This window comes from Pinus tabuliformis, chromosome 4_1 (assembly GCF_031772625.1).
Source record: "Pinus tabuliformis cultivar Carrire ecotype Pingquan chromosome 4_1, CPIR1, whole genome shotgun sequence".
NCBI lineage: Eukaryota > Viridiplantae > Streptophyta > Pinopsida > Pinales > Pinaceae > Pinus > Pinus tabuliformis.
The window spans coordinates 313,797,254-313,941,432 of NC_142303.1; positions in this window are offsets into that span (position 1 = coordinate 313,797,254).

Sequence of the window (144,179 nt, forward strand, 5' to 3'; positions counted from 1 at the left end):
TGCCTAGTATTGCAGAGAATATTCATGTCGGAAAATCTTGTTCTCCATTGGAACTCAATAATTACCGTACTCTCTTTCATGAATTTAGAGATATCTTTGCATGGTATTATAAGGAGATGCCAGGAATTGACTCAAGTATTGTTGAACATGAAATCAAAATCTACCTTGATGTCAAGCCAGTTCGACAGTGGCTTCGACCTGTTCATCCAAAGAAAGCCGCTGCAGTTAAAGTAGAAGTTGAAAAACTTTTGCGGGCTAGTTTCATTTATCCTATTCCTCTTACCAACTTGGTTTCCAATATTGTTCTTGTCATGAATAAAAAAGGAATAATACGAGTGTGTGTTGATTATAGGTATGTAAATCATGCATGTCCAAAAGACAATTATCCTACTCCCTTTATCAACCAAATTATTGACGAATTTTCCAGATGCGAAATATTTTCTTTTATGGATGGTTTTTTGGCTACAATCAAATCAATATACGCCCACAGGACCAATCGAAAACAACTTTTATTTGTCCATGGGGCACATTTGCCTATAGGACTCCTGTTCGACTTGAAGAATGTTGGGGCCACTTTTCAGAGGGCAATGAATTATGCCTTCCATGACATCAAGCACATTTTTCAACCCTATCTTGATGATTTACTTGCTCATTCACGAAAGCAGACTGATCAGCCGCAACATTTGAGAGCCATATTTTTACAGTGCTGACACTACAAGATACGACTCAATCCACACACGTGTCTGTTTTGCATTATTTTTGGTCGATTGCTTGGATTTGTAGTGTCTAGAGAAGGGATTCGACTCGATCCATTAAAGGTTTAGGCAATTCTAGATTTGCCTCCACCTTCCATTTTTTTGCAGTTACAAAGACTCCAAGGGAAAGAAAACTTTCTAAGGGGGTTCATTCCTAATTATGCTAATATGGCTAAAGGTTGTACACGTCTTTTGAAAAGGAGATACCCTTTCATTGGGATCAAGTCGCACAATCTTCCTTTGACACGCTTAAAGATACCTTGATTAGAGCTTCATTAATGTATTTTCCAAATTACCAAAATGACTATTACTTGTATCTCGCCACTGCAGATACAACCATTGGCATGGTTTTAGTCCAAGAAGAAAATGGGGTTGAACATCCAATTTATTACTTGAGCCATAATCTCAATGCCACAAAAAGTAAGTACTCTTATGTCGAAAAACTAGCTTTGGAAGCTATGCAAGCTATTCAAATATTTCACCGCTATATCTTGTTATGGAAAACAACTGTCGTTTTAGATTGCAACCCTATGACTTACATTTTGTCATGTCAATTGCTGGGGGAAAATACTCAAAATGGATAGTTATTTTACAGGAGTTTGATTTGGAATTCATCAAGTCCAAATCAAAGAAATCACTAGTATTCGCTGATTTACTATGTGACCTTCCCTCTACCTCCATTGATTCAAGATCTGAACTATCAATATTAGATGAGTCTCTATTTCTAATTTCATCATCTGATGCCTGGTATGGAGATATATTGATCTATCTCCAGACCCAAACTTTCCAACAAGATACCTCTCGTTCGCAACAACGATGTATTCATTACCAAGCCAAAGATTATCTGATCATTGGCGAAACACTTTACCATCATGGTATCGATACAATTTTACAGAGGTGCCTCATGCATGAGGAATCCAAGAAAGCACTGAATGATTTCCGTTCTGGTTCCTGTGGTGGACACTTATCAGGCTATGCAACCGCACAGAGAATTCTCCATGCTGGTGACTTCTGGGCAACTATATTTAAAGATTGTGTTATTGCTGTCAAAAGTTGTCATGCATGCCAGATATATGATAGAAAAACCAAATTACCACCTACACCATTGCATCCAGTCATTGCTGTTGGGCCATTCGCCAAATGGGGCATTGAATTTATGACATGTAACCCCACCTCAGCTGGGGGGCATGGGTATACTATATTCGTTGTTGGCTATTTTACAAAATGGCCGAGGCGATGCCAACATTGAACAACAATGGCGAAATGGCTGCTCTTTTCTTTTTTAACCATGTGGTTGCCTGGTTTGGTGTACCACAAGCCATAGTTACAGATCATGGGTCACATTTTTGCAATCACATGATGGCTGAATTGACTGCTGAGTTTGGACTGTCACATGATATTTCTACCCTGTATTACACGCAAGTGAATGGAAAAGTTTAGGCCATCAACAAAGTCCTGTTTCAAAGAATGATAGTGGTTCATTAAAGAAACTGGCACTTAATCCTGTACTCTGCCTTGTGGACATATCAAACCTGAGTGAGAAATGCAACTGGATTCACACCCTTTCAATTGGTGTATGGTTTGGAACCAATCTTACCGATACATTGCAAAATTTCATCGCTCAAACTCACAATTGACCTATTACCCGACACTTCTGAAGAAGAAGCGCGTTTCTTGGAATTAATCCATCTAGACGAAACCCGTCATGATGCTGCATTGGCTAACAAAGCACATAAGAAATGTATTAAGGCGCAATATGATAGAAATATCAATCCTCGTATCTTCTCAGAAGGAGACCTAGTCTTGCTTTGGGATCAGGAAGCTGATAAACTTGGAGCAGGAAAATTCGAACTCATGTGGATGGGCCCTTATGTTATCAAACGTGTTCTAGTAAAGGGTGCCTATGAGTTAGTAGATTATGATGGGATTCCATTGTCGCAGCCTCAAAATGGGCTATACCTCAAACGTTAGTATGCTTGATTTAGTGTAGTAAAACTCACTATATATATGCTTTCATTATATGTGTGTGTGTTTCTTTTAGAGATTTTTATCTGGTTAGTAATCCGCTTTGCATTTGTTGCATATGTCGGAGTCTTTGGAACCTTTTTTTGGTTACGCTGATGGTGCTAGTCATAGTACGCAAAATTTTTCTTCTATAGCATGGGCTATTTTCGCTCCAAGTGGCGAGTTAGTGAGTTTCCAAGGGATTTGTATCGGTTGATCGACAAACAATATCGTTGAGTATAGCGCATTGATTGAACTACTCTCTGAAGCCATTTCACTTGGCATTCACTGGATCATCATTAGGCTAGACTCGCAACTCATTGTACTACAACTAATAAACATTTATATTGTCCGAAATCCAACAATTTTTTGTATGTTCCTTAGAGTTTGTATTTTGGAAAGACATTTTGAACACATTCAATATCAACATATTTCCAGAAATCTTAACACATTAACTGACTCTCTAGAAAATTGTGTTTTAAATAGACATTTGCGACACATGTAAAAGTAGTATTTTCAATTCACATCATCAATTGAATAGGATTGCATATAACCATAGAAAACTCTAAAAGTAAAATAGATAGGTGTTTTAAAAGTTTTTACAAAATTTGTGCCCAAGACACATTTGGTCATCTGACCTGAAAATTCAAAAATGCATACAAAACATCCTAAGTAGATCTAGTGGTGCTCATTAACAAGTCACAGCCTGTGCTATCATGCAGAAAAGCCTAGCCCGACGGTTAGGAACACCAATAGTGTGATGTTGCAACCTCATAGGTAACTCCTTGATCCGTATATCCGGAATACCAAGGGTTAAACCCTCTATGTGATCCTGCAACTCTGCTAAGGTTTCGGCCAAATCCAAGTCCTGGAGAACTGCTCTCCCGATGTTTCTCTAGGCTGGCCCACCTGCAACCTGTTGGCGTACCACAGGTCAAATAGTACCCACATCTTTATGCATAAGAGTAATTTTAGTTTAGTCTTGGAAACATTAAAAAACATAAAAAAACATGTAGAAACTTGAAAAATCAAAAAACACTTTGTCAAACAACTTACCCATAGCACCCCATTGTGCTCCAATTGGTAGAATCAAATCTGGATCTCCACGATAATCCATCCCTGATTGTGGATGCTTCTCGATAACAAAATGTTTTTGCTCAAGCCAGCTGAAAAATGCAGGGGAAAAAATGATTGTTGACTGACCTGCATGTCGAGCCATCAATTCAACCCACCTTTGCATACGTGGATCTCTAGGACCACCCATACCCAGTGATACATATTGTGGTTGCATCAATGGGATTTTCTCTAAGGAAAAAGAAATTAATATCGAACCATAGCAGAAATTCTTCATCTTACCACTTTTTACCTTAGTTAGTTGATCTTTCAGCAAAGAAAGCACAACCTCACACCAGTTGAAAACTTTGGTTGTAGATACCCCAATGCATACTGCATATAAGATCTGTTTGCCAGATGGAGTGTCACACTGCCAGCCAATTTAGCAATTGTGAAGAGGATCTTTCTTAAAGGAAAATCACCTACATCCCTGATATTTATTTTCCCATCCTTGCTAGGCTATGTACCTGGCTGACAAAACTGTCTGATATAATCTCTCACTGATTCACCTCAACGGGCAAATGTAGAAAGTGAGATGGGGGCACACCACCTCAAAAGTCCAGTTAGAAATTAAATGTCCTTAGTGGTAATAAGGACCATCTTGTCCATAATGTGAAAAGTTTGATCTGTCGGATCCCATGCACAAACAAGGAACTGCAGTAGTTCTATTTTTTGCCTCATTCCAGACAACTTAAAGTATTTCAGTAGCCCACAATTTCCGAGGGCCTCAACTGTACCTAGATTGTTTAGGGCAACCATATCTTGTTCTTCATGCTCTCTTTCTTTCCATATAATCAAAATTCTAATTCAATGAAAGCCTGAAACAAAATCATAAGCTAAATTAGGATCCTTTCCATGCAAAAAACAGGGCAAATTTTGGAGCAAACAACTAAAACAAAAAGCACCCAGCACAGCCTAGACACAGAGATACTACACTGTAGAGCATATAGTCTTCCATATGGGTGCTCTTCAGTGCAGTTTTCAATGTGAAAGCCTGTGCTGATCCCAGGGCAAAAACAATGAAACCCTAAGGGCCCAAAAAAACCCTAAATTTTTCATGCAATGAAAAAAGAATGACTTGAAAAGAAAGCAAAGAGGTTTAGCTCCTACCTGGTCCGGACGGCTCAAGAAATGGCCCGCAAAATCTTTCGCAATCAGCTAATGAAGATCAAGGTAAAAACTAAGCTTAGAGCACAAAACTGAATGGTAAGTTCCAAATGGTAAAATGTCATGGTAAAAACTTGTTTTATGTTTGTCTCATGTTCATTAATCGATTAAATATTAGTACATACCTATCTTTGCCTATGAAACATATATTGTTAATCCATTTGGTGATGGCTTTAGCAGGTTTTGCAACTGATTTGCAAACTTCAACATGCTCGATTGTAAGTTGTACCTTTGACCACAGAGCACACTTTTATCTCTTTTTCGAGCTTTGTTAAAAATAGAAAAAGAACCCCGTTGGAGTCCTCTTTAAGCTCTTTTTCGACTCTCTAAATATGAAAAGATTGTCGAGCGCTTGTCCTTTCCATCTCATTAATGGATGGGAATTGATATCTCTCTTGTATTATTTTATGCTTTTTTGGGCTTGAGAGATTAATTTAAAAAAATAACTTGCGGAGTTTTCTTTTTGTCCCTTTTCAAACTCTCTAAACATGAAAAGGACCGAGTTATCTTTGTCTATAACTTGTTAAAACATCAAATAGTGACAAACTTGTCCATCTAGACAAGACCAAGTTTCACCTTCACTAGACTCGTTAAAACATCAAATAGTGATGGATTCACTTGAAGGGTGAAATTATACAACAAGCATATGTTATCCTCCTCAAGCTTGATGAAAATAAAGAGGTACTAGTCAGTAATGACTGGGGAAAATGGGAAAATGGGAAAACCACTTTATGGTAGCAGGTCACTCTTTAACATGACACTTTCACTCCATCACCATGGTTGTTTGGGTTGGGTTATTAGCTTGATGGTTATCACACCATTGGTCTATCATACCATCCATCACTTTGTTTTGGGTTAATGCTACCAATTCACTTTAGTGTCGCTGACATGTTCAAGAGAATTCATCTAGTCAAAATTCATCTTTTGCAATACCATAAGCCTTCATTTTAATGACTGCCATTCCTGAACCTTATGTCGCCAGTCAAATTCCATCTCTAAAATCACTACACTCATTTCATGTTGTTGATGTGGGATACATCAAGGCCCTCCTACGACGAGTCACTTCTTGTTGACATCATCTCATTATCCAAGAAGTTGACTTAGAAACACCCATTCAGTACCTTGAAGCTTGCATGCATCAATGGCATGTTTCTCGCTTCCAGCGATAGGCATACATCAATTTCCTTTGACCAAATGACTTTGTATGGTGTTAGACATCAAATCATCCATTCACACCATACACAATGTAATATAGTACCTTGAGGATCATTATCATTATCAGTGACTTCTCTCTCATCTGTTAACAACTTACATCATTCGATGTTAGTCAGATGGTGTCTTCCCATGTTTGACTTCAGATCACATATTCACATGGTTAGATGCATACTTGAGAGAACTGTTGAATGAGATTGAAGACCCTGGATCTAGTTTCATCCATCCAGGCTACGATTTCAGGAGTACTAAATCATATGTACAATGGCTTTACATTGATGGTGATTCTGATCGTGGGTCTATATCTGTAGACGACTGTTTATGTACATGTAATGAAAGTTTATAAGATGATCATGGGTATGCATTCCCTCAAAAATTCATGTAAAATCGAATATCATGATATATGTATTGTAATTGATGTAGGTTACCTTCTACTTTGATACCTCCTCATCACATCGTAAAGCATTTCATTCGACATTGGCATTTTTCCGACTTCATGCTTTAGGGGGCAACTGTTACAGATCCATTTTGGCACATAAAATTCCAACATCCAGATTAGTGTTTTAGGGCTCATCAAACGCTAAATTCAATTTCTTCATGCCCTAAACAAGTCATCCCATTGAATGCCTCCTTCCCAGACAGTTTCATGACTTGAGCAGTTGAGTCCACTGCCAGGGTGCTCTGCATAGCACTTTGTGATCTGATGATGAGATCTAAGACAATTAATAAGGTATTACAGACTCATGTGCATGGATTTGTCTATGTTATTTTGTGCAATGGATCGATAAGATTGCAAAATACATAGACACTGAAGTAAGAAGAATAATAGACAACACACACATAAACACAAGTTTAATAAGGAGTTCACCCATTACTCCTGGGCTACATCTCCTGGTCCAGCCTTTAGTGGTGACCTCTCTATTATGTCTTCAAAACAGAGTTCTGCAACAGTGACCTCAATTTGAACTTCACACAACAGATACAAAACAATAAGGTCTTTACTTGGATCCCCCAAGTCTCTTCTAAGTACACAGACTCTCCTCACTAAACTCTCTATCTCTGTTGCTCTGTCTTAGCACTGCCTTGTACTATTGCCTGCCTCGGTTTGTTATCTTCTACTTTCTATGGCTTTAAAGCCACTCTACGCTGCCTGTTCATTTCCTCTTCTTGGCTTTCTGTCTCCCAGCCTCTGTCCACTCGAATCCCTCTTCTAGGGTTAAATAATCATTGCATAATGTCTTCAAGGGAGGTGGCCACCTATTCTACAATGGATGAGTGCATCGGGCCTTTGAAATCCTTGAAACGACCATTTTTCGTTAACATAGAGAAACACTACAAAAACACGGAAAATCCTCCAAAACACTGTTCATTCAGACTTCAAATATTCATAAATGTGTCATATTCTCCTATCAGGTCTGCCTTTGTAGCAAGATCACATATCCACCATTGATCTGGGAGATCCAAATCCAACGGTCATGGTTCATTTTGAGCGGCCTTTTCGTACGGGGGTTAACCATCCGATGAGGGTGGTTTTCTCTCTCTTCGGCCTAGACACGTGGTAGCCAATAAATGGGCTCGGGCGGAGCCCAACCCAAACCACTTTCCACCTTTGTTCTCCCTGAAATCCCGCTTGTTTCGTGGATTTCCCTTTTATATTAAAAATGCATTAAAAAAATAAATCTTGCTCATATCAGAATTGAAATAGTTTTCAACATCATTAATAAACCCTTTCGGGTCCGTAATATCACATTATGTGCATTTTCTTCATGTTTTCGATTATTTAATGAAAAGCACAAATACAAAGGAAATTGTTGTTTTTCGAAACTCAAATTATATCAGATATTGTTTATAATGTTATCGGGTTTGACTATCTCGAGTTATATCGCACCCACTCCATTGTAATACTCTGATACGATGTTGCGATTATGACTTGTCATTAATCACATATTGCATAGACCGCAGGCCGTTCTAAGTGCTCCTTTGCATTTTCCAATAGTGATTTTGTGATGCAACTTGGGTCGTCGATCTGCGCGCTTGATCGATGGTCCTCATTGACCCTGCTGATCGCCATCACAACATTTGTATGGTCTCCACCGATAGCCTCCCTTTGCCATCGCCGATTGCAATTTGCCGATCGGAACTAGACTGTTGATCAGCCAGATCCGACAGCTCCTGTGCATTCATTGTTCAAGCCTCCGATACTCTATTTTTCAATGTTTTCTTTGTGTTCTTGGCTGCTGATGGTGTTTTCCCATGTTTTATGAAGTTTTTCTCTTGCGATAATTTTGATCTTTTAAACGATTTTTGAAGACTTAAAGTGTTCTTGGATCCATTTTGGATCACGCCTTCCCACTAAAAAAGGATTTTGGACCACCAAAAGTTGATTTTTAAGCATCAATCAAGTGAGGATATAGCTTCCTCACCTGTCCAATCTCTATCCATATTGCACTGCTTGGCTTTGAACCTTTGAGTCCAATTATGAGGTATTGAACATCCCCTTTACGTGTAGCTCTCACCTTCCTGTCCAGAACTGTATCTTCTTGCAACTCATTGAGATATTTATGCAACAGATCATTAATAAAAGGCAATTTAGTTTTCTCTTTAGGATCTTCAATCAAAGAAGGTTCAAATAGTATCAAGTTCTCTACATTAACTACTGAATAGATGTGCATGTAAGCTGGCAAATCAAGGTGAAAATCATTCTCACAAATTTTCTCAAGTATCTTGAAAGGTCCATACCTTATTGGCTTTAGCTTCTTCCCTTCACCTTGCATTCTATCCTTACTGATATACAACCAAACTTGATCACCATCTTGGAAGCTATGCTCCATCCGATGCTTATCACGCCTTGCCTTGTACTTGGCTTGGCTCTTTTCGAGTTATTCCTACACTGTTTGGTGAATTTCTTGGATCTGTTCAATGAATTTAGTTGCTTTGTCCACATCAATGTGTGCATCAACTGTTATGTCTTTACTAAAGACAAAATCCAAGGGAGACCTTGGTATGAAACCAAAACAAGTCTCAAAATGAGATCTTTGTGTAGAAGAATGTTTACCACGGTTGTAAACATGTTGCACATAACATAAATGTTCATCCCAAAGCTTGGGATGCTTGCTGCAATATACCCTGAGCAACTGCATCACTGTGCTATTGACCACCTCTGTTTGGCCATTTGTTTGTGGCTGAAAGGCTATGCTCTTCTTCAATATGGTGTCCATTAACTCCCACAGGCTTGACCAAAACTTCCCAACAAATTGGGAATCTCGATCAGAGACAATAGAAGTGGGTAACCCAAAATGCACCCAGACATGCTGAAAGAACAACTTCAATGTTTGTTCAGCTGTAATCTGCTTGTTACAAGGTATTAAAATACACATTTTGCTGAACGTGTCCACAATAACATATAAATAGTCATGACCCTTTCTAGATTTTGGTAGTCCCCCAACAAAGTCCATGGAAACACTTTCCCAAGGATGAGAAGGAACTGGAAGTGGAGTGTACAAGCCTAGTTTTCTATTGTTGGGCTTTCTTTTAGCACACATGGTACACCTTTTAATATATCTAGAAACTGTTTCATGCATTCTTGGCCAATAACAAAATCTTTACAATAGTGCAACTGTTTTACTCACACCAAAATGACCTGATATTAGAGAAGTGTGTGCTTCTCAAATTATGTTAACTCCCTCAGTTTGAGGAATGCATAACTTTCCTAAATGATACAAGAGTTGGTCCTTAACATGATAATCCAATTCGTCTACTTGTTTGCCACGACGTAAAGTTACATATACATCCTTAAAATCTACATCTTGAGCATATTGTTCAATGTATCTTTCATGCAATACTGAATTATGCTTAAGTATAGTAGATGCATTTATAGTTTGTTTGGATAACATATCTACAACTTTATTATGTATGCCTTTCTTATATCTAATGAAAAGATGAAACTGTTGTAGAATTCCCATCCACCTATAGTGTCTTGATTTCTGCAACTTATTTTGTGAGTGTAAATATTGAAGTGGTTGATGATCAATATGTATAACTATTTCTTTGCCCAATAGGTAATGTTTCCACTTTTTCACACTTTGTACTAATGCATACAATTCTTTATCATATGTGGGATAATTAACTACCGTAGAATTAAATGTCAATGATAACATATGGGTTTACCGTGTTGCATCAACACTGCTCCCATGACAAGTCACTGGCATCTGTTTCAATCTCAAATGGTCTTTGAAGATATGGAAATGCTAGTACTGGTGTTGTACAAATTTTTTCTTTCAGGGTGTCGAAGGCTTTGTGCTGTTTGCCTCCCCACTGAAACACCTTGTTCAATCCTGTCAAAGCATGTAAGGGAGCTGCAATCAAGGAAAAGTTACCAATAAACTTTCTCCAATATTGTATCACTCCTAGGAAGCTTCTATCTTCTGTATCAGATTTGGGTTTAGGCTAGTTCACAATGACTCTGACCTTAGAGGGATCTATCTTCAATTCACCACCCCCTACAATATGACCCAAATAATTCCAAGATGTTTTTCCAAATTCACATTTTGATAGCTTCACATAGAGATTTTCTTTTTTCAAAACATCTAGAGTCTGCTTTACATGCTTCAAATGTTCTTCCCATTTTTTACTAAAAACAAGAATGTCATATAAATATACAATTACAAAATCATCAATAAAAGGCCTGAGTACATCATTCATTACTCTCATGAAAGTTGCAGGAGCATTAGTTAAGCTAAAAGGCATAACTAGCCATTCATACAACCCTTTCTTTGTTTTGAAAGCAGTCTTCCATGCATGTTGTTCTGCTACTCTGACCTGGTGGTAGCCACTACGCAAGTCTAACTTGGAAAAGTAAACAACTTATTTCAACTGATCTAGTAGATCATCTATGCGAGGAAGGGGATAACAATTCTTGATCGTTATTTTATTCAGTGCTCTGTAATCAATGCACATCCTCCATGAATAGTCTTTCTTTCTCACCAACACGATTGGAGATCCGCATGGTGATGTGCTTGGTCTTATGAACCCTTTCTCGAGCAGCTCCTGTACCTACTTCTTGATTTCTGCATTCTCTAAAGTGGATAACCTGTACATTCTGATGTTAGGAAATGGATCATCTTGCTGCAAATGAATATCATGTACAATTTCCCTTTTGGGTGGTAGACCTTTAGGTTCTTGAAATAAGATATCATATTTTGAAACAACTTTTTCTAAATCAACTTTCTGTTTAGCATCACAACCATCAAATACATTGGTTTTGTCAGGTTTCTTTTCCTTTACAACCATCAGTAAAAATTTCTTGCATGAATATACAATTCTTTTCATCTGCCCTGAGTTAATGAGACTGTAGTTATTTTTGAGCTAATGAGCTCTTACAATATATTCTATTCCATCTTTTGTGAGTTGATACTTATTTTCAGCCCTATAGAAAATGGCTTTTCTATCATACAAGTAAGGACTTCTAAAAAAATACCACATATATCCAAGGGAACTATATCTAACTCAACCTCGTCTACAAATGTTGACCCTAATGCAAACCTAAGTTTACATTGTCTAGTCACTTGTAGCTTTGCTTTATCACATACCCAACCTAATGGATATGGCTTCTTGCGAGGTGTGGTTAGTAGTCCCAACTTCTTTACAATTTCTTCAGAAATCAAGTTTACTTTTGAACCACTATCAAATAAAGTATCAATCTTTTGATGCTTGGAAATAACTCTAATATGAAAAATCTCATGTCTTTTCCTCTGATTTTCTTCATTATCAATAGATTGTGCACAGTTACTAGTAGATGCTTTAGAATTTTTACCTTTTATACCTGTAGTTGTCACTATTGTTTCATCACTTGAGTCTGACCCCAAGTTTTTTTAATAGCTGGAACAGTCTTCTTCTTGTTGCCATCAAACTTCTTGGGTTTCAGCTCCGGATGCAAAGACTAGGAGTGTTCATCATTGTGTCCACCCTTCTTGCAGTGAGTGCATGAAGGTTTGTCTTTCTGTACATCATTTTTCTTCCTCTCTTTCCATTTCTGCTTCCTCTTTTCCTTGTTGTTGCTTGCAGTGGGTTTTGATGATTCCCCAATCTCTAGGTTCACATTCTTGCCTCTAGCCTCTAGATGTGTAGCGTGAACAGGTACCTCATCTATGCAAGTAGGGTTAAGCATGAGAATGGTGTGCCTCAAATAGCTGCGTAGACCACCTAAATGCTAAAACAAAGTTTCAGGTGAGTCTAGAGAAATGCCTAGAATTAAAGCTCTTTTTCTCAATTCCTGGGTATAGCTTTTTACACTTTGCCCCTTTAATTGGCAAAGAGTTTTCCAACTCATCATGGCTTGCTGCATATAAGCTAGTGGATAGAACTATTTTTTAATGGTAGAAACAAATTCACTCCAGGTAGAAAGAATTTTACCATGCTTCTTCAAATCAGCTTGTGTCTTGCCTTCCCACCACACTAGGGCAGTTCCTCCTAGGCGAAGGCTAGCCAGCTAAATTTTACTCTTCTCTGAATCAATGTTTTGCACGCTGCAATACACATCAATCTGTCTAATCTAGTTATCTGGCTTTTCTGCATTTAATTCTCCATCATATATTGGCAAATCAAATTTTACATCTAATTTAATCAAAGATGTTTTCTTCTTCTTATTTTTAGGGCTAGTAGGAGGGGTTGATAGAGGAGGCTCTTTTCCTTTCCCTTTGCCTTTAGAATGACCATCTAGTAGAGGTTCCTCCATTCCTTTGTCTTGTTTGGAGGTTGAAGTGTCTTCACTTCGACCTTTCTTAAATTCTTGATACATCTCCTCTACCATGGCTCTCATGGTCATGAAACTGTCCACGAACTGAGAGTCTGATTCTAAGGGAGTTTCTTTTGCCATTTTCCTCCTAGGATAGACTCTTCCCATTTCTGGGTTAGTCTCAACCAATTCTCCTTCTCCTAATTTGAGCTTTGACCTGGTTATCATTCAACAATCCAGCACAAGCTTGTCTAACCTTAGCAACCTAAAGCTCTGATACCACTTGATCTGATGATGAGATCTAAGACAATTAATAAGGTATTATAGACTCATGTGCATGGACTTGTCTATGTTATTTTTTGCAATGGATTGATAAGATTGCGAAATACATAGACAATGAAGCAGTAAAAAAGCATAATAGACAACAAACATAAACACAACAAGTTTAATAAGGAGTTCACCCAATACTCCTGGGCTACATCTCCTGGTCCAGCCTTCGTTGGTGACCTCTCTATTATGTATTCAAAATAGAGTTTTACAACAGTGAGTTCAATTTTAGCTTCACACAACAGATACAAAACAATAAGGTTTTTACATGGATCCCCCGAGTCTCTTCTAAGTACACAGACTCTCCTCATTGAACTCTCTGTCTCTGTTGCTTTGTCTTTGCTGCTCTGTCTCAGCACTACCTTGTACGACTTCCTGCCTCGCTTTGTTGTCTTCTATTTTCTATGGCTTTAAAGCCACTCTGCACTACCTGTTTGTTTTCTCTTATCGACTTTCTGTCTCCTGGCCTCTTTCTACTCGAATCCCTCTTCTAGCATTAAATAATCATTGCATAATGCCTTCAGGGGAGGTGGCCACCTATTCTACAACGGATGAGTGCATTGGGCCTTCGAAATCCTTGAAACAACCATTTTTTGTTAACACAAAGAAACGCTACAAAAACATGGGAAATCCTCCAAAACATTGTTCATCTAGACTTCAAATATTCATAAATGCGTCCTATTCTCATATCGGGTCCGCTTTTGTAGTGAGATCACATCTCCACCATTGATATAAGAGATCCAAATCCAACGGTCATGGTTCATTTCGGGCGGCCCTTTCGTACTGGTGTTAACCACTCAATGAGGGTGGTTTTCTCTCTCTTTGGCCTGGATACGTCGTAGCCAATGTATGGGCTCGGGCGGAGCCTGTCCCAAGCCACTTTCTACCATTGTTCTCCCCGAAATCCCGCTTCTTTCGTGGATTTCCCTTTTATATTAAAAACACAATAAAACATGAAATCCTGCTCATATTAGACTTGAAATAGTGTTCAACAGCATTAATAAACACTTTCAGGCCCATAATATCGCATCACGTGCATTTTCTTCGTGTTTTGCTTATTTAACAAAAAACGCAAATACAAAGGAAATTGTTGTTTTCCGGAAGTCAAACGATATCAAATATTGTTTATAATGTTATCAGGTCTGGTTATCGTGAGTTATATCGGCCCCACTCCATTGTAATACTTTGATGCAATTTTGCGATTGCGACTTGTCGCTAATCACATATTGCATAGACCCCGGGCCATTGTAAGTGCTCCTTTCCATTTTCCGATAGTGATTTTGCGATGCAACTTGGGCCGTCGATCTGCATGCTTGATTGATGGTCCTTGTTGACCCTGCTGATCGCCATTGCAACATTTTTATGGTCTCCACCGATAGCCTCCCTTTGCCACCGACGATTGCGATTTGCCAATCATATTTGGACTGTTGATTGGCCAGATCTGACGGCTCCTGTGAATTCACTATTCAAGCCTCCAATAATCTGTTTTTCAATTTTTTCTTTGTGTTCTTGGCTGCCGATAGTGTTTTCCCTTGTTTTATGAAGGTTTTCTCATGCGATAATTTTGATCTTTTAAACAATTTTTGAAGACTTAGAGTGTTCTTGGATCCATTTTGGATCACTTAAGCTTCCTTTCACCTATGCTAGGCAAGAATGAGTGAAATTCATATAGGGTTTGGGGAATATTCTTTTCTTTTGGAGTCATCTAGAAGTTTCCCTCACTTATCAACTCCTATGAGCTTGAAAATGGATGAGGAATGAGTTAAGGTGCATCCTATCCTCTCATCCCTTCCTCCATGGAACTAATTCTAAGTATGGAAGGCCATTCAATGCCACCATTAATGACAAAAGCTCCTTCATCTTCCTATAAACTGACCAATCATATAAGTGATCAGGGGCTGGACTATGTTGAATTGTAAGGAGATAATGCTGCTATGAGATTTGGCTTTGAAGAAAGTATTGCGATGCTACAAGTTTTTCATGCTTTTGATGTGATGTGGATGGGATCCAAGCTAGAGGAATAGCTTTGAATCAGACACCAATGGTTGTAATTCCTTCTTCTATCTAATAAAGTTTTTGAACCTTTTTCCCATATGTTTGTATTGTTTCATAATGCTTATGTGTGTGAATTGTATCTGATTCCTTTCACTTATATTCAATAGATCGTATGCTTTGATTGGTTTTTGTCTTCTATTGTGTTTACAAGGTACTTCTCAAGCAGATTAAGTACGAGAAGGAACGACGAAATCGATACAGGGGAGACGAGAGGAAAGCGGAACTATAGGTAGGCCTTCTATCTTCTTATCTTATCTATTGCTTATAGGAAAAGTCTAAAACACTTTAAACTATTGTTCTAGATATAGCTACTTATCTAGGGAATTGGTATTTATCCGTAGATACTAAATTCTCCAAAACAGGTATGATCCTCTCTATTGGATGTTGCACCCATGCCTTGGATCCATTTACATGATCACTCTATGCATGGATGCATCCATACCATGATTCATGTATAATTTGTTAGAGTTTTCAGTGATGTATATGTATCTATGCTTGCTTGTAGGTTTTTGATGATGAACTTAGTTCCCCGCATATACTTGTAAAGCATTTCACCCCTCACTCTAGTTCGCACTTCACGCTTTAGGGGGCATCTATTACACATCATTTTGCCACTGTCCCTGTACTCCCCATTCCATGATCTTGGAGAACCTCTACAATGAAGCCTACATGCTTTCGCATCATGAAGGAACTCCCATTATGTCCCTCTTCATGAACAGAATGATTCCCTTTTGCGTCATTTCCCAAGAATCTTCCTTTTAGTTTACAAGGCTGATGCTAATTACTAGTTTCCTCCTCATGCTGATTTGTAGAGATTAAGATGAGGATTGGCGCCATATGGCACTATTGATCCTTTTCTTAGTCACGTCGATCCTCTTTTGGCAAGTTCTTTAAATATGGAGTCGAAGCTTCCAGGTCTAGAAGCTTCGTAACAGAAGTCTAGTAAATGGTTGGGTTGGATGGAGCTAAGGAAGTCAGTTTGGGCTCATTTCCCCTATTAGGATGGAATTAATCCAAGAGATAAGCCTTTCTCCCATGATAAGAGGAACCATCTCCCCTCCATCCAAGCTATACAAACCCTTCCTTTTACAAGCTACACTAGTTTTTAGTCTGACATCTATAGCTTATAGCTCTCTAGTTTATGTTTGAGGGAGAATAGTGTGTTTGGTTTGGTTTGAGACGAAAGGGAAGAAGCCTTAAAACTTCCATTATTGGGGCTATCCATGAGATGTTAGCAGAAATGTGGGAGCTCGGATACGTTGGAGGAGACCAGCAACATCAAGGCATTGGTTGTAGTCTCTTTCTGAACTTATATCAATAAAACTATTGATTTATTTCCTACATTGAAGTGTTATATTGCATTTGATGGCTTAATGTTCCTTGACCTGTTAAGTAGGCTGAATGCAATTTGTACGCTATCACATTTGTTGTTGTTGTTTGTTTGCTTGTTTTAATTATTCGATGGAAGGAAATAGAAAGTAGCTGGAGTAAGGAAGCAGGATCATCACCAAGTGGAATAGTGTTCTAAGAGGTAGGCCCTCTTATTTGATTCTAGCTTAAGGAAGTTTTCCACATATTGTTTGTTTGTGGCTAAACCCACTCTCTCAGGCTAGAGGAATTGTTTGTGTCCGCACTAAGAATTTACCTGCACCATAGGAGCACGAAGCTAGTATGAGTCAAAGGGGCTTTAGTCCCTTAGGTGGGTAGGTGATAAGACATTTTTTATACCTACCCATGGTCTGTGGACCATGGTATTTTAAGAAAAATTATAGATATAGATGAGTCATAGCGAGTCTAAGGAAGTAACTTTTTGAGAAGAATCTTTTTAAGGGAAAGAGGCTAAGGTAGGAAAGGTTTGTTTCCTATAATTAGGTGGGAAGGCTCCTACAATTGAGTGTGTAGAGACCTTGTTAAGTCTGGAGGCTGAGTGCGCAGGGAAATGAACTCTGTAATTGAACGATCATACTTAATAAAGACAATTTTGAACCAATTCTGATGCATCTGAGTCTTATTTATTACTTCTGCTAGTCTTTATATCTTCGCTCTATGTTATGATTTATATGAATTAATAATTAATTGTTGCATTAAATTAGTAGATCTATAGTTTTTATGCATGTTATGAATGAATATAAACGTTTGTGAAGCTCTAGAAGTTGTTTAAGTGCATTTATAGCGTTTGTCTGTTCGGAAGAGTTAAAGGTGCGTGAAGGTAGATATAATCTATAAGGACTACGAGAACCCATCACATAGGCCTCTGGATGCAAAAAGCTAGCTTTTTCATCCCCCAATACTTCTTCGAGTGACACTGCAACCTGATCTATGTAGGTTGTTTCTGAAAGGGCTAGTAGTTAGGGTTTTGTTTGTTGGCATAGATACAATTGAACCTAGGTCAGGCCACATCAAGCCAACAAATGGTTTCATTGCAAGGACCAATATCTCTCTGAGGAATGTGTGATGTCGAATAAGTGGTTCCCTACTAAGAAAGAAATTAAAAAGTGGATCGATCGAAAGTTGCACGCATTTGCATCTCAGGAGAACAAAAACCCACAGTTATCCAACGAACAATGGCTAAATAGATACCTTTACACAGATGAGACCAAAGTTTAATTCTATTTACTCTCTTGTGAACTGCATGAGTGGTTGTCCAAATTAGTGGATAGTCAGGGTACATGGAGGCTTGATGACTCTATTGTGTGGACCCCAAAGTTGGTAAAACATTGGGAATTTTCACAAAATAACATCGCATAAGCCATTGATCACTAGATTGATCACATGGGAGGATTCATTACTGAGCTAGCAATCGATACAACCATTAGCTATAGGGTTCTTCACGATACCAAGAGGTAAGTAATTAAAATCTTTGAAAACATCGATCAAGATGTTTTTGTGTGAGAAATGGGTTATGCCATTACATTGATGTTTGGGACTATGTGAAGTGGAAAACCCTTCAGAAGGAATGAAGAATCAGGCTCTGAATATAGTCTGTTGTTAGGATCTTCTGATAGTGATGACGAAGGAACTATTCTGAGAACACCACGAAGCACGCTGCCGATAGTAAGCCAGGGTATCCAAGGGATACCCCATCCATCCACTCCACCTCCACCCCCACCTCTGCATCAACCATTCAACATGGAAAACATGATGAAGATGTCGATCTTCAAAGGGGTAGGAAGCGAAGACCCCAAAAAATTCTAGTTTGCCATGGATGTTGTGTGGAAATCATAGCAGATTACTGATGATAATATGAAGAAAGAACATCTAGTCACAACACTACAGGATAGGGCGTTGATGTGGTATATCAATTTCTGTACAGATCATCCCGACGTGATGATGGAAGAGACTCAGCAGGCACTGAACAATGAGTTTAAAAAGCCTAAGTATTAGGTGCAGCCTATAACCGATTTTAAGGAAATACTACAATGGATAAATGAGTCCACATGGGACTTCGATCAAAGGCTAAAGTGCCTGATCCGACAGGCTAATATGAAGATCACATATGATCAACACAGAGACTGGTATATCACTTCGCTATTGCCTCATCTGAGATTGCCATTATCATAGCAGAAGATAGGAACAGAAGTAGAAGTCGTGGAGATCGCGATGAGGTTCGAAGCCTCACCAGTATAGGATACAAATGTTGGAGCGCAACAGATTCAATCACAACTGGAAAGACTACATATGGAATTGTAAAGCTTGAAGACAGGGAAGGAATCTTAGTTTGAGGTTCACGCAAAAATGTGGTGTATAAACTGTAAATACAAGGGACATGATAAGTATCGCTTCCCTATTTATCAGAATTACCTGATTGGAGGAGGTCATGTTCCTTTGAAGCCTCAGAACATTGCGGGCCCGAGTGGAGGAGTACCCTTATGGTGCATTGTTTGCCAAATATTCGAGAAGCACATAACTGACCATTGTCACCTCTTGCAAAAGTTTGTGCAGACTCCACAATAGTTGTTTTGTACCTTCTGCAACTTAGTTGGACATGATGAGCGAAATTGTCGAAGCTATGATTTAATGATGGAGCAAACCCCTACATATCGGATGCAGGTAGAAAATTAACCCCAAGACTAGGGGGCAGGTGCAATGCATGCAGGATTCTAGGGCTGCAGAAGAGGAAGAGGAGGAGGGGATGGACACAATCATGGAAAACTTAATTGCTACAACTGTGGAGAAGAAGGTCACTTTGCACGCAACTTTTAGAACCCAACACATCCATCCTGTTAGTACTGCACACAATTTGACCACGTGATAGAAGACTCATAGCATCAATATAGTGACACGAAGTGGTATTTCCATGGGAGAAGATAGATTAAAACAACCAGAAACCGAAGGTTGGGTGTGAAAGGATGCCGAAAAAGAGGCCGGATTTGATCTCAGCAAGGCTAAAGAAACTTTTATGGAAGACAAGAAGAAATTTTATGAGGCTTCTACATCAGGAATTCAAGAGAAACCAACTACCAATAATGAAGCGCAGGACATGGATCCCTTGCTATTAGCTACTTTCATAAAATCCTATATGAAGTTGTTGTGGGATCGAAAGGCAGTGGAAGGGATCCAGGAGCTAATTTACAATTGCATGGGTAAAATCAAGACTCCTCTCGACCATCACACTGTGAGTAAATTGGGTAAGCATAAGAAGTAGATAGGGCATGAAATGACACTGACCGCACAAATTGGAGAATACGAAATGGATCAACTCATCTTGGATCTCGGATATGATGAAAATGTGCTTCGTCAATAGACATCGAACAGGATGGCGAGACCTGCACTACAATGGTCTCCTATATAACTACACATGGCCAATCAACAGAAGATCATTCCTATGGGGTGCCTATATGGGTAACTGTGGACATTAAGGGAGCGAGTGCTTTGGCTGATTTTGAAGTAATTGAAATAGTGGATGACAACAATCCTTACCCTGCACTCTTAGGAATTGATTAGACCTTCGACATGGATGTCGTACTTAACTTGAAGAAGTGAAGGATGAAATTTGAGAGGAATGCATTGCACGTTATTGTACCACTGGATCCTGCTTAGGGAGCTCGCTACACTGAACCTGAATCTGAGACTATGAAGAGGATGATGATTTGGATCAAATATACAACGTTACTGCACATGACGAAGATTGGATCAATCCCATTGTAGATGGGTGAATTACATGGGATAAAGATAGACCCTGTTCCTCGGATTTAGATGAAGAACTCAAACATTTGCAGAATAGGTTGCATGAAGTTTCAACGTTGCACTGGAATATGATGACAAAATCACTTTGGTGTGTATCCACGGAGGTAAGAAATCTTCCTTGTTATGATGGCTTGGATTACGTTATTTTGTTTCTAGATAAGTTTGAAAGAGAGGCGCTAGAACAACTTCGGTTCCAGGCTAATCCAGATCTTGGGGGGAGGCCCCCAAGATCTGAAAAATTAAAATGCCAGAAAGAAAATGAGAGAACACGTAGTAAATAAAACCACAAAGAAACATTTTATTAAAATAGAGAATAACTATAAAAGCTACATTGTGGCGGACAAACTGTCCCTTTACAAAATTCAACTTGTTACTTATAGTCTTTTTCAGCTACAATACCATGGCTCAATTCCATGGGTGAATGAATACCATGGGTGGATGTCACAATACCATGGGTCAATTCCATGGATGAATGAATACCATGGATGGATGTCACAATACCATGAGTCAATTCCATGGGTGAATGAATACCATGGGTGGATGTCACAATACCATGGGTGAATGAATACCATGGGTGGATGTCACTTACAATACCATGGGTGGGTTCCACTTACAATACCATGGATAAATTCCATGGGTGGATGAATACCATGGGTTGATGACATTTTTCATTCAAATCATTCCTCCTTCCTTAAGAAGAAATGGTCCCCATTGTGTGAAGTTCCCTCCTGCGAAGCCTTTGTTGAATATGAAGAGCCACTGAAGAGAAGGATTTTATGCGGTTAAGCCATAACCATGATGATCGAAGATCCAAGGATATAGATACCCTGTAATGCTTGTGACCAATTGTGATACTAATAGTGTGCGGCCTAGCAAATGTACTTCGATGAAATGTGGGTTTGTGGAAAACCCATAACCATAACCATGATCAATGAAGATCTAAGGATAGAGATACCCTGTAATGCTTGTGACCAACTATGATACTTACAGTGTGTGGCATAGCAAATGGACTTCGATGAAGTGTGGGTTTGTGGATAACCCATAGCCATGACAAACGAATATCCAATGATAGAGATACCCCATAATGCTTGTGACCAACTGTGATACTAACAGTGTGCGGCCTAGCAAGTGGACTTCAATGACAATTATTTTGTGCAGTTGACCCATAACTATGATGTTGGTTGTTGATGAAGTAGTAGTTGCCTACTAAAGTGGGGTGGGAGGGCACGTCTCCAATGGGAACCCGCTCTGAATGTTGCTCCAAAATTAAAATGGACATAAATCGATCAATACAACTCAGAATACTTATTATAACCTATTCTTGGAAGCAGAAGGACCATTTTTCATTTTCTTATGTGCTAGAAATCCTTATCTAGACACTCTAAAATCTCATATTCGCGCTGCAATTTTTCTGCCATCACAAAAGTTAGGAGAAAATAGTTGATTTTAAATGAGAGATATCTCCCACATCCGAACTCTGATTGCACCCTCTTTTTTTGAAATTGGGTGATTTTTCAAGAGGAGCTCAGATATACAATCCTTTTTATGAAATTCAGCACAAAAACTTTAAAAACTGACAAGAGAGTCGTCGTCCACTAGCTGTTGTCAGAAAAATAAATTCTACAACATAGCTGATTTTAAATCAGTGATATCTCCCTCAGCCAGACTCCGATTCGGACGATTGTTTTTTTTAATTTGGGTATTGTTTGGAAAGGAATACAGATCTATTATTTGTTTTCATAAATTTTTCACCAAAATTTTCAGATCTGATCTAAAAACTCGCCACCCAAAAACATTCCTGCAAAAAAATGAAAAAATGAAATTTCTTCCTGCTGGGCCCAAGAAAATGCTTTGTGGAGGACGTAGCACATGCCAAAAGTTTGTTGAATATTGCTGCAAAAATTGAAATTGAAATATGCATCAAACCCTCATTCCTATGGAATCATAACCTGCTCTGATACCACTGATCCGGATCTTGGGGGGAGGCCCCCAAGATCTGAAAAATTATAATGCCAGAAAGAAAATGAGGGAACACGCAGTAAATAAAACCATAAAGAAACTTTTTATTAAAACAGAGAATAACTGTAAAAGCCACATTGTGGCGAACAAACTTTCCTTTTACAAAATGCAACTTGTTATTTTTTAGCTACAATACCACAGGTCAATTCCATGGGTGAATGAATACCATGGGTGGATGTCACAATACCACGGGTCAATTCCATCGATGAATGAATACCATGGGTGGATGTCACGGTACCATGGGTCAATTCCATGGTTGAATGAATACCATGGGTGGATGTCACAATACCATGGGAAAATACCATGGGTGGATGTCACTTACAATACCATGGGTGGGTGCCACTTACAATACCATGGGTAAATTCCATGGGTGGACGAATACCATGGGTTGATGCCATTTTCCATTCGGATCACAGGCTCTTGATGTGGTGTTGCACACTACTCTTGCCCGCTGGTGGGGTACACATAAGGATGGCTTTGCTCACTGGATGGAGTACAAGCAAACGATGAACTTGAGGTTCAAGTACGTGAATACCCATATGACAGAAAAATACTTAGGCAACGATGACCCATGCAAGAATTTGACACGATGAACTAAAGCTTCGGGGGGGGACCTCAAAAGAAAAGGGTACATATATTTTGTCGCACCCTAGATACTATTATCATGAACTGGTACTTGAAAACAGAGCTACGTTATCGGATGATCGAATGGGATATCCTGAGAGAAAGATTCTTGCTAACTTTCATCTTTGAGGATGGATTTGAGTGTATTAATGAAGCACTCTAGGAAATCAAGGCCGCAATCTTCAGGATTCCTGAGAAGATGGTAGAATGGGTTCAACCAGACTGGACCACACAGTTGTGCCATGCACTGGAATGCTACAACATGACTGCCGAGGCTGGAGAAGAGGATCCACGAAATATCAACATTCCAGAGACCCAGGGACATTGCGAGGTTGAAAGCCCCAAAGTAGTGAACCCTGATATAATAGAACCTTTGAAAACCAGGCAGGTAAACATTGGATCTGACACACAGCCTAAGCTTTCAAATATAGGAGATTACTAGGATGAAGATATAGTCAATAAAGTTACAGAACTAGTGCACGAATATCAAGACTTGTTTCCTACCAACTTCTCGAATTTGAAGGAAATAGTAGGGGATCTGGGTGTAATGAAGATCACTCTAAAGCTTGATGCGAAGCCTGTGAAACAGAGGTCCCCTACCATCTAAATCCAAAATACAAGGAGGTGTGCAAAGAGCTAGAAAAAATGTTGGAGGCAGGAATCATTGAGCCAATGGAAGAGTCTGACTAGGTAAGCAGTATGGTTGTTCAGGAAAAGAAGCAACAAGAGGAAATTAGGGTATGCATAGATCTGAGAAATCTTAATGATCTGTGTGTTCATGACCCATTTCCAACACCATTTACAGATGAATTTTTAGAGAATGTGGGAAGGCAGGAAACCTATTTGTTCACTAATGGGTTCCTGGGGTACCATCATATTAAGATCGCATTGGAGGATCGCAGCAAGATGACCTTCGCGACAGAGTGGGGATCCTTCCAGTACACAGTGATGCCATTCAGATTGAAGAATGCACCTGCGATCTTCTCAAGGTTTGTAATTGCATATTTTAAGGAGTTTATCCATAAATTCTTAGAAGTATATTTTGATTACTGGACTATGTTTGGATTGGTAAAGTGCCACATTGTAAGTCTACACCTTATGTTGGATACTTGTTGCAAATATTAGATTGCCCTGAATTTGAAGAAATGTATCTTTTGTGTGCCTAATGGGATATTTTTAGGTCATGTGGTATGCAAGCAAGGATTAGGGGTAGACTGTGCAGAGATAGATTTTATTGTCAATTTATAGGCTCCCAAGAATGTAAATCAGTTGTGCGTAACCCTCGGCCACACTGGCTACTATAGGAAGTTTATCAAAGCCTATGCACAAATAACTGCGCCAATGGAGAAATTACTAAAGAAGGACATGACTTTCTACTAGGATGAGGAGTGTTATCATAGTCTGGATGTGTTAAAGGAAAAGATGGTGAATGCACCCATTTTGGTGTTCCCAGAGTGGAAGAAATAATTTCATGTTCATGTGGATGCCTCCTATATCGCGTTAGGTGTGGTATTGAACCAGCCAGGTAAAGGCGAGATTGATCATCCAAGGTAGAGAATAATTACTCAACTACAGAGTGTGAAGGGTTGGTAATGGTGTACGTGCTACAAAAATTTCAACACTACCTATTGTGCACGCACTTCAAAATGTACACAGATTACTTCACTTTCAAGTACCTGGTCAACAATACTGTGTTGGGGGAGAAGATCTGTAGGTGGTTATTTCTCTTTCAAGAATATGATTTTGACGTGATTGAGAAGCCTGGTCCGCTGAATGTCAGACCAAATCATCTATCCAGAATTGAGATAGGCGAAGTACCCACTAGTTTGGAAGAAGGATTGTTAGATGTGTAACTCTTTGTTGTACGTGTCACAGACGATCACTTTGCTGACATAATCTAGTTTTTAACCACTGGTATAGCCCCAGAAGGATATTCTACATAGAAGAAAAAGGAACTGGTGGTCTAAGAAGCTAATTTTTTTGTAATAGCTTGACACTTTTATAAGATGGGCACCAATGAAATATTACACTGATATGTTCCAGAGTTTGAATGAGCTAGCATCCTTGCCGAAGCACATGAAGGAGCGGCGGGAGGACACTATGCAGGCAGAGCATCGTGCAAAAGATTCTGCATGCATGATTGTGATGGCCGATGATGCATAAGGATTCTAAGGCATATTGCAGGGCATGTGATGCTTGTGAGAGGATGGGGAAGCCATCGCAGAGGGACTAAATGCCCTTAAATCCTCATATTTCATTGCAAGTGTTCGGCAAATGGGCGATTAACTTTGTAGGTCTGATACAACAACAAGGGAAAAAGATGGGTGCATGATACATTATTAATCCGATTGAGTATTTGACAAGATGGGTGGAAGCACAACTAGTCAAAGACTGTAGTGTTGATACACCTACGAAGTTCCTTTTTGAGCTTGTCTTGACTCGATTTGGGTGTCCTAAAATATTGATGAGCGATAGGGGTACACATTTCTTCAATGGAACAATTACCACAATGCTTGAATAATTAAAGGTTTATCATCAAAAGAGTATGCCCTATCATCCTAAAGCTAATGGTACAACTGAAGCGTTCAATAAGATCCTGGAGAGTGAGTTGACAAGTTTTTTCAATGTGAAAAGGAACGATTGGGATATATGCATACTAGTGGTCCTATGGGTGTCTAGGATGACGTGTAAAAGGTTGACAGACCAAACTCTATTCAGGTTGATCTATGGGATAGAGGTTGTGATTCCCATGGAGTATATCATGCCAAATCTATAGATTGCAACATTAACTGATATGGTGGATTGCGAGACTATGGATGAGCGCCTCGTACAGTTGCTGGAATTAGAAGAAGACTAATTTTTAGCACGATTTCACCAACAAGTGAAAAAAGAGCATGAGACAGCCTGGCATGATTGACATATTAAGTTGTGCACCTTCAAGGTGAATGATTTAGTGTTACTTTATGACAAAAAATTCACAAAACTTCCTGGAAAGTTTCAAGTGCATTGGCTTGGTCCCTATGTAGTCAAGGAAATTACAGATGGTGATGCAGTTCAACTCGTGAAGGTAAATGGGGAATTGTTTCCAGGTAAAATAAATGGAAGCCAATTGAAATTGTATAAAGGGGATCCTCCCCCTATGCAATGGCTACATGATCACAACGTAGTCTTAGTACTCTAGGTAGTTGCAAGGAAGTATGGGACTATAAACTACACTTCCTAAAGCGTGGAAAAATGAAGTAAGGGGGTTGTGCGATGGAAGTAGCCAGTGCGCTAAGAGGAGCTATGCCAAGAGAGTTGTGCCATGGAAGATGGCAGCATAGCAAGGTCGAAAAGTAGTCATTGGGTGCACTGTATATGATTGCATGGTGAAATTTCCCTTAGAAGGAGTGGGTAGGCTGCATTTATGGCGCGAATATTTGGAAATCTTCCACCAAAGATGCATTTATAATAGAAATTTGGAGGGAACGGTCAGATTTGAATTTGAAATAGACTATAAATATGGCATGCTTCCTTGCATTATAACAATTTTATCTCTTAAAAATGCTTGTGAGATTTTGTGCTTTAAGTCTATGAACTGGTCCAATTGAGAAGATATTTTCTTACATCCAAGGTTAGCTAATGTGCCCAAAGCATTCCGTGAGGCTTTCTTGGAGAGAATGATGACCATTAACCCCATAGAAGCCACAAGTTCCAAAGTGACAACCCCTGAAGTCCTTCGGGAAATGGAAGCAACACCCTCTATACCTATGGTGCCAAGGTCGCCTATGCCTAAGATGTCTGCTGCCGAGAAGAAATAAAAGAAACTGCAACAATTTCTGGTGTGCCAATCTCCGAGGAGAAACCCTAAAGATATTTTCCAAAAGGGGAAAATGGATAAGTCCAAGAAACCGCATGAACCCCTGGATCTTGATGAGGAACAGCTTCGTGGAGGAATTGAGGATATTGAAGCTGAAGAGGGTAAGCGTATGACTCAGCTCCGAGAGTATATCCCACCACGACAACGCAAGGCGAAGATACTGAAAGATCCAGATACTCACAAATTTATAGTTTCTACACCACTACTACCTGAGAAGGTGGTATTTGAAGGCATTCTCTTAGGGCAAATTCCTTTGTTAAAAATGGAAGATTAGGATCTGGCAGATCACGAGAAATTCCCTCAGCTAGCGCCGAATAACTATTTGGCAAATATTTACTACGAGGAGACCGGGGTAATATGCCAGGAGCCAATGAAATGGGTTGCGGAAGTGGAAGAAGCAAGATTTTTGAATATGTTGTACGTGCCGCATTTTAGCAGAACAACAATAAACATGGTTTGTGTTCGACAATTTCTTACCCTGGTGCATGATGGGTGTCTCTTGTTGGAGATCCCATCTCTATTATGGATATCATGATCCATTGGATCACTATGTTTCCCCATCAAGGAGTGGATCCAGCAGAGGCATTTGGAGGAAAAGCTAAAGAAAAACAACTCGCGTACGAGATGAAGAGAGATTTCGGCTTGGTGAAGAAGTCACATGGATATTCCATCCGCTCCATTATAGACAAGGCAGTGCAGTTTGCCATGTAGATCTTGGCCTGCAAGATCATGAGGAAGTTTCATGCGGACGAGGTTTCGATGCCAATCATCTCACTAACTACGCAATGTGATAAGGGTGTGCAGTGGAGTTTGCCATAAGATAGTTAATTCCTTCCATAGGAGGATGACTTACTAGAAGTCGCGAAGTTTGATTCGCTCTAGGTAATGAAGGAACCTACAAGAGTCGGAAAATAATATGTTTTGGGTACTGGTTGATATGGATCTCCACATGTTGATCAGTCAGCGGCCGAGGCTGTCACCAACTCTATTTGAGAAACTGGAGGCCTATGCAGAGTTCAAGGCGGATCTTCACAATGTGTTTATCCGCGCGAGGAAGGATCCGAAGAAGACATGGTACAAGTTGTCATACCTGGTGAGTGAGGCCGACACACAAGAGATTGTGGGGAAATGTCGAGGAGAGTGGTTGCAGCCATCAGAACTCAACACAAGTACGAGCAAGGCTGAAGAAAGTTCCTCCACGCAGGCCACAACACCGTAGAAGCATAAGGAGGCTGAGAAGGCCATAGCTCAAGAGAAAGTTATGCAGCAGAAGAAAGAAGCTGCTGCCACAACAGTTGCTGCTGAGGAAACTGCTGAGAAAGACCAGGTGGCTAAGGAGACCACTATCGATGTTGAGGAGGGTGCTTCTCAGCACTCTTAGGACAAAGGGGAGACTCATGCTGAAGGAGATCGGGGCGAGGAGCGGAGCACTCCCTTTAAACTATAGAAGAGGACCAAGGAGACAACTTCTCGACCTAGAAAGAAGAAGAAATACAACAAGCACACACACGTTCATCCAATGGTCCTCACCGAGTGGGACTTGGATGAAATCAGAGATAAGGCATGTAAAACGATGACAGAACTATGAATGCAGTTCGAGCAGCAGTACTAGCAAGCACTTGCAATTTGTAGAAGGATCTGTGCGAACTGCAGATTCAAACAAGATAGTTACAAGAGAGTGGGATTCAAACGAGCCTGCAACAAGTGAGCGTGACTATGCTGGACACAGACCAAACTCTGGATCTCAAAGTCATACTATTACCAGAAGTATCCCTATGCACATAGACAGAAAAAGCAAACACCTAGCTCACACAGATCAAGGATGTGGTTGTCAACCTCATGGCGCTGCCTATCAAGACCCTCCATGAATTACATTAGGGAGTATCTGACAAGATTACGGTCAAGGAGTTGCATGCACTGCTAGTAATCAACAAAGTGAAGACCAACAATGAACAAATATGCACAGAAAAAGCACATGCACTGAAAGAAAAGGAAGAACTGGCCACACAAAGCCAGAACCTAGAGGCAGCCATTACACATACATGTAATGCACTTCCAGAACTCAACATTCTGAAGATGCAGTCTCAACAAAAAATCCAGAAGTTGGCTGTGGCAGTCCAAGAATAAAATGAGGAAATCAGCTGGGTCTAATTTGAGTTACAGATGAAGATATTCAAATTATAGTTACAGTTGCAGCCAACAACTCCGCCAGAAGTCCGACAGAAGTCAAGAGAAGCCATCAAAGAGGGAATGACCACTTTAGATGCATTAGTCAAGGATGGTGGGCTCCAGTATTGCAGCAATAATGTTGCAACTCCTGGGACTCCCTTCTTTACTTTTATCAACCCGGTAGTTCGTAGCGAACTTGGAAGCGACGGTGCTATATGCACAAGTACTAGCTCTTGCTGCGACTGTCACTTGATTAGCTGGCACAAGTCCGCTAGGAGCTTAGGACAAATTCTATGAGCTCTTAAAAGAAGCCTTTTAACTGACGGATGAAAGCTAACTCAAAGGAGGCTATTCTACTTGCAGAAAGAAACTAAATGCGGATAGGAAATGCAAACCCTAGCAAACCCTAGTTTTACTGACTAACCCTACTGGTGCAAGAAAAATGATGAAAGCTACAGAAAGGAATGTCGTTGACTCTTGGAAAGGTAAAATGCATGTGACTAAGCTACTTCTGAAGTGAAATCTGAAAAGAAACATCTTTTTGTATTTTTGAGTAAGTTGGCAGAATTATTGTGCATGTGCTTTAACTGTTTTTGACTGTGCAGAGGTGGATTGGCGAAAGGAAATGCTTGCAGGAGGTTGGGAAGATTAGAAGAAGGCCTAAGGGGTCCCTAGCAACCTTCCAGAGAGTTTCACAATGATCGGATCTCAAGAAACCGCTTTCATGAGCTTCTACAGGAAGTCTGCAGGGGTTCTACAGGATGTTCTGAAATTTCTAGAGGATGTTCTGTAATTTTCTACAGGATGTTCCAAAAAGAGGTTGATGGAGGAAAAACGGTTGGAAAGTGGACATGGAGGTTGGATAAGGATGTTAAGGGGTCTAAGACCTGGCACATGAGGCTAAGGAGTGATTGGATTTTGTTCAAGGATGGAGGGAGCAATGATGCACAAGAATGTAGAAATTAGGGCAAAGGGAGAAAACGTAGCAAATGAGAGGAAAGAATCTAAGTTGGATGACGAAGCAGGTTGCATGGATGGGGTAAGGGTAGGAGAGGAGGTTTCACAGGCACTCTGCACGTGATTTTTCAAAACTAATCAACAAAGACTAAGAAAACCAAAGATCTAGTTACTTTAACCTAATCTGACCTAAATAACAGCAAAGAAAATGAACATCAGTTTAGTTGCAATGAAATAATGTGAAATAGCTATGAAAACTAAGGAATCGTGAACCTGAGCATGTAACCACAACTGGTATCAACTTCTGCAAATGAGAATCTAACACTAATAATTGCATGATGAAGTAAAGACAGTGTTTTTGGTGGCAGCAAGGACACCTTGGTCCCAGCTCATGGTCCTACTGAGGGAGAGCTGAGATCAGAGGTGCTTGATAGCCTTTTTATGAAGATCTTCTCTGTTATTAACCTATCAATTCAATCTGAACATGAAAAGCCTTTAACCATCAAAATCAACCTAAGTAACAAAACAAGATTTTAATTTAAATAACAGATTTTATTCTAAGAATGCAACAAAGACACATCAAAGTACACAAAGGAGGTACTGGGCACTTGAGTTGGGCCCAACCCCAAGAGCTACAGCCTCCTAATGAAGATTAGAGCTGGTGAAAAGCTGGATTCATCTTTATTGGGTAAGAAATAATAGTTACATCCCAAAAACTGTCCACAAGAAAAAGCTTGTAAATGTGTTGAAATGTAGAGCTAACCTACTGCCTAAAGAATGACTAAAATCGAACTACGAACTAGCTAACTTCTGCCAACCTCCAAATGAGGCCTTAAGCCCTCTTATTTATACAAATTGAGGACCGCAACAGCCCTCCTAAACTTTGGGAACTCGGCTGCTAAAACTTGTAGTTAACAACAACTTTACTAGCCCTTGCTCGGCTGCCCTTGTGATAATTGATTTGGTGGCCCTTGAACTCCGAGCTGATGGTAGAGAACTCGAGGTAAGGGTCCATAAATGAAGGGGACACCTTCCTACAAATCCTCTCCCTTGTTCTTCCACGAATTTGGCTACCAAGTGCTCATTAAAACCTTTGATTTTGTTTCAAAATTGACCAAAAAACTGCACAAAGCACCCATTAGACTTGTTGGCATAATGACTAACCCAATTCACTCTATTAGCATAAATATAATAAAAAACATGCAATAAACTAATGAGAATGGTGGATTAAGTCGCATTAGGAGGCTGAATGAGCCCATATAATTATCCATTTTTGGGGCTCATCAAAGGACTGCAAAGATCTCTTTGAGTAGGCAACGGAACTATGGATGTCTCTGCAGGAGGACTCAACTCTGCAGAAAATTGGTACAAATATTAGGGAGGAGCAGCAGCAATTTGATAAACTGACGAAAACAACGCACACTTTGGTGCCAGTCCAGCGCTTCGCTTGATTGACGAAAGGAACGTAGTTTCAAAGACAGATTGAGGAGCCACAAAGAAAAGAGGCTATCTTGAGGGCCAAGACATAGCCATGGACAGAGGAAGCTAGCCAGCTCACTAAGGGAGTTCAGGAAAAATTGACGGCCATCCAACAGACACAAAGGACGATGGGCCTCACGGTGGAAGGCCTTACTACAGAGAAGCTGGTCGAAGAAGTAAAACAGGCCATGGTGAAGGGTACTGCTAATTTGCCGATGCTAAAGGGGGAGTTCCACGAACTCTAAGAAAATATTGTTGCGCCAATCGAGTGACTCGAGGGCGAGTCACCCAATTTGTGTTGGGGCCTGTTGGGATAGGGTCCCTTAGGTCAAAATTTGAGTATAAATTAATATCTTTTTTTTATAAAGTGTCAAGCCTCTGCGAAATATGGAACCAGAGCGTGAAGCTAGTATGAGTCAAAGGGGATTTAGTCCCTTAGGTGAGTAGGTGATAGGAGGTTTTTGAGACTTGCCCATGGTCTGTGGACCATGGTATTGTAAAAAAATGCTAAATATAGATGAGTCATAACGAGTCTAAGGAAGTAAATTTTTTAGAAGAATATTTGTAATGGAAAGAGGCTAAGGCAGGAAAGGTTTGTTTCCTGTACTGAGGAGAAAGGGGAAAGCTTCTGCAGCTGAGTGCGCGGAGACATTGGTAAGTTCACATGATGAGTGTGCGGGCCCCTGCAACTGAGTGCGTAGGGAAAAGAAGTTTTAATTGAATGACCATACTTAATAAAGACAATTTTGAGCCAATTCTTATGCATCCGAGTCTTATTTATTACTTCTACTAGTCTTTGTATCTTCGCTCTATGTTATGATTTATATGAATTAATACTTAATTGTTGTGTGGAATTAGTAGATCTGTAATATTTATGCAGGTTATGAATGAATATAAACCTTCATGAAGATCTAGAAGTTGTTTAAGTGCATTACAGTAATTTTCTGTTCAGAAGGGTTAAGGGTGCGCGAAGGTAGATCTAAGCTATAAGGAATATGGAAACCCATCACATAGGTCTCTGGAAGCAGAAACCGATTTCTGTCATCCCCCCATACTGCTTCGGATGAGATTGCAGCTACGCTATGCATGTTGTTGGCAAAAGGGCCAACATCTAGGGTTTCGTTGGTTGGCAGAGATAAAGTTGAACCTGGGTCGGTCCCCATCGAGGCAACAATAATAATATGTACATAAACAATAAAATTAAGGCTCTCTCACACCTTCATGGCCCTCCTATGAAGGAGTTAGGCCAGAATAGGCTCTGATTCCATGATAGAAAATTGAGAGAGATGAGAGAGATTGATTGCACACAACAAATCACACGTCTTGCTTGTATTGATCACCACATATACAAATATATAGGGCATAACACACTAACTTCAACACATCTAGATCATGACTCCAACTCATAACATAGAAATGATCAACTTCTAGATTGACTCCTTGTAATTCCTAATGACAACTACACATGACATGAAAGCATTACTTCCGACAAAAATCACAACGTAAAAAAAACAACAAAAAAATCATCCTTTCACATTATTCACTTAACCCATTTTCTATTTTTAAACAAAAGTAATTATACATTTAATATAAATAAAATAATAATTAAAATTAAATAAATCTCCACTAAATATAAAATCTATAAACTCTTAATAAAACCAAAAAAGGTAAAAGCAAAATAACAACCCAAATTATAATCTCTTAATACTTACTTTATAAAATCTTGCATCTATACCAGCAACAAACAACTATCTTTAAAATGAATTTAGCACTGCAAATTCTTACATCTATACGAGCCACAATCAACTATCTTTAAAATAAATCTAACACTATATAACTCGTATATATAACTCTTACATATTAGACTTACAAGTGTCCTTTAATCCTTAACTAAAAGTTCGGTTCGTTGAAACTACCTCCAAAAGTGTCTTACGTTATAGTTGACGTACCAAAAAATGACGAAATGAGGTGGTAGAGTACCAAAAAAAAAAAGTGACTAAATGAGGTGGTTGAAAATGCTCTCAAAATTGGAATATAAGAATGTTTTAAATAGCCTTGCAAAGTTTCTTTGGGAACGATGATGTAGTTATTACAATGGGATGCTATTCTATTTCTTTTATCCGGTTTCAAATTTTATGGAAGATATTTTTTTATCCTTTTGATAAAGTTCAAGTAATAGTTTTTTTATTTCAAGTATCAAGTAGTTACTACAATGGGATGTTATCCCTTTCCATCCGGTTTCAAATTTCATGTGGGATGTCTTTGTTCCATTGTGATAAGACTCAAGGAGTAGGTTCACCCACCCTAGTAAAGTCTTAACAGTTGCTAAGTCATAAATTCCTAGTATATCTAGTTTAAAAACTCTTGGATATACTCTTCGTGTTATAGTGGTAGCTGCTAGGTTTGATCTTGGGCCTCACATAGATTACTGCGACAAGATACTCATTCACTATGGTAAAAAAAGTTCCTTGAAAAGTGTATTAGACAAACAGTTGACATTATTCTTAAAGTTGGTTAATGAGTTTTTTTTAGTTACTAGTTTAAGCTGTTGGGAATACTATTCTTTATTCCATTCATTTTCAATTTCAAGGGACGTGTTTTCCGAGTTGTCATATGGCTTGAAGAGTAAGCAACCCCTAGGATAGACTCCACTTCGTGGAGTAAGAACATCTCGACTTGTGTTAAGTTATAAATTATTGATATATTTAACTTGCGAAATATTTAATATACTTTTGATATTATAATGGAAACCAAAAAATTTAATACTGAATTTGTCAAATTACTTTCACAAGAGATCGATTCATAATGAAATCTCAATCCACAACTTTAAAAGAAAGTGTGAAAAAAATAGAATCGTTTAGTGATGGCTTTGAGGAAAAATTACTATGTACTAAACTTTTAGAAATGATGCTAAATTATTAATAAATAATGTGCCATGTCATTTTTCGAGGATGATTATTTTAAAATACTATAAATATTAATAAAAATATTAAGGAGTTAGAACCATTATTATCTATGTCGCTGTCAAGATATAATATATTCATATATGCGTTTACCTTCACTTACTTTTTAATTGACAAAAAAAATTGAAAACTTATTTGTAATAGTAACATTATAAAAAAATTGATTATTTCATTTTTATTTATTTAACTTATGATTTATTAACTAGACTTGAGATCTTATTGTGCAATCATAATTTTCATCATCTATTAAAATAAAATAACAAAACTCGTTACTCTAAATATTTGTACAACTTCTCCTCTGCCTCAGCACATTGATTTGAATCATAGTGGCAATCTCTTCTTTTGCTTTCTATTAATTACGCTCACATGCCTCCATCTACGAAGGATATCATCTGATACAAATAATGTACAATGATATCAATTGTCTCTATGTCGTTAATGCACGGTGTACTTGCATTGCGTACTATGTTGGTGGCTATATAAGTCAAAATTTGTTTCTCCTCGTGGAAACCCTTTCTTAGCTCTCTTGTACTTCCACTGTATGAACCTGTTTGACTCAAAATCCAAAGCCCATTGAAATAATATACAAGGGCTCGTTGCCCTAACTTGCCCACAGTTTAACACCCATGTAAAATAAAATTATTTATAAATCACTACACAGATTTTTAAAGCAATATATTGTGAGCCTTCCTCTCAATTCTTTAAAGGGATTTTGACGGAAACCTTCCAATTTACAATTCCAACGCAGAATTAAACTCTAAGTCAAGTATTCGGGCAACTTCCTTTCCTCTCTATAAACTCAACTCCATATATAAAATTTCTTGCAACTCCATATATAAAAAGTTCTTGCAGGGTCTCCGCAACCAAAACATTAAATGTACTTCTGTAATTTTACATGAAATATGCCCTTTTTCTTTAAATGATTCAGTTTTATGATTATAAGAACACCCTTCGTGGTGAAAAAAACACAAACACTGAACTCGTGTGAGGTGGACCTTTAGAAGATGACTGGGTAGATAAAAAAAAATAGAAAATGTAATAAGAATCATGCTACGTGACCATATTCACTTTGTTAACGAAATTTCTTTTTCCTCGCAATCGTTCAGTCATGCTTACCCTTACTTACTTTTAAATGGTAAACTTTTATTTTTAATTAAAATGTAATGGAAAGTGATATTTGATGCTCATGCTTATTAAAATTGAAATATACTTGATCAGAGAAAATCAAGTTGGCAATCAGAAAACCTACTAGACAAAATGTGCAAGAAATTCGAGTATTACTCGATTTGGAAATTGAATTCACAATAAACAAAGTTTTATATATATGTACGTTTGTTGCCGATATGCATGGTTGGAATTTCAAAATAGATTCATCAATTAAATTGGATGGTTTTCATATTTTTCTAATCTATCTTCACAATTTCAAAGAAATATTGTGACGTTTTTGCAAATTTTTAAACCATATTTAACAGTCAAATCACCTCATGACGAACAATTTGCAGGTCAAATTTCATCCCCTAAATTAACTGTAATAAGTTCATCAATATTTATGGTGTTGAAGATAATGAAGATTATCCTAGAATAGGTAGAGTTGGTTCACGTAGCCTCAAGATAGGAATCAGTTTCTATTTCTTAGGATGTTGTTCTAACTTCCCTAAAACCATGTATTCTATTTAATGTGTAATGTTGATGAACAATGCAGAGCATTCTACAGAGCCAGACTCTCTTTCGTAGAGCTGACCAATCGATTTTATTTTCATTAATACAAACATTGCCATTTTTATCATGGTATCAGAGCGTCAGGGTTGAGGAACATGTATGTTGGTTGGTGGGTGGTTCTTTGAACCGAAATAGTCGTAGGTTTTGAGTGGATAGCACAGAAAATTGGTGTATTTTTGCGACAGCCTCAGATATTGGGCGTATATCTGCAACTAGTCTCAGAAAATTGGTCTATTTCTGTGTCAGTCGCAGATATTGGGCGTATATCTGCAACGATCGTGTAAATTAAAGAAACTACATCGGGGAGCCAAGAACAACGCTGTAGCTGTCAGAGAATCTGAGTGGGGAAGCCAAGAATAAGGCAGTAGCTGACAATAGGAGGTTGTCTGGAGGCTGAGAAGAAAGCCACAGTGATCCACGCGTGTGCTGCGAGATCAAACAACAGTGATATGTCTCTGTCACAGATCTAGGGTAAATTTAACGTTTTTCACATGTTGATTTTTTTTTCTAAATCGCCAAGATAAATACCAACATATTTGAAGCATGCATGAATGAGCATAACAAGCTCGATAGTTCCAATTATGCATATTGGAAGTTTAAGATCCAGACTCTGATAGAAGCGCAAAGTGCTTGGACGATTGTGAATGGGGATAAGCTGAGGCCCATGGGTGGATCAGCAATAGTCCCAGATTGGGAGAAATGAGAAAGAAAAGCAAGAACCATGTTAAAGATGTCAGTGAAAGACTACATTATACCGCACATCAGAGAAGGTAAGTCAACTAACGAGATCTGGGGGATTCTGAAGGAATTGTACGAGATCAGAAATTCAAATTGCCTTTTGTTCTTCAAGAGTAATATCCTATCCATGAAAATGGAGGAGAATGAAATGATTGCTTCATTCATAGCAAGGATCAAGGATCTGAAAACCAAATTATCAGATATTGGTCATACAATGGATGATACAGATCTTGTGACCGTTACAATGAATGGTGTCACTGATGATTATCAGATGTTCGTCACTGGGATAAATGCCAGAGAAAAGATCTTGCATTTTGAAGAGCTGACAAGTATACTGATGCAGGAATAAGAGAGGAGATTGACACTGAAACCCCAGAGTACCGATCTTGCATTGGTGGCAAGGAAAAACTTCTACAAAGGGAAAGGATGTCCACAATAGCAAAACGGAGCAAGTTCACATAAACAGCCAAATTTAACCCAAGGTATGCACCCAAATAAAAGCTAGTCTGAAACTAAATGTTTTTATTTCAGAAAATTGGGTCATATTGCCACGGAATGTAGGAAAAAGAAGTATCATGAAGAACAACAGAAGCCAACGAGACATGGAGGTCATCTCACGAACAGTGATCAGGTGAAGAATTTGAGGTTGTTCATGGCAGATCGTGATGAAAATGTTGATGCCGACATCCAATATGTAGATTTAGGAGCGTCAACAGGGAACAAGCACTGGCTAAAGGATTTTAAAGAGATCAATGAAGGCACATAGATTTACCTAGGAGATGACAGAAGTCATCAAATCAAAGGATGTGGGAAAGTTTCTGTCATTCTACCTGATGGTAATATGAAACAAATTTATAATGTTATGTATGTGCTTGGAATAACAAAGAACTTGATTTCTGTATCCATGATTACAGATCAAGATTTTAAAGTTGAATTTTTAAAATCGAACTGTTACATTGAGGATCTGCTAGATGGAATGAAAACAATTGCTACAAGAATCCGAATAGGAGGACTGTACAAGTTGGATGTGAGATCTTCACCGGTTCGAGCATTGACAACAATGAGCCTGACTACAGAAGAGCTTTGGCACCAAAGATTTGGCCACATCAATTACAATGATTTTCTGTTACTACAGAGGAAAGAAATGGTAAGAGATCTTTCTATGCTAAAGCAAGTACATAATGATTGCGATGCTTGTACTTTAGGAAAAATGCATAGAGAAGAATTCCCCATTAGAGTAGAAAAGAAACAGAGGGACATACTGGAGTTAGTGCACATAGACCTTTGTGGTACCAGGCAGACAAAATCATTAGGAGGTGCAGTGTATTTCCTACTATTTATTGATGATTGTACGTAGTTTTCTTGGGTGTATTTATTAAGTAAGAAGAGTCATACATTCGAATACTTTAAGCAGTTTAAAAATATGATTGAAAGACAAATAGGGAAACAAATAAAAATTCTGCGCTCTAATCAAGGGGGAGAATACAGGAAAGATGAACTCATCAGATATTGTGAAGATCATGGAATTTTGCAGTAGTTTACAGTACCCCATACTCCACAGTAGAATGGAGTAACAGAAAGGAAGAACAAAACTCTGGTGGAATGTGTGAGAAGTATGCTGAAAGGTAAGAATTTTTCAAATGGTTTTTGGGCTGAAGCAGTGAGTACTGTGATTTATTTAAAAAATAGGAGTCCTACAAGAAGTCTTGAGTTTAAAACTCCTTTTGAAGCTTTATATAGATATAAGGCTACAGTAAAACACTTAAGAATATTTGGATGTAAAGCAAGCCCACATACCCAGGGAAGATAGAAAGAAATTAGACTCAAAAGCCATCAGATGCACTTTTATAGGGTATTTTTCATCATATAAAGCATACAGATTATTTAATCCCTCTACTCACAAGATCTTTGTTAGTAGAGATGTTAAATTCCATGAGAACGATAATGAAGAAACTCATGAGAACTATGATGGATGGGACATTTCGTACTTTGAAGAAGAGGATGCAGACAATAATCAGGATCAACAACAAACAAAGATAGAGGATGAAAAACAATAGCAACAACAACAACAACAACAATAGTAGTAGCAATAGCAACAACAATAGTAGTAGGAAGAAATAAAGTTTGAAACCACTACCCCACCACTCAGGAGATCAGGTAGGAAAGCTCAAATGCCTGCAAGATATAGGGAAAATGCATTTATAACTAGTATGATGAATGTTGTTGAACCATTTAGTTATAAAGAAGAAAATGAAAGTAATGAATGGAAAATAGCCATGGAATAGGAATATGATTCAATAATCAGAAACAACACTTGGGAATTGGTAGAAATCCCTAGAGGAAAACAGGTCATAGGTTGCAAATGGTTATATAAACTAAAAATTAATGTAGATGGAACTATAGAAAAATTGAAAGCTCGGTTGGTTGCAAAGGGGTAAACACAAAAAGAAAGGATAGATTATGAAGAAACCTTCGCCCCTGTAGCTAAATTGAATACCATCAGAATGTTAATTACTTTAGCTACCAAGAAACATTGGATGATGCACCAACTAGATCTAAAGTCTGCATTTTTGAATGGAGAACTGAAAGAAGAGGTTTCTTTAGAGCAACCAGAAGGGTTTGTCGAGAAGGGAAAAGAACATTTAGCTTGTAGGTTGAAGAAAGCACTCTATGGACTAAAACAAACTCCCAGGTCATGGTATGAGAAAATTAATTCATTTTCTCTACAAGCTGGCTACAATAGAAGTAAAAATGACCCTAATCTTTACACCATGAAAGATGAACAAGGGTGTGTAGTGCTGATTTCATTATATGTAGATGATTTCATAATTACAGGTGATGCTATATATCTAATTGATGAAATCAAGCAGCATATCTCACAGATGTTTGAGATGAAGCATCTCAATGAACTCAGATAATGTTTAGGTCTCGAGATCTGGAGAGATTCAGGTCAAACATTTATGTCTCAAGCAAAGTATGTCAAAGGCTTGTTAGAAAAGTTTAGAATGGATCAGTGTAAGTCTGCACTGGTACCATTGCAGCAAAACATAAAACTACAGTGTGAGGATGGCTCAAAAGTGGTGGATGCAACACTTTATAAATAGTTGGTTGGGAGTTTGATCTTCCTAACCACCAGTAGACCTGATTTGCTTATGTAGTCAGCGTGTTAAGCCAATTTATGTCTAAGCCACTTGAAAGCCATTGGAATGCAGCGAAGAATGTTTTGAGGTATCTACAAGGTACTGTAGATTATGGAATTATTTACACTGACTCTTCTGATGTTAGATTGACAGGATTTGTAGATTCGGATTGGGCAGGAAATGTAGATCATCGCAAATCTATAATAGGTTATGCATTCAGTCTTGGATCCGGGGTGATCACTTGGAGCAGCAAGAAGCAGAACATAGTCTCCTTGTCCTCAGCAGAAGCAGAATATCAAGCCATGTGTGCAGCAATGTGCGAGGCAGTTTGGTTGCAGAGACTTCTCCAAGATGTTGGGGAAGAACAGATAGTCACAAAAACAATCAGATGCGACAATCAAAGTTTAATCAAGCTGGACAACAATCCGGTGTTTCACAAAAACACGAAACATATTGATACTCAATTCCATTTTGTTAGGGAGAAATTGCAATCTATACAAATTCATCTGGAATATTGTAATACATGTGATAATGTTGCAGACATTTTCACTAAGCGCCTTGGAAAAGTAAAATTTCAAATGTTTAGGGAGATGTTAGGCATATATGTGAACCCATTCTCCATTAAGGGGAAGTGTTGAAGATATCCTAGAATAGGTAGAGTTGGTTCACGTAGCCTGAGGATAGGAATTAGTTTCTATTTCTTAGGATGTCGTTCTAACTTCCCTAAAACCATGTATTCTATTTAATGTGTAATGTTGATGAACAATGCAAAGCATTCTGCAGATCCAGACTCTTCTGCTTCAGACTCTCTTTTGTAGAGCTGACCAATGGGTTCTATTTTCATTAATACAAACATTGCCATTTTTATCAGATGGATTATTATTTATTTTTGCAATTGAATTTGCATTAATTTTCATTACCAATAAGTGATTCCAAATTCAACTAAGCAATAACAATTTTACATACATTAATTTTAATTCAAGTTGTCTTTAGTGTGACGTTTTGGAAGCTTTTCCAGTGGGTTTTTCCGGTCTAATTTTTTTAAAATCCAGCAGGAATTTATTGAAATCACAAGTTTTATGGGTAAACACTACACAATCCAAGTATCTTAAGAATTTTTCAAGGTGTTGAATCCATATATATAGTCAAAAAACTAATTTAAATAACACAAATCAAAATTTCACTTCAATTTTTTCTGCCACATTCCGGCACCGAAAAGCCCAAAATAAATTAAGTATGATTTAGATGACAAAACAAATTAAAGTGACATTGAGTGAGATCCCTGCTAAATGAAAGTAGTATAAATTGCAAAATTGTTCCAACCCGACCTTGGTGGGGCCCATCGGCCAGCTAGGTCGGAAGAAACAGTCGAGCCCTAGCACATTCCTTAGTGGTATTTTTAACTCCAACCTCCGACTAAAAGAGAAGAAGTGAAAGATTTGTTTTTTTTAAATCTAGTATACACACATTCCCATAATTTTACTCATCTAGATTTCGAGTTCTCGAAAAATAGACATTAATTTAACCCATCTATATATTTTGAGATCTCCAAAAATAAATGCCCAAGATTAAAACATGACAATGCTCGCTAAACATCCTCAGAAAATTTTGAACACTGTGAATAGCGAAGCAACCACAAACACAAACACTACCTCTGTCCGGTGGCTTTTAAGAAGATGACTGAGTAGATAACAATAAAAGAGAAAATTTGATAAGAATCATGCTACGTGATCATATTCCCTTGCTAACGAAAATTTGTTTTTTTCCTAAGAAGCATTGGCTCATTCTAATTTGAATGACAAAACAAATTAAGTGGTGTTGGGTGAGTACTATCTAAATGAAACCGGTATAAATTCCATTAGAAAGCTGACATGAGTGATTTTATTATCGTAATAATGATCATAATATTCTCCATTGTTTTGTTAATTTCCTTCATAGGTATGTTTGTGTTGTGGCTAGTAACAAAAACGTCATCATAGTATTATCCTCACAATTGATGAAGGTATAAAGTGGAGGATATAAACTAGGTTATAATTTTTTATATATAATATCTAGTTCTGCCAGTTGCACGATTCACCTATTTAGCCAAGGTGATTTAAATAAACTATTATTTATTATTAATATATTAAAAAAGAATTGTAATCACTAATTATTATCGAGAATTAATATGTTACATATTTTGACCTTTTTTATATTAATTGGAAACCAATTCAAATGTATATTAATTGAACTCAATTTTTTTTTATATGATGTACATAAAAATACATATGGGAAACAATTGAATTAGTTCATGGGTCTTTTTGGACTCCAATAACTACCCAAACTAACCCTATCATTAGCTTTGAGGATTAATTTGTCTAACATTCCCCCCATAATCTGAAGGCATGTACCAATATCCAAGAATGAAAGCTCAAAATGTAAAAGTGCATCTAAGCCAAGAGCTAAATGTCTCTCAAGAATGGTTTTTAATGATGACCACAAACCAATATGGGAGAATTCAAAGTCTCAACAAACAACAACTTTGGAACCTTCATAGCAGTTCTCAGAACAACAAAAAATGTGGTTTTAAGATGACCACAAACTTTCGAACTATCACAATGGTTCCTCGAATAATTCCAAGCATGGAAGTGCTCAGTCAACTCAATCAACAACTCTTACTCATGCTCACTTGACATATCGAACTCGAACTTGTAGCAGACCATCAACAATAATTCCCCCCATTTTAGATATAGGGTGAGAAGTATTATTCATCATTGCAAGGCTAGTCATGACTCTTGAACATATTCTTCGGTATGATCTGTAAATATTTTTGGTTGTTTTTGTCCAATCCTAATAAGAAATCCATCTGAAATTTAGATTCTCTCTTTTAGTAGTCTCCTTTCTGGAACATCTAATTGTATGATGATTTCGCTTTCCACAATGCTCACACGGGTGAAGATCAAAACACCGATCTTTCACATGTCCAATTCCGTTACACTATTGGCACCTATCAACTTGTTCTGGAACAACACCGTTGAGAAATTCAACACTTTGGAATTGTATCAGTTTAGCAAAATATGGAATATGAAAAGATACATCCAGAAGATCTTTGTTATATCCCAAATCAGTTATGTTTTTATTGTGTGTAATCTCTTCCCATGGTCTTATAACAAGTTTCACATCATAACTTCTAACCACATCCAAACCTTCTCCTAAAATCACTTCATTTTTCTAATCATTCTCTAACTGATGATCAGTCTCAAACAAACTATTGTTCTAAACAAGAACAGGTTCAAAATTCCTCTTCTGTAATTCATGTAGTTTATCTTGCTGAAACCAAGACTCTAGCTCCAAGAATTCGACTTGGACACTGTTATAGATAGTAGACGACATTAAAATGTTCAATAATTGTAGAAAATTATCGAGTTTGGTCATTTTCTCTAGCAATCAACTTTGAAAAATGGGTGTTGGCTACCACCGAAAATGCACCAAATACAAACCAATTTATGACGAATCAACCACGTGTTGGGTTCAACCGAAAATGGACCCGTTTACAACATAATTTAAAAAAAAAACATTATCAGATCACTGCAAACAAAATGTCGTCTTCTTGCTGAATATGACAACTTCCAAAATTATCTTCCTACTGAATATGATAACTTCCAAAATTATCTTCAAGGATTTAAACTAATGACCTCTAATAAAGCATGTAACTAATACACCATGTAACTATATGAGTTGGGCTAACCACAATGTCATTTTCCCTTCTTGATTTTATATTCATAAATTCTATAACTTAAACTCAATCAAATCCAAATCAAAGCTAATCAAAAGTCCAGTTTCACAACCTATGAGAGACCATGATCATCTTAATAAACTACACCCATCCTAAATAATATCATCGAGAGGGAAAAAATGCCCTTGAACAATCAACCAACAGGAACACTGCAACATTATAAGCAAATATAGCCAAAACAACCAAATAACTACTCGTTGGTCAAACAATGAAGAAGGAAACTCTTAGCAGGTAGTTTAAGGTGTCAACAGTTGGGCCAAAACGACACCACTTCGTTCAGATTTGGCAGAAAGTTGAATGTCGTTTCATTGGAGGCAGCACTAGATATTCCCTTTGGCTGATTGTGCTAACAAATCTAGCAACTGTATGTCGGGATCCACTTCAAACAGGGATTCAACAAAATATTTTAAGAATCAAATCAGCGGGAGATTGGGCGAGCGTGGATTAATTTAAACAAATAAAGCCAAAATGTTGCAAATAATCCCAATCAATCTTTAGGAAAAACTCATCTAGTTCCTGTGCAAAATCATCAGTTGTTCAAACAACGGATTAAACCCAGCCTTCGACCCCAACTTCCTGTTAGCATTCATCAGTGATCAAGAAAATAAATACAATTACCATCATGAATTTTCTTTTACTGTTTCCACTAATTCAAGCACCCAACATGTCAAACGTTTTTAAAATATTATTTTAATCTCCAACGTGGGCCATATTTTAAAGATTCTTTCTTAGAGTCTCCGCAGGATTAGGGCTGCAATCTGTTTAGGAGCCTCAAAGTATACATTTACCACTACTAGACAACCTAGAGAATGCCTCAGATCACAGTGCTAAATTCATCCAAAGGGATAAATTTTCACGATTTTAACATTTCTTTGGCTGAGTGAATCATTCAGTCGAATATTTTTATGTCACTTCAAGTGAAAGGACCGTCACAGGGTTTCCAAGCGAAATGGACCATTTATGAGACAAACCTTAATTACCATTCTGCGATGTGATCTTCCTTTCAAAGAAAATGGGTAGCATAAACATGAAGTAAGTTTCTTTGGGTATTCACAGATCAAAAATGGATATTTAGTGATAGTGCTATTGCAAATCCATAATTTTTAGAACTTGAAATGGCATTCATCGATCTTCTTAACTTCTTAAAAATTCCAGCATACTTAAAACTCAGGTCATACCTTTTTTTAATATTGTATATTGAATTTCGTTGCCCTAGGACATTACTCTATCCTTCGCTTCAAATATGCAGGCCTTTGACTTTGTCACTACGGACTTCAACACACTTCCACAAGGAATTCACACTCTAAAAGAAACACTTCTCAGTCTTTATCACAACGACAAATCTTTATTTTTGACGCTATTGTGCTTATACGCCGCAAAAGACGTAAAAAAATGAACTCCAAGACATTTGACTGCTGGTCAATGAATTTCATCAGGGCTTGTGCATAGGTGTTCTCAATTGGTGACAACAATCATGAATCATTTTCGATGCTATCAACATAAACACTTTTGTGTAGAGGCAGAAGACAGGCCTTCTATGACTGATTCTTAAAACAACAATTCATAAAAAACCGACTACCATAGATATATACTCATTAAAAATTATTGCGATTTCATGTCACACAATCCCACATCACAGTTTATAATTCAGATTTTAAAATCCATTCAAACTTACACTGCACATAAAACTTTGTTTGAAACAATGGGGTTTTTCAAAACAACATCAATAAAAACAGGTTCTATTGCATGCTGAAATCATTGTCAGGCAGTGAGTTACCTTCGAAGTTTTGGACTTTCAATTCTTTGAAGCACTGTAAATTTTCCTTGACAAGTCAGTGATGTTGATCATTCGCTCTCCATTTTGCAGTTACATCCTTTAAACTGTTCGACAGAGCCACTGTTTATTCGTTCTTCTATGACAGTCTTGGTCTTTTTACATAAATCTTATGGTGTCCAGCATCTGAAGCCATAATATCGGTTGTACACTGTGCATAATCATCTTTCTTGGTTACATCAACCGGAAATTCCTTTGTCTGGCCACAAAACTAGTGGCTCATCTCAATTAACAAGCGGATGAGCTAGCTCTTTGATAGCATTGTAAAATGGAAACCAAATCAATTCTATATGAAGTGATCTTGAAGAATTATGTACATGAATACATATAGAAAACAATTGAATTAGTTCCGACTTTTCTTGAACTCCAATAACTACCCAAACTAATCCTATCATTAACTCTGGTGATTAATTCTCTAACATAACATTTAGATTTTTTTAAGGAATAAATTTACTTTTATATACCTATTTATATTTTCAGTGGTTTAAGATTATTAAAAAAATATTATTTTTTGGTACCCACAAAAATTTATTATAATATAACTGTAATAACGACATGTCAAAGTTTCTGAAGTCATTGCAGTATTCACTACATTGAATGAGATTCGTTACAGCTTTAACATTGGATAAAATGTGATGCAGGAGCATCTGGTCGACAGGGCACAGACCGAGAAAAGGCAGACAAGGTTTCTGAAGAAGATTGGGAGAAGTGAATATTTCAATTTTTTATCATTTTGTTCTTCAAGGATTAACTACAGTATTTAGTTTATTAGCTTAAGTGCCTTTTTAACTTGTTCTGTTTCAATTGTAATAACAGGTCCTAACTAGAGTTGTTAAGGGCTTGTAGTTATAGGCTTTAAATTTAGATTATTATAGAATTAGACAAAAAGACCATAAATCAATGTAAAGCATCAAACCCTTACGGGACAGAAGGAAAAGACAAACTAACAATAGCCAAGTCACGTAACTGGAGTAACTGTCAAGTAAACTGTAATCTGGAACTAACAAACAGTTGTCTAACTGCCGAGCTATTGTATAAGAAGACAGAAAAGATACATGAAAAAGGTTTTGGAGTGTGACATTGAAAAAGAGAAATAGCAGAGTACAATTCATTCCTTCATATATTGTTCAGTGCATTCTTAAATTTCCAGATTGTGAATTTATGTCCTCGAAGATAAAACATGCATATACAGTGAATTCTTTTCATTCCATCTAATACAAATAAGAACCGTGACAGAGTTTCACACAAAATCCACGCACATTCATCTATATTCATTTTCTGTTTACATTCACACATTGCAAAGTAACTATTATAACCAGGTATCATTACTCCGAGAGGCAAACGCGCATATATATCAATTTCTGTCCATGAAAATACATTGCAGGTCGACACAGTAACAGAGCAATCCAACCACAAGCGCTTCACGACCAGCCGAGGCCGAGGTCAAGTGGAAAGCGAAAGGAGTCGGGTAAACAAAGCAAAGAAACAACGGTCCTCAAACCACTGGTAAGCAACAGCACCGAAACCCAAATTATTACATTTACTGTGTAAACAAATTGCCGGGTATAAAACTACCAACGGCCAAGCAAACGAGAACCCAGAAGATTTCCTAAGTATTGCTACAGAATGACCGAGTAACGAGAGAGCAAAGGACCGAGCCATTAACCGAAAGCTACCATAGAAACCCTCTGAATTACAGAAGTGGGTTGAAACCTCACGCAGACCTGACTCATTATCAAATACAGACAACCATAGCAAGCAATTACAGTGCATACCAAAAGCCACAGAAAAGGGTAGATTAGAAACAGAGCTACCCGGAGGATAGACGGTCGAATCTCCTGCAAGGCCATGGGACCAGTTACCTGCAACCACCATAACACAATATTGTTAGGGTCGCGGATGTATTCAAGTTCATGCAACAACAAATAGCTCAGTGAAAAACAAATAGAAAGAGCAGAGGGAGAAAGGGGTGGAGCCTTACCTGCTGTAACCATACACATAATTCGCAGAAGCTCAGTGACAACCTGACCACAGAGGAGCTGTGAAGGGTTAGTCAGAATTCGAGTTGAGAATAGGAGCATACAGCATGAAACAAAACCCTCACCTGAGCGGACGAAGTTGAATGATGGGTTGAAACCAGAGACGGAGTTGAAACCCTGAGCTTCCCACCGAGACGGAGCCGAGCCCCTGAACAAAACCCATATACAGAGCCGAATACCAGAGCAGAGCCACAGAGAGCGAAACATTAAAGTGAAGAACAAAACCCATATACAGAGCCGAATACCAGAGCAGAGCCTCAGAGAGCGAAGCATTACAGTGAAAATGACCAAATGAGCGCGAACTAGCCGAGGAAAAGGGCCAAGGAGGAATTAGGGTTTGCCAAATCTCGAGACGGACAGGTGGAGCGTGGAGAGGCGGAGAAGTACAGAAGGGTGATTAAATATCACCAAACTCATAAAAGCACAATCAAACAATATCCATTAACGAAATAATCACGTAGGTCCACATCGGATTTGGGAGTGTGGGACACGTGGGCTGGGTCCCCATCAATTGGTATCAGAGCAGTTTCTTTTAGTTAAGAGAAGATGGCAGAAGGACAAGTGCCAAGACGAGGACGTGGAAGAGGTGCACGTAGAGGAGCAGATGAAGGATTGCGGGAACAAATTAGAGTTCTTACAGCTCGCTTGGAAGCAGTAGAAGCGGGTAGACGAAGAGACCCAGAACTGGGAGACACTAGTGAAGAGGAGGTGATGACTGCTGCAGAAGGGTCTGATGAAGAAGCTCCAGAATTGAGGTTGCTGCGACAGGTTTTAATGGCCAGCAGCAAACCAAAAACAGAAATCTCAAATTATGATGGCAGTCTGTCTGCGGAAGTCTTGTTGGACTGGATAAGCGAACTGGATAAATATTTTGAAAATGAAGAAGTTAGTGAGGATAAGAGCGTTAAGTTCGCTGCCACTAAGTTGAAGGGACACGCACTATTATGGTGGGACAGTGTCCAAGCAGACAGAAAGAAGATGAACAAGTCGCCGATACGACTATGGTCCAGAATGATAGCGAAGTTGAAGGGCAGGTTTCTGCCGAAAGATTACCAGGTGGAATTATATCGGCGAGTGCAGAGTTTAAGACAAAAAGGAATGACAGTCAGGGAGTATACAGAAGAATTTTACAGGGTAAATTTACGTGCTGGTTATACTGACGATAACCCAGAAAAGACAGCAAGGTACGTAAATGGATTGAGGATGGAGATATTAGATGAAATTAGTATTCTTTCTCCCCGAAATATTGAAGAAGCCTTTCAGAGCGCTGTAAAGGCTGAGGAAAAGATTAACAGAAAACAGAACAGCAGAAGAGGGAGAGGAAGTAGCAGAGGACGAGGACAGTCCTACGGAAGAGGCAAGAGTGCTGCAGGCAGCGAAGAAAGCAGCAGTTCAAAAACTTCAGGGACAGCTGAAAAAGGGGATAGCACCAGAGGAGGTCGGTCATACCAGAGAGGACGAGGGAATGGCCGCGGAAGAGGGGCGAATGTCCAGTGCTACAGGTGCCACAAGTGGGGGCATAGAGCCTTTGAGTGTCCAGAAGTTGACCAGGCTGGTCAAAGGGGAACGCTGATGGCACAGCCTGAAGAAGCTGAAGCCCAACCCCGGGAAGTGGAAGACATGGCAGAAACGGGGGAAGCTTTAATTTTGAATAAAGTATTAATAAAGCCAACCAAGGAAGTGGCCGAAACAACCCAGAGGAAAGCACTATTCCGGATAGTCTGTAAATCGCATGGAAAGTGCTGTAAGGTCATCATAGACAGCGGGAGTACCGATAACCTGGTTGCCACAGAGATGGTGGAAAAGTTGGGGTTGAAGCGGCTGAAGCACCCCACACCTTACAAGGTGTCGTGGCTGCAGAAAGGCCACCAGTTGTTGGTCGATGAACAATGTGAGGTGGAGTTCCGCATTGGCAAGTACCACGATACAGTGGTCTGTGATGTCATGCCAATGGACGTGTGCCACATACTGCTCGGGAGGCCATGGCAGTATGACAGGAAGGTGACACACGATGGCAAAACAAATTGTTATAAATTTACAAAGGATGGGGTCAAACATACACTTGTACCCATCAAGGAGGAAGATACAGCTGAATCAAGCGGGACAAAAGCATTATTACTTAGAGGAAAGCAGTATATAAAACAGATTGAAGAAAATGAGATTAATTTTGCAGTGGTAAGGAGGATGAAGCCAGTATTATTGAGCGTGGAAAGGTCAGAATTGCCCAAAGAGATCCAAGAGCTGTTAGAGGAATTTCAGGATATTGCGGCTGAGGAGTTACCTGATAAGTTACCTCCCAAGAGGAGCATCAGCCACCATATTGACTTTATACCAGGATCAAGTTTACCGAACAAGGCAGCATATAGAATGAGCCCCAAGGACAATGAGGAGGTACGCAAACAAGTGCAGGAATTATTAGATAAGGGACTGATCAGAGAGAGTTTAAGCCCCTGTGCGGTACCTACAGTCCTTGCACCCAAGAAAGGTGGAGAATGGCGAATGTGCACAGATTCGCGGGCCATAAATAAGATCACCATTCGATACAGGTTTCCCTTGCCTAGAATGGATGATATGATGGACTATCTTAGTGGGGCAGCATATTTTACTAAGATAGATCTGAAAAGTGGGTACCATCAGATCAGGATTAGAGAGGGAGATGAGTGGAAGACAGCCTTCAAGACCAACGAAGGACTGTACGAATGGCTGGTCATGCCATTTGGATTGAGTAATGCTCCAAGCACTTTTATGAGATTAATGAACGAGATGTTAAAGGAGTTTATAGGAAAATTTGTAATAGTCTATCTGGATGATATTTTGATTTTCAGCAGGACGAAAAGAGAACACCTTCAACATATCCGAAGGGTATTCGAAAAGCTGCAGCAGAACAAACTGCTGGTAAATTTAAAAAAATGCACTTTCTTGCAGAAGGAGTTGATTTATCTGGGATTTGTGGTAGCAGAGAATGAGCTGAAGATGGACCCAGAGAAGATTGAAGCGATCATGAGTTGGCCGTCACCCAAGAGTTTATTCGAGGTACGTAGTTTTCACGGTTTAGCAAGTTTTTATCGGAAATTTATCAGGAACTTTAGTGAAATCTGCGCACCCATGTTAGAAACCATCAAGAAGGCCAGCCAACCTTTTTGCTGGACTAAGGTGGCAGAAAACAGTTTCCAACTCCTGAAGCGTAAAATAACAGAAAGGCCAATCTTGAGACTGCCCGATTTCAGCAAACCTTTTCCGGTTCGATGTGATGCCAGCGGGACAGCTATTGGCGCTGTACTCAGTCAAGAGGACAGACCAGTGGCATTCTTTGGTGAGAAGCTGAATGAAAGTCGGCAGAAGTATTCATCATATGATAAGGAATTTTATGCAGTGGTTCAAGCCTTGAAACATTGGAGGCACTACTTACTGGGAAATGAGTTCGTTTTGTTCTCTGATAATTCTGCTTTGCAGTACATAACTCAGCAGCACAAACTGAACCATAAACATGCTAAGTGGGTGGAGTACCTACAAAGTTTCACTTTTGTGTTGAAACACATAAGTGGGCAAGCCAACAAAGTGGCGGATGCTTTAAGTAGAAGAGCTCTGCTCTTACAAGAAAGTGGCATATAGGTGATGGGATTTGAGTATTTGAAAGATTTATACCAGATGGACGCGGATTTTAAAGAAGCTTTTGAAGCATGCCAGAATCCCGTATTGAGGAATACAAGCCCATGGCTAGATTACAATCTACAAGAAGGATTGTTGTTTCGAGGAGGACAGCTGTGTGTTCCAGATTGTTCGATGAGGGAAAATCTGGTGAGAGAGAAACACAGTGGCGGACTAGCGGGACATTTTGGCGTCAATAAGACAGTGGAGCAGCTCGCGCATTTTTATTACTGGCCAAGGATGAATCAAGACGTGCAGAGATATATAACCAGGTGTAAAATCTGCCAACTAGCGAAAGGACACAGCCAGAACACGGGGCTGTACACACCCCTACCTGTTCCAAGCAGACCGTGGGATTCAGTTAGCATTGATTTTGTCCTAGGATTGCCTAGAACACAGAGGGGGTATGATTCAGTGATGGTGGTGGTGGATAGGTTTTCAAAGATGGCTCATTTCATTCCTTGCCGGAAGACAAGCGACGCCACGAACGTGGCACATCTTTTTTTTACGGAAGTAGTTTGACTACATGGCTTACCAAAAACTATTGTCTCAGACAGGGATGTGAAATTTACAGGACATTTTTGGCGCACCCTGTGGAAAAAGCTGGGCACACAATTAAATTTCAGCTCTGCGTATCATCCGCAGACTGATGGACAGACAGAGGTGGTAAACAGGAGTTTGGGCAACTTATTACGCAGCTTGACTGGAGAGAACTCGCGATTGTGGGACCGAGCTCTTGCCCAGGCAGAATTCGCTTATAACGATTCGCCAAATAGGAGCACCGGTCTTAGCCCATTTCAAATCTTGTATGGTATGCATCCGCGAGGAGTACATGAATTACGAGATTTGGGACAGCTAGAAAGAAGAAGTGCAGACGGGGAAGATTTTGCAGAAGCAATGAGTGAGCTGCATGAAAAGGTCAAGACGAGATTACAGGACAGCACGCAGAAATATAAGCAACATGCAGACACAAGGCGGCGAGAGGTAAACTTCGAAATTGGGGACGAAGTCCTTGCACATTTGCGCCGAGAACGGTTTCCTAAGGGTACGTATAACAAACTGAAGTTCAAAAAAATCGGCCCATGCAAAATTCTGCGAAAATTCTCAGCAAATGCGTATGAAATTCAGCTGCCACCTGATATAGGCATATCACCCATATTTAATGTGGCAGACCTGTTTCCATATCATGCCCAGGCAGAGGATGAACGAGTGGTACAGCCACAACGGGACACCCAGTTCGAGGACAGTCTTTGGAAGAAACAGTTACCATTGGTCAAGACCCATGAGATAGAAGGAATCATCAGCACACAGGTGGCCAAGAAGACACGCAGAAAGGAGTATCTGCGTTATCTCGTTAAATGGAAGGACCGTCCAATGGAGGACAGTTCCTGGCTTGACGAGATGCAGATCCGAAAGGCAGGTTACTCGGTGGAAGAACTCATGGAACGGAGCCATGAGAACTCTCTTTTACCCCGGCAGCCTGATGCAGGAGCATCTGGTCGACAGGGCACAGACCGAGAAAAGGCAGACAAGGTTTCTGAAGAAGATTGGGAGAAGTGAATATTTCAACAAATGGACAGCAAGACTGTCAGAGTTTTTTTTTTTTATCATTTTGTTCTTCAAGGATTAACTACAGTATTTAGTTTATTAGCTTAAGTGTCTTTTTAACTTGTTCTGTTTCAATTGTAATAACAGGTCCTAACTAGAGTTGTTAAGGGCTTGTAGTTATAGGCTTTAAATTTAGATTATTATAGAATTAGACAAAAAGACCATAAATCAATGTAAAGCATCAAACCCTTACGGGACAGAAGGAAAAGACAAACTAACAATAGCCAAGTCACGTAACTGGAGTAACTGTCAAGTAAACTGTAATCTGGAACTAACAAACAGTTGTCTAACTGCTGAGCTATTGTATAAGAAGACAGAAAAGATACATGAAAAAGGTTTTGGAGTGTGACATTGAAAAAGAGAAATAGCAGAGTACAATTCATTCCTTCATATATTGTTCAGTGCATTCTTAAATTTCCAGATTGTGAATTTATGTCCTCGAAGATAAAACATGCATATACAGTGAATTCTTTTCATTCCATCTAATACAAATAAGAACCGTGACAGAGTTTCACACAAAATCCACGCACATTCATCTATATTCATTTTCTGTTTACATTCACACATTGCAAAGTAACTATTATAACCAGGTATCATTACTCCGAGAGGCAAACGCGCATATATATCAATTTCTGTCCATGAAAATACATTGCAGGTCGACACAGTAATAGAGCAATCCAACCACAAGCGCTTCACGACCAGCCGAGGCCGAGGTCAAGTGGAAAGCGAAAGGAGTCGGGTAAACAAAGCAAAGAAACAACGGTCCTCAAACCACTGGTAAGCAACAGCACCGAAACCCAAATTATTACATTTACTGTGTAAACAAATTGCCGGGTATAAAACTACCAACGGCCAAGCAAACGAGAACCCAGAAGATTTCCTAAGTATTGCTACAGAATGACCGAGTAACGAGAGAGCAAAGGACTGAGCCATTAACCGAAAGCTACCATAGAAACCCTCTGAATTACAGAAGTGGGTTGAAACCTCACGCAGACCTGACTCATTATCAAATACAGACAACCATAGCAAGCAATTACAGTGCAGACCAAAAGCCACAGAAAAGGGTAGATTAGAAACAGAGCTACCCGGAGGATAGACGGTCGAATCTCCTGCAAGGCCACGGGACCAGTTACCTGCAACCACCATAACACAATATTGTTAGGGTCGCGGATGTATTCAAGTTCATGCAACAGCAAATAGCTCAGTGAAAAACAAATAGAAAGAGCAGAGGGAGAAAGGGGTGGAGCCTTACCTGCTGTAACCAGACCCATAATTCGCAGAAGCTCAGTGACAACCTGACCACAGAGGAGCTGTGAAGGGTTAGTCGGAATTCGAGTTGAGAATAGGAGCATACAGCATGAAACAAAACCCTCACCTGAGCGGACGAAGTTGAATGATGGGTTGAAACCAGAGACGGAGTTGAAACCCTGAGCTTCCCACCGAGACGGAGCCGAGCCCCTGAACAAAACCCATATACAGAGCCGAATACCAGAGCAGAGCCACAGAGAGCGAAACATTACAGTGAAGAACAAAACCCATATACAGAGCCGAATACCAGAGCAGAGCCTCAGAGAGCGAAGCATTACAGTGAAAATGACCAAATGAGCGCGAACTAGCCGAGGAAAAGGGCCAAGGAGGAATTAGGGTTTGCCAAATCCCGAGACGGACAGGTGGAGCGTGGAGAGGCGGAGAAGTACAGAAGGGTGATTAAATATCACCAAACTCATAAAAGCACAATCAAACAATATCCATTAACGAAATAATCACGCAGGTCCACATCGGATTTGGGAGTGTGGGACACGTGGGCTGGGTCCCCATCAAAATGAATCCATAAATATTTCCTAGCTTCACTATTAAACAAATGTTTCTCCGTATATATATAACACGAAATTAATTAGAAAATTAATGATGTTACGCTCTCGATATTGTCTCGCATTAACTAGTGGCATATGTGATGGGTTTAGATATGCCTCGACTTTAGTGGCATATGTGATGGGTTTATATATGCCTCGACTTTAAGTTCAACCTGATAAAGGGTTCTCAAATGCTTTTAGCTCTCGATTGTAATCTTATGCATTAAATATGATTTTTTGATATCAATTGCAATCTTATGCATTAAATATGATTTTTTCATATCATTTCCATTGAATTCAGTGGCAATGCCATCGTCATTCACAATAGCAAGCAGCCACTATATGGCTCCTTTGATTTCGAGATTATAGAAACTTACAACTATGAAAACATATATTCAAACATACACACAAATTACAAAATGGATTACAACTCCCACAATTGCATGATTCACCCATTTCACGAAGGCAATTTAAACAAAATAAAATTTCTTGTCAATAGATTAAAAAATTATAATTACTAATTATCATCCAGAACTTTCTTTCTTGTTTTCTATTTCAATAAATAAAGTTAAAAGGTGTTTTAGTAATAAGTTTCTTGTACTTTTATATAGATAGTTATATTTTCACTTATTTAATAGGGTTGAAAATTTATTATTGATAGTTACCCACCAAAATTTAAAATAATATAATTATATTAACGATATATCAAATTTTTTGAAATTTGTATTGTATGTCGTGTAAATTGAATGAAATTACTGGTTTGGTTTATTATAACGTGTAAATATATATTTGGATGGAGTAAAACTAAATGAAATCATTGATTTAGATTATTGTAACTTATAAATATATAGAAATGAAATGATTGGTTTAGTTTATTATAATTTGTAAGTATATAATTTGTGTGAAGCTGTTTTTTATAATTAGGGAGAAATTTTTTATTAGTATTAAAATTAATCTAAATTTAAATTTAATTTATTTGAAATTTTTATTTTAGTATAAAATTGTGTCAAGATTTTCATTTTATTTAAATATCAAATATTTGAAATTACAATTTCAATTATATAAGTTATTCTTTTAATATTTTTTTTTTTTTTTAATTTTAATAAATAAAAAATGTAAATAGTTAATATGAAAATCTATTAAATATTATTTTTGAAATGAGAAATATATTTATATTTTATATGGTAGAAATATACATATATTTTTACTAAAAATTCTTCAAAATCAACAACAAAATTTAAAACTATTACAACAAAATTCATCAAATTACTTATAAATATGAAATGTAAATAATAAATAAGCTATTCTTCTGAACCATCTAAAACAATTCAATTCACTTTATTAAATATTTACCTTATTTACTTATTTACTTATTTATTTATTTTATATGGTTAAAAAATAATAATTTATTTATTTATTTTGGATCGGTGATAAATTAATAAATAAATATAATAATGTAACACAGTAAGAAGTGGGTGGTTGTTATTGTTTTAAAAAGTAGCATATAAGTTCTAACTGTAAATAGAAAAAGCCAAAACTAGCGAGGATTTACTTATTTATTTATTTTATATGGTTAAAAAATAATAGATTATTTATTTAGTTTGGATCACTGAGAAATTAATAAATAAATATAATAATGCAACACATTAAAAAGTGGGCAGTTGTTAATGTTTTAAAAAGTAGCATACAAGTTCTAACTGTAAATGGAAAAAGCCAAAACTAGCGAGGATTAGGGTCCTTTTGCTTCAAAATTTGCATTAAGAAGGTTTTTTAATGGGTTGCTTTGAAAATTTTAATTTAATGGTATATCACTTGTTCTCATAAGCCAAGATTTTGGAAAAAAAGCTAAGGTCTTTTAATGGGTTGCTTTGAAAATTTTAATTTAATGGTTTATCACTTGTTTTCATAAGCCAAGATTCTGGAAAAAACTATGCTCGTAGACATTAAAAAAATAAATAAATAATTAATTTATAACAACATTATCATTATCATTATTATTATTATTATTATTAAGTTTTCACCTTTTTTTATTGGCAAGGTTTTGGGAAAACATTTCTAAGTGTAGACATAAAGAGTCAACATAAATTCAATTAAACATATATTTTATAGGTTTTTTTTTTAAATTTTAATTTAATGGTTCTCTCATTAGCCAAGGATGTGGAAAAACATCTATGCACGTAGATATAAAATTAAAAATAAATAAATTTAAACATATTCCAAACGTTTTATATAGTTATTGGTAGTGTGCAGATGTGATCAATTTTAAGGTCAAACATATGTATTTTGCATGTTTTCTTCGGGTTTCATCTATTTCTAAGGTGTCTTTATATCAATGATGTTTTCGATCATCTAGTGTAAATCATGCTAGATTATTCTTGATGTTGAGAAGATTGTAAACATTATCATTTTTCTTCTTTTGTTTGAATTCGTTGTGCTTGAAATTTAGTTTTTGTGGGTATCATCTAAACTTCCCCTCATATCCTACAATTCGGCACGTTTTACATTTTTCTTGGCTCATGCCATTGCAAATAAATTGATAAATAGTTCTATAATTTCATATAAACAATAACTCATTGGTTTCATGTAGCATAGATAATAGTATTAAACTATACTATGGTGTGCACCTTATGTTTAATTATTTTAATAAGGAATATTTTAATTTATACATATGATGGCACATGTTCAACATCAAACTAATAGCTTAACTGTTAACTTGTAGATACAAACTGCATTGCGTTAACTAAGTTTGGGGTGGATCTTGTCTAGATAGGAGCTTCAAAGGTGTGGATTGGAGCTCATACTCGGTCAACCACTTTTGTCTAGATTCACTAGCGTATTGTTTAGCATATTCTTGTCATTGCGATAAATACCGTCCAAAACTTTGCTCACACTTGAATTTTGGAGCCTACTTGTGATCCTAGGATTTTTCATATTCTCTTCATGGTCGGTTGATGCTCCCTTATATTCTAAGTGTTAGTCACTTTCTTATACATGCTCAGTCTTCGAAGAATTCACAAGTGCACTTCCTTTTATGCAAGCTTACATAGGCACCACGTATCTGTTAAAGATAAGGTTTGCGTAATCACTAGTGGCAATGAATCTGCAATCCATAAGCAAAGTGTATTGTGCAACACTTGATGACAATTAGTGTGCACTCTCCATTGACAAACCTCCTCACTTTGATTGTAGTTGTACTTTTATTTCGGTGAGTTTTCTTCACTATCGGTTTAACACACCTTTGTTTTCGCAAGTGTCACTTTCACATCCACGACTGGCGTTTTGGCTTTCTTTCACTTCAAAAAGTTTCATTTTCATGTTATATTCGATCTAGCACATGTTAATTTCACTTTCTTTAAGTATTTTCAAGTGTCGTTCACACTTTTTCTTACTTTTAAAAGTGTCCTATTTTAGCATGGGAAGTGTCACACATCACAAAAAGCAGAGTTGTGGTTCATTTCAAGGCGTAAATTTGGTGTCAATGGGTCCTATTTATCATGTAGGCATGTACTAGATCCATTCCCAAAGTTTTATGAATTTTTATACTAGTGTCATCATTGTCGTCATAAAGTGTGTCGTAAGTGTCACATCTAGTCAAAGGGAGTCACTTGTACATTATTGAAGGACAATTTTGATGCATTATATTGCACTTCTATGTTCTACTAGTCATAAATACCTGCTTTATACATATTCCCCAAGTCTCTAGCATTGTTTCACTAGTGTCATCACTGCCGTCACAAAGTGTATCTTAAGTGTTGCACTTGGAGGAGAGTATCGTTTCGCTACCTCATTAAAGGGACCATGTTGTTTATGAGTGTTGAGTTTTCAATGTTATTTCATCGTTTTTTTGAGTATATGATCATACTTAGGTCTTACCTTGGTCTGATATCTGCTCCACTAATCCCATACTTAGTCAAATTCCAGGAAGCCTCATGCATGATCAATGTTGACCTCACTTAGCCTCCTTGACCTACACATTATGCAGAAGAAAGCCTCAATTTGTTCCCTTACCTCCTAGAACTACACAATTCACAGTTCCTCCCTCCAAGAAATTCACATTGCATAGTCACAATGCTTAAGGATTTCCTCGTGACCTCGACATCAACGTAATTTCTCCCTCCATCCAGTCTCCTTCTACACATTACGTAGTGGCAATAAAAAATTGTCTCCTTGCCTTTCTAAGCTTTCAAACTGCATAATCCCTAAGCTCTCTCTCTCCTAAAGTACACATTGCGTAGTCTTAGTGGGAAATCCTACCCCATTGAGATCCTCAACTACGCAGCCTTCCTGCCTAGGCCTCTGGCACTATGCATTGTATAGTCATAAGACTCAGTTCTTCTCTCTCAGCTTTTGGAACTATGCATTGTGCAATTCCTAAGTCTTTCTCTAAGTCTAATACTCAATTCTAGTTCATTCAATGATTTTCATCAAGCATGTTAGACTAGGAGGTTTTTCGGGAATATGTCATCTTGTTATGAGTGATCTCTAGTTGTAGGTATTATATCTTAACATGAAAGCATGATTATCAAAGAAAAGGAGAATGAGACTATGTTATAAGACACTCATGAATCTGTAGAGACAAGTTGTTCATTGAAAAAGAAGATGAAGCAACACTATATTGCGACAGATGTTGGAAGATCAAGATCACAGTAAAGACTCCATATCATTCAACTTCTTGAAGGGTGAAGATGAATAACAAAGGATATATTTCAAACCTATCATGAATACATGAAGGAAGAAGCAAAAAGAACAACTTGGCATTGCTACCTCATCATGAATTCCATTTCATCATTGTCAAGTTGTGACCTGTATCAGTGCCATCACAATGCCATGTGTGTCCATGTGTGTCACCAGACCATTTTTGGATGTAATGATGATGTAATTATCAAAAGGAAAAGATAAAATGTAATATGTGTAAGTACAAGAGTCATATGTAGAATATGAAAAGTTACATAGTCATGTATGGACAAAAGAGTGTTTAACAAAAGTTCAAAAGTCATATAGAAGTCCAAAGGTAACACTAGAAATTCAAGAGTCATGAGTGTAACTCAAGAGTCATAGGGAATATGAAAGGTCATTCCTGTTATTACAAAATAAATCTCATAACTCAAGCAAATGGATTTTGGAGGCTTACTCTTTAATGGAGAGCTAGACTTGGCTTCTCTAGCTTAGCATAGGAGAGAATATCATTCTTTGGAGAAGAAAGAAGTGACTTAATGTTCCAATATTGGAGCTAGTGGCTCGTCGTTGTAACTATGTACTTGGATATTTCACCTAATAATGAGAAGCTTGATGAGCCAACACATTTTCATGCATGTATCATGAATGTAGTAAGACTATTCTTTATACATTTGCAGTATGTCTTTTATTCACATGTACTAAGGAAATTGAATTGTTTTGGTGGCTTTGGAACTTATTTTGTTGAACTTGTGTTGTATTTGATTTAATGATTATTGTGTATGTGTGAACTAATTCACTAGATAACTAACGAATATTTTCATTCTCTTGTGTGTCTCTCTTAGGTTAGTACTATTAATTCCTTCCATAGACCCACTCCTCTCTCCCCCAATGTGAAAGTCTCCTTTTACACATTGCAATGGGTGTTTCATAGTGTCAACTTTAATTCTAATTTCAAAGGTTATGTGCATACTCTCTTATGCTATAAAATGTAGATGAGGCAACCCTTTAAGTTATGGTGGTCAATTTGATACTCTAGATGGGTCTCCAACTCCAAATGGTGTGAGGTCTAATCAGGATATCACATTGAGGAGACCCCCTTGTTTGACATATTTATAGCATTGTCAACAATTGGTGCTAGAAGGAGAGTCAAATGACAAGTTTTGCCTGTTGAGTCTATTTTGAACCTTTTGTCTTAAATGGATCTTCCCCAAATCATACTCTTGGGATGTTTTTCCAATAAATATGATGGTAAGCATTCAATCCCCAATAAGTCTCTTTATAATTTGTCTCAATTAAAATTTGATAGTGAGGGTGAAGTATCCATAGCTGAGCACATCTCTAATTTTATCTATTTTTGTGAATTTTATACAATTGATTCTAAAGATGATGCTCTTATACTTTGTTTCCTTGACCCTAAAGGTGAATTTAACCGATATTGTCATACCTTTCCATATTCTTCCATCCATTCTTTTTAACACTTCAAGAGGGAGCTTTATTTAGCCTTCGATAAGTATGATTACCGAGATTCCCTTAAAAGGGTTAATAAACTAAGAATGAACCATGATGATTTAATTGAGGACTTTTGTAATCGATTCCTTCACCCTTGTTATGAATTTCCTAAAGGATATAGGGATTGGGATTTATTTAAACAAAAGTTTGAGTGTTTGGTTCATATATATTTACATGAAGAGCCTGAACCCCCTGATGTTTCGACTACCCTAGCTTTTGATAATTATGAGACACCTCTAATTTCATAGGAGGAACCTAGTATTCCTTTTGTTCCTTGTCCTCCTTCTTTTTCAATATTGATGTGGGTTTCGCCTTGTGATGATGTAGAAGTTGGAAAATCTGAAAATAAAATGGTTGATCTCTCTCTTCAACCTTCATCCATTTCTCATGATCTAGGTCTGATGGAGGAAACTTCAGAATGATTTATTGAGCCCAAGGTGAAGACTAATCCCTCCATTCCTTAGGAATATATTAAAATTCATAACTTCCATCCTTAATCTGCTTCATATACCTATCATCCTCCATCATCTCATTCTCATAGATCCTTGTGCATTTATTTGCTTGACTAGGTAGTCACATTACACAAGTAGAAGAGTAGGGAGGTGAAGATTCTTTCAATATTTCTTCTCTTTTAAAAGTCCTTTGTGTGAAGATGATGTTTCCTTATTCTTATCTAATATTAAATTTGGTGAACTTGGTATTCAACGAACCAAAATCAATTTTCCTGATCAATATGAAGTCTTGGGAAACCATCATTCGGGTGAGGATGACTTCGTTGATGTATATGGTGATGGAAGACCAAGTGTACCAAATGATATTCTCGTCTCTCAGGAAGATTTTTTTTTTTGAAAGAATTAGATCTTAGATTTGATTCAATCAAAGTAGATTATCCTATGAACAATTCTTCCTCTTTATCTCAATGTTCCTTGTGTCCTATTTCTTGTAATGAAAATATGCCATGCTCTTCAGATTAACAGTTCAACGAGTTGAACCTTGAAATGACACAAGATAGTGAGATTATCCATGATGAAAAAGGAAGCAATAAAATAATAGAGCATCCATTCCATCCCTTATCATATCCTATTTTTCATGAGGAAAATTCTTCAAATCAGTTTTCTCATGAGATTTCTTTGATTCATACATTTCTAGATTTGCAATTAAAATAATATTATGACTTGAGTAATTTTTTTGTTGAGGTTGAAAAATATGATCACCAGTGATGTAGATAACTTCCATCCATATAATGGTGATTTTGTTAACATAACTACTAGTAGCTGTCCACATGCAATTTGCGATCGGACTTAGTTCTCAAAATGTTATTATCTATCTTTTCAAAGTTCTAGAACTTGTCAGGAAGTTGAGGCACTTCAACTCTCATTGATGGTCATGTCAATTTCTCGCAATCCTAGTAAGATCCTTGAACCATGTCAAATCAATATTTCCTCGAAAAATTCATTACTTTGTATTGTTTCACTAGAAGCAAACTTGTCCTTGATGGATTCTGCGATTTGTCATTATAATTTTTCTATCTCTCGATATCAGGTTTCCGATCAAATAGAGGATATTATTGTAGTGAATTCATCTTCATGTAGACCTCTTGTATCTAACTCGAGATTGGAATGTATACCTTTCATAGATGCACAAGATTGTGAAGTTAGTCAATTTAAATATTAGTTTTAGCCAAAGAGCTTATATCTATTGAGTGTTATGGTGAACAATAAGCTCCTAATATTCATTGTGAATGTCATTGATCATATCATTTTTTTCTGGATCCATCAATCCTTTCGAGCATAATTCAAGTCTTGAATCATTCAATGGATAAAAACCCCCATGCTGATATGGATTCTAGATCTGATTTGACATGTCCTTCTAATATTTTGTTAACATGTTATTGGCTTTCCTTATTTATAATGTCAACAATTTCTTTTGATTCCGCAAGTTGTCATACTACTGGTCTAATATGGAATCAAACATGAAGGGAACCAATCAACCATCAAGAGTCTTATATGTTAAATTATTGATATGATCATAACATTGGATCTAACAATTGTTATTTTAATAACCATTTTCCCACTAGTATATTTGATGATGGTCATTTTACATCATTTGATCTATTTGAATCTAGTGTTGTTTATAATTTATCATTTAGTTTTTCAGATATTTTTCAAATAATTGAGGCACTTCAGCCTTTGTTGATGGTTATGTTTATTTCTCACTATTTTGATAAAGCCACTAAACTAGATTGAGCTATATTTTCCTTGCAAGATTCTTCCCATGATTCAGATGTTCTAATTGAAAGTTCATTCTCCCGAGAGTCTCATGGTTTTCTAAAGGATTGTTTTGAATTTCATTAGAGAATGTATCATTGGTTGGAAGCATCTTACTTAGCAACCCCTTATGCTAAAAATATGTTCTGACCTTTTTGGATGTTTGTTACGAAGGACAACATAGATGCAGGTACATTCACAAGAAGTTCTCAAGGTTTGTTTGATTGTTGTATTTGAGAAGATAAGATTACAAGATGGCTAAGGTTTGTTGTTATGATATATCTTTCTTCCTTTGATGAAGACCTTCGATATCTCATGCAAGCTATTCATGTGGTTGTTTTCTATTTTACACATAATTATATATCAATTTAGATTGTTGTTATCTTTGTGTTTGCAGGTAGGGAGTAGTTACAGTGGTTACATTGGAAATTCCATTACACTTGACCTTGGCCTTCCAACTAGTTAGCTTAAGATTAGGTCTAGTTGTATTCAAGTTTCCCTTTTCGCACTTACCCTACATTTTCTCTCCATCTGGTCTCTGCTTTCTATTCTTTATGTTTGTATGTTGCTTTATGTTCAACCTCCATTTTCTTTCATTTCAGTCTTGTTTCTTTATTTTCTATTGTTTTTATTTCTTGTTTTTCTTTGCATGAAATATGCTCTTGTTGTCTCAAAAGACAGTGTGGAAAAACTTGAGAAGGGAAATTGTGATGATAAACAATGATTAGCTTATCTTCCATACTCTTCTCTATCTTGGGTTTACATATCTTTAAAGTCAATGAAGTCTTAATGAAAAATATGATTCATTTGAGTGAAAATATTTTGGTCGAACTACGAAACCCGTGTCTTTATTAGGATCTTTCATTCTAAATCATCCTTGTGTTAAATGGTTTTTTGACTTGTTGACTCAATCGATTAAAGAAGGGAAAGGAGAAAAACTTTAAACGAGCATATTAACTTTTGTTATCTTTCAAATCCCTTAAAAAAGGAACCAAGTTCTTATACTCTCAATAATTCGGGATCCATCTTCCACCATCAGAATAAATAAGTTCCTTTGTACATTCTATTAGTAACAAAATAAAGAGATGAAGAAGAAAAAGGCTTCCAGCATAGAGAGGTGAAACAAAGAACTTCATTGGGGTACTATTCATGCTTGCTAGTAGTGAAACAATGCTTGTGGTTCGTTCAGGTGACTATACCGGGGTACATTTTAGGCTTGCTAGTAGCAAAGGAACACCAGGGGATGTGCTTAAAATCTTGGTATACTTATTATCCTTCTCCCTTATCGAAACAATTGAGTTGTGACTAATCTTATGTTGACGTGTTTGAAGTAGAGAAAGGAATAGAAGGGACTATATATTGAACTGGGATAAGTAAAAAATATGGGGAAATATTTATGGTGAATCAATAATTCCTAAAATAATGAAACCGCACTTAATGGTGAAACCTGAACAAATAAGTTGTAGTTCTACTAGTGTTTCACTGATTTTTTATCGTTGTGACAAACACCCTTCAAAAATTTTCTCACACTTGAATTTTGGAACATAATTATGATCCTAGGATTTGTTGTTACTTGATTGTTCATATTTGATTCATAGTTGGTTAATTCTCCCTCATATTCAAAGTGTAAAATTCACTTTCTTATACATTCTCAGTGTTTGAAAAATTCACATGTGCACTTATTTCAATGCGAGCTTACATAGACACCACAAAACTCTTAAAGGTAAAGATTGTGCAATCGCTAGTGATAGTGACTGCCAATCCATAAGCACATTGTACTTCACAACACATGTCGATAGTTACTGTTCACTCTCCATTGACAATCCTCCTCACTTCAATTGCTATTGTTCTTTTATTTCGGTGAGTTTTATTTACTTTCACTCTCGTGCGTCTTTGTTTTCACAAGTGTCACTTTCACATTCTCAAATGGCGTTTTGGATTTATTTCACTTAAAAAAGTGTCCGTTTCATGTTATCTTCACTTTGGCATATGTTTCCTTCAATTTATTTAAGTCTTAGCAAGTGTCTTTTTCACTTTTCTCTTACTTTCCAAAGTGTTGTCTTTTGGCATAGGAAGTGTCACACATCACAAAAAGTAGAGTCATAGTTCATTTCAAGGGGAAAATTTGGTGTTAGTGGGTCCTATTTATGATGTATACATGTACTAGATCTATTCCCAAAGATTTATGAATTGTCATACTAGTGTCATCATTGTCGTCATAAAGTGATCTTAAGTGTCACATCTATTCTACGGTAGTCAATTGTACATTCTTGAAGGATATTGTTGATTAATTCCCCTGCACTATTGTGTTATATTCATCATAAAGACATGCATTATACATATTCCCAAAGTCTTGAGAATTGTTTCACTAGTTTTCCATTGTCATCACAAAGTGTATCTTAAGTGTCGCACTTGGAGGAGAGTATTGTTTAGCCATTGCATTAAAGGAACCATGTTGTTTGAGTTTTTATTGTTCAATGTTGTGTCTTCATAACTACTCCACTGATCCCATACTTAGTCAAATTCCAGGAAGCCTCATTCCTGACCAACCTTGATATGACTTAGCCTCCATGAACTGTGAATTGCATGGAAGCAAGCCTCAACTTGATCCCTTACCTCCTATAATTATGCGATGTGTAGCTTCTCCATCCAAGAATTGTGCATTGTGCAGTCACAGTGCTCAAGGATTGCCTCTTGACATCCACAACTATGCAGTTTTTCCTTCTAGATAATCTCATTCAGCGCATTGCACAGTGGTAAGAAAAAAGTTGTCTCCCCACATTCCTTAGTTGTGAAACTGTATAATCCCTAGCCTCTTTCTCTCCTAAATTGTACATTGCATAGTCTCAGTGGACAAATGTGCCACATTGAGCTCCTCAACTATGTAGTATTCCTTCCTAGTTCACAAAAACTATACATTGGGTAGTCATAATTCTTAGTCCTCCTCTCTCATCCTTTGAAACTATACACTATGAAATACATGAGCCTTTCTCCCAATCTAGCACTCCGTTCTAGTTCATTTAGTGATATTCATCAAGCATGCTAAGGCTAGGAGTTTTTTTTGGGGTGATGTCGTCTTGTCATGAGTGATCTCTAGTTGCAAGTATTATATATTAACATGATAGGATGATTATTAGAGAAAAGTAGAAGGAGACTATGATATAACACACTCATAAAGTTGTAGATACAAGTTGATCATTGAACAAGAAGCTAAAGCGGCATTAGATTTCCACAGAAGTTGGAAGATCAAGATCATAGTAAAGACTTGTTGTAGCGGCTATAACCACCCTCCAAAATTTTTCCTTAGCTTCATTTTGGAGCCTCCCTACCAACCTTTCACAACAACATGTCTTGCTTCGTAAAGTACAAAAGCATCAGTTTTTTCTTACAAAAATACAGCTTGTCCATCAAAACTTGTTGCACTCCTCTCACAAGTTGTTCTCCTAGACTTGGTCCAGCTGTAGGCGGAGCAGCCCACTCAAAAATTTGCGCAATTCTAGAGGGAAACTAGCCTTCCCTCCAGAATTTGCACAATTCTGTCTGGCAGCCTACTGGGATCTAGAATTGTGAAATTCTGCGAGTGAGGATTCATCCAGAAAATTGCGCAATTCTTCCTAGTAGGGATAATCAGCCCAGGAATTGTGCAATCTTGGGCATCAGTCAGCTGCTCTGCTAAAAAATTGTGCAAATCTACTGGGTAGCTAGCCAGCTCCCTCCCAGAAATGCACATTTTTTCGTCCTAGCTGAGAAGACTTTTACATGTGTAATTGAGTTGACTAGTTCCCTCTCGGACTGAGAAAAGCTAACTTGCATGCATGGGTTGCTTCTCCCAAGGTAGCATGCAAAATCATCCCTTAATTCAGGGATCTACTTTTAGCAGCTAGAGATTGCATGCAAGGATCATTTCAGAAACCTCTCACCAATTGTCACTTTCTAAAGACACTGTCTAGAGCAAAACTGGGGATGCAGTCGATCAAGTGTCTATGGACTTTCCTACCCACAAAGACATCAAGTTTTTCATAGAAAAGGACATCAAGATATGATGACATCAACATCACAATGAGAAGCATCATGAACAACACCTGAAGGTAGCATACCAGATGCAACGAATGTAAGAGGAAGGTTGTTGACAACATAGAGGTGGAACAAAGTTGCAAGTTCAAGCAGATCCACTTGTGGTGAAAGAAACTTTGGAGACTTGGGCTATGAAGTGACGGTGCAACATGAAGATCATGCAAAGGCAGAGAACGAAACAGAGAAGGAGTTGCATGTGCTCAAGTAGCAACTCAAGGAAGAACAAGATCCACATAGACAAGAGAATAATTTGCAACAAGAACAGGTACAGTAGTGGGCACAACATGCACTCATAGATGAAAATGCACTCGTACAAGTTAAAGATCCATCCCAGTAGCTGGCATAGAGTAGACATGGTGAGCAGTGTTGTTGATTGCATGCAAGGGAATTCAGCAGCATGCATGTCATTAAATAATGAATGCATGTCTTTCAAATAATGAAACCACTGATGATGGAATCAGTTGGTAGTCCAAAACGTTGGGTTTACAAAACTCTATAACAGGTCATTCCTCTATCTAAAAAACTATCCTCACCTGTATGGATTCATTATTTAACAACACCAAGTCCTACCATGGAAGGGATATGATGGACAGTGCATCATAATTCGAGAAATTAAGATTATCCAGAGCTAAACTCAATTCCAATCTAATTTTTCTTAAAAATTGTAGAGATAACAATCTCATTCCTAAATTTTCTATCTGCAAACATCCTCTCCGGTTAGGCAGAAATCTGTCCAGTTTCAAAAAATTAAGTGAAACCCTAGTTAGAAATGAAATTAAATGGGTTAGGTCAAAATTAGTAAAAACTTCTCAGAAACTTTATTTCGCTTATCTATACCTTTCCTCATATCTCAGACATTATCTATGGCAATCCTTGGATGCGATTACATTTATAAAATCTGATAAATGGTTAATTAAGGACAACATCCAGAAATTAAAGAAACTGAACAATCTGCTCAATGTTTGTGAAGAACATAACCCGTGCTCTCATAGACACCACACTTATTCCAGTTTAAACGTCTCTCAGAATTGTAATCTTATTGTTTCCTCTAGAATGCAAGCTTACCAAACGTAGTAGAATCCGCTTAATGACAAACACCCAAACTCCTCATCTCCTGATAATGTTCCTGTTCTCAATATAAAAGAAACAACCAACGCTGTTAAAAATAAGGATAGGAACAGTGGGTGTATAGTCAGTAACATGCATGGAGATGTGATGGGAGTAAATATGGTGTTACAGGATATAAATGGAGGGGATACAAACGGTCTCTCCACCATAACACAACCCGGCTTACAGATCCCTAACAGCACTGCGCAATCCGGTTTCGATTTAACAGTTAATCCTATAAACAATGCAGTTACAAACCAGGAACAGAGCAGTGTGGGTATAAAAACAATTAACAACTCGCATGATGGAGTAAACAACATGGTGATGGCACAAAATATAAGCAGCGTGAACATAATCAGTCTCTCCATTAGGAATACGTTGTACAGATCACGAAATCACTTCAAAACGCATTCAACTTTGAATCACTCCAGAACACAAAATCTCTCCTCATCTCCTTCCATCACCATTCCCCCGCTTGATGTGACAACAAACAATGGCCTTATAAACAACCCTGCTATAGAGATTAGGAAAATACAAGGGCATAGAACACTGAATGAAAACACCATATACATGAACAAAAGCGTGGATAAAACCAAGAACTTGTCAACAAACAACCCATCTACCGGCTTAAAAACTCAAACCACACATCCAAATCAAAGTAGGATATCAGATAAAGCCCAAGTCATTAACTTATCAGACATCATCCTAGATTATGCAACTGAATCCATCTTGAAAAAAGGTCTAATTTTTCCATAACCCCTAATAAAATACATGTGGAGGAAGTCATCACTAGTATTGAAGTAGCTATTGAAAACCTAGATATAGCAAAAAGTGAAGAAATTAGACAAGATATTGCTAAAATTCTAAGAACCTCTAAACGTCCTGCATCTAACATTTCCCTAGAAGAAAAAAGAGCTCTAAACAACCTCAAAAAAAATAAAAACATAGTCATCTTAAAGGCTGATAAGGGAAACACAACTGTAATTATGATCAGAATCGATTATGACAATAAAATGGAAGAACATCTAAATAATAGTGGATGTTATAAAATCATTAATAAAGATTCCAGTGAGAAAATCATGCACAAAGTAATTAAAAATCAAAGAATCATCTCTGCATGATGTAACAAAAAATAAAATCATCCCTAATAGTTCCATTATTCCTAGAATTTATGGGGCTCCTAAAGTCCATAAACCCAACATACCCCTCAGACCTATAGTTAATACCATAGGCTCCCCTACTTACCTTCTGGAAAAACACCTAGCCAAAAAACTTAGACCCTTGTCTGGTAATACCCCTTCTTATATTAAAGACTCCTATTCTTTTGTTCAATGCATTAATAACATAGAAATGAAAGACAAAGATCTTATGGTTAGCTTTGATATTGTATCCCTTTGTACCATGATTCCTATTGGTGAAGCTATTGAGATCATGATAAACATTACTGATAAAGAAAATGTTGATCTTTTGGAGCTGTGCTTGAGATCCTCTTACTTTAGTTTCAAAGGAAAATTTTATGAACAAAATCATGGTGTGGCTATGGGCTCTCCTCTATCCCCCATAATTGGCAACATCTTTATGGAGCACTTCAAATAGAAGGCTCTGAGGTCCTTTCTATACACCATTGCAGAATGGAAAATTTTTGTAGATGACATTTTTCCAAATGGAGTCATGGAAAAGAAAAACTTGACCTATTCCTCAATCATTTAAAAAGCCTATCTGACCATATAAAATTCACTGTTGAAATTGAAAATAACAGCCAACTTCCCTTTCTTGATATCCTTCTAATTAAAAAAGATGGGTCTCTTGGTTTCCAAGTCTATAGAAAGAAAACCCATACAGAAAGATATCTACATGCAAATTGCCATCACCACCCTAAACAGAAGATCGGCATCATTAGGACCCTAACCACTAGGGTGGCCAGAATATCTGATCCTGACAATTTAAATGATGAGCTCAACCATCTACACAAAGTGTTTGAACTAAATGGCTACAATAGAAATACCATTAAGAAAGCCATGCACCTATCCCTAAAAAAGAATAACAAGGATATTAAAAATCAAAATTTATCTACTCGTGACGTCTCCATTCCATACAAAAAAGCCACCACTGATAGAATTACTAAAATTCTTAATAAACATAACATTAATATAGCATTCAGGGATTGAGATAGGGTTTCTGCTGTCGGCCCTCTCTGCGCATTCTGAGCTGCGCTTGGGTTTCTGTTGTGTGGCTGCCCCTGTGGCGGCCTACCTCAGGCCTGATCCTATGGAGACGCAGGGTCCTCCTAAGGATCCGCCTTCTACTCCTTCCATTGTCACTTTCAACCAGCTTCTTGTCGGTTTGCCTTAGAAGAAAAGAAGTGAAGCAACAAAATCCGTTAAGGAGCTCGATGAAATTCCTGAGATCTCTTTGCCTCCAGAGACCCCCATTCAAGTAGCTTTATCTCTAACTAATCGTGGTCTCATTGGCCAATTCACGGGACTTTGGCCTTCTCCGAAAACTACTAAGCAATGGGTCAGCATGCACTGGGCTCCTATGATCAAGCAAAGTGTTACCTCTTACTTTCTTAGGCGAGGGTACTTCCTCTTCGAATTCTCCTCCAAAGAAGACAAAAGTCTGATCTTCCAAAATGGGCCATATTTCATGGGCTCTCAGGGCCTCTATCTAAACAAATGGACTCTGGACATTGATCTGGTTGTCAATGTTCTCAAGGCTGTCCCGGTGTGGGTTCGTCTTCCAAATCTGCCAGTTCACTGCTGGAGCTGGGATTCCTTGAAACACATTGGCAACACTCTCGGGAAATTCATAGATCGGGAAAATAACAAGGATCAGTACGATTGTGCTAGGATCTGCGTAGAAGTAGATCTAGAGGTGGGTCTCCCAGAGGCAATCAAAATCAAAGTCGACAGCTGGTCTCATGCGCAGATCTTAGATTATGAGCAACTGCCATTCAAATGTAGGAAATGCCATGTTCATGGACACTTTGCTAGAAACTATCCGTTCAACGCAGAGATAGAGAAAGGGAATGAAGAGGGTTGGAATCAAGTCAAGCAAGAAAAAATAAATCACAAAGGGAAAAAATCAGGAGGACCCTCTCGAAAAGGCTCTCTTCAGGCTAATGTTCAACGTCCCCCACCCAAAAAGGCGCAAGAAAACAAATTTGATCCGCTAAGCTAGCAGACAGAAGCTACTCAGGAGATCGAGAACCAAAAACTAGTTTCTCCAAGCAAAGGTACTCCCTCAGCCTCCCTTAAAGGAACAAGTGCTGAAGATCCAAAAGGTATGACTTTAGAAGATGAGGAAGAAGAGCAGGAAACAAACAAGGCAGAGGAGGAAGGAGAAATAGGAGAGTCCCAAACCTCGGTAAGAAGATCTACAATAGGCTGTAAAACTGACAAGGAAAAAAGAGAGCAGGAGACTTACAAAGACAAGCTATAGGGCAGCCAGCCAACTTTGGAAAAACTACTAGCCTCAAAGCCTAGGATGTTGAAAAATCAGCCCCAAGGCTCCAAGGGAGCTCACCAGAAACATAAATAATGTAGGTCATCTCCTGGAATTGTAGAGGTATGGGTAGTAAAGTTAAGGAAGAAGCCATGAGAAGCTTAATAAGAATAGAAACTCCAGACATACTTCTTGTCTAAAAGACTAAGCTGGAAGACATAGTCTTCCTGCAAGCAAGCAAGAAAATTTGGTTTAAAAGTGAAGCAAGAGCAATCTCTGCCCGGGGCGCCTCGGGAGGGATTGGCACTCTATGGAATGCCAACAAATTTGCTATCAACTTTGAGGCTAGTAATACTCACTAGTTGCTGCTAAAAATGCAGAATCTGGATACTAAGGAAATCTTTTTCCTTTTCAATGTATACTCTCCAGTCAATGTCGGGGAAAAAAAGGATTGTTGGGATTCTATAAGGCACCAAGCAGACTTGATAAACCTGGAAAATATAATTATTGCTGGAGACCTCAATCTCACTCTTCACTCGTCTGAATAAAGGGGACGCAGTGCATTTTGAGATCCGGCAAGGGAATGGGCAGAGGATCTTATGCAGGACTAGGACTTGCTGGATATCAAACCTTCTACCGGTAAGTACTCTTGGTCTAACAAAAGAGTGGGCCCTGGTCATATTGTTGCCAGATTAGATAGATTTTTCATTCAAAGCTCCTATCTGTTATTAGGTTTAGAACCTTGAATGCAGATTATTTCTAGCAGCATCTCGGACCATAAGCCCTTAAAGCTAGAGCTTCTAGGCCATCTTCATCTGGGTCCTATTCCCTTTAGATTTAGTCCCGTCTGGGTCAAGGAGCCAGACTTCATGCAAACATTCAAGGAATGTTGGAGTCAGCCTATCAAAGGATCTCCTTTCCTTATCTCGGAGGAAAAGCTTAGAAGGGTAAAAGGAGTTCTAAAATGATGGGTCAAAACCCTGTCCAACCCTGATATAGAAAGAAAAGCCATTAAAGCCTCTCTTGCCTCTCATCAAACTGATATGGAGAATGCTATAGTCATAGAGGAGTTGTTAGATCAAGAGGCTCATCTGCAACAGTGCTTTCATAAGGCCTGCTTAGCTGAAGAAGAATACTGGAGATTAAAATCTTGAAATCTCTAGCTCAAAGCAGGGGACAGGAACGCTACTTTTTTCCACAAACAAGCCCAGGCCAGGAAATAATTCAACACTATTTCTGAGATTAGGGAGGATAACGACACTCACAAGGATTTTGAAGACATTAAGAAAGCAGCCTTCTGTCACTTTCAAAACTTGTATAGTGAAGATAAGGATCTGCACCAATACTCAGATCTGTTAGACATTATTCCTTCTGCAATTTCTCCCCATATGAACGAGATCCTTGAGGCCAAAGTCACTAAAGATGAAGTTAAAAGGGCCCTTTTTGATATGGATCTGGATAAGGCCCCTGGGCCGGATGGCTTCTCTGCTAGGTTTCTCCAAGTTTGTTGGCCGATTATTGAAAAGGATCTTCTCAAAATGGTTCAAAATTCTCAAAATACTTAGAATATAGGAGGGAACACAAACTCTGCTTTCTTAGCCCTCACACCCAAGGAAAAAGGCACCAACAATTTCAATAGATTCCGTCCGATTTCCTTATGCAATACTGGGTACAAGTTAATCACCAAAGTAATGGCAAATAGACTAAAGCTCATTCTTCCCAAAATAATTCCGAAGAATCAAGGAGGCTTCATCCAAGGAAGGTAGATCGTGGACAACTTCACCCTTGTTCAAGAGGCAATTCATTCAAGTCTTCTTCGAAAAGAACAAGGTATGGTGATTAAACTCAATTTAGCAAATGCCTTTGATCGAGTAAATCATAGCTTTCTTTTAAAAGTCACGAGCAAGTTTGGTTTTGGAGCAAACTTCATTAAATGGATCTGGGCATGCATCTCAGAGCCATGGATTGCTCCTCTTGGAAATGGAAGAGCCACTGATTTTTTCAAAGCTTCGAGAGGGTTTAGGTAGGGGTGTCCTCTTTCCCCTCTGCTATTTGCCATCCAAGCCTCTATTCTCAGCTTCCTATTAGAAAAAAAGATGCAAGATCAAGATATTAATGGACTGTGTATTGCAAAAGGGGTCAAAACCATAAATCACGCCTTATTTGAGGATGACACTCTGCTTTTGGGTACTACCTCTCTTTCCTCTGCCACTAAATTTAAAGCATTTTTGGATGAATTCAGTGAGGCCTCAGGCAGCGTTGTAAATAAGAAAAAATTTCACATCTTCAGCTGGAACACTTCGCCAAGATTGCTCTCCGCTATTTCTAGATGTTTGGATTTTGTAGCCTCCTCTTCTTGGACCTCTTTCAAATACTTGGGCCTTCCTGTTTTTCATAAGAGACCTGCAAGCAAAGACTAGCTCCCTCAGCTTGAAAAATTCAAGACAAGGATCCAAGCCTGGGGTTACTCCTCGCTCAACATTGCTAGCAAATCTGTCCTAATTAAATCTATGCTCACCAGGATCCCTCTATTTCAATTTGTTGGGCTTCTCGCTCCATCAATCATATTAAAAAAAATTGAAGAGTTCATGCGAAGGTTGTTTTGGAAGGGAGGAAAAAAAATGAAAACTAGATTCCCCTTATCAGTTGGGAAACCATCTCCAAGCCACTGTGGGAGGGTGGTTTGAATTTCCAAAACCTCTGTCAGCAGAATGTGGCTATGGCAGCTAAGATTATCTGGAGGATCATTGTGCCCAAGCCTAGCTGGGCCCAATTAGCTCTCTGGAAAAAGTATTTTAGAGGTCCTCGTTCTAGCTGTTTAGGCAATGTGATTCATTTGCCTAACTCATCTTTCCTTAAATTGTATGTTAAAGATGCTCCTTTAATCAATGCACACTCCTACTGGATCCCAGGAAATGGAAAAAAGATCAACATCTGGACTGATAAAATCATGAATATGGACCCAATTGAAGACAGAGCCTCCATTAGAGCACTGTGATGTTGGATGGATAGAGAGGGGTTGTGTTCGTTGTGGGATATTTCTCTTTGGAGCGATTCTGTTTGGGCAGGTTGGAAATGTATTGAGGTGCCGACTCATCTAATCAATGAATGGTCCACGCTGCTTGACCTCCTGCATGGCTTGGCCCCCATGCACATGAGGAAAAGAGATTCGAAAGGTCGGGGGTTGAATGCTAGAGGCTACACTGTCTCCATGGGATATGCCAAGTTGAATGAGAGGCCATACGTCCCCCCCGACCCAGCACCTTGGCAGGGTGTCTGGTTTTTTCCTTCATGGCCCAAAGTCGACTTCTTTGCCTAGCTTCTCTGCCATCGCAAAATCGTAACATATGACATATTGTAGAGGAAAGGGTTCTACGGTCCCTCCATCTTCTCGTTGTGCAACGAAAATGCAGAGACAACAGTCCATTTAATCCTTGAATGCAACTTCTCTAAGAAAATCTGGTTCTGCTTTATTCACAATTTGGATCCCAACTTTTTGCTTCCTTTCTCCACTGCTGATCTTTTTTCTAATTGGGCAATCAGATATCCTAGCCCACCTCCCAAAAATGAGATAATCAAAACTGCATGGGTTGTCCTTCCAAAGGTTATTTGTTGGCAGATATTGCTAGAACAAAACAGAAGAATTTTCAGAAATACTAATCAGAATCACAAGGCCTTAGAAATCAAGATTAAATGTCATTTAAAGGAGTGCTTGACTGATATAAAAGATGATTCTAATCTCAGCCAACAGGACATTTCATGGGGATCATTCCTTGACTTGCAATTTCAATCAGCAGTTAGAAACGTCCCTCCTCTTAAAGACTGGAAAATAAGGAAATCTGAAACTGACTTTCAAGACTGGCTCAAATCGCACTCAAGGAACTCTCTCTTTTTTGATGGGGCAGCAAAGGGCAATCTGGGCAAAGCTGGTGTAGGAGGTGTTGTTGTAAATCCAATTGGGGAAAAAATTCATTCCTTTGCTTTGGGGCTTGGATACTCATCGAACATTCAAGATGAGGCTTTGGCCCTCTTTCAAGGCCTCAAGATCCTCAAAGATTTAAATATAAATGAAGCTAATGTTATAGGTGACTCCCAGATCATTATAAGCACAATGGTTTCCAATTCCCCAGCTTTGGATATTAAACTAGCAAGGCTGATATCTAGAATTAAGGGCTTGGAAAACGATTTTCAGAAGTTGAATTACTACCATGTGTTGAGAACTCATAATAAAGAGGCAGACATTGAAGCCAATAAAGCTGCCCTCCTCTCTGCCGGGGTCAAGATGAAAGACGAAGAAGAATCATGGGAACCCATCCCATAAGCTAATTATTGCCATGTTTTACTGCTTGCTCTTAAATAAATTTGTTTGTATCTTCAAGTGGGGAAAAATCTCTGAAATCGAATCTATAGATTCCTTATCAAGGAAGAAGTATTCAAGCTTCAGCTGCGTTCTCATTCTTAGCAGTGAGATGCAACAAGATATAGATATCCTCAATGTAATCAAATTTTCGACATTCAGGCCAAGATGAATATAAATACTCCATAACCATTTCTGTCAAAAAAAAAAATATAGCATTCACCACTGCTAACACCATCAGACAATTATTCAACTCAGTCAAGGATCCCATAAACCCTAAACTTCAAAAAGGTGTTTATGTGATTCCTTGCTCATGCGGTAGGAATATATAGGTGAAATAGGTAGGTCTCTTAATATTAGAATTAAAGAATACACTGTCGACTTAAGAAGAGAAAGGACCTCTAAATCGGCCTTAGCAGAACATGTTCACTCTTCCTCTCATTACATCTGCACGGAAGAAGTCATACTGGTTAGAAAAGAAGAACACTATCTTAAAAGGAAAATTAAATAAGCCATTAAAATAGAAAAAAGGAAGAACAACTTGAACTGGGACGATGGATTAAAACTAAGCAACACCCGGAAACCTTTACTTGAAATCTTAAAAATCAATAATTAACTCTTATATCTTAACATAACCTATTCCCTCCTCCCTTAAAAAATCAATATTATAATTAACAAAAACACCTATTATATAACATCCTCCTTAAACAATAAAACAATTAACAATCATAAACATAAATTAGTAATTGATTACTTCACACATAATCATTTGATAACATTAAAAGATAACTAATAAAAAATCTAAACAATTAAAAATTAACTCTAGGAATGATCGATAATATTATAACAATAACTCACCAAATCTATAAGTATTAATTAATTAATTAATTAAAAAATTAAATAAACTAATCAAATAAAACAAATTAATCAAACAAAAATAAATAAATAATTAAACAAGAAATAAATACATAAAATTAAATTAATAGACATATTAACAAATAATAAATAATAAAATTAATTAATTAATCTATTCTTTTAATTAATTAATCTAACAAATTAGATAATTAGTTAAAAATATTAATGAATTAATTAATCAAATTATTAAATAATTAATTTTATATAAAATAAATAAACATAATAATTAAATCAACAAACAATAAAATTAATTAATTAATTTATCCCTTGATCTTATTAATTAATTAATTAATTAATCAATCAATTCTTTTAATTTATTAATCAAACAAATTAATTAAATTAACAAATCAATTAAACCAATTATTTAAAATAATTAATTTTATATAAAAATAAAATTAATAAACATAATTAGTAATTCTATAAATAATAAAATTAAATAATTAAGTTATCCCTTTAACTTATTAATAAATTAATTAATTAATTCATACACTTATTAACTAGCTAAAAAAAAAATTAATTAATTAAATAAATGAAAAACTAGTAAAATAATGGCCGACCTATTTTCTTATATATTTTATTTAATAACCTATATATATATATATATATATATATATATATATATATATACCTAAATATAGCTCCTAGATACATCATTAAGATCTAGAGAATATCTGTTGACACATCCTTGATGATGGACTCACTTGGTAGTCCGAAATGTTGGGTTCACAAAACTCTGTAACAGGTGATTCCTCCTCTATCTAAAAATCATGCATGTCATCGTGCACACGCATGCGATCCCTTCCATTCAGAACACTCAAGGAGGCAAAGACCGAAAGCAAGTCCAACTAGAGTTGAACATGTAGTTGACCGTCGATGCACATGACCACCATCACACACTGGAAGATCAACACGGAAACTATGCATCAGTGTGTTGCCAGTTCGGCCACACCCAAGATGACCATGTGCACATTAGTAGATGAGTTGGATGGAGGAGCCACACCAATGCACCCAGATGCAACAAAGGCAAGAGTTCGCTTCAGCAAGATGTCACCATGGAGCACATGCACACCATCACGGACGACCAAGCTTGGCATCAACTCACTACCTTCACCATCAAAAGCATGTCAAAGATTTGGTCTCACCACAATGAACAAAGTGTCAGTGATGCCTTGCATGGCTTGCTCAAGCCATTTTATCTCACATGGGCACATGTGCATTATAATGTAACATCTTGTCAATTCTAATTCAAGTGCTGATAGTTGGATGTAATCGTCATAGAGTAGTTGAAGAGTCATTAGGGTAGATGAACTATCACAAAGGGGAATGTCAAAGGTCACCCCACCCTTTGCGATAAATAGAACCTCATAACTCATTTTCAAGGTTTTGGTCTACCAAGCTTCTGATAAGACTACCTTGGAGAAAGCTTGGACAATATTGTAACGAGCCTTGGCTTCTCCATTGCGCATAGCTAGTACATCTCTTTCGAGGAGCAGATGGTTGTGGTTGTAACATTCCGCTATCAGAACTAGTGGTTGGACATGGATGTATTGTATGACTGGAACTTACACTTCTTAATATAACAAAATCCAGTACATTTCATGCATATGTTGTATTGTATTCTATGCTATATGGTTGACTCTAATGATATATGTATTGGTTTTCTTATGCATGCATGTATAGCTATCTGTGTATGTATGTATGAATATTTTTGAAATGTGATGTTGGTTTAAGCATCAGTTTGGATTGCTTGCTAACTTGCCTTACATGTTGTGATGCATCTTCGCTCGTGTGTTCCCTTCTTAAGTGCATGCTATCACAGGCTTCCAAGGGGCACACTCATCTCAACCCCCGTGTGTTAGAACCTCTCATGCACCTTCCTTGGCTCACTACTGTTGTCACACCCTTGCTACCAACAGAATTATCTTACTTGCCTCTCTGTGAAATCTTAGTCAAGGCATTATCGTAAAACCCACTATTGGGACTCCTACACCAAATGGTTTGAGGTCTAATTGGGACTTCTTACTGGGGAGATCCCATTACATGTTGATGGGTCCAGCACCGTGAACATTTTTCCATGAGAAGGAGGGCTAGATAACAAGCTGAGTCCTCACATCTATTTTGAATCTCATATCTATCATGACTAACTACCGAGTTTCTCTTTTGGAATGTATGTCTTATGGAAACGATTTCATTATCTCAGAAAAACTCTCGGATAACTTGTCTCATAAAACATATGATGGTGGAGGCCACATATCCTTGGTTAGGAATGTGGTCGATGTTGTATGCTCATGCGAAAGGCATGGAATATTTGAAGAATACATAACCTGCACGTTGTTCATCTACAATCTTCGAGGGCACCCAATGCACTAGTGTGCCACGCTACCCGAAAAATCTATTCATTCTCTTGCTCATCTGGTCGCAGAGATAGATCATGCTTTCAATCACTTTAACTATAAAGAACTCAACAAAGAAATTCTGGAATTACAAAATGCACCTGATGAATCTTTTGAACAGTTTTACACATTCTTTTGTAATCTTGCATACTTATTCCCCAAAAATGATATTGATTGGGAATTTCTTGATGGAAGATTTGAGTATCCTCTTCACATATCCGAACCCCACTCAGCACACATGAGTGATGGAGCCATGCAATCATAGGTAGGCACAGTTGCTGTCACAAGCAACTGTCCTTCTTCACCTCATCAAACGGCTCAACCACCGTAGAGTGGTGTGGGAGATCATGCACACACATAGGTTGAACTGTCACATCCTCCCACCCCACCTGCTCTTGATATCTGCGCATATTTGGCTTGAAAGCTTGTTGGTTGTCATGTGGATTTGTTCCCTCAACCTCTGTCCCCGCGTTCTGTTGATCCTCCAGATTGTACTATCTTGATCTCTTCCATTCCAAACTCCTCACCTACTATGAACGAGGATCAAGCTATAGACAGAGTTGGTGTTGTGCAGCGAACCTACGCCATCATTCATGATGAGTGTGTGCGGGAATCTAAAGAATAACCCATGGTGAAGGATGACTCCCTTCTAGTTGCACCTCATTCACTTTATCTTGACATCCCCTGTGAAAATGCATTTCTGGATGTTTCTACTTCCGGTCAGTCATAGGACACGTCGAATGTCATTCTATCATTATAGTGTGGAGAGGACACATCTTCCTAGGAAAATATATCCAATCTGTTATCTATCTTTCCTGAAAACATAAAGGGTGAACATCTTTGCTTCCCATCTACCCCTCTGTCTGATTCATCAAATGATGAGGATGCCAACAAACATCCTGAATTTTCTGATCTTCGTTGTCGTGATCTATCCACTTCCTCATCTGATCATGATGTTGATTCAATCATTGTTAATATGTCCAAGGCAGTAGTCTATGATGATCTATTAGTCAACGAAGTCGAAACCCCGTAGACTCTGGAGGCACTTCAGCCCGAGCAAATGGTTATGTTAGGCCCTCAGTATCCTAAGGTTGGTTTCACTTCCGATTAGGAAATTGTTGAAACACTCAAAGCTCATCATCACTCTCTTATTTGCATTGAAGATGAACCAAACACCTAGATTTCCTTTCCTCCACTCGAACTACATGACCCCATCGCTCATGCATTGGAGGAATCCTACATAGCAAGTACACATGCACAATGTAAGTGGTCTACCTCTCTCACGTTTTCTTGCATATCACAGTCAAGAGAATGCATACACTCAACATGTACATGCAGTGTAGAACAACACCATGGCCACCCCACAAAATGCATGTCATGCGCTTTCACTCATGTTTGTTCTATGGATGCTTTTAAGCTTGGACTATGTTTGTCTTAACTATTACATCTTTCTTGTATGTTGGTTCACACAACTGTCTTGTTTGTGAACCATGCCTACACCAACATGGGTCAACCAATGCACCAGTGGTTGCATTGAAAGTATCACTTCATGTTAGATGGCCCATGCACCGTTAGCTTAGGAGTAGGAGTAGTGTTTGCTTTCATTCTGTTTGTTTGCATGCTTCTTTTCTTACTTTATTTGTTTGTTTGCTTGTTTGCTTGCTTGTTTGCTTGCTTGTTTGCTTACTCACTTTGCTTTCACTTTTTTCTTTTGCTTTTGCTTTGCTTTGTTATTTATTTGTTTGCTTCTTTCATTTGTAGGTTAGTTTCAGATGAAACCATGTATGACTTGTGAAACAAGATGGGTAAAGTATGAGAGGACTTGTACAACTATCAAAATTTGGCTATCTATTGTCCACTCCCTTATGTAAAGACTTATTATCTTCATTCCATGATACATCAATGGAAAATATGTACTGTTCAAAGTGAACCTTAGTGAAAATACAATGCTTGCATGCTAACTAGTATCACCTACTCTATTCGGTTGTTTTTGGGTTAATCCTTCTACAGATCAGTCAAGTAGAGCAAGTTGAGGTGGAAAACCTTAACAAGTGCATCAGAGGTATACATAAACTACTTCTCTACAAGAAAAACCTCTTCTTCTCTCAACAAGTTGGGATCCCTCTTTCACCTCTGAAATGAATAAGTGATATGCAATAGTTACGAAGATAAAAAATGAAAATAAATAAGTTGAAAGAAGAGAAAGGCTTCCTACGTAGAGAGGTGATACAAGTAACTTTGATGGTGTAATGACTAGGCTCGTTGGCAGCGAAGCCATGTTTGTTTTCCTATGTGACTTTGCCAGGGTACTGTCCAGGCCTGCTCGCAGTGGAGCAACAATGGAGATGAAACTAAGACTCTAACGACTACATTTCTTGTGCCCCAATATACCCCTCAAGCCTAATCTAAACAATTGTGTTGCCTTGGCTTGGAATGTGTGTCAATTGACCAAGAGCTTGGCAGATGCTACATCTTACAATTGAGTTAGTGTGAAACCAAGATGAACTAAGAACTGAACAATACTTTCAGAGGTGTTAGACATGCTTTTCACGAACAAGGTCCATTCAAAGAGCTGGAGTTCTACCAGTGTGTCACCAAGTGTAGTAGCGGCTACAACCACCCTCAAAAATTTTGCCTTAGCTTCGTTTCAGAGTCTCCCTACCATCCCTTCACATCAGCATGTCTTGCTTCATCAAGTACACAATCTTTAGTATTTTTCTTACACAAAGATAACCTGTCCATCAGAACTTGTTGCACTCCCCTCACAGGTTGTTCTCCCAAACCTGGTCCAGTTGTAGGTTGAGCATCTCCCTCAAAAATTTGTGCAATTCTGGAGGGAAACCAACCTTCCCTCCATAATTTGCACAATTCTGTCTGGCAGCCTGCTGGGCTCCAGGATTACGCAATTATACCAGTTAGGCTTCATCCAGAAAATTGCATGATTCTTCCTAGCAGGGCTGCTTAGCCCAAGAATTGTGCAATCCTAAGCAGCAGTCAGCTGCTCTTCCCAAAAATTGTGCAAATATCCTGGGCAACCAACCTATCTCGCTTGCAGAAATGTGCATTTTTTCCTCCCAACTGAGCAAACTATTGCATGTCCAGTTGAGTTGATTGTTTCCCTCCGGGACCAATCAACACTGACTTGCATGCATGTGCTGCTTCTCCCAAGGTTGCATGAAAATCCATCCCTTGATTTAGGGATATACTTTTAGTAGTTGGAGGTTTCATACAAGGATCATTTCAAAAACCTCCCACCAAGTGTTGCTTTCCCTAGATTTGTGGCATGCGTGTGACAACCTCAATCTTATCAAAACTCATGAACTGGATGTTGCAGAGCTCATTCTTGACATCAACCTTACAGATCTAACATCCCACATTTCATCTATGAGTTGTCGGTAGATTCAGCTCAGCTGTCTTGGGGTAAGCCCGCTTCTCATGTCTTGTGTTCCATTTTTGGCGCTTTTTGTGTTTCACTTCGTATGAATGTTGTCTACTTGAATTTAGCAAATGCTTGTTGTCGTTTTGATACATACTAGATTATACTAGCAGCGTTTTAGTTTTCTTTAACATCTCACTGTTGTCGCATGCATGAAATTGTTTTTCACGAACGGTCACCAATTCAGCAACTCACCTCACCCACATGCATGTTGTTTTGTTTTCTGAATCTGTAATTCATCGTTTGCATGCACAATCATTCACTTATTCTTACAATTAGTATCGCCATGCATTCGGTTGCACATTCACTTTCAGTTGCTTGTTGATGAGTCTGGGCAGTTTTGGCCCGAGCTCTGCCTCACCAAGACAACATTGCACAATCCTAAGAGGGAAGGAGTTGTCTTCCTCTCACGAAATGCGTGTTTGTTCCCAGTGACTGTCCTGTAGTCTTGCATTGTGAAATTATGAGAGACAATGATTGCTGTCCCAGAAAATTGCACAATGCAGTCACTGAGCCTACAACCATTTCCAGCTGAGATTGCACATTGCGCAATTCCAACAATCAACACCATTACGCAATTCCAATAGTTAGCATCTAGACTGGACTGTGCATTGCATAGTTCCAATAGTCAGTTAGCCTCCCAACACCCCAGATTGTGCCTTGCGCAGTCTTGGCAGTCAGTCTCTCAACCTCCCGACGGAAATTGCGCAACCTTCATGATCTGTCACATAGGTATCGCAGGTGTTCATATGCTTATCAACAATATAGGTACAATGGTTTCCAAGAGAGCAGAGTCAAAGACACCGTTCAGAGCACACTTGGGGATCCAGTCAATCAAGTGTCTATGGACTTGCCTACCTACGAAGACATCAAGTTGTTCGTAGACAACGACATCAAGATATGTTGGAAACAATGTCACAACGAGCAACATCATGAACATTAGTTGAAGTCAGAATACCGGATGCAACGAATGCAAGAGGAAGGTTGTTGACAACACAAAGGCAAAGAAAAGTTGCAAGTTCAAGCAGATCTACTTGTGGTGAAAGAAACTTTGGAGACTTGGGCTATGAAGTGACGGCACGACATGAAGATCATGCGAAGGTAGAGAATGAAACAGAGAAGGAGTTGCATGTGCTCAAGAAGCAACTCAAGGAAGAACAAAAGCTGCATAGACAAGAGAATAAGTTACAGCAATAATAGGTACAGTAGTGGGTGCAACATGCAATCACAGTAAACTGCGCCCATACAAGTTAAAGATCCATCCCAGTAGCTGACACAGAGTAGACATGGTGACTAGTGTTGTTGATTACATGCAAGGGAATTCAACAGCATGCATGTCATCATGCACATGCATGCAATCCCACCCATTCAACACACTCATCGAGGCAAAGACCGGAAGCAAGTACAACTGGAGCTGAACATGTAGTTGGTCGTTGATGCACGTGACCACCAACACACAATATAAGATCAACATCGACACTATGCATCAGTGTGTTGCTGGTTTGGCCGCACCCAAGACAACCATGCACATGTTAGCAGATGAGTTGGATGGAGGAGCCACACCAATGCAACCAGATGCAATGGAGGCAAGAGTTCACTTCAGCAAGATGTCATAATGGAGCACATGCACACCATCACAGACGACGAAGCTTGGCATCAGCTCACCACCTTCACCATCACAAGCATGTCAAAGATTTGGTCTCACCACAATGAACAGAGTGTTAGTGATGTCTTGTATTGCTTGCTCAAGCCATTTTTTCTCACATGGGCACATGTGCATTATAATGTAACGTCTTTTCAAGTCTAAGTCAAGTGTCGATAGTTGGATGTAACAGTCATAGAGTAGATGAAGAGTCATGAGGGTAGATCAACTGTCACAAAGGGGAATGTCAACGGTCACCCCACCCTTTGCTATAAATAGAACCTCATATCTCATTGTAAAGGATTTTAGTTAGCCAATCTTCCAATAAGACTATCTTGGAGAAAGCTTGGATAGTATTGTAACGAGTCTTGGCTTATCCACTGTGCAGAACTAGTACATCTCTTTGGAGGAGCAGGCAGTTGTGGCTGTAACGTTCTGCTACCGGAGGTAGTGGTTGGACATTGATGTATTATATGAATGGAACTTACGCTTCTTAATATAACGAGAGCCAGCACGTTTCATGCATATGTTGTATTGTATTCTATGTTATTTGGTTGATTCTAAATGATATATGTATTGTTTTGCTTACGCATGCATGTATAGCTATCGGTGTATGTATGTATGAATTTGTCTAGAATGTTCTGTTGATTTAAGCATCACTTTGGATTACTTGCTAACTTGCCTTACATGTTGTGATGCATCTTCATTCATGTGTTCCCTTCTTAACTGCGTGCTATCATAGGTTTCCAAGGGGTGCACTCATCTCAAACCCTATGTGTTAGAATCTCTCATGCACCTTCCTTGGCTCACTGTTGCTCTCACACCCTTGCTACCAATAGAGTTATCTTACTTTCCTCTCAGTGAAATCTTGGTCAAGGCATTACCGTACGACCCACTACTGGGACTCCTACACAAAACGGTCTAAGGTCTAATTGGGACTTCTTACCGGGGAGATCCCATTACATGTTGGCGGGTCTAGCACCGTCAACATTTTCACACGAGAGGGAGGGCCAGATGACAAGCTTAGTCCTCACATCTATTTTGAATCTCATATCTATCATGACTAACTACCGAGTTTCTCTTTCGAAATGTATGTCTTATGGAAACGATTTCATTATCTCGGAAAAGCTCTCGGATAACATGTCTCATAAAACATATGATGGTGGAGGACACATATCCCTGGTTAGGAATGCAATCGGCATTGTAGGCTCATGCGAAAGGCATGGAATCTTTGAAGAATACATGACCACACATTTTTCATCTACATGACCACACATTCTTGCTCATCTGGTCGCTGAGATATACCATGATTTCAATCACTTTAACTATAAAGAACTCAACAAAGAAATTCTAGAATTACGAAAAGCACCCGATGAATCTGTTGAATAGTTTTACACATGGTTTTGTAATCTTGCATACCGATTCCCCGAAAATGATATTGATTGGGAATTTCTTGATGGAAGATTTGAGTATCTTCTTCAAATATCCGAACCCTGCTCAGCACACCTAAGTGATGGAGTTGTGCAATCACAAGCAAGCATAGTTGCTATCACAAGCGACTTTCCTCCTTCACCTCATCAAACAGCTCAACCACTGTAGAGTGGTGTGGGAGACCATGAACACACAGATGTTGAACTGTCACATCGTCCCACCCCACTTGCTCTTGATATCTGCGTAGATTTGGCTTGAAATCTTGTTGGTTGTCACGTGGATTCGTTCCCACAACCTTCGTCCCCACGTTCTGTTGATCCTCCAGATTGTACTGTCTTGTTCTCTTCCATTCCAAACTCCTCACCTACTGTGAACAAGGATCAAGCTATAGATATAGTTGGTGTTGTGCAGCCAACCTGTGCCATCATTCATGATGAGTGTGTGTGGGAATCTAAAGAAGAACCAACAGTGAGGGATGACTCCCTTCTAGTCGCACCTCATCCGCTTTATCTTGACATCCCTTGTGATTCTTCCACTGCTGATTTACCCTATGAAAACTTATTTCTGGATGTTTCTACTTCCGATCAGTCATAGACACGTCAGATGTTAGTCTGTCATTATAGTGCAAAGAGGACACATCTTCCTTGGAAAATCCATCCAATCTATTATCAAACTTTTCTGAAAACACAGAGGGTGAAAATATTTGCTTCCCATCTACCCCTCTGCCCAATTCATCAAATCATGAGGATGCCAACAAACATCCTGAATTTTCTGATCTTGGTTTTCATGATCTATCCACTTCCTCATCCAATCGCGATGTTGATTTAATCATTGTTATTATGTCCAAGGCACTAGTCTACAATTATCTATCAGTCAACAAAGTTGAAACCCCGCAGACTATCAAGGCACTTCAGCCTGAGCTAATGGTTATGTCAGGCCCTCACTATCTATCTTGAGGTTGGTTTTACTTCCGGTCAGGAAATTGTTGAAACACTCAAGGCTCCTCATCACTCTCTGTTTTGCATTAAAGATCAACCAAACACCCATATTTTCATTCCTCCACTTGAACTACATGACCCCATCGCTCATGCATTGGAGGAATCCTACATAGAAAGCACACATGCACAACGTAAGTGGTCTACCTCTCTCGCGTTTGCTTGCATATCATAGTCAAGAGAATGCATACACTCAACATCTGCACACAGTGTAGCACAACACCATGGCAGCCCCACAAAATGAATGTCATGTACTTTCACTCAGTTTTGTTCTGTGGACGCTTTTAAGCTCATACTATGTTTTCCTTCTCTGTTACATCTTTCTTGTTTGCTAGTTCACACAGTTGTCTTGTTCGCCAACCATGCCTACACCAACATGGGTCAACCAATGCACCGGTGGCTGAATTGGAAGTATCACTTCACATGAGATGTCCCATGCACCATTAGCTTAGGAGTAGGAGTAGTGTTTTCTTTCAGTCTACTTGCTTGCACACTTGTTTCATTACTTTCTTTGCTTTTTTGTTTGTCTACTTGCTTGTCTGTTTACTGTTTGGTCCCTATAATACTAGTGATTACCCCATTACTATTGTAGTTATACCCCTTATTAATATTGTTGTGCCCCTATTGCCCCCATATTGTTATTACTGTGCCCCATAGAATCCCTCTATTGTTATTTTTGTGGCTTTATATTATTATTGTTAGGTTGGCTGGATTATATTGTGACTCCTTAGACTCCTATATATAGAAAGGAGGTTTTGTCATTTGAATCATCCAAGAATTGTTCATTTATGTAATGTAAAGGAGGTTGCCCCCTCGAAGAGGCTGAATTCTAAGGCGTTGATCTATCTTTTCTATCTTTTCTTGAGCTGGTTTCATAACATTTGGTATCAGAGCTTTGGATTCTAGGGTTTCGCTGCTCCAAACAGGTCATCGTGGAATTTTCGCTATAACTTTTTTTCTGCGACGTTTCAGAAGTTGCAAAAAAAACCGATTTGAGAAGAAATTGTGCTGAACCTCAGGTTCGAATTTCAGAGCTTTTCGCGCTATATTTGCGGAGATATGATCTGAGGGAGTTGGTCTTTTTGCAGACTCCTGAATTACATTCCAAACAGGTGACTTGGGGAAAATCGTCATAACTTTCTCTCTGGGGATCGGATTGAAATTTTGTAAGAAGGTACAGAAAGAGGATGGACTCTAGCTTCTTGTATGCATTTTTCGGATCCAAAGGTTGAAACAGTGACTCGTGCCACGTTGTACAAGTTCGCTCTACTGAAGTAGTCTATAATCAAGTCACTGTGGGAGATTTCACATAACTCTTCCGTTGAGAATCCAATTTGGGTCAGAATTGTGGCATTGGAAAGAGGACATAGAGGGCTACTACAGGTCACAAATGCAGAACTAGATGATCGAAAAGTACATAGATACATCAGAGGCAATATCGAGATCCTACAAAGTGAAAAAAGGTGTGTAGATTTTCTTAAATTTTTGCTTAAGATCGGTTTGAAAATTATTTTGAAGGAATTATTATCGGCAACTGATGCCCCGAGGAAAGAAAATGCAAACACCTAGTAAGGAACCTGAAAGCTCTAGCATGACTCATGAAGAAGAGGAAGAAATGCTACATGGTATATCAAAATTACAAGAACAAGTGCAACAAATGTCACGCTCACAAAAGCTAACAGAAGCTAAGATAAATGGCATGGAATCTAAGATAAAAGGCGTGGAAACTAAGATGGATGATTGGAAGATAGATTTGAAGACAGACATGGAAGAATTGAAGATAGATTTGAACACAAACTTGAAGACAGGCATGACAGATATGAAGACAGATTTGAGGAATTTTCTACAAGAAATACTTAATAATGGTGAAAAGGTAGTAAAGGAAACTCATGATGCGAACAAAAGAAATGTTAATCATGATATCATAGACTCTAATGTTGGATCGAAGACTCACCATATTCCAAAAATCGATATGAGGAAGTTTGATGGAAAGGATCCCGCCACATGGATATTACAGATGGAGCAGTTCTTCGATCTCAATAATGTGCAAAACACACAAAAGGTACGTATGGCAACTTTATATTTGGAACCAAATCAGTTTGTATGGTATCAATAACTTTTCTCTCGTAAACAATTTATCACTTGGGCAATTTTTACGGAAGAATTGATAGCACATTATGAGGATACAAAAAGCAACACTTTTTTTAGCCAATTGATAAGTCTCAAACAAAAGGGTTCAATAATGGAGCACATTGAGGAGTTCCAAAAATTGAACATAAGGGTAAAAGATATTCCAGAGGAGCATAGGATTGATGTGTTCATAGGGTCTTTAAAGGATAATATCCAACATGATGTTCGCCTTTGGGAACCTGATTCATTAGAAAAGGCATTCAGGTTAGCAAGAAAAATGGAAAGCAAAATTATGGCAACCAGGAAGCATACCACTCACAACTATAAAGACGGAAGTGTTGTTGCCCCTAGTCTTCCACAACCTATAAGGTTGACACCACAACAATTGGAAGAAAAAAGAGCAAAAGGGCTTTGTTACAATTGTGATAGCAAATACACTAAAGGTCATAAGTGTGCTGAGAAGAAATTATTCTACATAGATTGTGAAGAAGAAGAAGAAAAGGAGCAAGAAAGGTCAAAAGAAGAGGATATACTCCAGGAACAAAGCCTAGATGAAGAAAAAATAAATCCGACCATATCTTGTAATGCATTGGCAGAAATTACCACTCCTCAAACCATCAAGATAGAAGGACAAATCAAGAAGAAAAAGGTAATAGTGTTGATTGATTCAGGAAGCACCCACAATTTTATTCATTGTAGGGTAGCAAAAGAATTGAATTGCTTCCTATATCCAGCACCAGAGTGTCAAGTGATGATTGCAAATGGAGGAACAATAAATTGCTCTGGAAAGTGCCATAATATCAAGCTATCCATGGGAGAATATGTATTGACTAGCCCAATGCTTTCCATTCCAATGGGAGGTGCTGATGTTGTACTAGGAGTCCAATGGCTACAATCCTTGGGTACAATAGCTTTTAATTTTCAAGAACTTTTCATGAAATTTTTTGTGGAAGGAAAGGAAGTTGAATTAAGGGGTATTGCAGGGAAACCAGGAAAGATAATCAGCTCTAATGGTATGACAAAGCTTCTAAAAAAGGAGCAAAGAGGTGTAATTGCACAATTATGTTCGCTAGATGTTTCCACATCGGAATCATCTATTTCTCCAAATCTCCAAAAAGTCCTGGACAATCATTCCAAGGTATTTGAGACTCCCAAAGGTCTCCCACCTATGCGTGATCATGATCATGCTATTCATCTGATTCCAGGAAGTGTTCCTCCAAACATCAGGCCGTACAGATATCCCTATGTCCAAAAGAGTGAAATTGAACGTATGGTTGCAGAAATGCTAGAGGCTGGTATAATTCAACCGAGTCAAAGTTCTTTCTCTGCTCCAGTAGTATTGGTGCACAAGAAGGATGGATCATGGCACATGTGTCCAGATTATAGGGAGCTCAACAAGCTCACTATTAAAGATAAGTTCCCCATTCCTGTCATTGATGAATTACTGGATGAATTGCATGGATCAATTTACTTCACCAAGTTGGATCTTCGTTCAGGATATCATCAAATCAGAATGAAGATTGAAGACATTCCGAAAACAACATTTAGAACTCATGAGGGTCATTATGAATTTTTGGTCATGCCTTTTGGCCTTACCAATGCACCTTCAACATTTCAAGGTTTGATGAATTCAATTTCAAACCATTCCTTAGAAAATTTATGTTAGTATTTTTTGATGATATACTAATCTATAGCAAGTCTTGGAAGGATCATGTTGAACATGTTGACAGGGTGCTACAACTATTGGAGGAGAAACAATTATATGCAAAAAGATCCAAATGTTTCTTTGGAGTCCAGGAGGTGGAATATTTGGGTCATATTGTATCTCATGAAGGAGTTAAGGTAGACCCTAGCAAAATTAAAGCCATTAAGGAATGGAAAATCCCCACATCCATAAAGCATCTGCAAGGATTTCTTTGGTTGACAGGGTATTATCGCAAGTTTGTTAAGAATTATGGGAGAATAGCAGCACTCTAACAACATTATTGAAGAAAGATGCATTTTCATGGACTCCGGAAGAAACAAAGGCCTTTGAACATCTTAAAGAGGCAATGTGCCAAGCACCGGTCTTAGCTACACCAGACTTCACAAAAACCTTTATTGTGGAATGTGATGCTTCAAGAAATGGAATTGGTGCTGTTCTAATGCAAGATGAAAGACCCATTGCTTTTGAAAGTCGTCCAATCATGGGAAAGTTTTTAAGCAAAGCTATTTATGAAAAGGAAATGTTGGCAATACTCCATGCACTTAAGAAATGGCGACCCTACCTAATGGGAAGACACTTCAAGGTAAAAACGGATCATGATAGCCTTAAATACTTTTTAGAACAAAGATTATCCTCTGAAGAGCAACAAAAGTGGGTCACAAAGATGTTGGGTTATGACTTTGAAATCATCTACAAAAAAGGGAAGCAAAATGTGGTGGCAGATGCACTCTCAAGAAAGGATGAGGATGTGGAAGCATTGTTGTGCGCCATTTCTATTATCCAACCAGATTGGATAAACGAAGCAAGGGAGGAATGGAAGAATGACAAAGAAGTGTGGGCACTTATTTGAAAGCTACAACAAGATTCTAGTACATCTGATACATTTAGCTGGCAAAATGATTCGTTATGGTGCAAAGATCGCTTATACCTCTTTAAGAATTCCCAGCTAAAACAAAAGATTCTTATGGAATTGCACACTTCTCCCTTAGGAGGGCACTCAGGATTTCTAAAAACTTACCACAGGGTTAAGAAGGAATTTTTTTTGGAATGGCCTTAAATCAAATATTCAAAAGTTTGTGGCGGAATGTTTGGTTTGCCAACAAAATAAAGTTGAAACAATTAAGACACGGGTCTATTACAACCTTTATCCATTCCAAGCCAACGTTGGGAGGAGGTTTCAATGGATTTTATCACAGGTTTACCCAAGTCTGAGGGAAAGAGTGTCATCATGGTGGTAGTTGATAGACTTACCAAGTATGCACACTTTTGTGCATTATCACATCCATTTAAAGCCAATACAGTTTCTACTACATTTATGGAAACAATTCAAAAGCTACATGGAAACCCAAAGATTATTGTAAGTGACAGAGATCCCATTTTCACTGGAAATTTTTGGATAGAATTATTTTCTTGTCTTGGTACTCAGTTAGCTCATAGCTCATCTTATCATCCTCAATCTGATGGGCAAACTGAGATAGTAAACAAATGTTTGGAAGGATATCTTCGTTGCTTTGTATCTGATAAACAAACACAATGGGTCAAATGGTTGCCTCTGGCTGAATGGTGGTATAACACTTCCTTCCATACAACAACAAAAATGACCCCATTTATGGCACTTTATGGGTATCAACCACCATCCATCACATCATATTTAAGAGAAAATTCTAAGGTTCAGGCAGTGGAACATCACATCGAACATCAACAACAAGTCCTCCAACTCTTAAAGGATAACCTCGTGTTGGCACAGAATAGAATGAAACAACAGGCAGATCAACATCGCAGTGAAAGAAGTTTTGATGTAGGTGATTGGGTATTCCTACGGCTACAACCATATAAGCAAATGTCCCTCAAGCAAGCTAAGAAGGATAATAAAATATCACCAAAGTATTATGGTCCGTACAAGGTGTTGCAAAAGATTGGCACTATGGCATACAAATTGGAGCTTCTTGATTGCACCTAGTTTTCCATGTTTCATGTTTAAAGAAGGTTATAGGCGACAAGCTCCCAGCTCAAACAATATTGCTAGAACTTGACAAGGAAGGAAAAATTATATTGGAACCGGAAGCAGTCACAGAAACAAGAATTCGACAGCTACGAAATCGATCAATTTCAGAGTATCTTATCAAGTGGAAGAACTTATCCGCTGAAGATTCCACATGGGAGGATGAGAATTTTATGCAGAAGTATCCAGAACTACTCAAGCATTGAGGACAACACTTTTTTGAAGGTGAGGGGCATGTTGGTTCCCTATAATACTAGTGATTACCCCATTACTATTGTAGTTATACCCCTTATTAATATTGTTGTGCCCCTATTGCCCCCATATTGTTATTACTGTGCCCCATAGAATCCCTCTATTGTTATTTTTGTGGCTTTATATTATTATTGTTAGGTCGGTTGGATTATATTGTGACTCCTTAGACTCCTATATATAGAAAGGAGGTTTTGTCATTTGAATCATCCAAGAATTGTTCATTTATGTAATGTAAAGGAGGTTGCCCCCTCGAAGAGGCTGAATTCTAAGGCGTTGATCTATCTTTTCTATCTTTTCTTGAGCTGGTTTCATAACACTTACTCACTTTGCTTACTCGCTTTTTCCTTCTATTTCTACTTTGATTTGTTGTTTGTTTGTTTGCTTGTTTCATTTGTATGTTAGTTTCACATGAAACCATGTATGACTCATGAAACAATATGGGTAAAGTATGAGAGGACTTGTACAACTATGAACATTTGGTTATCTATTGTCCACTCTTTTATGTAAAGACTTGTTATCTTCATTCCATGATACATCAATGGAAAATAAGTATTGTTCGAAGTGAACCTTGGTGAAACCACAACGCTTGCACGCTAACTAGTATCACCTACTCTAATTGGTTGTTTTTGTGTTAATCCTTGTCATCTCAGTCAAGTAGAGTAAGCTGAGGGGGGAAAACCTTAACAAGTGCATCAGAGGTATGCATAAACTACTTCTTTATAGGAACAACCTCTTCTTCTCTCAATAAGTCGGGATCCCTCTTCCACCTCTGAAATGAATAAGTGCTATGCATAGTTACGAAGATGAAAAACGAAAATAAATAAGGCGAAAGAAGGGAAAGGCTTCCTATGCAGAGAGGTGATGAAAGTAACTCTACCAGTGTACTAACCAAGCTCATTGGAAGTGAAGCCATGTTTTTTTTCCTATGTGACTCCACCGGCGTACTGTCTAGGCCTGCTGGCAGCGGAGAAACACCAGAGATGAAACTAAGACTCTGATGACTATACTGCTCATGCCCCAATATATCCCTCAACCCCAATCGAAACAACTATGTTTCCTTGGCTTGGAATGTGTGTCAGTTGACCAAGATCTTGGCAGATGCTACATCTAACAATTGAGCCAGTGTGAAACCAAGATGAACTGATAACTGAACAATACTTTTGGAGGTGTTAGACTTTCTTTTCATGAACAAGGTCCATTCAAAGAGCTGGAGCTCTACCAGTGTGTCACCAAGTGTTGTAGCGGCTACAACCACCTTCCAAAATTTTTCCTTATTTTTGTTTTGGAGTCTCCCTACCATCCTTTCACAGCAACATGTCTTGCTTCTTCAAGTACACAAGCTTTAGTATTTTTCTTATAGAAAGATAACATGTCCATTAGAACTTGTTGCACTTGCCTTACAGGCTATTCTCCCGGACCTGGTCTAGTTGTGGACTAATCATCTCCCTAAAAAAATTGTGCAATTCTAGAGGGAAACCAACCTTCCCTCCATAATTTGTGTAATTCTATTTGGTAGCCTACTGGGCTCCAGGATTACGCAATTCTACCAGTCAAGATTCATCCAGAAAATTGCCCAATTCCTCCCAGTAGAACTTCTTAGCCAAGGAATTGTGCAATCCTCGGCAGCAATCAGCTGCTTTGCCCAAAAATTGTACAAATCTCCTGGGCAACCAACCTATCTCCCTCCCAGAAATGTGCATTTTTTCCTCCCACCTGAGAAGACTGTTGCATGTGTAGTTGAGTTGACCGGTTCCCTCCGAGACCGAGCAACACCAACTTGCATGCATGGGTTGCTTCTCCCATGGTAGCATGTAAAGGCATCCCTTGATTCAAGGATCTACTTTTAGCAACTGGAGGTTTCATGCAAGGATCATTTCAAAAACCTCCCACCAAGTGTTGCTTTCCCTAGATTTGTGTCATGCACGTCACAACCACAATTTTATCAAAACTCATGAACTAGATCCTACAGAGCTCATTCCTGACATCAACCTTATAGCTCTAACATCCCACATTTCATCTAGGAGGTTTCGGCACATTCAACTAAACTGTCTTGGGGTGAGCCTACTTCTCATGTCTTGTGTTGCATTTCTGGCGCTTTTTGTGTTTCACTTCGTATGAATGTTGTCTTCTTGATTTCAGTGAATGCTTGCTGTCATTTTGATACATACTAGCTTATACTAGCACCGTTTCATTTTTATTTAACATCTCACTGTTGTTGCATGCATGAAATTGTTTTTCACGAATGGTCGCCAATTCGGTGAGTCACCTCACCCACATGCATGTTGTTCTATTTCCTAAATCTATCATTCACTGTTTGCATGCACAATCATTCACTTATTCTTACACACAGTATCGCCATGCATTCACTTTCACATTAACTTTCAGTTGCTCGTCGATGAGTCTAGGTAGCCTTGGCCCAGGCTCTACCTCACCAAGATAGCATTGCGCAATGCTAAGAGGGAAGGATTTATCTTCCTCTCAGGAAATGCATGCTTCTTCCCAATGACTATCCTCTAGTCTTGCATTGTCCAATTATGAGGGACAATGACTGCTGGCCCAGAAAATTGTGCAATGCGATCACTGAGCCTGCAACCATTGCCAGCTGGGATTACGAATTGCGCAATTCCACCAGTTAGCACCATTGCTCCATTCCAGTAGTTAGAAGCTAGACTGGATTGTTCATTGCACAATTCCAACAGTGAGTCAGCCTCCTAGCACCCCAAACTATGCCTTGCGCAGTCTTGGCAGTCAGTCTCCCGACCTCCCGACGGAAATTGTGCAACCTTCACGATCAATCACACAGGTATCGTAGGTGTTCATCTGCTTATCAGCAGTATAGGTACAGTGGTTTCCAAGAGGGCAGAGTCAAGGACAGCATTCAGAGCACACTTGGGGATCCATTCGATCAAGTGTCTATGGACTTGCCTACCCACGAAGACATCAAGTTGTTCGTAGACAAGGAAATCAAGATATGCCGCCAACAGCGTCACAATGAGAAACATCATGAACAACAACTGAAGGTAGCATACCAGATGCAATGAATGCAAGAGGAAGGTTGTTGACAACACAGAGGCAGAAGAAAGTTCCAAGTTCAAGCAGATCCACTTGTGGTGAAAGAAACTTTGGAGACTTGGGCTATGAAGTGATGACGCGACATGAAGATCACGTGAACGCAGAGAATGAAACAGAGAAGCAGTGGCATGTGTTGAAGCAGCAACTCAAGGAAGAACAAGAGCCACATAGATAAGAGAATAAGCTGCAGCAAGAACATGTATAGCAGCGAGTACAACATGCACTCACGGACAAAACTGCACCCATACAATTTAAAGATCCATCCCTGCAGCTGGCACGAAACAAATATGGTGAGCAGTGTTGTCGATCACATGAAAGGGAATTCAACAGCATGCATATCATCATGCACATGCATGCGATCACACCCATTCAACACACTCACTGAGGCAAAGATAAGAAGCAAGTCCAAATGGAGTTGAACATGTAGTTGATCGTTGATGTGCATGACCACCAAAACAAACTGGAAGATCAACACAGACACTATACATCAGTGTGTTGCCAGTTTAGCTACACCCAAGAAGACCATGTGCATGTTAGCAGATGAGTTGAATGGAGGAGCCACACAAATGCACCCAGATGCAAGGGAGGCAAGAGTTCACTTCAGTAAGATGTCACCATGGAGCACATGCACACCATCAGGATGACCAAGCTTGGCAATTGCTCACCACCTTCACAATCACAAGAATGTCAAAGAGTTGGTCTCACCACAATGGACCGAGTGTTAGTGATGCCTTGCATGGCTTTCTCAAGCCATTTTGTCTCACATGGGCACATGTGCATTGTAATGTAACGTCTTGCCAAGTGTAATTCAAGTGTTGATAGTTGGATGTAATATTCATAGAGTAGATGAAGAATCATGAGGGTAGATGATCTGCCACAAAGTGGAATGTCAAGGGTCACTCCACCCTTTGCTATCAATAGAACCTCATAACTCATTGTAAAGGATTTTGGTCAACCAAGCTCCTTAGAAGATTATCTTGGAGAAAGCTTGGACAATATTGTAACGAGCCTTGGCTTCTCCAATATGTAGAGCTAGTACATCTCTTTGGAGGAGTAGGCGGTTGTCACTGTAACGTTCCGCTATCAGAATTAGTGGTTGGACATGGATGTATTGTATGAATGGAACTTACACTTCTTAATATAACAAGAGCTAGCACGTTTCATGCATATTTTTTATTGTATTCTATGCTATCTCGTCTACTCTAAATGATATATGTATTGGTTTTCTTACGCATGCATGTATAGCTATCTGTGTATGTATGCATGAATCTTTCTGAAATGTGTTGTTGGTTTAGCCATCACTTTGGATTGTTTGCTAACATGCCTTCCATGGTGTGATGCATCTTCGCTCATGTGTTCCCTTCTTAACTATGTGCTATCACAGGTTTCCAAGGGGCGCACTCATCTCAACCCCAGTGTGTTAGAACCTCTCATGCACCTTCCTTAGCTCACTATAGCTATCACACCTTTGCTACCAGCAGAGTTATCTTACTTGCCTCTATTTGAAATCTTGGTCAAGGCATTACCATACGACCCACTATTGGGACTCCTACACCAAACAGTTTGACATCTAATTGGGACTTCTTACCGGGGATATCCCTTTACATGTTGGTAGGTCCAGCACCATTAACAAGAATCCATATCATTCAATGACTTGGAGGGTGAAGATGAATAATGAGGAAGATATCTTAGACCTCTCATGAAGACATTAATAAAGCATCAATAAGAACAACTTGGCATTGCCACCTCATCATGAAATCCATGTCATCATTTTCAAGCTGTGAATTGTACCAGTGCCATCACAATGTCATGTGTGTTCATGTGTCTGGAAACATGATTTGTGGATGTAATGATGTAATTATCAAAAGAAAAGAATAAAATATAATGTGGAATTCCAAGAGTCATAGGTGGAATATGGAAAGTCACATAGACATATATGGACAAAATAGTCTTTAGGAATCGTCCAAAAGTCATATAGAAGTCCAAGAGTAATGAGGGTAACTCAAGAGTCATAGGGGATATGAACGATCATTCCTCTTATTAGAGAAGAAACCTCATAACTCAAGAAAATGGATTTTGGAGGCTTCACCTTTGGAGATATAGACTTGGCTTCTCTAGCTTAGCATAAGAGAGAATATCATTCTTTGGAGAAGCAAGAAGTTACTTAATGTTCCACTTGGAGTTGGTGGCTCATCATTGTAACTATGTACTTGGATCTTTCACCTAAGAATTAGAAGCTCAATGAGCCAACATATTTTCATACATGTATCGTGAATTTAGTAAGACTATTCTTTATATGTTTGTGGTATGTGTTTTGTTCACATGTACTAAGGAAATTGAAGTATTTCAGTGGCTTTGATACTGATCTTATTGAATGTGTGTTGTATTTTCTTTAATGATCGTTGTGTCTATGTGAACTACTTCGCTATATAACTAATGAGTATTTTCATGCTCTCATGTGTCTCTCTTAGGTTATTACTATTGCTTCGTTCCACACATTCGACCCTCATCATGAAATTTTATGGGAATGGTAGTTGCTTTTTATGATAAGGCCGCGTAGATCTAACATTAATTCCTACACTTTAATCAATCATTCCCTTTTAGGCTTAACAATAATTTCACTTATGCAAATATGGGTACAAAGGCCATCGTTTTTACACACAAGAATCATACTTATTTAAAAGAATCAAACCAAAAATTTGAAATCAATTTACAACAGATACTTGTGCTTGTAAAAAAATTATGATGAAAATTCATGCACTGTAACAAGATTCTTGCACTGTATTAGAGGGTTCATGTATTGTACAAAAGGGTTTCTGTACTGAAATAAAAAAATTCCTATTCTGAAGTAACTAATCACATTGCCTCTTAAAAAAATCAGGTTGGATTGCATACAAGTTGATTTCCAGGCTCAGGTGTCACCATTTTTTAGTCTTGAATAAGGATTTTCAAAAACCATCATAACCTACAAAATATGAGGGAAAAAAATAATAGGAACATGGATATTATAAAGAAAGGTAAGTAAAATCAAAAGAGACACTTAGAATAAGGTGTGCTGATCCATAGAGGGATATAGGGAAAAGGGATGAGGGAAACACATTTTAGGGGTAAGAGGGAAAAACAGAAATCGGGACTGGAAATTTGAAGAAGAATAGGAGGGGCATTCAACCCAAGGAAAAAAATATGAAATTGAGGGAAAATTCAGAAAGGGGACAAGAGGAAGGACAAAGTATTCACCTTAGATAGTAAATGCCTTCATCAAATAATGTTGCGACCTAGATGAATTAATTGTAGCATTTTTTTTTGTGTCACTTGCATAAAATTTCAACATGTTTCTTGCTTTGAACTTTGATAAGTGCTTAGTTCCTGCTGATTTTCTGCTGCCACCAGAAATCATGTAGAAACTTTCTTCTTCTCAAAAAAAGTAAGTCATACTTTCTAATCTAAGTGACATTCCTTTTTATTAAAGAGGAACTTTCCTGCTAACAAACTATTTTTCAAGCAAATCTTGACATAACTGCGCTAGCAAGCTAATTTTCACAGTCATGTGTTTTAATTTTCTCTTTGTTATTTTATTTATTTTTTGTTTATTTTTAAGTAGGAAAACAGTAAATAAGTAAGGAATCACAGTAGGTTGGTATCCCCACCTACTATCTTCAAAAGGGATTGTTGTTTTACCTGTTGTATGAAATCCTCTTTAGTGGTGGTCTACAAATATATTTTGAGTCTATGCCCATTCACCAATAAAAAAACTTCCCGTCCATCAATGGTATTAATTTCCGTCACTCCATTCCTAAAAGCTTTAACTACTTCATACGGCCCCAACCAACATGTAGAAATTTCCCTTCAAAAAATTTAAACTTCAAATCATAAAGGAGTATGTAGTGACCTGGTTGGAGTTGCTTCTTCTTGATTAACCTGTCATGCCATTTGCTACGTTGTTGTTTAATAGAGATAGTTTGCTGAAAAACAAATCCTTACTTCATCAAGTTCATTCAATTGCCAAAGACACCATTGTTGTGCTTCTGAGAGATCTAAACCTAGTTGGATTGCAGTTATAAAGATTTTAATCTGGAACTCGATTAACAACCAGACATGCTTCTCATACACTAGCTCATAAGGTGTATGACCCCTGCTATTCCTCCAGATAGTTATGTAAGCCCATAATGCTTCCGGTAATCTATTTTCCCAATATTTTTTATGAAGATTTACTGTTTTGGTAAGAATGGACTCAGTCACCTTGTTTGTAGATTCTACCTAGGCGTTTTCCTATGGATGATATGATGTAGATTTCCTATGATGAATCCTGTATTGATATATAATTCCTTTTACCAGATTACAAACAAACTGAGGTCCATTATTAGTAACAATTTCTCTTGGAACACCAAATCGAGTAAAAATTTCATTAAATAGAAAATCAACAACAACGTTTACAGTAGCATAGGGAATAGCTCTAGCTTCTACCCATTTTGTTACAAAAACTTTGCAAACTAAGATATGTCTTTTGTTTAGGGGTGTTAGGGCTATGGGTCTCACAAACTCAATGACCCATTTTTCAAAGGGCTCTAACATGACTTGAGGAAAAAAAGTCATCTCATCAGCTTGACAGGTTTCAGTGACAACTATCACAAGGCTTAACATACTGTTTGGCATCCCTAAACAAGGAATGCCAAAAGTAGCTAGCACGAAGAATTTTGTATGTTGTTCTTTTGTCAAAAAAGCGGCCCCTACAAGTCCCATCATGGGAAGCTCTCAAGATATCAAACACATCCTCTTCTCTCACACATCTACGAATAATAAGGTTGCGTCCAATGTAGAACAGGTCTCCTTGAATCCAAGAATATGAAGAACTTTTTTGAATGATATTTCACCTCTCTCGAACGGATAGGTGTGGTTGTGCTTTCCCTATGACAAGACAATTAGATACATCAGCAAACTATGAAGAGTTTGTCGAAACAACAAAAATATGTTCATCAGGAAATGAATCATCTACAGGAACTGCTTGACTAGGATTATCGAATTTATAAATGTAATTAGCTACTACATTTAATTTTCCTGGTGTATCGATTATAGTAACATTGAATTATTGTAGTAAAATCAACCACCTAGTTATCCTACCACTAGTTAAAGGTTTATTCATCAAATATTTTATGGCAGAATTATATGTATGTATAAACACTTCAAAACATGTAATATAGTGTTGAATTTATTGATAGCAAAAACTACAGCTATAAACTCTTTCTTAGTTATTCTATAGTTAAATTTAGCAGATGACAAGTTCTTACTAATGAAGTAAATAACATAGGTTTGCTGATTTTCTTCATGTCCTAAGGCTGCACCAATGGCATTATCTGAGGCATCTAAGGAAATATTGAATAGAATGGACCAATTAGGTTCCCTCAAGACTAGTGCCTGTACTAATTTTTCCTTAAAATTATCAAAATCTTGTTGGAAAGCATCAGTCCAAGATAAATCACTACTCTCAGCTAATAATCGAAAAAGAGAGGAAATTATCCTAGAAAAAAATTCAATGAATCCTCTCACTTCCCTTTGTGTTTTGGGTGTAGGAAGGTGTGTAATAACTTCTATTTTAGCCAGATCTACCTAGATACCCTTATCATAAATAATATGGCCAAGGACCACCCCTGCTTTTCACATCAATCTACATTTCTTATCACTCAAAGCGAGGAAGCTTGAAACCTATTGAGAAATTTCTTTAAAATTTCAAGGGTTTCTTGGAAATAATTACCAAATATTGAAAAATCATCCATGTAAACTTCTACAGACTCGAGGTCAGAAAAAATAGCGAAGAATTCCCTTTGAAAGGTGGCAGGAGCATTACAAAGTCGAAAAGGAATCAGTCGATAAGAGAATGTTCCCCATGGACATGTAAAGGTCATCCTATATTGATTCTTAGGTGGGATTTGTATTTGGTTATACCCACTGAATCCATCTAAAAATGAAAAGCACTTTTTACCTGCAAGGGTATCTAGCACCTGATCAATGAAGGGAAGGGGAAACTAATCCTTGAGAATGGATTTATTTAATTATGTTTAGTCAATACAAATACACCATCTCCCATTCTTTTTCTGGACTATTACCAATGAAGAGACCCACTGACTATCAGATATAGGATAGATAAAACCAACATCTAATAGTTTTTGCAATTCTTCTTTAACAATTTCTGTTAGTGCAGGGTTCATTCACCTTTTAGGTTTTCAGATGGGTTAGGCACCCTACTGAATATGAATATGACAAGTACATGTTTCAGGGGGGGTACCCTTCATGTATTCATAACTCCATGCAAAGGAAACAAGATGATCTCACAACAAGCTCATAAGTTGCTCTTGTTGGGATTGGTCTAGGTCTGAACTAATGTGGTGTCATGCTCGAGAACACTTGTGGTGGATACTAAGCTATACAATGTCGAGGGTAAGGATTGGGGATCAATTTTTTCCTAGAAACTTGGACTAAAGATTTGATAAAGTCATTTAAAACTTTGCATAGTGTCTAAGCTATCTAGAAAATATCAGATCAAACCCTCCTTAGTCAACTCAGTATATTGATGAATCAATGAATGGGACCGAGTCTCCTGATCCCTAATATCATAATAAAACCACAAGGTATTTCGAAGCTCTTGAATAGATGTGGGTGGTGGGTACAAGGTGAAATTTTTCCTAACATCCCCATGGGAAATATACATGTCACCTGGTGCCCTACAATAGGATTATTTGGTTGTAACAAAATAAAATCTGCAGGGTACTCTCATGAATCTATTGAGAGAACTACATCATCTAACACACCCTCCGGATTGATTTTATATCTATCATCAAGTTGAAGCATAGTGGGGGTAGGGCGAATGTGAGCCAACCAAAGTTGTTCCATGGTTTTCTTAGTCATAACATTGATATCCACTAATAGGCCTATTAACAGATTGGGAACAAGGATATCACCTATCTGAACAAAGACCATTAGGTTTCTAGGATCAATATATTTCTCCACTTGAGAACATCCTATCATCAACTCATATTCTCTTCCAACAAACTCGATAGTGTGAGGTTCAACTCTCTTCCTCCCTGGATTTTAAAGACAAAGTTCCTTAACAATATTAATACATATAGGAATCTCTTTTATATCCTACAACATAGGGACCTTTATACAAATATTCCTCAACTCGGAAGTTAGGTTACACTGAGGAGTGGGGTCAACCTTCTCCATAACCAGTCTCTTCGGAAAGGGAGGTTTGTTTGAAGAATAAGGTAATGGTTTTGAGTGTGTGGGAATAGGCTGAATAGTGGCATCATTGTTTGAAATATTAAGAGTTTTCTCCTCTATTTTCTCCTCAATGATCACCATAGGTTGTTTTTGTTTTTGTTTTTCTGAGTTTATTACCCTTCCCAATCTCATCTAGAGGTCATTGACCCCAACTAGAATGGTATGATAAATAGGGAAAGGGAGTAGTCCAATAGAAATAATCATTTTCACTACTGCATTATTTGGGTTAGGAACTGGTTTTGCGGGCAATTGAGGTGATCATAAATGTGGTGGTAATGGCAATGGTGGCATAGACTGAGTCTACTAAGGAAACGTCATTGGTAATGTGAGTTGTGTCATAGACTAAGGTGCTTATGATATGGGATATGACTGTGTAGGCATGGGATAAGAATAATGAGAATGTGGTGGTCCCCTCCATCCTTGTTGCCAAGGAGGTGGAGAATGCCCATACTGCAAATGATACCCATGCTACCAAGACTAAGAGTAGTTCATGTTTTGATAGGAATAATGTGGTGCATTATAACCAAAAAAATATGGTGCACGTTTAGAAATTATACTTGTACTTAGCTGTGGCCATGATTTCCGTGCTCCCATAGCGTGTAATGGTGTAGGTACCAAATTATCTCGCTCAAATGTTGCTTTTAGTCCAGGTATAGATGGGCATTCTTCAGTAGGATGTTTCCCTACACATATTACACAACTATTAGCACTATTAAAAGATTTTTTTTTTCTACATTTTCGATAATAAATGGATAATGTTTCTTGTCCTTCTACTAATTTCTCCTGAAATTTTAAATAATCTATCTGTTTAACAAAAGTATTCATAATTTCAGTTTTCATATTATCCATTTTATTTTCCAAACCAATGATCATAACATCTATAGATCTAAATCCGTTATTTCTAGTATTTCTGTTTATTCCCTTACCAGATCTATATTGGTTTCCTGAGAACTTCCTACACAGGTCACAAATATGATCAATTATTTTTTGAGCAATATATCCTGGTCCTAACAAATTCAAATTATTTCTAGAATCATCTATAAGCCCTCGCAAAAACAAGGTTCTAATAGTGATTAGATCAAATTTATGTTTTGAACTTTGAAGGATATATAGGAATCTCTCCAAATAATCATCCAAGGTATCATCTTCCCCCTGTGCAATAGTAAAAAATTCTTCCACCATTTCTATCGTCTTTTAATATTCCTGATATATATTTAAGAACACCCACTTCATTTTATCCCAAGGGGCTTTACTATTTCTCCCAGTCCCATGAGCTAGCGTAAAGTTGAATCCTTGAGAGTTGCACGGAAAAGTTTTAGCTTATGGGAATCTAAAGAGTAATAATAACTCTTACACAGTGTGTCAAATTTAAAAATGAAAGAATCAGGGTCTTCATGCACTTTACGATGAAAATGTGGAAGAATAGAGGGTGGGATATTATTCATTCGAACCAATGCATGTGGATCCACAATCGGAAACCCAAAAGTAGACTAATCTTGTGTTGGATAGTTCTCACCCATACCTTCAGCATGCACATCTTAATTATCTATCATATTTTCTCCTTTAAACAGACCAATTCCCACAGACTGTGAAGGTTTACTGTGGCTCAGGTTTATCTTTTTAATCCAAATAGTATATGTCTTCCCTTTTGACGATTGTGAGATTCTTGAACTACTGTCCCCAAAGTCCAGGCGAATGGTATCTGCATGAAGGGTTTGTGTATGCTTAGAATTCATGCCTACAATAGAAGGCCCGATGTGAGAAATTTTTTCAGATTTATCAATATTTCCCCTGTCCTAATCTTGGGCTTCATACCATTACCTCTACTATTCATACATTTTAAAAGAAATCAAATCATAAATAATTGAGAAAACTGAAGAAAAAAAATCTTACTAGATGAAATCAAAGAAAATGCTACTGCTACTTCAAAAAATATGTCTAAAACAAACAAATAAATTCCAACGTAATTCCTTCAAGCAATAGAAACAAACTGCACTTGAAAAACTAAAACAGAATTACCTTTATTGTAGAAAAACAAAAAAATATAGTTTTACCCAAATTCTTTTCAACGCATCCCTGAAAACGGTGCTCAAATGTTGTGTGCCAGAATTTCAATTCAATTCCTCAACATATAATTTTAAAACCAGGGATAAGTAAGTTTTGAGGCGTAACATAGGTAATGCCAAAGATTCTCGGTTCACTTTATAGGTCCTACTTTTATCGCTGCAATTAAATCACTTAGGTTTTGAAAGAACAGCTTTTAAAGAAAGCCTTTTAATTCTTTTCCTGCACTTATTAACACAATGACACCACACCAATCGATAAAATGGACTCTCACTCAAAAAATAACAATCAGAGACTTATGGAAAATACTTCAGAAGTAAATGAACTTAGAATTCGTGTCACTCAATTAATTTTAAATAAATAAGTTACAGAACTCAAATGATTTTCGAAATAAATCTATTCCTACACTCGATTATTGTATTAAGAAAACATAATAACTCCATTCATGTACACAAATAACCCTATTCCCGTACTTAACAATATTCTATTCCTTAATCAACAGGAATATTGTGCTATCAAACCTAAAATCAAATGGTGCAAGGAGGATTTCATGCAAACCTAGACAAAAATTCCCAAACCATCACATTCCTCTTCAAGGTATAAACTTTAAAATCAAATGGAAATTTTATCAAACCACCATTCGAATATTGAACTCATGTGCTTGAATAAAGAAATGACCTTATAAATATGTTCTGCTTATACCCCATTATGAATTGTTTAATATTGTTTCCCAACTACGCTTTTGTGTTTGCAAAGGAAATTGTTTCAAAAAGAAAGATTCAACTGTGATGTTTGGATAAGAATGATATTTTGTTCCTGCACTAAAAAAAAAACTAAGTAGACAAACAATCAACAAGACCAGGAACACGATATAGATTTGAAAATTCCCAAAGAAAAATAGGTTTCCTTGCGTAGTTACAATATAAGTTTACCATAATGGAGGGTCTTCCATGCTTACTACAAATGAATAATTTAAAAAAAAGACTTATGCTTATCATCAAGCGAGGTAAATATTAAACATATAAATCCCTGCAAACCATTGTTCCAAACTAAAAGATGATTTAAGAAAGAACTTCCCAAATCTCAATCCCTGATGTGCTTTGTAATGAACATAAAGAAATTCATTCAATGTAAAGAAAAACAAACTTCACCACACAAAATCTCAGAACTGAGAACACTATTACTTAGTTCAAAAGAAAGGAAATACAAAAGAATTTCTTCAATCACATGTATGCATCATTTAAAAGCAACCTACACACCAACAAAAATCACTTCGTGTACCTATTACAGAACATAGCAGTAATGGGAGAATAAGTTGGGTTAGTTGAGCCCTAGCCAACCAGCTCATTTCCCTTTTTAAGGGAAAAGATTAATCTATGGGAGTAGGATTAACATCACAAGAAATAGAAAAAGCAGATGCATGAACCTGCTATTTTCCCTCTTTTATTAAAATAATAAAATTCCCTGCTCATTACATGATATATAGCAATAGATCTAGCTCCTAGAGGGATGGCAATGATACAAGTTCTCAAAATATAAAAGCCAAAAGTTTCCCACAGTATCAGTACCCTATATTCTGATCAAACTTAAATCTATATAGTGTACACTAGCTCTCAGTCGTGTCAAGCTCATAACAAAAAGATGCAGTTGTTGGTAACTGATCCCTATCTTTATAAACCTTGAACGTTCCAAGCCATATATAGTAAAATAAGAATAAGTACCACAACCATTAGGGATCATGTACCATAGCCACCTTTGACTTCGATTTAGTGGTCATGGATTGCCATGACATAAGGTAATGTAAACGATAAGTTACATGAAAAACATAGACTTATTTAACCTTTTAATTAATATTAGCATACATATCCCTTTTCCCAAAACCCCATTAAGAGAAACCAAAAATACTTGCAGAGGGGCCTTACTCAGATTGTAAAACAAAGGCTAGGGTAGGGTAATTTGGGTAAAAATTAAGAAAATTACAACAACAAACTTCCATTATCACTAATTTTATTTTCTTCCCATTATCATTTTTAATGCTACAAATACCTTGCAACCTTGAGAAGCAAAGAAATAGAACATCAGAACAAGAAAAAATACTATAAAAAAGAAGCAACAAGGAAAGTCAATCTATGCCCATCACCTATTTGCATCTATCACATATGTAATATACACATTAAGATTGTTTCCTTGTAATATAATCTAATTTTCTTCATTTATGCAAAACCCAAATGCATTATCAACCATTCCAATATCAATTGAAGAATTAAACATCTGAAAAACTATAAAATTGTTTCACGGTGATGTCATGGTTGTCGACAACACATTTTTAGACAAAGCACAAAAAACTCGTCAAATACTGTGCGCAAATTTGACCATTCAGCTAGGATTGATGACAATCACAATGGCCATTCCAAGTCACCTCATTCAAAAACAAAATCAAAATATCTTGCAAGGAAAGCTAATCGTAGTGACAAATTTCCAAATTCTACCAAAAAAAACTATGACTATGGCGATTAAGATTGTATTCTATTGTTAGAAAATACAAGCCCTCGAGAAAACATCAATCCATTTTGTATAAGATACAAATTTATTGCAAATGAAACAATAAAACAATTGGGAGAAAGCATAGAATCATTCCCAATAGGAACAATTGCAACACTTATAACAACAACTCAAAAAGTTGGCAAGCAATATACATTGAAAATTAGAGATAGGATATCTGAAGATGATAATGCATCGGTAACATGCTCACCCTTGCGCCATTCACTCATTAGTATTATGAATTTAAACTTATTGTTTGTATGCAATGACAATGATTACATTTTCAGTCTTTTTTGTCACAACTACAACTATTGAGAAGTTTGCACCTATATACATGAAATGGAACAAAAGTTGCAAAATGGAGATATGATGATTATGCTCCTAAAAAACATAACAAAAAAAAAATTGTACAACACAAGCCACATTCATCACACATTTGAACATTGAGATAAACTAATATATCAAAAATATAATTAATAGAAAAATCTAGGTAGGTACATAGCCAATAATCTACTTATTTTTCTTTATGACTATTCAATTTTTCAATATCCACCTTTCCTCTTCCAATAGAATAAGAACATGTATCCCTTCTTCAAGGGATTTAAATTCCTACAACACAAACAAGGTAGCCTACCTAGAGTCTGGTATGTTGTGAATGTTGGATAAATTGTTTTCCACCTCAAACAACTCCTCATTCAATTTAGTGGATTATGTTTTTCACATATTCATGAGGCTTGTTTTGACAACTTTGAGGTTGTCTAAAAATTGTGCCATATAAGAGAAATCCTCCTAGAAGGACAAGTGGATCCAAGTTGACTAAATTAACGATAAATAGTCCTCCGCAAGGAACTAGAAGGGATTAAAATGGAAGGATATGAATTTGAATTGCTCCCACGGGATAGATGAAGAAGGATAGGCCCATAATCCAAAATTCCACCCAACGCGACTAAAAATTTGATTGTGCATCTTGAATTACATATACCTTCAAATATTAGAAATAAGTTAAGCCTTTTTTCTACTTCGATTCCATCCGAGCATCAGATCCTGCATGTTGGTGAAATTATAAAATGATCTATGTCAATTAAGACATGGTTTGTTAAAAAATCCTTAAAGTAAGCGCTTTTCATATATGGTCATGGGTTTGGACCCCAAACATCATGCAAGGAGATGGTGAAGTTTAAATAACCACTTATGATAGTGAAAGAATCAATAAGAGCACATGTTGTGATCAATTTCTCCCAAAAACAAGTACATTCAAAATAGGGTCCATATATATTTAAAACAAATATATCATAATCAAAATCCTTTAATTACAATTTTAGAAAGATAGAGGAAGATAGTAAGGAAGAGTAAATTATTGAGCAAATGGGACTCCATCTAGTGAGTAAGCCTCCCGGGTGGCCATCCACATGATAAAATAAACAATTCATCGTAATTCCTTCTAAATCCTTTTTGGATTTTTCATCAGGAAACGTAGGTTCTTGAACAAGTATAACATCTGGGTTGTACCTAGCTATCATCATTTTGAGAGACATTTTTTTGTGAGGGCCCCCTAACCCTCAGGCATTAAAGGAAAGTATAACCATGGGGCATCACTAGAGAGGGCATTACTTGCTCTAAGAGCCCTAGAAATTGGAATTTGTTTCCCACTTTTTGTATCAAACAAAGTCCTTAATTCCTAGGCTTTCTATTCTAAACCACGACTCAATGGGAGAATCTCTTGCATTATTGTGTGGGGACAAAGGGCATAACTTTTTTTTCTCCATAGTAAGCAAAATGTCAGGAGGGGCAAGAGGAGGAGAAAAACTAAAGAGAGAGGGAATAACAGGATCAAGGACCGAGGGAGGAGGGGTAGGGAGACTAAAGGGGGAGGGGGGACCCCAAATAAGAAGAGGTAGCCGACGAAAGAAAAATATCAAAATACGGAAGGGAGTGGAGGGAATGTGAAAGTGAAACAGAGGGAGAGAGAACATAATTCATACCTGAGGAAACAACCAAAACTTTAGAGCTTCCAATGGGAAGGGAAACCCATGTTACTTTCAGGCGTTGTGTTCTAGAAGGAGAACTTAGAGGTGTGGAGGATACCTTGTTTTTAAGTTGATTTTTCTAGTTCAAGGCAGTGGATAGTGGTCCCATTTGTGTGCACTCTTCACAAACATGAACCACCTCATGGCAGAGGAAGAATCTCAAAGGAAACTTCTAGTAGCCAATTTTCTATTTTCGAGAATGGCCATCAACCAAGAATTCAATATGTGTAATAAGCCCTATTTTAAGCTTACTTTTTCCTTGAGTATTTCAACATTTCAAAAATCCAATGGTAATCCTAGTAGAATGGCCCAAACTTTTATGGATTCCAGAGGATCTCTTTTGGGATCAAAATTGATTGTTCAATGTTGAATGGAATGTTATGTAGATTTGACTTGGGTAGAGAGTGAAAGTTGATCGGTTTTATAGTAGTGATTTTGGGGCCATGATTTTTTGGTTTCCCATAGTTTTATTCAATTGGATTGCATGTAATGCAAGCTTAAAAAGGTGAGGAAGAAATATATCATAAGGGGTGAGGGAATGTAAGTAGTGAAGGCTCACTTGGCCAGCTTAGTTGGGCTTTAGCCAAGTGATCTCATGGAATTTAATTAGCTGAGATTTCCCATAAAGTTGGGGTTTTATCGAGATAAAATTTGTGTACATTGTGTTTATGTTTCATGATTGTTGTTATTTTATTGTTACCCTATGTGTAGCCTGGCCTAAAAATATTAGTGCACTTTTCTTCAAAGTGAATAATGAAATCTAACCACCCACGGAGAAATAGATGAAGTGTTGCAGAGTAACTAATTATAAGCTACCAAGACTCAACCAGCCAACCCACACTCTCGAAAATCTCACAGAAACTGTTGAAACGACGATTTACCAAATGAATCCATAATTGTGACACATTAATGTCTTTACTGACAAAAAAACTGACCAATATATCCCGATGTCGAATGTACCTCTTTTTCTTCCTACCTAAGCTGTTGTGTTTTTCTTGTACGAAGAGGTATGGAGGGGCACTGAAATAAGCATGGGCTGCCGAGAGATCACATGCTTCCAAGGGGTGGGGTTGAGTGGCGCCTAATCCTCAACACGGAGGGGAAAGTGAGCCAAGCGTGAGCGAGATGAGAGGACGAAACTTGGGTGAGGTAAATGGAATAGATAATGATGACGAAGAGACATGTGAAGAGATCACTTGGGACCTGGCCGTAATGCTTGTATGATACATGTTGATTTCGAGCTTAGATACGAAAGCTGGTTGAGAAGCTGACCGAAAGGAGTAATTCAAAATTTTAAAGTTTATATAATAAGAGAACTTATAATTTAAATTTGGTTCATGGTTAAGAACTTATATTAAATATTCTTGGAAAATGTTTTATTCCTATTTATGTCGGATAATTGATATAAAAAAACTAAAGTTCTTATCATATTGAAATGACAAACTTGTATAGGAGAAGATGGGATCAAGTAAATGAGGTTTAAAGAAAAGATATTTTATTAGTGTGTCTCTCTTAAATTGTCCCAATGGTTGGAACTTGATATATCTATCTATATATATGAGTTAGTTTATTTTATGATGATAGTTGTTAACATTTACTAAAATTAATTTTGGCTTATTTAAAATGATTAAAGGGAATAAACTTTTAAACTAATTATTTTTAAATCATAATAGATTTGTTGAGATGGATATTTGAGATGCTCAATATCATAAAAAATATATCGGAATTAAATTCTAATGTCATTGTATGATATTATAAGAAATTATCTAATGTATTTTTTCACTATGGTGTTTTTAAGAGTTTGTGTTTTTAGTAATTTGATTTTCTTTTTTGTGGTACTTAAAATGAAGAGACACTCAATTTTAATATTTTAAATTAGGGTGGATCACCTTCTTATAATATCTTAATTTTCTCTTATATTTTAATTCTTTATCACAACACAATTTTTCCATAAATTTAGTTGTGATAATATTTTAATGTTATCATTATTCTATACAATAACATCTTCCTCAATTCCCCATTCATTTAGCTAATACATGGCATCTTATTCTACCCTCGCTTGTGTCACAAGTAGCATCTTTTCTCCCATTTTGTTTATCTTGTTCTTTTCTATGTTCTACCAAGTTTCTAGGCCAAGGGAGCACGAAAGTAGTGATCCAGGTGGCTCAAAAAAGACTCAAATGTCAAATCATTCAACTCTCACTGAAACTAAGTTCAAGTTACAGTGCTCATCGTTACGATTACGATGGCAGAAACGACACTCAAATCCGAGTCTGTATACCAACTTATCACAGTTTGAAGTTGACAGGACAAGCCAAAAAATGAGAGCCCATAATGTGCTACATGGGGACCCAAGACTTACATGATGATAAATTAGCCAATCAATGATTGACACTTGGCACCCAATTATTGGCTCTTTTCCCCTAAAAAAGACAAAAAAAATATATAATAATAAAAAATAATCCATAAACAACAAAACTATTTAAAAATATAATCACATATATTAAAATATGGTTATTCTAACCATATAAAAACCAAATAGTTCGTGGTCAACAAATATGTGACAAAGTTTGAATGTGTTATATGGTTGGTATAACCATATTAAAACCTAATCATATAAAACATTCAAATCGTCATATTCCATAAATAAAATTGTATAGTGCACGTGGTCAAACGTTTAAATGGTATATATGTTGGTTATATAAATATAGCCAAAGCGTTTAACATGTATGTCATATATATATAGCCTATATGTTTATAACAAGTTTATTATTAGTAACAGTTAATGTGAAATAGTGGACAACGGAGGTTCAGATAACATTCAGTTATAACAAACTTTGATTCAACAACCAACATTGTTTTGGGTATTAAAATGATTGACACATGAATTGAGAAAAGGACCAACTAGTTCCTAACTGCCTAATAATCTGCGTGCCAAAAAAGCCACCAAATAGATGACACATGGTAAAAATATGTTGATAATTCAATACATAAGCAAACTCTATTCATGTGAGAGTGACCGGACAGAGTCGAGACAATCAAGAGCGTGCAACCTAGCGCCCAACAGAGCCGATAGGGAACAACGAGCCACATAACCAAGAGGGGTCTACTTGGGAATGTTTTCTGAGACATGAATATTTCAGAGGAATATTCCCTTAAATATTTTTCAAAATATTCCCATGTAGAATCAGTGAGGAATCTTGGATATTCTCTAGTGGCAATTTTTTAAGGTGGCAGAATTATGTCCACTTTATACTCATTTTTCTCAGTTTTTTGCAAGGAACATGATGGAGTGATCGGTTTCTTCATCTGAGCAAGCAAATTCCAGTCATATATTAGAATATAATTTTTTTGACAAATATTTGAGATTCGCGGGGAGCCCAAATTTGATCGAGTCATAAAGGGGTCAAGTTTATAGTCAGATTTCATGAATATTCGCTAGGAATTCAATCATGTAGTACGTTTCTTCAGCAGAGGTATGCATTTTTAGGTGCATCTTTGGAAGTGGAGGTATAACATGCACTGATGCCATGTTTGATGTTGAGATCCTTATTTGCCACTTTTTTGGAGGATCCTTGTATGCCACTTCATGTGAGATTTTGATATTTTGTCATGCTGAAGGGGAGATTAGATGAGTGAGAGTTCTTATAGGAGAACATCTTGTGGAGAGACATGCCACTCTAGTTAAGGGAGTTCATCCTTGTATTGACAAAGAACACATCATGTACTCATCATCATCTTGCAACAATTAATGAAGAAACCTCCCTACTCTTAACACTGGGCCCGGAGACATAACCTACATTAGGTGAACTCTGTTATCAAGTTGTGTCTTTTCTTTTGTTTGATGCTTTCCTTTATGTATCATCTTCTTTAAAAGTATGCACATATTATTTTTCATACTCTTTCACATGCAATTCTGCTAACATCATAGAAGTAAAATGTCTTGGTTAATTCTCGTAGTTGAGAGAATCTGGATCAAGTAGGAAGACACACAAGGGGGACATATGGGAGAACCCAATAAATTTAGGGAAATTAAGGAGGGATGGGAGGATGTCAAGGTCCCTAGCATAAGGGTCCCCATTTGTAAATTAGAAAAATAAGAATAGTAATGATAAAATCCCAACAACAATCCATTCCATACAAATTCAACATTATGCAATCTAATGGAAACACTATAATCTTGTCAAGGTTAAAATAATAAAAGCTATTATGTTTGGTGTTCTATTTTTTTGTAACTTGGAGGAACTTAGCGACCCACCTGACATGTAACTACCAGTAAACTTCTGGGCGATTACGATATGTCTTCCTCCCTGTAGCCTAGGTCATAATAAGGGGGATTTGAATCTAGGTCTTTCGAGTTTCAACGATATCAAATTTCTCGGATTAACCAATTGAGTTGCCCCAATCGAGACAAGGCTTTTTTTTTAATTTTAAATGGCATATGAATTTCTATTTTCTTTATATTAAAATTATGAGGTTGGAACCACTCTTAAACATCTTGAAATAATTAAGGGTAGTAGAAAAAGTTTAAATAACCTTTTATGTCATTTTACTTTAAGAATTTAATATTTGAATTAATTATCAACGTTACAAACTCCTCAATGCTCTAGAGTAAAAGCATGTTAATATGTCTCATGATATGGCAAAAATAAAGAAAGTATTCAAATAGAAAAAGATAAAAAAATATCAATTATTTTTCCGAAGCAAAAAAATACTAAATAACAACTAGGTTTGGGACTTCTTCTCGAGATAACTTCGACTGAAAGAGTGGATAATAGTTTGAACAACTTGAACGAATTCATATTTTATGTATTGCATATATGTTCAGCCGAATATCCAAGGTTGAAGTAGATAGTTGTTCGGTCGAACATGATATCAACCTCGAACATAATATTTGCAAACACTCGAACGAACATTATTGTAGTTTAGCTTAATATTAAGTTGTAATTTTAAATGTGTCATATATATATTAGGGCCCACAAGGAGATTGTTATGCATACATTTAATTTTATATAAACGGTTCAAATGATTTATGCAATAGCTAAATGAAATTTTATATAAATTTGATTTTTAATAACGTGTTAGTGTAATACTAGCACAACCACATTTATTTTTATATAAATGTGGCTCATAAACATCGATAAGTATATGATATAATAATTTATACTAATATTAATATTGAAATTATTAAAAATATTAATATTATATTAATAATAAAAAAATTAAAATAACTTTAGAAATTAATAATAGCACATATAAGCATATATTATAAAAAATAATTGAACACAATTTAATAAAACAAAGGATGAAATTAAATAAAACATATTAATAAAAATTAATAACCTAAATATATAACATTATTTATGATAGAAAAATAAGATAAAATAAACAATCAAATAAACAATGAAACATTAACAATAAAAATTAACAACTGAAATAGATATACAAAACCATAATATTAACGAATGTTAAATGTTGCTAAAATAATGTTGGTAATTAAAAATATAAAATTATGTTACCAATTAAGTATAAGCATAGGAAAAACTAAATACATTGAAGAGAACATAAATTTTGACATCAATAACAATTGTTTTCAATCACTAACAAGCATTCACGATAGTTAAGAAATGATGATTCTGACAATGTTCCGCACAATGCAACAAACAAATGAGCTGAAATTTTAAACATTACAGGATCAATGACAACAATCCAAAGTTTAGTAACATTGAAATAAATAATAATAACAATAACAACACATTCAAAAACAAAATTCAACTCTCAACGCTCAACAACAACTCAATTATTTCATAACATCCTCTTCCAATACACACCCAAAGTGGTGGAAAAAGAAACACTAATTCAAATCAGCAGGATAATGATCATGATACTTCACGATTTCAAGCTATCCCCTTCTCATCTTCCTCCCTGATTCTCTTTGTGCAAATGATATCAAGTTTGAACATATGATTTCATTCCACTCAAAACTTGGATATGCTCATCGATAAAATGAGGATGGAAGTCATGTCTTCTATCAAACCTTGCATGAATAAAAGTAACAAAACTAATGGTTTTTGTAATTGAATTAATCGCTCTGATGTAATAATTACAATCAATATTCTCCATATCTTTGAATCATTTAAAAAACATATAATTAAAATCAGTACATTGAAAGAGAACATAGTAATAGAAGAAAAGTTATACATTTATGATTTTTCTTGTTTCATATTGAAACATAAATATAAAAGGATTCAAAAGAAGGACAGAAAAAATGAAAACAACTACAATTCAAGAAATCAAACAACAAATTAAAATAACTTTAGAAATTAATAATAGCACATATAAGCATATATTATAAAAAATAATTGAACACAATTTAATAAAACAAAGGATGAAATTAAATAAAACATATTAATAAAAATTAATAACCTAAATATATAACATTATTTATGATAGAAAAATATGATAAAATAAACAATCAAATAAACAATGAAACATTAACAATAAAAATTAAAAATTGAAATAGATATACAAAACCATAACATTAACGAATGTTAAATGTTGCTAAAATAATGTTGGTAATTAAAAATATAAAATAATGTTACCAATTAAGTATAAGCATAGGAAAAACTAAATACATTGAAGAGAACATAAATTTTTACATCAACAACAATTGTTGTCAATCACTAACAAGCATTCACGATAGTTAAGAAATGATGATTCTGACAATGTTCCTCACAATGCAACAAACAAACGAGCTGAAATTTTAGACATTACCAGACTAGTGACAACAATCTAAAGTTTGGTAACATTGAAATAAATAATAATAACAATAATAACACATTCAACAACAAATTTCAACTCTCAACACTTGACAACAACTCAATTATTTCATAACAACCTCTTCCAATACACACCCAGAGTGGTGGAAAAAGCAACACTAATTCAAATCAGCAGGATAATGATCATGATACTTCATGATTTCATGTTATCCACTTCTTGTATTCCTCCCTGATTCTCTTTGGTGCAAATGATATAAATTTTGAACATCTGATTTCCCTCCACTCAAAACACGGATATGCTCATCGATAAAATGAGGATGGAAGCCATGTATTCTATCAAACCTTGCACGAATAAAAGTAACAAAATTAATGGTTCTTGTAATTGAATTAATCACTCTGATGTAATAATAACAATCAATGTTCTCCATATCTGTGAATCATTTACAAAAACATACAATTAAAATCAGTACATTGAAAGAGAAAAAATTAATATAAGCAAAGCTATACATTTATGATTTTCTTATTTCATATTGAAACATAAATATAAAAGGATTCAAAAGAAGGACAGAAAAAATGAAAACAACTACAATTCAAAAAATCAAACAACAATTGCTCTGAAATAGTCTATTTACTTAAAAAATAATTCATAAACACTAAACTTTATTGAAAATAAATACCCCAAAAATGATATGACTTTAATCACTCCTCCTCTTTCTTTCTAAGTGTAACATATGCACTATATTTCATTTTTGCATAACGTTCAGAAGAAAATTGTGGTGAAATCTGCAAACCATCTATTGATTTCACTCTCAATGTAGCTGTAAATGTTAGACCTTACCTTTCTCTATGTCCAATATCTACAGTGGTTCATTGCAAAGTCATCCCATGCTATTTGTGTCTTGTCAACCCCCATGCCATTTTCAAAGGAATTTGCCTCATATTCCCCCTAAGAATAGGCAGAATAGGTATAAGAATTGGAAAATCCTTATCAAATGGAACACCAAAATACTTTTCAAACATAATTGTAACAAATTGTGGAAGTTGTGGTGGCTTTGAACTAGGCGCAAATAAAATATTTTCAATATATCCAAGTGCACCATTAATGAGACCAACTTCAACCCACAAATTACATGTTAACATCACCATTGTCCACGTCATAGCAGTACTTCACACTCCAATATATCACCATCAATATTAGTTATTTATGTTCTTCTACTACTTTCTGCAATGCATCTTGTAATAGGATAATTTAACACTTTAAGTATTTTTCAATTGTGCAAATTGACGAGATTATTCATTGCAAAAATGTGTACAGAAGAATCAAACAAAATCCTTTGTTGTCAATCCAACCAAGTATCAAGACAGGTCATAAGGAAATCCAAATCAGCAAGAGAAGGTTCTTCATTTCTAATAGTGGTTAAAATATTGTGAAAAGATGCTTGTCTGGGATCATCTCCTTACTGCCTATAAATTTTGTCTAAAGCGACTACAATGTTGAATATTTCCCACAAAACTTTTTGGACTATTCTACCTACATACAACGATTTATCCTTAATAGGAGGAACCTGGCCAAGGTCACCCACAAGAATGATGGACCTACCGCCAAAAGGAAAATCCTTATTTTTAGGAAAGGCTTCTCACAAATGAAAATATATTTGTATGAATAGCCTTCAACCTATAAATCTCATCTCATCAATCAATATATATTGAACATGTCTCATTTCCTCTTAGAACACTGCCAAACCCTGCCCACACAATGGATTCATATATTTTATAGGAATTGTTAAAGCATAATGTATTTTTTCCCATGTATGTTAAAAGCAGTAATACCAGTTGGAACAAGCAATAACAATGGACTTTTTCCATTCTTTGTTGCACTGGAAAGAGAATGAGAAATACACCCAATGAGAGAAGACTTCCATACTTGATCAGTACTTGGAATAATCATTTTCAAAGCACTATCATTTTCACCATTAGCAACGTGTCAAAAAATAATTTCAAAAGAAACTATTTGTTTTTCTGATAGAGACGAAGGTGACAAATATGTGTCTATAACAAACCCATAACTAAAAACGCTTGAAAATTGTGCATGTTTTAAAAAATTTACCCCTTATTCTAAGAAATCGTTTGACACCATCATTTCCTACCAATTATAATGAACATAAAATTCCCTTCTACCAAGATTATCAAGGTCTGAAATGTTTACACAACTTGGGAGAACTAACCGCGAAAAAGCCTGCCACTCTTCAAAATCTTGATCAAAATTTTCATCATGTAGGAGTGGATCCACATCATCTTCATCACCTTCATTTGGAAAAGGGCCTCGATCAAAATTCCATGCATGATATCTCCAATTTCTCAAACTCTCAACAATACTTTCAGTAGACAACTCAATATATGAACGAACGTCACGAAATGGCTTGTATAAAAGCAACTCCCTCCAGCAAAGTGTTTCAAAATATTCTGACCCCTCATCAGGAACAACATAAAACTGTGGACAACATGAATGATAGACTGCTTATCACGAGGCCTCCATTTTTCCTGCCTATGCTTCTCCTAAAAAATCCATGATATTGTTGTTTTTATCAAGCATAAATGTTCCTAGAAAATAGGTTGACTTTGATAAACCGAATGAAATTGTTCTCACACAAAACTTCATTAGAATGCAGCGAAACCATTTGGTATACTTTATTCCCAACATTCGAGGAGAATAATTTCTGACTATAGAAAACAAAAGGAAGCTTTAGCAACAAACAACACGTCTCTTGAGCTCTGACGTCATGTTCAACAAGTGTTTCAACAAGGAACCTTCTATATGTAGATAATATAGGAGCTTGAGACGCACTCCCACCAAAAACTGTGGACATCATTTCATGATAAATTTAAGATATTCTCTCTCCATTTGAAGCATATTTTGCAATATACTTTAAAACTTGATGTCGAGAAAGAGTTGGCTAACAATCAAATTTGCTCGCTGCATTGTTAAAACATCAACATCATGAATATTTAAATGATCATCATTTCATGCTAGTTCATACTTCTTTCTCCCTTGTTCATCTATCGACAATGTTGACTCTAGACAAACCTCCCATGGTGCATGATAACGATATGAAATAACATACCCTTTTTTACATAAACAAGAATTAACACTACATTTTGTATGCCTTTGTACACGGTTAACTAAATGCTCATAATCTTCTTTGGCATTAGAAGAAAATATTTGTTGAGTGTTCAAGACACATGGATCATCATTGAAGTTCGAGGGATCATGACATTTTGATGATGTATGTTATGTAGATTCCATGTTGTAACGTATTTTTCAAAGTACTACTTTGCTACAACAAGAACAGTCACATTGGATCAATCCAATATCTCCATATCGGGTGCTTCAAGCAACCAAAAAAAACCATGGATATGGGCAGAACCTCTATGCTTCCAATCATACTTGGAAGGATTGAAAACTTGCAGTTAAAATATAATAAGAAATCACATCAACATACATTTTCCCTCAAATAATTATAAAATTGTTAGAAAGGAAGAACAACAAATGATACCAAAAGTCTCTAGCACCGAGATATCTCTACAAGACTATGTCATGAAAGATATTGAACCTTTGGTGCATGTACATAACAACTATATGTGGGTACCAAATAACATTTTGATTCTTTCTTCCATGCTCACTTTGTCGATAAGAATCTCTGCTTGAAGGCATAACACTATGCAAATGAGGCCACTTTGTGTCAATCGCAGTTAATGTAAAAAACAAAGTAGGGAATCCAAACTGGTTGATCATATCAGTTAATTTAGAACAACACTTTTTCCAATAAGCTCTTGTACCCCTAAGACAAGATCCAAAATGCATTAATTTTTCAGCCAACTTATTATTTGGCAAATCAGAAAGTTGTTGACGCAACTCATGAATAGTTGCAGGCACATTTTCATGAATATTTTTCTTAAAAATAAATGAATTCACTCTTTGACTACGATGTCTCATAGTCATATTCAACAAAAAAAATCAAAAGAGAGGATGGCTTCCAAATCTCTGATCACAAAATCTCAATAGATGAAAACCATATTCATGCATTTCAACATTGCAAATTTGAGGATGCAACCAATCAGAATCACCTTTAGGGAATAAAGTGGAGAACGCTATATCTAGCAGTCCTTCAGTATTATATTCATTAATGGGAGATGTAGCAATATTTGGCCAATCTATTAGTTCAATGGATGTGTTATTTCCATTTTCAATAAATATTATGATTCAGTCAACTTCTTTGCATTCATTAGGAAAGGGAGAAATAAAGGATGTCAGGTGACAGTGAAAATAATTAGCCCCATCTGTTTCAATCTCTGCATCCATCCTAGGTATATCATCAACATGACTATCAACATATTATAACCTACTAGAAACATCAATAGGTATTTCCGGGAGAGAAGCAACTGAATCCATGTCAATTTCAACATCCCTATAGTATTTTTCCCTTTCAATTTTATAATGCAACGCATCCATCACATGTTGTCTCTTAACATAGCATTCATAGTATTCAATTTGTACACCTCGCCTTCTTACAATAAAAAAATCTAGTTCTTCAACACATCATGGAAGCTTCCTTGCAATAGAAGAAATACCTTGTGAAAAACATATTGTGTGGCCGCTATATTTATATTGACCACCAAGAGAATGTGTTACTTGAAATATTGGATTGAGCCTCTGTTATATGGAATTTATACCTACACATAAGTACATCTTCCCTAAGTGGGTAGTTACACTTAGAAAACAAAATTAAAGGTGTTTAACCTTTTCCTACAATAGATACATTAGATAACGGAACCTACTTGTGATCCTTTGCTTCCTTTGATCTCCTTTGAGTTGCTCCCATCGCTCCTGCTCAAACTGAATTTTCTCAATTGGTAACTGCCAACATAAACAGAAGACAACAACAATCAAAGAATATGATCTATCTACTATAAACAAATGGAATTGAAAACATTTGAACATATGTTCATCATATATATGAACAAAAGTATGGGAAAAGGAATAAACAACTCGATTGATTAACAGAAGGAGAAGTTACACCCAATGTGGTTTGATCCCATGTCACTCATCCATATTAGTCAAAACCCTCATCACACCAATAGAACATCAATCTAGAAGCATAACATTACTTGAAAATGATTTCAAGTCTCAAACCAACAATATTTCTCTATAATATCCGAGTTCTAGCCCCTTGATCACTATTATGAGTGGTCAATTTATAGGGAAATGCAAGTGGTTTTGTCATAAATTGGGCATTGACTGGTTTTCCATAATTGGAGTTAGTTTCAATGGAGAAAGCGATGAGAGGATAGAGGGTTGAATGATCCATAGCCAATCCACAGATGATCTCATAGGATGAGATAAGAGTTGGGCATCCTTCTAGAATTCTCTAGAATCAAGGAATATTCCTAGAATCCTATGCCAATTTTGCTCATTCTCACCCAGTGCAGGTATAAGTGGGCCTAAGTGCACTACAGTTTAGCTATGAATGGGATTACCTACTATGCAGCGCAGTTGCCCCTAACCAAGTCTGCATTGGTGTCCCAAGGAGGCATTTCAGCAGGGTTTCAAGCTAGGAAGCTTTCATGGATGAAAGCATTCAATTTGATGACTTGTATAGGGCATGTAACAACCGAATTAGGGTTTGATGAGCCCTAATTGTACTGATCTGATCATCATAAGTGATGTGCCCAGATAGACCTGTAGCAGCTGCCCCATAAAGCATGAAGTCGAAAATGATAATGTTGAGTGATATGCTTTATGATGTGATGAGGAGGATTTGAAGTGGACGGTGACCTGCATCAATTACAATACATAATATCATGAAATCTTTGAATTTTTCATGAATTCTTGAGGGACGGCATACCCATACTCAACATATGAACTTTCCATTACATCTACATAAACTAGATAGTCGTCTACAAATATAGACCCATGATAGGATGACCATCTGTAAAGCCATCATATAGATGATTTAGTACTCTCCTGAAATCACAGCCCAGATGGATGAAACTAGATCCAGGGTCTTCTATCTCGTCCGATCGTTCACTCAAGTATGAGTCTAACCATGTGAAAATGTGATTTGAAGTCGAACATGGGAAGACACCATCTGATTACTAGCCAATGATGTAAGTTGTTAATAGATTCGAGAGAAATCAATGATAATGATAATGATTCTCAAGGTACTACAGTACATTCTGCATGGTGTGAATAGATGTTTTGATGTCGAACACCATACAAAGCCTTTTGGTAGAAGGCTTGTGATGTCATCTTGTCGCCGGAAGCAAGAAACTTGCCATTGATGTATTCAAGCCTCAATGTACTGGAAGGGTGTTTCTAAGTCAATTTCCTAGATAATGTGCTGATGTCAACAAGAAGAAACTCGTCACAAGAGGGCCTTAATGTATTTGCCATCAACAACATGAAACAAGTGTAATTATTTTGAAGGCAGAATGTGACTGATGACACAACGTTCAAGAATAGTAGTCATGAAAAGGAAGGCTTATGAGTATTGTAAAGGATGAAGTTTACTAAGTGACTTCTCTTGAACATGTTGGCGACACTGAATGAATTGGCAACATTGACCCAAAACCAAAGTGATTGATGGCATGATAAACCATAGGTATGATAACCTTCAAGTAGATAACCCAACCCAAATAGTCACAGAGATGAAGTGAAGGTCTCATCTTCAAGAGCGACTTGCTATCATAAAGTGATTTATCCCTTTTCCCATTTTCCCTAGTCATTGTTGGCCAGTACCTCTTTATTTTTTAACAAGCTTGAGGAGGATAACATATTATTGTTGTATTATTCCACCCTTCGGTTGAATCCATAACTATGTGATATTTTAGCGAGTCTAGCGAAGGTGAAACTTGGCCTTGTCATGATGGACAAGTTTGTCGCTATTTGATGCTTTAACGAGTTTAACGATAATGAGAACTTGATCCTTTTCATGTTTAGAGATTTTGAAAAGGGACAAAAAGAAAAATCCAGAAGTTCTCTTTCATAAATTTGTCTCTTAAGTCCGAAAAAGCATAAAATAATACAAGAGAGAACCTATTGGCCATGTTCGATCAACATATTCCTTTTTGGTAAGTAATCTACCACAGTCCAGAAAAGGGTTAAAATTATACTGAGCAGATGTCGTTTCCAATCCGTTTACGAGTTGAAAAGGACAAGTGCTCGAAAATCTTTTCATATTTTGAGAGTATGAAAGGAGCTTAAAGAGAACTCCAGGGCGGTTCCTTTTTCGATGTTTAACAGAGCTCGAAAAAGAGATAAAAGTATGATCTGTGGTCAAAATTACAATTTACAATCATACACGTCAAATTCACTATGTCATCTGTAAACCTACTCAAAGAACCACAAAATGGATTAGACATACATGTTTCACTGGTAAAAATAGGTAAAAACTAGGTCTTACCTCAAACTTCAGCAACTAATTGCAAGAGATTATGTAGATCATTCTTTGTGCCATCAGGACCAGGTAGGAGATCTACCTCTTCTTTTTCATTTAAGGTCATTCTTTTTCCAATTTCAGGAATTTTTTTTAGGGTTTTGGGGTCCCTAGGTGTTACCGGGAATAGTGTCTATGCAGAGCTGCTAATCCCACTAAGGCAGGTAGCTACCTTAGAAACAAACAAACTTAAAACTACTTTCGTTTTCCTTTATGAGAGATAGATGAGAGAAGAATAAAGGAGACCAACCTCTGTCTTGCGCTTGGTTCCTTGCTCGATTCCTGTCTCTTATGATAGTCCTTTGCTACTTGCTTTGCTGTATACCCAGCTTCACAGAGTACCTGTAGAATCAAAGCAGCATAAAACTATACAAGAACATAGATCTATTATCATAAACAATATAGGATCAGATGTAAATTGACCATACAAATGCACAAAACATAAATCATATAAGAGTATGGAGGAAAACTTGAATAGCTTTATTGATAATCAAGAAAGAGCCAAGAGAATTACAACCAATTGTTCTGACCCAGCATCATCCTCTCAGCAAGAAGCCCTTACTCACCTCATGAAAAGCTTAGATCACCCAACACTATGATGTTGCACCAAGAAACCAACAACACTTCCTTACAAGATACAAAATTCCAGCCTCTGGATCTCTGGGATGAGGGATCCATATATAGATGTTTGCAAGGGAGGTGAGTCAGCTTTTGAGATTTGATTAGTGTCTCCCCTCTGATAGTTCTTTATTCCACTTGGAGATTGATGATCTCTTACTCATCCCCGGTCGAATTCAGAGAGGCAAGTGTCACAGGAGAAGTTTCTAGAAGATTCCATGCTTCTCCACCTCGCGAATTGACCCTGCCATTTGTCCCTTCTCGCCCATCACACCCCATAGAAGGGATTTTTGACATGAAACACACCTACTGTGTGTATTTAGGTGGGATGCAACGCACTTTGCCTATGGAGCAGGTGAAATGGTCTAGTTTTGACTAGTTCTGAGTGGTTTTTCATGGAGAACTTCTAGGAGATGCTGTAATCAGTTGACCTTGTTCTTTTAGGGGTTGGAACAACACATTTAGGGACTTAGGAGCCCTTGGTTTATGGACATTTATGCTTGGGGTTGTAGTGCCCAAAAATGTCTATAACGGTTGCCCCCTAAAGCATGTGGTCGTTAATCTTTTTGATGTCGGGTGAAATGCTTTATCATGAGGATCCGAAGTTCTTTCAAGCTGGAAGGAGACCTGTAATAAGATACAATACAACACATTATCTTCATAATATTTTCATGATCTAGCTGAGGCAGGCATTCCCATGCTCAGCTTTATAAATTCATTTTTAATGTACATGAGACAGACAATCGTCTGAGTGTAGACTAATGATTCTGGTAGAGCCATCATCCCTTAGATTGGATGATTATCTGTGCAGCAATGATTTACATTTGATGTTTTATTTTCCTGAATATATATCGTAGCCTGGATGGATGAAACTAGATCCGGGGTCTTCAATTTCGTTCGATCTTCACTCAAAGTACAATTCGATCCATGTGAGAGATGTTCTGGAGTCGAACATGGAAATACATCGCCTGATTACCAGCCAATGATGTAAGTCATTAATAGGCACGAGAGGAATCACCGATAATGATAATGATCCTCAAAGTACTGCAGTACAATTCACATGGTCTGAATAAGGGACTTGGCGTCGAACACCATGCAAAATCTTTCGGTCGAAGGCCATTGATGTAAGCCTATCGCCGGAAGTGAGAAACTTGCCATTGAGGCATGCAAGCTTCAAAGTACTGAAAGGGTTGTTCCTAGATCGACTTCTTCGATAATGAGCTGATGTCGACAAGAAGCGATCCGTCATAGAAGGGCCTTAATGAATCCCACATCAATGACACGGAATGGAGCAAATGATTTTAATGGAGGTGAAAACAATCTAGTGATATAAGGTTCAGGGTGGCGGTCATGAAAGAATGGAGCGTAAATGTATTGCAGTGGGTGAGACATAAGTGAATTCTCTGAGCGACTTCTCTTGAACATGTTGGCGACACTGACATGATGGATTGGTAGCATTAACCCCAAATGTGGATGGTGTGATGGAACCATGGTGATGTGACCAGTGAATGGATCAACCCAACCCGACTTGGATGCGGAGTGAAAGTGTCATATTCAAGAGCGACTTGCTACCAACAAAGTTTCTTCAAGTTTTCTTCCCAATTTTTCCCCAGTCATTGCTGACCAATACCTCTTTATTTTTGTCAAGCTTGAGGAGGATAACATATGCTTGTTCTATAATTTGTCGTTTGGGAAAACCCATCGCTATGTTTTAATGAGCCTAGCGATAGTGAAACTCATTCTTGTCTGTTATGGACAACTTTGTCGCTATTAGGTTTTAATGAGTTTAACGACAAAGATAACTCAGTCCTTTTCACTTTTAGAGAGTCTAAAAAGGGACGTAAAGGAAACTCCAAAAAATCCTTTTTTGTCATCTAATCCCTTAAGTCCGAAAAAGTATAAAATAATACAGAAGGGATGAATTTTCGGTACTTTTAACGATCCGAACAAAACAAGTGCTCGATCTTTTTGTGTAATAATCCCTCTGGTCCAAAAAGATAAAAATCTAAAGGAGAAATAGCACTTTCGGTCACTTTAATGAGCTGGAGAGGCCAATGGCCTGGAAATCTTTTCATATTTTACGAGTCAGTTGAAAAGAGCTTAAAGGAGACTCGTCTTTGAGGAACGAGTGATAAATTCGGGTAGTAGCTGATTCTAGGTGAGGTTTGGAATTTTCCAATCATGGCAGAGTTACAAGGATGGCTAACAGGATCACTCTTCGCAGTTGTTCCTCAAAAGGGGTAAACAATCAAGTGGGGGTGAATGATCCGCCAATACAGAGTGGCGGTGATGATGAGAACACGACCAAGGCTTCAAAGGCTGAAGTACTACATTCACGATGGTTATTTACCAGAAATTGGTTCATTTTTTAATGAGCTTAAATGCTGGGGGAAACACTTGCTCATTGCTTATGTTTATTTTTTAACAAGCATGAAGTCCACGTTAAAACTGCTCGATCCAGTCATATAATAAGAATGTCTCATATAAAAAAGGCATTTTTTCAAAGCTTTGCCCCGCATCCTTTCTTTATGCAAGTTAGGAAACGACCAATCCAAAAAAAAGATAAATGGTCGCTCTTTGCTTGCATGCCAAAAGGTTTGCATGCCCCCAGGTATAGTGAAATAGAGTTTCGAGGTCACCCCTCAATTTGCAGACAAAACATTTGTTTTATCGGGAAAGGCCTACCTTTTTCAGGTTACCAAATATTGTTCTATTCGTACCACAAACAAAATACTTCTTCGGCGATGTCTACTGAAATAGACAAAGGCGATTGGTGCAGACGCCTCCACTCACATAACTTTGACAAGGGAATCTTATTCTAGTCTAATCCCCTTTTCCTAAACGGATAGGAGTGTCAGACTAGTAAGATATCCTTCGCAGAAACCTACCCTATAACTGAAGTTTTCCTGCCGAAGCAAACCAGGGTGCATGCCCCCTGGGTTCCAGTCATGTCCCCCGAATCACTCGTGCTCATCAGGTGGACGGACTAGGGATTGATGAGACATTCCTTGCGTGAAAAGACCATTCGGGGATGGTATATGACTATTCGCTATGTGTGAACCGGGGAATGAAAGATGGTCTACGAGCTTGACCACTTTTCCTTCGTGTGGAAAACACATTACTCTAAAGAGTGAGGAAGCAATGGCTCCCATGCAATAAATATAGTCTCATCCAAGGAGTAGATTATAATCCAGGGGTCCTTGGACTACAATTATGTTCATGTGAACGGTTTTCCCTCTCAACGTAATGGGCATATTGGGAAGGATCCCTAACAGTCGACTAGTTCCTTTGTCAAAGCCTGTTAGATTTCTCATTTTAGGCAAAAGCAATGGCGAACCAAGCACTTTCGAAGCAGTTGAGGAAAGGATACTCACAAAAGCCCCTTCATCTATGATGGTACCAGCCATAACCATTCTATATATTTGAGCAATGATTCAGAATGGTACACTAGCTGGTAAACGGGGTCTGCCTAGTAGATTCCAGTCAAAGGAAACAACTAGGTTGCTTGGAGATGGGACCAAATAGACGGCCGGGTATGACGCTGACAAACTTCCTTCCTGCGGTAAAGGAACGGGTAAACTGCCCCCATGTTCATCGGAGTCTGTGCTTACGAAAAGAATTTGGACGGTGTCATCCTTGTTCTCTTCGGTGACTATATCATCTAAAGATGGAACCTCTAAAGGCAAGGCCGGGTCAATTGCCGCCTCAACCTTTTTACCTTCGTCTGGTATGGATTCAGATGGTTTTTCTTCAATGATAGACGCTTCGGCTGACCACAAGGGCGGGTCAGCCTAATTTTCAACTAGTGACAGACTCGGAAAGAGTTTCTTATATCCAGGAGGAAGCCGTAACGGTGAAACCGGACGGTCGTCCAAAACTCTTTTAGCCTCGTCCAAGAAGGGACAACGGTGTACGGCGTGATCGCCTTCACACAGCTTACAAGGAAATTTACATTTTCCTTTTTGTCCAGGGGCTTCACTTTCACTAGTTGACGGTGTATTTTCAACATGATGATCAGAGGTTGACGACACTGGGTTGTGCAAACGAGGAGACCAGTCCCTTAAGATCCGAGGGATGCAAGGACAATATCGATGATAGTGGTCTCCTTTGCAAATAACACATGGCGATTTAGGCCTGGTCGGTGCAGTGTGTGGATTTTCGCTAGACGATGGTTGGTTGCCCCTTTTCGCCTTTGGCTCTTTCTTCTTCTTCTCCTTCTTATTCTTTTCCTTCTTCTTCTCAGGTACTTGATTTTGGGCTTTACCAGCTTCATCAAGTGAAGAGGAAGGAGGAGAGGAAGAATTGGATGAAGTAGAGGGTTGGGGGGTAACTCTTGAATCATCTAGTTGCTGACTCGATTGTTCAGGAATCGCGGTGTTCTGAACGACGGAGGTTGAGAAGAGCCATACGGGTAAGCCAATTTTCAATCCTGGAAGCGACAATGTGGCCATATGGGGTGCACCAACATCTCCCCAAGAGGAGAAGGGACTAGGATTTCCTCCAAGGGGAACTCCTTGGTTGGTGGACTCCATTTTCCTCAACCTAACCCCATTAATGATCCTAGTCGCCTTCGATTTTTAATGAGCCTAAAGTGACAAGTGATCAGATGGACCTTTTCCGTTAAGGAGTCTGAAAAGGAACGAAAGGGACTGCTCTGGAAATCTAGACAGAGGGATTACCAAACCAATCGCAAAACTGCAGAATACTTTTTATGGTATGGCAGTCAATCTTCCCGAATGCTGTGTTCAGTGCATTACGATCGGTAGGGCGGCAGACACGGCTTCCTATGGATAAAGGATTAAGCCTATTGTGGTCTCCCAAAATATACTCAACGGTACGTGGGAGCACAAGTCCGTACTGGCACTTATCGTCTCAAAGTGGAGGAATCACCCAACCAATAGTGAAAACAATAGTTACCAGGCTTTACGACACCGGAATACGTCTCTAGCCTAGACTTCTAGATGTTGGGCGTTAGGTTCCAAAGTGTTTTTAGATTCATTAAATTTATTTTATAGTTGATCTTGCTTAAGAAATTTTCCTTTCAGGTTCACCACGTAATGTAGATGTACAATTCCTAAAATGCAATCTAAGATGATAAACAGTCGTTTATTCTTCTTTTTGCAAATGAAAATCCTAGCTACTAAGGAAAGAGAGATGGCGTTCTTTCAACAAAGAGCAAAGAGCACACATTATATGCACTGTCCTAAATCAAACCAACAAACAGTCTAAATGCAAATGCACATGCATGTATTTGTTTTCAGCCTTCTTAAAGTATAAATGATAAAAAGAAAGCTAATGCGCAAATCTGAATTATTTTCAAAGCGACAATTACTAAGAAGTTTCTTTTCAAGAAAAAATGAATACAATGACAACGCTTTGCGAATCGGAATTGAAAACTTGCTTTCGACACTAGAAAAACTACTAATTCAGATCAAATACAAGAGTAACAAGGTAATCGACTATCAAGAACAATCAGATTCTCTTCTATGACTGAAAACAACACTTACGACACTTTCAAATCAAGATACGACAGTACAATTACGCTACTCCTTTGTAAAGGAGAACTGAAAATGACTCAAAAAATACATAAAAACATTTATAGTTCTTTGCACAATGAAGGCAGAATAATAGCAAGGAATGGGGTTTCAAACAGAGGTGTACTGACTGCAGGTAGCAAAACTCCTAAATAGATCTGAAAAGAGTGAACACAGAAACCAAAATTTAGGAACAAGGCCTTGTCTGATCAGCGCACTTGTAACACAGTGAAACTGAAATGCAACGCACCTACTACACTCGGGAAGTGCGCTGAATTTGAAGTTCACAGGACAGACAGTGTGCTGGACCAGGGACGAGACTTTGATTGGGTTCTGGGTCACAGTTTGCAGTTCAATTCAGGGATTTTGGCTGAGCAAGTGGTAATTAGTAAATCAATCACAGGGTAGATCTAAGGAGGTTACTAGAGCCACCACAAGGGCAATTAGAGAGCTTGTAAATCAATTGTTTAATTCATAAACAAAACACGGAGATTGACTAAAGCAGCGTTGATCTACTTTGCACTTGCATAGAAAATGCAGTTCGAAGGATAGCTGGCTTGACTTCAGGCTCCATCTGTAAGTTTATAAAGTAAACAAATGTAGATGAACAAACAATCTACTCGCTCCCCAGCGGAGTCGCCATTTTGTTACCGGGAATAGTGTCTATGCAGAGCTGCTAATCCCACTAAGGCTGGTAGCTACCTTAGAAACAAACAAACTTAAAACTACTTTCGTTTTCCTTTATGAGAGATAGATGAGAGAAGAATAAAGGAGACCAACCTTTGTCTTGCGCTTGGTTCCTTGCTCGATTCCTCTCTCTTCTGATAGTCCTTTGCTACTTGCTTTCTTGTATACCCAGCTTCACAGAGTACTTGTAGAATCAAAGCAGCATAACACTATACGAGAACATAGATCTATTATCATAAACAATATAGGATCAGATGTAAATTGACCATACAAATGCACAAAACATAAATCATACAAGAGTATGGAGGAAAACTTGAATAGCTTTATTGATAATCAAGAAAGAGCCAAGAGAATTACAACCAATTGTTCTGACCCAGTATCATCCTCTCAGCAAGAAGCCCTTCTTCACCTCATGAAAAGCTTAGATCACCCAACACTATGATGTTGCACCAAGAAACCAACATCACGTCCTTACAAGATACAAAATTCCAGCCTCTGGATCTCTGGGATGAGGGATCCATATATAGATGTCTGCAAGGGAGGTGAGTTAGCTTTTGAGATTTGATTAGTGTCTCCCCTCTGATAGTTCTTGATTCCACTTGGAGATTGATGATCTCTTACTCATCCCTGGTCGAATTCAGAGAGGCAAGTGTCATAGGAGAAGTTTCTCGAAGATTCCATGCTTCTCCACCTCGCGGATTGACCCTGCCATTTGTCCCTTCTCACCCATCGCACCCCATAGAAGAGCTTTTTGACATGCAACGCACCTATTGTGTGTATTTAGGTGGGATACAACACACTTTGCCTATGGAGCAAGTGAAATGGTCTAGTTTTGACCAGTTCTGAGTGGTTTTTCATGGAGAACTTCTGGGAGATGCTGTAATCAGTTGACCTTGTTCTTTTAGGGGTTGGAACAACACCTTTAGTGATCCGGATTTAAACAGGAACACAATAAAATACAGAGATAACCATAAAGACAGATATGCAGCGGAAATAATACCTCAATTCATTACTGTAAAATACTGAAATATGCTTACAAACAGAAATGGAAATAAACCAGCTAGGGCGATGGTAGCTTATCTCTGAGAAGAGATGTGGTGGCTACATGCCTCTGAACTGTCTTACAATGAGGCTAGAAGGCCTATTTATTGTTGAGAAACAATGGAAAACCCTTCACATTCCAAAACCTAACCCTAGAAGATGAAACGCCAAATTGTGGGCCCCGTTTTTGGGTAAGTTGGTACATCAACTTCCCGGGGTCGCGAATTGGTCGTACTATCTCCATTTGACGTGCATGATAGCCCGTTGGAAAGATCTCTCTGAGGACTACAACGGAAAAGACGGTTTTTATCAAAAAAATCGTGGCAGTGGATTTCCCAAAAAATGTCGTTTAGGGCCTCAAAACGGCTCCGGAAGTTTAGGACCCGAAAAACTGCTAAAAATAGTAAACTGTGCAATAATTAAGAAAACTGAAAAAAACTGTAAGAAGCATTAGAGGGGATCCAAGTGGAATTAGTGGGTGGCCACCAATATCCACCTGGATCATTTAGGGACTTAGGAGCCCTTGGTTTATGGACATTTATGCTTGGGGTTGCAGTGCCCAAAAATCTCTATAACACTAGGGAAAATATACCATGCCCTGGGATCAGCGTAGCCCAATGCATCAAAAATTACACTGTAGTGCAGTGAAGCAGAAGGGGAACTGCTCTGCAGCGCACTGTCTCAAGACCAGGGCTGCGCTGGGTGCAGTTTAGAAATTTGTTTCATCATTCTTACCCAAAACCTCTTCATTTTTTTGCATGAAATTGATCCTAACTAAGCCTATGGTGTGATTTTAGACTTTGATTGGATCATAATGACTCACTTGCCATGAAAGAGAACATGAAGAACAGGATATGGTTGCCCTAAATGATCCTGGTACTATTGATGCCCTAAGATATTATGGGTTACTCAAATATTTAAGATTATTTGGGATGAGGCAATAGTTAGAACTATTACAATTATTGTTTTATTCACAGGATCCCACAGAATAGGTTTTTCACATAGGGGACAAAGTGCTTCCTATATTGATCGATGATATTTACCTTCTCACAGGATTGTCGAGACGTGGTGCCCCCATTTCTCTTTCACGTTCTGCCCATGGGGGCGAACCAGTGAGGGACTACATTCGACAATTCTAGTGGCCAGGTACACAACCTAGCAAAGATGAGAAGATAAACATCAGGGATGTTCGTGATTTGCCCTTGCGAATAATCCTCTTTACTATCACAAAGTTGGCGGGTAGTGTGACACTTCATCTGGCGAATAGATCATACATGCAGTATGTGATCGAGTGCCTTGAGCCAACTATATTCAACTAGTGTAAGGGAATACTTTATCTGATGAAAGAGCAGCTGACTAAAGTAAAGAGTGGTAAGACAAAAATTTTGGCTATGGTTCGATCTTGATTTCTTTTACTTTGGAGAGAATTTCATTGATGCAACCTCAACATGTGTCACTGAGTTTAACTGGTCCTAGAGATCCATAGATGCAGAGATGGGTCGAGTTGATGGCTAGACATGCTGGTCAGTCATCAATTTCATTTTCTAGTACATTCTTCAGTTGGTTCCGTCGACAACATATTGTCATCAAGGAGCATCCATATGCAGTGGTGGATTTTCATGGACATCCATATTTGAGATTACCAGTGGGTGCCCAATGGGGTGCTATAGGTAAATTGTTATGACTGTGTGTTTTTGATTTTTTGAGTTTTTACATGTTTTTGTGTTTTTTGATGTTTCTAAGACTAAAATAAAAATGTTCTTATGTATACAGATGTTGGCACTGTTCGACCAATGGCTCATCAACAGGAGGTGGGTGAACTAGTGAGGGGAAATGTCGGAAGAGCAGTTCTCCAGGATTTAGATCTGACTAAAACACTGGTGGAGTTGGAGGATCATATAGAGGGGTTAACCCTCGATATACTGGACGTCTGATTGAGGAGTTACCGATGAGACTACAATGCCATACTATTGGTGTAACTAGTCGTTGGATGAGGCTATTGCACATGATAGCTCAGGGGGTGACCTGTTATCATGAGCATCATTAGATCTACTTAGGATGATTTATTGTAGGCATTTTAGGTTTTGAGGTTAGATGACCAACATGTCTTGGACATAAATTTTTGTAGAAACATTGAACATCTATCTATTTTACTTTTAGTGTTTCTATATGGTTATGTGTAATCCTATTCAACTGTTGATGTGAATTGAAAATTTACTTTTTAGATATAGTGTAAATGTCTATTTAACACATAGTTTTCTAAAGAATCAGTCAATGTGTTAATGTTTTTGAAAATGTGTTGATATTGAATGTAATCAAAATGTCTTTCCAAGAGACGACCTCTAAGGAACATACGATAAATAGTTGGATTTCAGATGGTATAAACCTTCGTAAGTTGTAGTATGACAAGTTGTGAGTCTAGCCTAATGATGATTCAACGAATGCCAAGTGAAATGGAATCAGAGAGGAGTTCGATCAATGCACTATACTCAACGATATTTTTCGTAGAACGACTGATACAAATCCATTGAAAACTCACTATCTCGCCACTTGGAGCAAATATGGCCCATGCTACAGAAGATAGGTTTTGCGTACTAAGACTAGCACCATCGGCATAACCAACAAATGGTTCCAAATATTTCGACATCTACAACAAATGCAAAGCGGATTACTTAACCACATAAAAACTCTAAAAGTCACACTGTGACACACACATGCAATGAAAGCATATATACAGTGTTTTTACTATGCACAATCAAACATAGTAACATTTAAGATACAATCCATTTTGGGGCTGTGAAAATGAAATTCCATCATAATCAACCAACTCATAAGAACCTTTTGCCAAAACATGCTTGACAATGTAGGGTCCCATCCCTTTTCATTCAAATTTTCCTGCTCCTAATATATTAGCTTCCTGATCATAAAGCAAGATCAGGTCTCCTTCTGAGAATATGCAAGGCTTGACATTGTGGTCATATTGTGCCTTAATTCATTTCTTATGCGCTTTGTTGGCCAATTTTGCTTCACGATGTCTTCATCTAGATAGATGAGTTCTAAGAAACGTGCCTCCTCATCAAAAGTTTCAGGTAACAAGTCAATTGCTAGTTTTAGTGATGAAATTTCACATTGTACTGGAAAGATTGCATACATACAATACACCAATTGGAAAGGTGTGAATCCATTTACATTTCTTACTGAGGTTCGGTAAGCCCACAAAGCTGAGTACAAGATCAAATGCCAGTTTCGTTTGTGAACTCCTATCATTCGTTGAAGCAGTCGCTTCAGGATTTTGTTGATGGCTTCAACTTGTGCATTAGCCTATGGGGATAATAAGGAGTAGAACTATGATGTGAAAGTCCTACCTTGGCAGTTAATTCAGTCATCATGTGATTGCGAAAATGCAAACAATGATCTATAACTATGGCTTGTGGTATGCCAAATAGTGCAACCACATGGTTGAAGAAAAAAGTGCAGCTGTCTCACTACTGTTGTTTAATGTAGGCATCGTCTCGGCCCATTTCATAAAATAGTCAATGACAGCAATAAGATACCCATGCCCCCTGGCCGAGGGAGGGTTACATGTCATTAAATCAATGCCCCATTTTGAAAATGGTCCAACATTGATGATGGGATGCAGTGGTGTAGGTGGTAATCAAGTTTTATGATAAAAAATATGGCATGCATGATAACTTCTGACAATAGTAATGAAATTGTTAACTATGGTTGGCTAGAAATAACCAACATGGAGAATCTTCTATGTGGTAACATAACTAGATAAATGTCCACCACAAGCACCAGAATGGCAATCATTTAGAACTTTCTCAGCTTCCTCATGTGTGAGGCACCTCCGTAAAATTGTATCGATACCGTGATAGTAAAGGGTGTTGTCAATGATCAGATAATCTTTGGCTTGATATCGAATACGTCGTTGTTACGAGCGAGAGGTATTGGGCCGGAAAGTTTGGGTTTAGAGATAGATCAATATATCTCCATAACAAGCGTCAGATGATGAGATCAGAAACCGACACTCATCTGGAATTGACAGTTTCGTTATTGAGTCAATGGCGGTAGAGGGAAGGTCACAAAGAAGATTCGAAAAAAATATAGATTCCTTTGACTTGGGTTTGATGAATTCTAAATCAAATTCTTGCAAAATGACAATCCATTTTGAATATTTCTCCCCCAAAAATTGTCGTGACAAGATGTATGTCATAGGGTTGCAATCCAAAATGATAGTGGTCTTTCAGAGCAAGATATAATGGTGAAAGCTTTGTACAGCTTGAACAGTAGCCAAAGCCAGCTTCTCAATGTAGGAATACTTAACTTCTGTGTCACTGAGTTTACAACTCAAATAATGTTCAATCCCATCTTCTTCTTGGAATAAAACCATAGCAATGGTTGTATCTGCAGTAGCAACGAGATACAGGAAATAGTCGTTCTGATAATTAGGGGAATACATTAGTGATGCTCGGATCAAGGTATCTTTGAGAGCATCAAAGGAAGCTTATGCAACCTGGCCTTAATGGAAGGGAATTCCATTTTTCAAAAGACGAGTAAATCATTTAGCCATTTCTGCATAGTTGGGAATGAATCTCCTTAGAAAGTTAGCCTTTCCTTGGAGTCTGTGTAGCTAAAGTAAATTGGAAGGTGGAGGAAGATCAATAATTGCCTTAACGTTCAAAGGGTCAAGTCGAATTCCTTCGTTGGACACTACGAAACGAAAAAAGTGACCAGAATCAACACAAAACACACATTTATGTGGATTGATTCGAATTTTGTAGTGCTAGCACCGTAAAAACATGGCTCTCAAATGTTGTGGGTGATCAGCCCATTTCCATGAATGAGTAGGTACCTCATTTAGATAGGGTTGAACAATGTGTTTGATGTCATGGAAGGCATAATTCATTACCCTCTGAAAAGTCGCCCCAGAGTTCTTAAAACCAAAAGGGAGTTTCCTATATGCGAATGTGCCCCTAGGACAAATAAAGGCAGTTTTATATTGGTCTTTTGGGTGGATATTGATCTGATTATAGCCGGAAAAGCCATCCATAGATGAAAATATTTCACATCTAGCACATTCATCAATTATCTGGTCGATAAAGGGAGTAGGATAGTTTCCTTTTGTACAAGCATGATTAACATCCCTATAATCAACACACACTCGTATTGTATATTGTTTCTTCATGACATGAACAATATTGGAAACCCAATCGGTAAGAGGAATGGGGTATATGAAACCAACATGTAAAAGTTTTTCAATTTTTGCTTGTATGGCAACAACCTTGTTCATATCAACATGATGGAGGTGTTGTCGTAATGGCTTGACATTAGGATACATTTTAATCTAGTTTTCAACTATACTAGAATCAATAGTTAGAATTTCCTCATATGACTAGGAAAATATATCACCGAATTCATGAAAAAGAGCGCAATATGTTTCAAGTTCTGATGGAGAACAAGATTTGCCAACATGGATGTTTTCTACAATTCCTGGTTTGGTCAAAATATCGATAGAAATAGTTTCTTCAATATTCAATAAGTTTCGTTTAGAATCGAATTTGTCTATAAACACAAAATTCGAAAAGAAATCAATGATTGAAGGGTGATTTAGTTCATTTGTAATATCTTCTACGTGATCTGGAAGATAGGATTGATGATGATAATGTTCCCATGGTTCTTCTTCTATCATCATTGATTGGATGATTCCTTCATAAGTAGAAAATGTACGCGAAAAGGGATAAGAGTAAGTACCATATTCTAATGAACGATCAACCCATACAATTGGTGATGATGGATTTGGATTTGCCACGCAAGCCAAAAGTATTGATTGCTATGCGAGCTCAATTGGGCTTAGCAGCATGGTTTCATTACACATACCAACTTTGGAATTATTGGAAATCTTCCATGAGTCAGATGAAGTGGAATATATCATGTTATAGGTGTCAAATTTTGCAACTTCTGCCATTTGTGATGGTGACGGTAGCGAAAAGGTGACCATTAGGGAAGAATCTTTGAAGAGACCTACTCCAATGTTCTGAACAGATAGCGGGGGTCTGTGAACTAACGGAATGCTTCCAATAACCTGTGAACTAGAGGCAAAGAAGGCGAGTTCATCAATTACTGTGATTTCACCTTTATGAGGGAAATAGATCATACAAAAGTATGTCGAAACCACAACATTCATAGTGTACCCCATGATCTTCCTAGTAAAATATTGTAGTCAAGGGGTTCGTCAACGACCTCAACTTCAACAATTACAGTTTTGCCTCCTAGTTCTTCCTGCAGGTTACTTAAAATCCCACAAGGTGTAGAAGTGCGACCGTCAAAAGCTTTTAATGTCATAGGTGATGATGAAAAGGCGGTGAGCCAAGTGTTTTCTAGCAATTCATTGACAAGATGCAAGTAGATGCACCCTTGTCAACAATGGTTTGGTGAATGAGTTTATTCAAAGCATTTACTTGGATCAAGAATTTTAATTGTGTTAGTAATTGTGGCGTATAACCCGCATGGTTAAAAACCACGAGATTGGAATCCATTGGATCAATTCCACCAATTGTTGACAATAAAGCATGCTTTTTAGAGCGACAATTTTGAAGCACCTCAAGCTTTGACATAGGAGAAGGTGACTAAGCCAAATCTTCTACTGTGTTATAATTTTTCATTGCTCGAGCTCCAGGGCTGAATGTAGATTTATGAAAAACTCCCTTAGGTATTTTTATTGTTAACTCTGGTGCAATGGGTGGTGGAATGGAGTCAGACGAAATCGAAGTTGAAGTATCGGGTTGATTTGTAGCCTGGTTATTCGATGACAACGATGGATTACTATAATATTTACTTCATGTATGTTGGGTTGTGTTATATTCTTTCCACGTAGTTAACAGGGGGTTTGAAGGGCACCTGTAACCCCACTTTATGGGGTCTAGGGCAGCGCCCTGGAAAATTTTGGTTTTGGACCCTATGTTAGGTTGGGCAGACCCACCTATGGTTTTGTGCATGATTTTCGCACATGTTTTTTGGACGCGATGGTTTACAGTCCATGGTATTGGTTGTGATGGTTTTTGGTCCATGGTATTGGATGCTTCGGCATGTATAAATATGTATTGTAACGTTGAAAGGAACATTATGAAAAATCAAGCTGGTAGTCCCGATTTTGGGATCCAGGGGAAAATATCTGTGTATATGTGTTTTATGTATTATGCTCTCGCATTGTTTATTTTCTGTGTTTTAGAATTTGTATGCAGGTAATTATTGTACGGGGTTAAAACCTACATTTGGTATCATAGCAGATTTGGCTTCAAGGGGATGCCTTTGTTGCTGAGGGGTTTTGCTCCAGCCTGTGGTAGACCCTATTCAGTGGGAGATCTGCGAGATCGATTCTGGTGGTGAAAGAAGATGGCGAGCAGTGGAAAGATAGATATCGAGAAATTTAATGGTCAGAGTTTTGAGTTGTGGAAACTCAAGATGGAGGATCTGTTGGTGGATAAAGATCAGTGGATCGCGGTAGATGTGGGTACTAAACCAACGGGAGTGTCCAATGAAGAATGGAAGAAGTTGGATCGGAAGGCAAAGAGCACAGTACGATTGTGTGTCTCAGATTCAGTATTGCTGAATGTATTAGGGGAAGATATGGCAAAGGCTTTGTGGGACAAGTTAGGGACTTTGTACCAATCTAAGTCTCTGGTGAATAAACTGTTCCTCTCGAAAAAGCTTTATAACCTGAGGATGAAAGATGGAGAGTCGGTGACAGAGCATCTGAACGCATTTAATACTGTGGTAAGTCAGTTAGCATCTGTTGATATTAAAATTTTAGATGAAGATAAGTGCATAAGTTTGTTGTGTTCTCTACTAGATTCGTGGGATAGTATGGTTATTACAATAGGTAGCAATGCAACTACCTTGTAGTTTGATGAAATAGTCTCAGCCTTGCTAATAGAGGAGATGAGACGGAAAAATATGGAGAGCCAAAATGGTGATGCCTTGTTTGTACGAGGACGGTCCCATAACAGAAACAAAGATAAGTCATTGAGTGGGAGATCTAAATCTAGAGGGAGATCTAAATCTCTAGGCAAACCTGTAAAGGTGGTGTGCTGGAAATGTGGAAAGGAAGGCCACTTTAAAAGGGACTGTAAATCTAAAGCTCCTGACAAAGGAAAGGGATCTGATGAGGCTCCTTCTGCAGAGGTAAAAACCACCTCAGATGAAGGTGGTGATGTGTACTTGGCTTCTTCAAGTACACATGTAGATCATGAGACAAAGTTGATTGACTGAGGTGCATCCTTTCACTTCACTCCCCATAGAGATTGGTTCTGCGAGTATGAGAAATATGATGGTGGTGATGTCTTCTTGGGGGATGATAGGAAGGCTAGAATCATTGGTCGTGGAAAAGTAAAGTTGAAGTTGCAAGGTGGAAGGGTTAGAATGCTTCCAGGTGTTCTACATATTCCTGAATTAGCCAGAAATTTGATTTTTGTAAGCAAGATAGATGATGCAGGTGTAGAAACAGTGTTCGAGAAGGATACCTGCAAAATGGTTCAGGGAGCACTGGTATTGATGTGCAGAGTTCGGATTGGAACTCTGTACAAGCTACAAGGTAGCACTGTTATTGATGGGTGCAATAGTTCTATGGTTCCTGAAAGTGGAGCAGAAAATCTAGTGGTCTCTGGAGAGAAGACCATGTTGTGGCATCAAAGGCTTGGACATATTGGAGAGAAGGGCCTTCGAACACTTCATGGTAAAGGTATGGTAGAAGGTATGAGTAATATCTCTCTAGATTTTGATTTCTGTGAAAATTGTGTATATGGGAAGCAGAATCAGGTGAGTTTCCCCTCTAGTGGTAAGAGGGCGAAACAGATATTAGAGCTTGTGCACAGTGATGTGTTTGAACCTGTGAAGGTTCCATCACTGGGTAAGTCTATGTACTATGTATCATTTATTAATGACTTCTCAAGGAATACATGGATATATTTGCTTAAGAAGAAATCTGAAGTATTTGACAGGTTTAAAGAATTTAAGGCTCTGGTGGAAAAGCAGACAGTGAGGAAGATAAAGGTGCTGAGGACAGATAATGATGGAGAGTTTTGTAGCAAGGAATTTGAAGAATTCTGTAAGAAGTGTGGTATATCACGGTAGAATACTACTCCATATACACCTCAGTAAAATGGAGTTGCAGAAAGAATGAACAAGACGTTGATGGAAAGGGCAAGAAGCATGCTTAGTGGTACCGGGTTAGGACATGAATTCTGAGCAGAGGCGATGGATACTGCATGTTACCTAGTCAACAGGTCACCTTCATTAGCGTTGGAGGATAAGACTCCAAAAGAGGTATGGACTGGTAAGAAACCCTCTCTTTCACATCTAAGGGTATTTCGATGTGATGCATATGTACATGTTCCAAAGGAGAGACATATCAAGTTGGATAGTAAATCTGAAAAGTGCATCTTTATTGGGTATAAGGATGGTTTAAAGGGTTATAAGCTTTGGAACCCAGTAAAAGGAAGGTTGTGTATAGCCTAGATGTGGTGTTCAGAGTGGTTAAAGATGTTATTAAACATGAAGTCCAACCAAAGGAACCTAAAAAGATAGAGTTTGAGCTAAAGGGGGAAGAATCAGACTCTACAGTAGTGGAGGAATTAGAAGATGAAGAGCCACAAACTCTGGCTGTGAGAAGATCAGTTCGAGAAAGAAGGTAGCCAGAAAGCTATAGTCCATCTGCTTTCTATTGAAATTGTGCTTTGTTTGTTACTGATGATGATCCCAGGATTGTGAAGGAAGAAGTGGATTTAGAGGATGGAAACTCTAGAAAGAGGCCATGGTTGATGAAATGGCATCTTTACGCAAAAATGAGGCTTGGGATCTGGTGGAGTTGTCGGCTGGAAGGAAACTCATTGGCAGCAAATGGGTGTTCAAGAAGAAGACAGATGCAGAAGGAAAGATGGAGAAATTCAAAGCTCGGTTGGTAGCAAAAGGTTTTTCCCAGGTTCCGGGAATTGATTTTGGTGATATTTTTTCTCCTGTTGCGAAGGTAACTTCTATTAGATTACTTTTATTTGTTGCTGTTGCTTTTGATTTTGAGGTAGAACAGATGGATGTGAAGACAATATTTCTTCATGGGGATTTGGAAGAGGAAATATACATGAAGCAACCTGACGGCTTTGCGGTGAAGGGTAAGAAAGAACTGGTATGCAAGTTAAAGAAGTCTCTGTATCGGTTAAAATAGTCACCAAGGATGTGGTATCAGAATTTTGACACATTTATACGGGGACTTGGCTTCACCAGAAGCAAAGCAGATCACTATGTGTATTTTAAATTAATTGGTGACTGTGTCATTTATCTGGTCTTGTATGTGGATGATATGTTGCTGGTTGGAAATGACAAAGAAATTATCTAGGATTTGAAGACCCAATTGTCCTCCAAATTCGACATGAAAGATCTTGGTGCTGCAAACTATATTTTGGGCATGGAAATTAAAAGAGATTGTACAAAGACGAAGCTCTGGTTAAACCAGAGGAAGTATGTCGAGACAGTATTGCAGAGGTTTAATATGCAGGATAGTAAATCGGTGAAGGTTCCTATTCCTGTAGGTGTGAGGTTATCTGTTGAACAGTGTCCCAAGACACAAGAAGAGGAAGAGGACATGTCCCGTGTTCCATAAGCAAGTGCATTCGGTAGCTTGATGTATGCAATGGTCTGTACTAGACCAGACATTGCACATGCAGTGGGAGTATTGAGCAGGTTTATGTCAAAACTAGGGAAGGAGCACTAGACAGTAGTGAAGCAGGCTTTTAGGTATTTGCGTGGCAGTAGTGATTATGGTTTGTGCTACCAAGGAAGGCCAGGATTGGACAGAGTGTTGGATATTCATGGATTTGTTGATACAGACTGGGCTGGAGATCTGGATCAGAGAAGATCTACAAGTGGGTATGTTTTTAAGCTATTTGGAGGTGTAGTCAGTTGAATGAGTAAGAAATAATCTGTAGTGGCACTATCAACTACAGAGGCAGAATACATTGCAGCCACTCATGCAAGCAAGGAAGCAGTTTGGTTGCAGAGATTGTGTTCAAGTATGGGTTTAGTACAGGAAGCTATAAGGATATAATGTGACAACCAAAGTGCAATTTTCTTGGCGAAGAACCTTGCATATCATTCAAAGACAAAGCACATTGATGTCCAATATCACTTTGTGAGGGATATGATAGAGGGAAAAAAGGTGTTGCTAGTGAAGGTGGACAACTTGAAGAATACTATAGATGCATTGACAAAATCTATGAGGTCTGAGAAGTTCTCTTGGTGTAGAGAGACAATGGGCATTTCAGGGCTGAGAAAATGACTAAGCTCTCTTGTGGCCCCCTGTGGAAAGAAAACAACAAGTGGGAGAATGTTGGGTTGTATTATATTATTTCCACATAGTTAACAGGGGGTTTGAAGGGCACCTGTAACCCCACTTTATGGGGTCCGGGTGGAAATATTAGGTTGGGTGGACCCACCTATGGTTTTGTGCATGATTTTCGCACATGTTTTTTGGACGCGATGGTTTACGGTCCATGGTATTGGACGCGATGGTTTTCGGTCCATGGTATTGGATGCTTTGGCATGTATAAATATGTATTGTGACATTGAAAGGAACATAATGAAAAATCAAGCTAGTAGTCCCAGTTTTGGGATCCAAGGGAAAATCTCTGTGTATATGTGTTTTATGTCTTATGCTCTCGCATTGTTTATTTTCTGTGTTTTAG